A 144,179-nucleotide genomic window follows, 5' to 3' on the forward strand; every position below is an offset into this window, starting at 1 on the left:
AATGTGTGACCTTCCTAGTGAGAGGATTCGAGTACAGGAGCAGGGATTCCTTTCTGGAAGGGCCTTGGTGAGACCACACCTGGGGTACTGTGTACACCTTTGTTCCCCTTTCCCAAGTAAAGTTATCCTGGTTATTGAGAGAGAGTAAAGGAGGGTCACCAGCCTGAGTCCTGGGATGTGTAGATAGTTAAGGGCTGCAGATGCTGGAAGTCAGAGTTGATCTGGGGAAGTGCAGCAGGTCAGGCAGCATCAGAGGGGCAGGAAAGTTGATGTTTTGGGTCAGGACAGTTTGTCAGTCCGGATGAATAGTCCTGACCCGAAACATCAACTTTCCAGCCCCATCGTATTCATGCTGGTCATCAAGCGCCTATTTATTCTAGTCCCACGTTCTGGCACTCGGCGTGTAACCGATATTGTAGTGCTTGGTGTGATCATCTTAACACTTCTTCAAGGCTGCAATGTTTCCTGCATCTGTCACCATTTCAGATGCTGACAGACTTGCTTAGGATGTCCAGCAATTTATGTTCTTATTGTAGATTTCCACCATTTTGCTAAAGCATCTAGAGTCATAGACATGTATACAGCTCCATATTTTGTTGACTCACATTTCTGAGATGGCAGGACTGATGGCTGAAGAGGGACTCAATCCTCGTTTAATCCTCCTTTTCTTTGGCTTTCTGAGCTGCTGACTACATCACTAACATTCTACCTCCCATTCCCTGACCTGAATCTGACCCATCTAAGCCGACACTTTAATTCCCATCCCCCAGCCAGACTAGTTACAAACTCACCAATAGAACTGGCAAAACCACCCCCCAGATTTGTCTCAGCTCTGCCCAGGGGTAACCGGTCAGGCTGGTATAGGTCCCACCTAACCCAGAAACAGTCCCAGTGCCTGAAGAATCAAAACCCTTCTCTGGTACACCATTTCCCCAGCCACACATCCAGCTGATCTACCTTCTCATTCCTGCTCTCATTAGCACATGGCACTGGGAGTAAGTCTGACATTATTACATTTCAGGAGCTACATTTTAATGCATCTCTGCTCTCCCTATGTCCAGCTTTCAGGCCCTCATCCCTCTGTTTAGCGATGTCGTTGATATCTGTGTTTTGCACGACCACGGGCTGTTTACCCTCCAGCTCAAGAATGTCCTGCAGCGACTCCATGATATCATGGATCTTGGCACCAGGGAGATTACATACCATCCTGGATTCAAGTCTGTGGGCACAGAAATGCCTGGCTGTACCCCTGATTTTTGAATCCCCTGTCACTATAGCCGTGCCACTCTCAGTCCTCTTGTTCTGATCAGCAGAGCTCTCTGTGGTGTCATGAAACTGGCTGTTGCAGAATTCCGGAGAAGCCACCACACCCATTCCCACCCTTATAGAATCCCAAGCGGTATATAGTATCTGTATGAGAAGGGGATAACAATGGGGGACTCCTGTACTCGCTTCCTGAGCCTTTTACTAGATCTGATGTTCACCCATTCCCTTTCTGCCTGTGTACCCCTCACAGTAACTCACTAAACGTGCTGTGCATAACATTCTCAGTATTGCAGATGCTCCACAGTAAGTCCACTCTCAGCTCCAGCTCTGAAAAGCAGTTTCCCAGTAGCTGCAGATGGGAACCCTTCCTGCACACATAGCCGTCTGGGACACTGGAAGCGGCCCTTATTACCCACATTGTGCAAGAGGAGCACACCACGGGTCTGAGGGCTCCTGGCACAATGTCTCTCTACATTCATCTAGTTACTCCCATTACGAGAATTTAAATGAGTGAGCAACCTTCCTTCACTTCAAAAATGACCATTATAATAACAAAGAAACCATCTTTACTTAAGCTGATATGTCATACTTTAAAAACTTAAATACTCCACAGGTATCACTGACAAATTGGCGATTCCCATTGGGACTGTGAATTTCTGAAAGGCCTGAACTAAAACTGAGTTTCTGCTTCACCTTCTCCCTGTCACACCTCACTATTTACACCCAACTCCAAAACACTCTCATTGAGCCAAGCAGCCCTCACAGTGCAGCCCTGTCATTTTCATTGTCTGCTCACACCTACACTGCCCCAGCCTCCTGTACTGTTCCAATGCATCTCAATGGGAGCTCAGGACCAGCACCTCATCTTTCAATTCAGCCCTTTGTAACCCCAGAGTCAAAATGGACTTCAGCAGTTTCTGAATGAACAGACAGTTGTCAGAATCTGGGACATTCCATCTGAAATGGTGCTGGAATTTGAGTCCACAAGGAATTTCAATGAGAAATTTGCAGAGAATTGAAAGTAGGGAGTTTACAGATTAACATTATAAAGTGGATGATTGAGACTAAATCTGACAGTTCCTGCAAAGAGACGAGGTGTAATTTGGATAAATCTGTGCTCTCTCTCAGGCCAATGCCTCCTTCCACAGCTGCAGGGCCAAGAATTGAACACATACCCAAAGGGTGACCCAACCATGGACTTGAACATCTTTCTGCTTTTGGCTTGACAAAAATATTGAAGATATTTTCCCACAGACAGAACAGACAAACCCTTCTCCTTCCACAGTTAAATGCCAATGATATTCAGATCCTGATGACTCCGCTGACTGTAGAAACCTGTTTGAGATCCCAGTCTCAATTATTCTCAATTAATATCCTATAAAATGAATTCACAAAACAAAGCTCACAGTCAGTGCAAGATGAATAGTGAAGGCAAACACTTCTCTTGGTATGTGTTTGATGTGTAAATGCTCCTCTTCAAATCACCCCGCCCCCACCCAGGGCGGGGACACGTGCATGCTCCTTGCGGTACCTTACCCCAAATAAAGATGGCAGCCATAACCCAGGTCCTCTCACCGCCTGAGGCCCAAGCCATCTTCCCCTTTGCTGAAAACGTGGGACCAAGATTTTCTAATTCAGACTAACGACCTGCACAGAGTGTGACTAAACCCTCCCAGTCTACATTGATACATTTCTTCTGGTTTCTGCTGCCACTCTCCCCTTTCCGCCTCCTGCACACACCAAGGGTCATCATGGGTCCAGGGACCCTTCCTCAGAACCGATGACAGCTGGGAAAATTAGAATCCCTTCAGTAAACAGGCCCTTCGGCCCAATAATTCCACACCAACCCTCCGAAGTTAATCCCACCCAAACCCATTCCCCTATCCTCTTACTCTCCAATTACCCAGACTAATGCACATCCCTGAACACTACAGGAAATTTAGCTGGGCTAATTCACTTGACCTACACATCTTTGGACTGCAGGAGATAGGGGTTAAAGAGTAACTAATAGGTGGGGACAGAGTCCAAAGAGACACAGGAACATTTGGAAAGACAAAGGACTGGGAAGTTGGAAAGCTGTTAATGGAGGGGACAGGAACCTTCTAGCATCTCAGTGGCGGTGATGGAAATGGTGGCTGATGATCTACATTGTGCCGCAAAAAAGACCCTGAGCTTCCGGTTGCCTGCTCTTTAACACACAAGACTGTTCCCTGTCCAACATCTCTGTCTCATGCTTACTGCAGTGTTCCAGTGAAGCTTGATGCAAGCTGGAAGAACACTTCAGAACATACCAAATAGCTTCCTATTTCAAGGACTGCAATTTTCCGTCACATGTGGTCAACAATGCCCTCCAGTGTATCTCCTCCACTTCCCACACCACTGCCCTTGAACCCCACCCCTCCAAATGCAACAAAGATGGAATCCCACCATACTCACCTTCCACCCAGATACAACTCATCATCCTCTGCTATTTCCACCTCAGATCCAACCACCTGAGATATATTTCCCTCCCCACCCCTTTCAGCATTCCACAGAGACCATATCCTCTGTGACTTCCACGTTCGATCATGCTCCCCACCAACCCATCCTCCACTCCAGGCACCTTCGCTTGTCACTGCAAGAGGTGGAAAACCTGTGCCCACACCTTCCCCTCACCTCCATCCAAGGCACCACAGGATCCTCCCACATCCAGGCATAGATTTCCCTGCCCACCCAAACACCTCACCTATTGTGTCCTTTCCTCTCAGGACGCCAAATTGTGGAATATTTCAGGGAATATTTCTGGGACACATTCACCAACGAACCCCATCGCCCTGTGGCCGACCACTTCAGCTACCTGCCGCCCGCGCCCCCACCCCCCACCGCCAAGGACATGCAAGTCCTCCACCACAAAATCTGAGCCACCCGACACCTGGAGGAAGAACATCTTGGGAACCTTAAACCACACGGCATCAAGGTTTCCTCATCTCCCCTCCCCCACCTTATCTCAGATTCAACCCTCCAACTCGGCACAACCCTTTTGAACAGTCTCACCTGTCCATCTTCCTTTCCAATTATCCATTCCACCCTCTCACCACTACCTCCCATCTAAAAAAACCTTTTGCCTCCCTAGCTCCCTTCCCCCAACCCCAAACACCCCTCCCTATTTATCTCTCAGCCGTATCCCACCACCCACATTTCTGATGAAGTGCTGACATGCCCAATACGTCAATTCTTCTGCTCCTTGGATGCTGCCTGACCTGCTGTGCTTTTCCAGCGCCACACTTTAACATAAGCTGGAAGAACAACACCTCATCTCCCACTCGTAAACCCTGCAATCCTCTGGCTTCAACATCAAATTTAATAATTTTAGGTCCTGAACTCCCCCACGTCCTAGTGTCTTTGCCCCCTACCCCACATACCAGGCCTTGTTATTACGTAGCCTACCATTACACATTACCTCTGGTTAGCCACTAACAGTCCCCATATACAGCTATTCACCCCCACCCCCCGGCAGATCGTTATCCACTCCTTTGTCCAACTGCACTTATCTCTCTCTTTGGACTCTATCCCCACCTATCATCTACTCCTTAATCCCTACCTTCTGCATAAAAACCGACATTTTTTTCTCAGTAACATCAGTTCCTGAGGAAGTGTCACTTGATCCAAAATGCAAACCGATTTCACTTCACAGATGCTGCCAGATCTGCTGAGCTTTTCCAGTACCTTCTGGTTGTTGTGTGTGATTTACAGCATCCGCAGTTCTTTTGGTTCTAATTTACCCGGAGAATCTAATTCAGGTCCAGCAGACTGAAACAGTGTTTATCAACCCTCCCAGTCCACACTAACTCCATCTCTCTCCCAGTCTCTGCTGTCTCTCCCACTCCCTTCACACTCACTGAGTCCTCCCTCACAGTGACACTGTGCCTGCAAAGCTGATGGTCATTTGTTGGCCTCCTGGACCCACCCCTCATTCACTCCCATTGGCTGGAGGACCACGCCAACTCTCCTATTGGTCTGAAAATGTGTCAATCAGCCAGGCCCCATTGTGACCTGAGTGGTGGGATCCTCCCAGGTGCATGAAAGGCTGAGGAGTGACCTCATAGAGGTTTATAAAATCAGGAGGGGCATGGGTAGGATAAATAGACAAGATAGTTTCCCTGGGGTGGGGGAGTCCAGAATGAGAGGGCATAGGTTTAAGATGAGAGGGGAAGAATTTAAAATGGATCTGAGGGGCATTTTTTTTTCCCATTGAGGTTGGTGCGTGTATGGAATCTTCTGTCAGGATGTGAAGGATGTTGGTACAATTGTACCATTTGGCATCAGGATGGGTATATGAATGGGAAGGGTGTAGAGTGATATGTGCCAAGTGTTGGCAAATGGGTCTAGATTAGGTTGGGATATCTGGTCAGCATTGACCAGTTTAACCAAAGGGTGCATTTTCATGCTGTACATCTCTACAGCTCTGCCCTGTGATGAGCTTCATCATTCACAGTGAATGGGTCAGTATTACAGAGCACAGGGGCTGGGGGATATTCCGCCCATTGGGGCTGTAGTCTCTCCCTCTGGAGATGTTGCCAGTCAGTCCCAACTCACCTCCCATTTGGACATAGCCCTCCAAATCCTTCCTTAAAAAAGTTAAATTTCAAATTTGTTTTGACAATAACGACTGAATCTGCATCCAGCTGTCTTTCAAACTGTTCCAGATGCTCAGAACTTAGTCAGTAAAATAATCTTCACATTTTTCTTTGCATTATTTGCCAGTTACCTGAAAATAGTTACTAAAAATTGTGACGTTAAAAATTTCTCACTCTGTCTCTCTGTAAATGAAATACCCTGGAAACATATCAACTCCTGGTCGAAATCACTGCTTAACCTTCTCAGCTCCAAGGAGAATTGTCTGACCTTCTGCTAACTCTCCATAAAAGAGAAACCTATCTTAATTTGAATTGATGAGTGCCATAGAGATGTACAGCACAGAAACAGACCCTTCAGTCCAACTTGTCCATGCCGACCAGATATCCTAAATTAATCTCGTCCCATATGCCAGCACTTGGCCCATAGCCTTCTAAACCTTTCCCAATCACATAACCAGTAAGATGCCTTTTAAATGTTGTAACTGTACCAGCCTCCACACTTTCTCTGGCAGCGTGTTCCATACACACACCACGTTCAGCTTGAAACTTTGCACCTAATAATCCTTTTCAATCTTTTCCCTCACGCCTGTGCTTTCTAGTTTTGGACTCACCTAAACATGAATAAGACCCTGGCTGTTTATCCTATCCATGCCCCTAACGATTTTATCAACTTCTATGGTCACCTCTCAGCATCCGATCCTCCAGTGAAAACAGCCACAGTCTATTCAGCCTCTCACTATAGCTCAATCCCTCAACCCTGGCAACATCTTTGCATCTTTTCTGAATCCTTTCAAGTTTCACAATATCATTTCAATAGCGGGGAGACCAGGACTGAAAGCAGAATTCCAGAAGTGGCTGAATGAATGTCCTGTACAGCCGGAAAATGTAATCACAACTCCTGTACTCAATGCACATACCAATAAAGACAAGTACACCAAACAAATTCTCCACTATCGTGCCTATCTATGATTCCACTTTCAAGGAACTATGAAACTGCACTCCAAGGTGTCTTTGTTCAGCAACACTCCCCAGGACATTCCAATTAAGTGTATAAGTCCCACCCTAATTTGCTTTTCCAAAATGCAGAACCTCACATATATCTAAATTAAACTTCATCTGCCACTCCTCAGCCCATTTGATCGGAGTCTCATTGTACTCTCAGGTAACATTGCTGTCCATTGCATCTCAAAGTTTGGTGTCTATTGTAAACCTACTCACCATAGCTTCTATATTCACATAGAAATCATTTACATAAATGGCAAAAGGCAGTGGACCCAGCACCCAGCCTGACAGCACATTGCTCATCACAGGCTTCCAGTCCAAAAAGAACCCTCCACTATGACACTGACTGCTCAGCAAGGTTAGAGCTCATGGCATACAGGGAGAACTAACCATTTGGATACAGAACTGGCTCAAAGGCTGAAGACAGAGGGTGGTGATGGAGGGTTGCTTTTCAGACTGGAGGCCTGTGACTAGTGGAGTGTTACAATGATCACTGCTGGATCCACTACCTTTCGTCATTTATATCAATGACTTGGACGTGAACATAGGAGGTATAGTTAGTGAGATGACACCAAAACTGGAGGTGTAGTGGACAGTGAAAAAGATTACCTCAGAGTACAATGGGATCTTGATCAGATGGGTGAATGAGCTAAGGAGTGGCATTTTGGGAAAGCAAATCTTAGCAGGACTTATACACTTAATGGTAAGGTCCTGAGGAGTGTTACTGAACAAAGAGACCTTGGAGTGCAGTAGATAGGATAGTGAAGGCGGCATTTGGTATGCTTTCCTTTATCGGACAAAGTATTTAGTGCAGGAGTTATGAGATCATGTTGCAACTGTATAGGACATTGGTTAGGCCACTTTTGGAACGTTGCATATAAATCTGGTCTCGCTCCTATTGGAAGGATGTTGTGAAACTTGAAAGGGTTCAGAAAAGATTTACAAGAACGTTGCCAGGGTTGGAGGATTTGAGCTCGGCTGGGGGTTGAATAGAGGTAGAATAGACTGGGGCTGTTTTCCCTGCAGCGTCGGAGGCTGAGAGGTGATCTTATCTATGTATATAAAAACATGAGGTGTATGGATAGGATAAATAGACAAAGTATTTTCCCTGGCGTGGAGGATCCCAGCACTAGAGGGCATAGGTTTACGGTATGACGGGAAAGTCTTTAAAGAGACTTGAGAGGCAATGTTTTCACACAGAGAGTGGTACGTGTATGGAATGAGCTGCCAGAGGAAGTGATGGAGGCCATTACGATTGCAACATTTAAAAGGCATCTTCATGTGTATATGAATAGGAAGGATATGGGCCGGGTGCTGACAGGTAGGACTAGATTGCGTTGGGATATCTGATTAGCATGTACTGGTTGGACCGACGGGTCTCTGTTTCTGTGCTATCCATCTACGACTCTTTGACCTTCCAGCCAATTCCGTATCCAAACAGCTAGTTCCGCCAGAATTCTATGGCGTTGAACCTGCTAACCAGTGTGTTATGTGAAACCTTGTGTCTTTCTCAAGTCCAAGTTAATGATTTCAATGCACAAAGCCATGCTGACTCTCCCTAATCATTTCTTGCTTTTCCAATGACATGTAAATACTGTCCCTGAGAATCCCTTCCAACAACTTCTCTGCCACTGACTTCACGCTCACCGGTCTATAGTTCCCTAGCTTTTCCTTACCACCTTTCTCAAATAATGGCACCAGTCTTCCAGCACCTCACCAGTGGCGATCAATGATACTAATATCGCAGCGAGGGGCCCAGCAAAAGCTTCCCTAATTACCCACAAAGTTCTGGGATACACCTGATCAGATTCCAGGGATTTATCCACCTTTATGCATTTTAAGACATCCAGTACCTCCTCCTCTGTAATATGTTCACTTGCCAAGTTATCACTATTTATTTCTCCAACTTCTCTAACTTCCATACCCCCTTTCAGTAAAAACTGACATGAAATACTTACAGAATCTCTCCCACCTCCTGCTGTTCCATAGACAGTCTTGTTGATCTTTGAGGGTCGCTATTCTCTGCCTAGTTATTCTTTTGTCTTTAGTGTATTTGTAGAATCTCTTTGGATTCTCCTTAAACCTATTTCCCGAAGCTATCTCATGTCCCCTTTTTTGCCTCCTGGTTTCCCGCGAGTATACTCCTACTGCCCTTATAGTCCTCTAGGGATTCACACAAACACAGTGGTCTGTACCTGCCATATCCTTCCTTCATTTTCTTGACCAGAGCCTCAATTTCGCAGGTCACGCAGCTTTCTCGACGCCTCCCAGCCTTGGCCTTAACAGGAACATACTATCTGTGTACTCTCATTGTCACAGGCCTATGGAGGCAATGACAGATGAGGACAGAGAAACAATCATTTATCAGTAAAGAGGTAGTGTTGGGAAAGCTAACAACTCATTCTTATCTCTATAATTCCTCTCTAGCTTCAGAACTATCACTATCTCTGCATCAAAAACATCTCAATCTCTGCAACATCCTCCAATCTCTAATCCCCTCCAGTCTCAACACCCTATCTTTAATCATGTCCACCCTCACAAATCTCTGTGATGTGCCTTTCTTTAATTCCAGTCTTCAGGATAACCCATTTTTATTTCAGATTCCTGCACCCAGAGCTCCACAATGTCCCACTTAACCTCTGTCACATTTTCCTCCAAAAAACATTAATCAATCACGTATCATCTATTCTAATATCACCTTCTCTGACCTGGTTTCTATTGTGGCTTGTCATATTCCTATATTACGTGTCTGTGGTCTACATGACAGAAAATGGTTTTGTGGTCCATTGGATTTATGCTGTAAAGAAATCTCCCAGCTAACTATTTTAATCCCATTTTCCAGCACAGAGCCCATAGACCTGTCAGCCTTGGCCTTGCAAGTGTGTTCCTAAATAGATTTTAAATGCCATCGGGATTTCTGTCTCTCACTCTCTTCCAGACAGTGAGGTTTAGTGCAACTGTTGCTCTATGCTGTCACCCACAGGGTTCAGAGCAGCTGGGTCTGTGCAAACCACAGATCGCCCACACATTGTGAAGGATGGCAGGGTCCCTGAGAGGGGGGCACAGGAGATTTACCAGGATGGTTCAAAGAATGGGGGATTTTAGTTGCAGAATTTGTGGGGCTTTTTTAACATTAATTGTTCACGTGACATGTGTGTTGCTAATACACATCAAGAATAACCATCCACAATTAATGGACTCTCCTTTTCAACCTCTCCCCTTGCTTGCGCTGTAGTAATATTCAGGTTAACCACTACCAGACATCTCTCCCGAATGAGAGAGCAGTCCTATGGTCGGGTAGGACAATGCTGACTTGATCTTTTACACAGTGATGCCACTGTGCCTCGATGGTGGGGAGAGGGAATGCTGAAAGTGCTGGATGGGAAACCACTCAGACACAGTGCTTTATCCTGAGGATGTTCACTTTCTTTAATATTGTTGGGGGGGGGGGGGGGGGGGGTGGCGGTGCACTGATGCAGGCAAGTGGAGAATGTTCCAACACAACCCTGATGTGTACCTTATAGAGAGCAAACAGACATTGGGTATTTCGCGGTTTGGAAAAACTGAGATTGTTCTCCTTGTAGCAAAGGAAATTTGGGGAGCTATGACAAAGCGGTTTACAAACGTTACACGTTATAATAATAAACCTTACACCCATTAGCTCATTATACAAGGATTACAGGACACATGTTGAAGATTTGGGAAGATATATTGAGAGGATGGTTTGATTCAAAGGAGAATTTTTATGCAGCAAATGGCATTGATCTGGAACACAATACTCTCACACAATATGAATATCCAGGTCCTGATGAATGGAGTAATTCTGTCAAGAGTTTGGCATTACAATGACTGAGATTACCACCTGTATATCTGCCTGTAATACAAGTTTATAAAATCCGTCACTGTCAGTTCAAGTTTGAAACTCATACAATCCCCTCCTCCTGGCCCAGGATGACTGTACACATTACCCCTGGTGGAGGTTAGCAGGCACTTCAAGGGCAAATCTGTGTGGGTTTCTTTGAGTTTCCACCTTGGGACTTCATGTGATTGAACATAGGACAGAATGTCTCAAGATTCAGTGAGATATGGAGAGCAGGATTTGCTTCCTTTTCTTTCCTTCCGTTCTGCCGCTGTGCCTCCTCAATAAGACATGGGGTGTGAAAGGCTCATGCAGCTTGATGGGCAAGATGTCTCCATTCTGACCATTGGGCAGCAAGCTCCTCCCAGTCATGAAACAGAGTATCCCTGAAAGATAGCAACTACGCATGCTTCCCACTGCCCAGTGCTCACAGTACATGTTTCGAATAATGAGGGGGCAAATCTCCTAGAAAAGGTATAACAGGAAAGTTCAAAAAGGATTACAAACAACTTACAGAGAGATATTCACAGGAAAGTGGGCAACAAGTTGGCAAATAGAGTATAACTTGGGATAAACTGTAGAAAGCTGCACCACAAAGAGACTGGGGGAAAATGAGCAGGAAACACAGAAAGCTAGCACACAGTTATAACATTGAATCAGGTAGGGGAATGGAATGCTGTCCCTTATTTCAAAGAGTTTGCCATATAAGAGTTTGGAGTATATACCTTAGGGCAACTAAACAAATGGCGAGTGAGACCACATCTGGAGTAACATGAACAGATTTGGTCGCTTTAGTTAATGAAATAGAGCAGTTTATTGGAGGCATTTCAGAGAAGATCCATTGGGATGATCCCTGTTTCGAAGGGATTATCCTGTAAGCAAAGGCTGAATAAGTTGGGAATCTACTCACTGGACTTTGGAAGAATGAGAGGTGATCTCTTTGAAACATACAGGATTCTGTCGAGGTTTGACAGGGTAAATGTGGAGAGGATGTGTCCCATTACGTGTGAGTCTTGAACCAGATTCTGGGTCAGTCGCGGAATCAAGGGTTCTGTTTCACATTTGTCAAGTTAAAGGCAACACCGACAGAGGTTAGGGTTTCAGTAGCGATGGAGCTGGGGTGAGAAGGAGACAAGCAACGTTTTAGAGATTGGAATTCCTGGTGTTTGTGATTGTGTAGATGTCTGATCAGAAGGTCACCTTGGGGTCAGATATGAAAGCAATATTTTGAAGAGTGTAGTTCTGCCTCAGACACTTCCCAGTGAGAGGGAGGGACACAGCAGTAAGGGAAATGAATTTGGAATAGCAACTGAAGGCAATGGGTTTAACAATTACAGTGTTTCATTGGAGTGAATTGCAGCTAATCGAAGCGTGGTAAGCAGTTTGATAACTGAGTAACAGTGGAGTAATGGAGACAGATGATGGGGAGGGAGAGCTGGACATTGTCAGTGTACATGTGAAACCTAACTCAGTGCTTTTGGGCGATGTTACCTCCTGGCAGTCTGTAGGTGAGAAACAGGATGGACCAAAGATAGATCCTGGAGGGACACCAAATACAATAAATTCAGAAAGGAAAGGGAGAGTGGAGATGGAGCAGGATTTTCCAATGATGGTGAGGTCAAACATTAGGTTTTAGCAGAATGGGAGAGAAGGACATAACCAGAAAAGACAGACAGACAGATCATGGAACAATATCTGTGAATTGCAAGGTGGGGAGGGCGGTGAGAAGCAGGAGGATGAGAGAGAGATTTCGAATGTCCATGATTTGGCTACACTAGGGTAAATGGTCAAGATGACCTCTAATAAGGCTTGACAAGAGACTCTAGGAAATGCAAGTTTAGGACTAAAATGAGGAGCACCCTTGTGAGGCAGTTTGGCTCGGTGGGCTAGTGAAGAGGGCGGAAAGAAGCAGAGGCAGCTGATCGGATTGTCTCAATGTTATTGACAGAGAATCTCCATGTGCTCCTCACTCTTGTTGTTGGAGGGGAGGATGGAGGAGACAGGATAATGGGCATTTTTTTTATTTCCAAAACAATAAACATAACCTGTGATAGTGATTCTAAAAATAAGTGAAGAAACCTGTCGTATTTATCATTTATCAAGAATATTAAAATATACAACTGAAGTTCAGGTTTGAATCCCAAATCGGTAGAGGGTGGCTCTGAAGTCAAGAAAAAAATAACTGGAATGAAGAATCTAATGTTTGCCATGGAACCATTGGGCATGTTTTTCTGCCATTGACAATGTCCTTGAGGGAAAGAAACCCGACAGTGGCCCATCAAGTCACTCATTGTATTAATCACTGCACAGTCTCAACAAAGGAATGAAACTGGATGGATCACATTACATCTACCAATGCACTAGCAAATACAACCACACAATCAGCCCTTTTGACTCTGCAACTTCCACCTCACTATGGGCCAACAACAGCAGCAGAACTGTACTCCAGCCCAATCTGAAACTCATGGCCTGATATCCCCCACTCAACCATTAACATCAAGCCAGGGGAATCAACCCTGGTTCAATGGTGAATGCAGGAGGGTATGCCAGGAGCAGTACCAGGCATACCTAAAAATGAGGTGCCAACCTGGTGCAGCTACCAAACCTGCATGGCCAAACAGCACAAGCAACACCAAATAGAACTAAGTGATCCCATAACCAATAGATTAGATCAGAGTTCTGCAGTTCTGCCACACCTAGTCAAGAAGAGTGATGGACAATTAAACAACTCACTGGAGGAAGCATCACAGATATCCCCACCCTTACTGATGGAGAAGTCTCACACATTCATACAACAGATAAGAGGACAGCATTAGCAGCGATTTTCAGCAGTGCCAAGTGGATGAGCCTTCTCCATTGGTCCCTGACATCACAGATATGAATCGACTTGGTTGAAAACTCTTTTCAAATCAGATCAAGAAATGGATAAGCAGTGTAAAGGTATGGGCCCTGCCAATATTCTGGCAATAATACTGTTGGCTGTGCTCCAGAACCTGCTTCCCACCAAGGCAAGTACAGCTCCAGCACTGGCACCTACTGACTTTGTGGAACATTGCTCAGGGATGTTCCAACACAAAAACACAGGGCAGATCCAACTCAGCCAATTCCCCTCCATCAGTCCACACTCGCTCAGCAGAGAAGTGATGGAGGTGTCATCAACAGTGCTGTCAAGCACCTGCTCAGCAATAACCTGCTCAGCGATGCCCAGTTTGGGTTCTGCCAGGGCCACTCAGCTCCTGCGCTTGTTACAGACTTGATTCACAAACTGACAGACAGCTAAATGAGGTGAGGATGACAGCCCAGTCCCACTCCAAGACCACTATTTTGACTTCAGTGATATCACCTGACCTTACCACAATCTCAGCTCATTTGCTGAAACTCTCATTCATTCCTTTTGTTAACGGTAGATTTCATTATCTAAACCCACTCCTGGCCAGCAGCCCACATTCGCCCTCCCGATAATCTCAAGAATATTGAAAACTCCACTGCTGAAGTGCTCACTTGTACCAAAACTTGCTGATCAATCAAAAGACTCCCATTTATAAGCAACAACAATTTACTTTCGCACCTTTGAATTAATTCCTGGCTGTAAGCATTCCTATCTCCCTGCACCACACACCCTTTCATATCACAATAACTCATTTTAGTTCAGGCTCTCAATGATGTGTTTATTTTTGAGTTCACCTGTGTGACTGTTTCTATAGACTCCAACGGAACATGGTCTGGAATCCCCACTCTAACCCTCTAAGATCTACTTTCTTCCTTTAAGGCATTCTTGAAAAACTGCTTATTTGGCAATGGTTTTGGTCACTGGACACAATATTCTCCATCTCTTGCCTTATGTCAAAAGTTTTCAATAATATTTTTGTGAAATTAAAACCATGATGATTTGTACAGATATCTTCTACTCTTCGATATCGCTGAGTGAATAATCTGTAATGTCTCCTACCCAACCACGTTGTGGGAGCACCTATACAATACAAACTGCAGCAGTACAAGGAAGTTAAACATCACCCTCTCCACAGGCAACAAGGATTTGGCATTGATCGCTGGTTTCTGTGGAAGGAGAACTCATATTGCAGTTGATGTTTCAGGGAGTGCAATATAAATTATAGGGAATGAAAATGGTGCCGACTTTGACTGTCAGAAATTGAAGGAAAATGCACTCGCTTATAGGAAAAAAGAATTCTTGACTGTCAAAGATATTGTGGAAAAAATAACCTGATAATGGAACAGCATATGGTCAGGAGTCAGGCAGCAGTGGACAATTTATTTACATTCCTGAAGAAGGGCTTATGTCCGAAACGTTGATTCCTCGGATGCTGCCTGGCCTGCTGTGTTTTTCCAGCTCTACATTTTTCAATTCATTTACAAAACAGCTGTGAAAGTAATAGTAAAATATTATACAGACCAAAAATACACCCATGAGAGACTGAGGAAGCTAGATAATGAACAGGTGGACATCAGAGAACCCAGAGGTGAACCAGAGCAAAGTTCACTTTTATGAACCCACAGTCAAAGATGTCTAGCACAGAAACAGAATTCTTCAGTCCAATCTATGCCAACCAGATATCCTAACCTAATCTATCTAAATTAAATCCTATCTGCCACTCCTCAGCCCATTGGCCCATCTGATCAATATCCCACTGGACTCTGAGATAACCTTCTTCATTGTCCACAATACGTCCAATTTTGGTGTCACCTGCAAACTTACTAACTATACGGCCTCTATTCACATCCAAATCATTTAAATGAATGACGAAACAAATCCAGAAAAGAAAATACATTTCTCTGGGTTTGAATGTGCTCTATGTAAATCCTGCCCTCTGACTCTTTTTACCAGGGAAGGCTGTACATACACCCGGACGAACCAACCCAACCAACCTGTGGCACAGCATTTCAACTCCCCCTCCCACTCCACCGAGGATATGCAGGTCATTGGACTCATCCACCGCCAAACCACAACAACCCGACGGTCGGAGGAGGAGCGTCTTATCTTCCGACTGGGAACCCTCCAACCGCAGGGGATGAACTTGGACTTCACCAGTTTCTTCATCCCCCCTCCCCCCACCTTGTCTCAGCCGGATCCTTCCAGCCCGGCACCGCCTTCCTGACCTGCAGTCTTCTTCTTGACCTCTCCGCCTCCACCCTACTCCGACCTATCACCCTCACCTTGACCTCTTTCCACCTATCACATTTCCAACTCCCCTCCTCCAAGTCCCTCCTCCCTACCTTTTATCTTCTCCTGCTGAACACTCTCTGCTCATTCCTGAAGAAGGGCCTGTGCCCGAAACGTCGAATCTCCTGTTCCCTGGATGCTGCCTGACCTGCTGTGCTGTTCCAGCAATAAAGTTTCAACTGTACATACACCCCTCTGAACTTTGCCCCCTACAAAGCTGGCGGCCGCGCACGTGTCCAGTGAATCATTGCCCCGAATAAAGATGGCGGCGCTCACTCGGGCCGATTACTCAACGAGGCATATTCCCGTTTGCTGCAAAAACGGGACTGTAAGTTTCAAACTTGTATTTTCCGATGTGTACCAAATGATTGTAAAACCTCTCAGACCATACCAACACCATTTCCCTCCCGCTTCCTGCAGTTTATTTCTTTCCTTACCGACAGGACTCTGCGGACACACACTCCGAACATCCGCACCCACCGCGAGATGATCACGTGGTATAGTCTAGTCCCGCCCTCATTCACTGATTGGGTGGAGGACTAACTGCCCCGCCAGGTCCTCCAGCTCCTTCCCCTGCCTTTCCATTGGTCCGCCGCTGACATCAATCACTTCTTCGGTCCAACCTGTCCATGCCAACCAGATATCCTAACCTAATCTCTCTAAATTAAATCCTATCTGCCACTCCTCAGCCCATTGGCCCATCTCATCAATATCCCATTGTACTCTGAGATTGTCCACAATACCAACTGTTGGCTGGAGCTTGCGCACTGCTTCGTGGCTTTTGCTGCTGTTTCTCAGTTACAAGAGGGGGATTCCGCGCTGAGGGACAAAGTTAAATATCACACAACCACCTGATGAAGGACCAGCAAAGTTGTGCTTCCAAATTAACCTGTTGGACTATAACCTGGTGTTCTGTGAATTTTAATTTTGTCCATCCTAATCCAACACCAGCATCTCCAAGTCACGAGTCAGGGAGGAATGCATAACATAAGAACTAGGAACAGGAGAAGGCCATCCTGCCCTTTGAGCTTGCTCTACCATTCAATAAGGTCATGTCTGATCATTTCGTGGACACAGAGCCATTTACCCACGTTCTCACCGTATTCCTTAATTAATTATTTCTTTTTTTTAAAAAAAACTAACTTAGCTTTAAAAACGTTCATTGAACTAGCATCAACTACTTCCCTGGGCAATGCACTCCATCGAGGTCAAGACGTTCCTTCTGAATTCACTCTTAAATTTGCTGCCTCCAACCTTGTGGTGAAGCCTCTTGTCCGAGCTTCACCTGCCAGTGGAAACATCCTCTCCACTTCTATTTTATTCTTTCCATTCATTATTTTCTATTTTTACATTCTTCTGAATTCCAATGAATATAATCCCAATCTACTTTGTCTCTGTTAAGCCAAACCCCTCACCTCCGGAATCAACCTTGTTAACCTCCTCTGCACCCCGCTCTAGTGCCAGTACATCCTTGAGCACGTAAGGAGATAAAAACTGCATGCAGTACTCCAGGTGTGGCCTCACCAGCACCCACTATAGCTAGAACATTAACCTCTGCTTTTAAACACAATCCCTTCAGCAATGAAGGACAAAATTCAATTTGCCTTCTGAACTGATTGTTGTACCTGGTGACCAACCCTCCTGCAGAAGGATGTTCAGGTGCCTCTGCATAGCAAATAATGCAACTTTTTAAAATTCAAGTAATAATCTTTTTTATTACTTTTTTATTGGCGGCACGGTGGCACAGTGGTTAGCACTGCTGCCTCACAGCGCCAGAGACTCGGGTTCAATTCCCGCCTCAGGCGACTGACTGTGTGGAGTTTGCACATTCTCCCTGTGTCTGCGTGGGTTTCCTCCGTGTGCTCCGGTTTCCTCCCACAATCCAAAAGATGTGCAGGTCAGGTGAATTGGCCATGCTAAATTGCCCGTAGTGTTAGGTAAGGGGTAAATGTAGGGGTATGGCTGGGTTTCGCTTCGGCAGGTCGGTGTGGACTTGTTGGGCCGAAGGGCCTGTTTCCACACTGTAATCTAATCTAATCTAATCTTAATGTTACTCCAACCAAAGAGTATGACTTTACATTTATGAACATAATATTCCACTTGCCAAACCATTGTCCACTCACTCAATGTATCTCTGTTCCTCAGCAAAGTTTCCCAGTCCTCCGGACACTTTGTCCTGCTACTCATCTTAGTCTCATATGCAAACTTTGATACCCTACATGTGGTCCCCAACTCCAAATCATCTGTATCAATTCTAAATAATTGCAGTCCCAACACTGATCCTAGAGGTACACTACTAGTTACTGATTGCCAGCCAGAATAAGGCTTATTTATCCCCACTCTTGGCTTCCTGTTAGCCAACCAATCTTCTATCCATGCTAATACTCTATCCCATGCGCCCTTATATAATGCAACAGCCACCTGCGTGGCACCTTGTTGAAGGCCTTTTGGAAATCCAGGTACACCGCATCCACTAGGTCCCCATTGTCCACCTTGCTCGAAATGTCTTCATAGAATTCGAAACGATTTGTCAAGCATGACCTGCCCTTTATGAATCCATGCTCTGTCTGCCCAATGGGACAATTTCTATCGCGATTCCCTGCTATTTCTTCCTTGATAATAGACCCAAGCATATTTCCAACTACAGAGAATAAACTAACTGGTGTAGAATTCCCTATCTTTTGTCCGCCGCCTTTTCTTACAGTTCTTCCTTTTCACTGGAATATGCCTTTGCTGAGCACTTCCTAAAATGTCTTTGAAAACTTTTCACTGCTCATCAACTGTCCCACCATAAAACCTTTGTCTCCAGTCTACTTTATCCAGTTTCTCCCTCATTCTATTTTAGTTCCCCGTGTTCAGGCACAGGACCAAGGTATTAGATTTTATCTTCACATTCTCCATATGTATTCTAACTTCAACCATACAGTGATCACTTCTTCCAAGAGGATCCCTAACTCTGAGATCATTAATTATTCCTGTCCCATTGCACAGGGGCCAGATTTTGGATAGATTGCGCCTTGTCAGTTACATTTCATACTGTTCAAAAAACCTATCCTGGACACACTTAATGAACTCCTCAAGGCTACCATGACTGAGCTGGTTCAACCAATCTACATGTAGATTAAAATCACCCATGGTAATAGACATGCCATTTTTACAGGCATTAGTTATTTCTTTGTTTATTGCCCATCCCAATGTGATGCCTACACACTGCGCCTATCAGTGAATTTCTTGTTAGAATTTTGAAAGCATCATTCCTGTTTCTCCTAACGTACAGCAATAACAACAACTACTTGCATTGTATGGAATCTTTCACAATGGCAAATCTCCTAAGGTGCTTCATGGATGATAAAAACATTGATTTAGGAGAATGATTTTAAAATACATCTTAAAGAAGGATAGAGAAGGTTAGGGAGTGTTTTCCACAGACTTCTTCCCTTGACAGCTCCAATTCTGGAATGACGCAGGTGGGGTGGGTTGAAAAGGGAATGTACAAAGGGGAAATGGAGGAGCGCAGGCAGTGCATAAGGTCTTAAGGATAGAGGAGGTTCCAAACTGAGTCTGTCTGTCATAGATATTATGGCTGCCTCATGGAGTTTGAAGCACCACAATGGGCCCATGCATGTCATGTTAGTCAAGGATAGTATAACGGTGGCTGAGAGAACATTTAATGAGGGCTTGTCTACTGAAATAGTATGGGCTGAGGTGAGAAACAGGAGAGGGGAGGTCACACTGCTTGGATTTTTTATAGGCAGCCACAGAGTTCCAGTGAGGGGGAAGAGAGGATTAGCAAAACTACTCTGGGTAGGAGTGAAAGTAACAAGGTGGTCATTATGGGGGACTTTAACTTCCCCAACATTGACTGGAAATGCTATAACTCTAGTACGTCGGATGGATCAGTTTTTTTCCAATGTGTACAGGAGGGTTTCCTGACACAGTATGTCAAAGGGCCGACAAGAGGGGAGGCCACATTGGATCTGGTGCTTGGTCATGAACCGGACTAGGTGTTTGATTTAGTTGTCGGTGATCACTTTGGAGACAGTGATCATAATTCAGTTATGTTTAGTTTAGCGATGAAAAGGGATAGGTACATGCCACAGCTGAAGACTTATCGATGGGGCAGTGGCAATAATAATGCGATTCAGCAAGAATTAGGATGTATAGGATGGGGTAGCAGTGGATGCAGACAATGGAAATGTGGAGCTGGTTTAAGGAACAGATATTGCATATCCTTGATAGGTATGTCCCTGTCAGGCAAGGAGGAAATGATAAGGTAAGGGAACCGTGGTTTACCACAGAAATTGCATCTCTTGTTAAGAAGAAGTAGGAGGCTTATGTGTTGATGAGACAAATGGTACAGATAAGGCGATGGAGACTTACAGATCAGCTAGGAAGGATTTAAAGAGAGTTAAGAAGAGCAAAGAGAGGACACGAGCAGTCTTTAGCGAATATAATAAAGGAGAACTCTAAAGCTTTTTATAGGTATGTGAGGAATAAAGGATAGAGTAGGAATAGGGCCAATCAAAGACAGAAGTGGGAAGTTGAGTGTGGATACTGTGGAAATCGGAGAGGTGCTAAACGAACATTTCTCATTGGTTTTCACTCAGGAAAATTAGAATATTGTAGATAATAATGAGGTAGAAGATGTTAGACTAGAAAGGATCGAGGTTAGTTACGAACAGGTGTTATTAATGCTAGAAGGATTGAAAGTAGACAAGTCCCCTGGACTAGATGGGATTTATCTGTAGATTGTCTGGGAAGCTAGGGAGAAGATAGCAAAGACTTCAGCTTTGATATTGAGTCATCATTGCCTACAAGTTCAGTACTAGAGGACTGGATGATTGCAAATGTTATGCCCTTGATCAAGAAGGGCAGTAGAGATGACCCAGGTAATTATATGCCAGTGAGTCTTACTTCTGCTGTAGGAAAGGTTTTGGAAAGGATTATAAGAGACACTATTTGTAATCATATGACAAACAACAATATGATTTCAGATCGTCAATATGGTTTTGTCAAGGGTACGTCGTGTCTCACAAACCTCATTGAGTTTTTTGAGATGGTGACCAAGCATATAGATGAGGGTAGGGCAGTTGACGTGGTATACATGGATTTCAGTAAAGCCTTTGATAAGGTTCCACATGGTAGGCTGTTAGAGAAAATGCAGCAACATGGAATTCAGTGTGATTTAGCAGTTTGGATTAGAAACTGGCTTTCTAAAAGAAGGAAGATGGAAAATAATCAGCTTCCAGTGCGGTTAATAGTGGTGTCAAGATACTACATGGCTTGGAGAGGGTGTACGCTAGAAAATTGTTTCCGTTAGGCGAGGAGACGAGGACCCGTGGACACAGCCTTAGAATTAGAGGGGGTAAATTCAGAACAGAAATGTGGAGACATTTCTTCAGCCAGAAAGTGGTGGGCCTGTGGAATTCATTGCCACAGAGTGCAGTGGAGTCCGGGACGCTAAATATCTTCAAGGCAGAAATTGATAAATTCTTGATGTCACAAGGAATTAAGGGCTAAGGGGAGAATGTGGTAAGTGGAGTTGAAATGCCCATCAGCCATGATTGAATGGCGGAGTGGACCCGATGGGCCGAATGGCCTTACTTCCGCTCTGTCTTATGGTCTTATGGTGTGCCACAAGGATCTGTTTTGGGATCACTGCTGTTTGTCATTTTTATAAAAGTCTTAGATGCAGACATAGATGGATGGATTAGTAAATTTGCAGATGAAACGAAAGTCAGTGGAGTAGTGGACAGTGTGGAAGAATGTTACAGGTTGCAGGGGGACTTGGATAAACTGCAGAATTGGGCTGAATGGTGGCACATGCAGCTAAATGTAAGGTGATGCACTTTGTGAAGAACAACAGGAAGGCAGAGTACTGGGTCAATCGAAAGATTCTTGGGTAGTGTAGAAGGATATTGGAGGCCATGTACATAGATGCCTGAAAGTTGCCACCCAGGTGTACAGTACTGTTAAGGCGGCATACAGTGTGTTAGGTTTCATTCGTAGATGGATTGAGTTCTGGAGCCGCAATATCATGCTGCAACTATACAACTGGTGCGGCCATATTTGGAATATTGTGTGCAGTTCTGGTGCCCATATTTCTGGAAGGATGTGGAAGCATGGGAAAAGGTGCAGAGGATATTTACCAGGATGTTGTGTGGTCTGGAGGGAAGGTGTTATGAGGAAAGATTGAGAGACTTGAACGTGTTCTCATTGGCAAGAAGAAGGCTAAGAGAGGATTTGATAGAGACATACAAGATGATCAGAGTCTTAGATAGGGTAGACAGTGAAAGTCTTTTTCCTAGGATGATGACATTAGTGCGTATGAGGGGGCATATCTACAAATTGAGGGGTGATAGATTTGAGACAGATGTCAGAGGCAGGTTCTTTACTCAGAGTGATTAGGGCATGGAATCCACTAACTACTAATGTAGTTAACTCAGCCACATTAGTGACATTTAAACAATCCTTTAGATAAGCACATGGGTGATTTCAGGATAGGGGGACGAGCTGTGAATAGTTCACAGGTTGGCGCAACATCAAGGATCGAAGGGCCTGTTCTGCGCTGTATTGTTCTCTGCTACAAGAGATTTTTACTGTCTTAAACAGAGTGATGGATCTTGTATTGTGGGCTTACGAAGTGTCACTGATCTCTACCAAACATGTACGAGGTAGAGAATGCTGCTTGACCTGCTGCGCTTTTCCAGCAACACATTTTTCAGCTCTGATCTCCAGCATCTGCAGTCCTCACTTTCTCCATGTACGAGGTAGAGTCAGGGCAATAATAAGAGGCTGCAACAGGAGGGGGACAGGTAGCTCCATACAAAACCCGACTGCTTCTCAACTATTTTCACCACAAAAACCGAGCGCCTTCCAGAAAAGCACCTCTATATCCCACCACTTTGCCCCACGATCGTGGTATCTGGCTGTGCACCAGGAAGAGTGCAGCAGTCTGTACTGGGACCCTGAAACGCTTGGTAAGGAGTCAAATCATCTGAGCATTGAGAGCCCCACCACATTGCATGCATTTTCTCTTGTTTTCACTCTGTTCCTGACTTCCCTTGGTTTTCCTAATGAACCTGCTAAAAGTTGTTATTACACACATCTGCACAAGCTGTGAATTGAACCCAGGCCTCTCGGTCTAAGATTCGGGATATTTTCACCGCGTCACAAAACATCGACTCGAACTTCCTTTGTCCCTTGCCTGCTAAGTCACACCTGAATCAACTCTGCAACTGGGAGGAAGGGGCGGAACAGGAGGACCGAGTAGCGGCCGGTCCTCTAACCAGAGTGAATGAGGAGAGGGGCCAAAGCATTCTCGAGAGTGAACGCTTCAAGATTGGTCAGAGAGCAAACTATTTTGCAGGATTGATCATTCTCACGACATAGTGGAGCATTAAACGTTTCTCATAAATCAATGTGAGATTTTAAAAAATACTGTAGTTGAAATGTAAATCTGATAACGTACATATTTCCAATCGATTTACACTACTCGAGTAAGAAACTTCTTTTCAAACTCCCAGAACAATTGGTAATTTACATACCTGGCCGGTATGGTTGATTTGGAACGGACAATTTGCATGTTAGACAGCTCTATGACGATAACTCGATAAAGCAATTGTTAATGACTAATATTTTACCCATGAGTCTGTGCAGATATAAATATTCTCTATAAACTCACGGATAACCTCAGACGCACGCGCAGTTTGGTTTCTATGTGGAGCATGCGCAGTGTCACATTAGTCAGGAGAGAGAGAGATAGGTGGAGCTGCTTTCTCCGGCAGCGGCTGCGATCGGCTTCAGAGAGCGGCGCTCAGAGCCGGTGTGTGGGAGCGTCGCTGGGAGAAAAGAGTGGAGAGAATTCACAAGTCCCGGATAAAGGTTAAAAATAACTCGGAAAAGACCCTCCAGGTCCGTGTAAGGAGGCGGCGGTCTCTGATCAGGGAAGCGGCCCAGGGTCACGGCCGCCATTTGTTTGAGGGAAGAGGGAGCGCTCAGGGCCGCCATCTTGAGAAGGTCAAGGTGCAGGAGGGCGGGGCTCTCGGGGTCTGGAGAACAATCAGAGGAAAGGGAAGACCCATTGTTACTGATTAATCCCACGGACACAGCGTCACTGGGCGGTCCCGCAGGAATATCCTCTCTCAGTCCTGCTGGGATGGTTCACCCAGTCAGAACCAGCAGCTCTCCTCCTCTCTCAGCTCCCCTTCTGTCCTCCCTGCAGCATCTGTCCCCTGGGACATTGAGCTGCCTGTCCTGTCCCTCCCTCAGCTGTGTTTCTGTAATACCTGTGATATCCCAGTCCCACCTTAGATTACTTCACTAAAGACAGGAATGCACCCGATGGATTTTTCTTAACATCAGCAATTGTTTAATACTCACTTGCAGGTGTTTACTTACATCGTTTTTGAAGCATTTACTTCACATTCAATGATTTGCAATGGTGGGATTTGGACCTGTGTCCAGAGAACACTTGCTGAGTTTCTGGATAAATTGTCACACAGTAATGCCAATAGGCCATCACTTCGCCTGCTCACAGTTTGTATATCCCAGTGCAACATGAATCAAAACCCTTTCTTCCTGCACAATTGTTTGACCCGGTACTCTGGTGATGTGACTCAGTACCTCTCCATGTGGTATCCCTGACTGTGTGAGTCTAATTGTTGCCTCTATCAGCATCTCTCACTCTTGAAGCTATTCCAGATCATGAGCTAACAGAATCCTCCACTCCAGAGAGATGAGGCAGCACAGGTCAGGAATGGAGACTGGGATTTTCCAGATCTCTGTGGGGCTCAGTGCCATTCTACATGTGTAACCTCGTGTCCCCTTATTACATTCCTGATTTCCATCCTAAGTGTATTTCTACAGCCCCGATGCTCCTGAAGGGATTCCCTTGAATCAGCCAGTTATATCTGACATGTGACCCCTTTTTATCTTGTCCATAGCCTCGAAACTCAGCCAATGTTTCCTAATTCAGTCAGCATTGAGCTGCACACTAACAGGAACACGCTGGCGCTGAACGCTCCTTTTATCTCGGTTTTAAAATATTCCTACTTGCCAGACTTCCCTTTATCTGCAAATAGCCTCCCCAGATCTACTTTAAAAATTCATGTCTAATACTATCTTGCTCCATTGAATAACTTTAACTTGTGGACCAGGCCTGTCCTTTTCCATCGCTATTTTCAAACTAATACAATTGTGGTAACTTTCCAAAGTGCTCCCCCACTAACACCTCAGTCCCGTTCCTACCTTGTTTCCCAAGGGGAGGTCAGGTTTAGCCCCATTCTCCAGTTGGGCCACTTACATAATGACTGGGAGTTTTCAGAACACACTTAACAAATTCCTTCCATCCAAATGCTTAACTTAGTAGCAATCCCAGTCCAGGTTTGGAATGGTTAAGATCCCCTATCATTACAACCCTATTATTCTAAGAGATATCTGAAATCTCCTGACATATTTGCTCCTTTATCTCCCATTGCCTATCACTGTAGTCCGACCGTAGAAAACTAATGGCCTATTTTTATTTCTCAGTTCCACTAATATCGCTTAACTGGGCGATCCTGCATGAATACTCCCTCTGGGTACTGCTGGGATGTTTCCCCCAATCAAAACCACCAGCTCTCCTCCTGTTTAGCCTCCTGTTCTATCCTTCCTGTAGCATCTGTCTCCGGAACATTGAGCTGCTGGTCCTGTTGCTCCCTCAGCTGTGTCTCTGTAATACCTATGGTATCCCAATCCCATGTTCCCATCCATGCTCTGGTTTCATCTGCCTTATCTGTCTGGCTCTTTGCATTGAAATAAATGCAGGTTAATCCACCAGTTTTCCCTAATTGTCTGCTATGCTCTTGCTTGCTTTGTCTACTTATATTGCTCTCTTGAACATTTGTACCAGCCTCAACTTTCTTTCTGGCCTTACGACTCTTTGGGGTCACACAGCCCTGCCAGACGAGTTTAAATCCTCTCGGGTAGCTCCAGAAACGTTCCCCAACAGGATGTGGGTCCCCCTCCTGCTCCCAGTTCAGGTGTATTCCCCACCCTGTCTACCTGTGCTGACACCTTCAGACATCCAGGCACTTGCCCACCAAGGTCCCTGTGTTCCTCAGTACTCCATGAGGACCTACCATTCATGATGTATATCATTCATTTATTAGGCTTCCTTATTAGGTGATCAGAAGTAGACTCTGTCTGACATTACACTGCTCAGTTTATCATCAGATCGATATCATACTGCAGCCTGAGACCATCCCCCTCACTGTGAACATCACCCTCACCTTTCATGTTATCTGCAAACCTACTAATGATTCGTTCTGCTTTGATATCCAAGTTATTAATGTATGTAACAGCCACCAATGGTTCCAGCACAGATCCCTGTGGTACATCTTCTGGACAATGGCTTTCAATCACAAAAACCACCAATTGAGGACCCAATTTGCCAACTTGCCTTGGATACCATGGGCTCTTCCCTTTTGGACCAGCCTTTCATGTGGGACCTCGTCAAAGACCTTAATGAACTCCATATAAATCACATCATCTGCACTGCCCTCATCAATATCAAAGGGTAAAAAGGTAAACAATGCCTGAACTGCTGTGCTCTTCCAGCACCATTGATCCAGTATCAATGTCAGAGGACAGTCGTCTAGCAAATCCATACAGATAATCCCTAATGAAATTGCGGGGGTATCCATTTTTGGCGAATACATTGAATAGGTGTTCTTCTTTCTCTTTTTGCAGTTCTGGTGTACCGCAGTGTGTTGTGGCCCTTTTGAACAGTGTCTTGATGCATCTTCTTTTGTGTGTGTTGGGGTGATTGCTTTCGTAGTTCAGGACTCGGTCTGTGTGTGTGGCTTCCCTGTTTACCTTAGTGGTGAATTCTCCGTTAGATGTTCTCTGTACCGTCACATCTAGGAATGGGAGTTGGTTATCCTTTTCTTCCTCTCTAGTGAATCGGATTCCTGTGAGTGTGGCATTGATGATCCGGTGTGTGTTCTCTATTTCTGTGTTTTTAATGATTACAAAGGTGTCATCCACATATCTGACCCAGAGTTTGGGTTGAATTTGCGGTAAGATTGTTTGTTCTAATCTTTGCATTACCGCTTCTGCTATGAGTCCAGAGATGGGTGAGCCCATGGGTGTGCCGTTGATTTGTTCATATATTTGGTTGTTGAATGTGAAGTGTGTTGTGAGGTACAGGTCCGGTAGTTTGAGTATGCAGTCTTTGTTGATAGGTTCCCCGTCTTGTTGTCTGTCTGTATGTCCAGCAGGTTGGCTATTGTTTGTCTGGCTAGGGCTTTGTCAATAGACGTGAACAGTGCCGTTACATCGAATGAGACCATAGTTTCTTCCTTGTCTATGTGTGTTATTTCTGATGATGTCTAAGAATTCCTGTGTTGACTGATTAGAGTGTCTGGATCCGCTGATCAGGTGTTTCAGTTTCTGCTGTAGTTCTTTAGCCAGTTTGTGTGATGGTGTCCCTGGTAGTGATACTATGGGTCTGAGTGGGATATCTGGTTTGTGCACTTTAGGTAGTCCATAAAATCTGAGGGTGTCATTGCTTTCATTTTTCATTCTCTATAGGTCAAACCTGGTTACCTGTCCGTTTTTTTTTTGTAGGTTTCTCAGTGTGTTGTTTATTTTATTGGTGAGCTGCGGGGTGGGGTCTAACTCCACGCAATTTCATCCACAGATGCCTCAGGGAAAGACAACGGAAAGAAGACATGCCACGACCCAAAGGACTAGCCACACTACCATACATCAAGAACATTTCCGAACTGACAGCCAGACTACTGCGACCACTAGGACTCATAACAGCACACAACCCAACAGCCACTCTCAAACAACAACTCATCAGGATGATGGACCTGACACCCAGCATGAGCAAAACCAATATAGTGTACAAAACCCCATGCAACGACTGCACAAAACACTACATAGGACAAACAGGAAGACAGCTCACGATCCACATCCATGAACACCAACTAGCTACGAAACAACACGACCAGCTATCCTTAGTAGGCGCACACGCAGATGACAAGCAATGTGAGTTCGACTGGGACAACACTACTATTATAGGACAAGCCAAACAGAGAACAACCAGGGAATTCCTAGAGGCATGGCACTCATCCACAGTTTCAATCAATAAGTACATCGACCTGGACCCAATATACCGACCATGCAGCGGACAGCTGGAACTGACAACTGGAAGCAGCAGATGCAAATCACTCTTAATGCCGGAGGAAAGATCACTGAAGCACTACACAGGAGGCTCCCAAGCACTGAGGATGTCACCTAGAGAGGGGACGAAACGTCTGCAACACAAATTCCCAGCTCGGCGAGCAGAACCACAACAATGAGCACCCGAGCTACAAATCTTCTCTCAAACTTTGAAGCCCTTTAGACTGAACAAGCCACCATCTCTCTATTTCCTTTGCCTTCTTCAGTGTCTGCAACTCTCGCTGTATCTTCCAGTAACGTTCTTTAGTTACTGCAGGTCTGCCTAGCTCCCCAGATAACCTGTTTCATCCACTACAGCTCCCTCAGTCACTATAACACCCTCTGCTCAGTCTAATCCTTCTTTTCCCCACTTCAGGCACAGCGGCGATCCTGTAAGAGAGCAGTGCGGAACGGGATGTTATAAATCGCAGCTGAGGCTTGATGCCGCCCATTACCTGGGAGTCACAAGGGGACAGAACCTGAGAGAGGGCAGCACAAAGCGGGAGAATATACATCAGCAGCGAAGGTCAAGGCCGACTGGGACTTGGATTTGGATAAAAAGCAGATCAGGAGGCTCGAAATCAGCACCGAGTCACAGAGGGATTGACCGTGTGAGGGGGCAACTTGGAGCAGGAGCTTGAGGCTGACTCACACCTGGGAGAATATAAATCAGCACTGAGGATCGAGGCCTAGTTGTACCTGGGGGTCACAGAGACGGTGACCCTGTGAGGGAGCAGACTGGAGTGAGAGCTGGACGATTACACGTCCGAGGAGACACATCACTGTGTGTGCACGTGTCCCTCCCTTGTTCTCTGTGTGTGTGTGTGTGTCCCCTTCCCTCGCTGTGTGTGTAACTCTCCTCACTGTGTGTGTTTGTACCTCCCTCACTGTGTGTGTTAGCATATTCCATCCCTCACTGTGTGTGTGTGCGTGTCCCTCCCTCACTGTGTGTGTGTTTGTGTGTGCATATGTCTGCGTGTCACCCTCCCTCACTTTGTGTATGTGTGTCCCCTCACTCTGTGTGTGTGTGTCCCCTCGCTTTCTGAGCACATGTCCCACCCTCGCCGTGTCTGCGTGTCCCACCCTCGTGTGTGTGTGTGTGTGTGTGTGTGTGCCCCTCTAGCTGTGTGTGCCCCTCTGGCTGTTAGTGTGTGTGCCCTCTTGCAGTGTGTGAGGGTGTCCTCCCCTCGCTCTGTATGTGTGTGTATGCGTATCATCACTGTGTGTCTGTGTGTCCCTCATCGCTGTGTGTTTGTGTGTGTGTGTGTGTGCGCGTCCCTCTTGCTGTGTGTGTGTGTGAGTGTGTGTCCCTCCCTCGCTGTGAGTGTGTGTCCCTCCCTCGCTGTGAGTGTGTGTCCCTCCCTCGCTGTGAGTGTGTGTCCCTCCCTCGCTGTGAGTGTGTGTCCCTCCCTCGCTGTGAGTGTGTGTCCCTCCCTCGCTGTGAGTGTGTGTCCCTCCCTCGCTGTGAGTGTGTGTCCCTCCCTCGCTGTGAGTGTGTGTCCCTCCCTCGCTGTGAGTGTGTGTCCCTCCCTCGCTGTGAGTGTGTGTCCCTCCCTCGCTGTGAGTGTGTGTCCCTCCCTCGCTGTGAGTGTGTGTCCCTCCCTCGCTGTGAGTGTGTGTCCCTCCCTCGCTGTGAGTGTGTGTCCCTCCCTCGCTGTGAGTGTGTGCGTGTCCCTCCCTCGCTGTGAGTGTGTGCGTGTCCCTCCCTCGCTGTGAGTGTGTGCGTGTCCCTCCCTCGCTGTGAGTGTGTGCGTGTCCCTCCCTCGCTGTGAGTGTGTGCGTGTCCCTCCCTCGCTGTGAGTGTGTGCGTGTCCCTCCCTCGCTGTGAGTGTGTGCGTGTCCCTCCCTCGCTGTGAGTGTGTGCGTGTCCCTCCCTCGCTGTGAGTGTGTGCGTGTCCCTCCCTCGCTGTGAGTGTGTGCGTGTCCCTCCCTCGCTGTGAGTGTGTGCGTGTCCCTCCCTCGCTGTGAGTGTGTGCGTGTCCCTCCCTCGCTGTGAGTGTGTGCGTGTCCCTCCCTCGCTGTGAGTGTGTGCGTGTCCCTCCCTCGCTGTGAGTGTGTGCGTGTCCCTCCCTCGCTGTGAGTGTGTGCGTGTCCCTCCCTCGCTGTGAGTGTGTGCGTGTCCCTCCCTCGCTGTGAGTGTGTGCGTGTCCCTCCCTCGCTGTGAGTGTGTGCGTGTGTGTGTGTGTGTGTGTCCCTCCCTCGGGGTGTGTGTGTGTGTGTGTGTGTGTGTCCCTCCCTCGGGGTGTGTGTGTGTGTGTGTGTGTGTGTCCCTCCCTCGCTGTGTGTGTGTGTGTGTGTCCCTCCCTCGCTGTGTATGTTCGTGTCCCTCCCTCGCAGTGTGTGTGTGTGTGTGTGTGTGTCCCTCCCTCGCTGTGTATGTTCGTGTCCCTCCCTCGCTGTGTGTGCGTGTCCCTCCGTCGCTGTGTGAGTGCATGTCTCTCACTCTTGCAGTGTGTGCGTGTCCCCCACACTGTGTGCGCGTGGCCCTCCCTCGCTGTGTGTGAGCGTGTCCCGCACTTACTGTCTCACCCTCGCTCTGTGTGTGTGCGTGTCCCTCCATCGCTGTGCCTGTGCATGTCCTCTCTCGCTGTGTGTGCATGTGTCCCTCTCAATTTCTGTGCACATGCCCTCCCCCTCGCTGTGTGTCTGCTTGTCCCTCCTTCCCTGTGTGTGTGCTTATCCCTCCCTCGCTGTGCGTGTGATTGTCCCTCCTTCGCTGTGTGTGCGCGCATCCCTCCCTCTCTGCGTGTGTCAGCAAGTCCCTCGCTCGCTGTGTGGCAATGTGTGTGTGTCTGTGTGTCCCTTCCTCGCTGTTTGTGTGTACGTGTCACATCCTCACTGAATGTGTTTGTGTGTCCCACCTTCTCTGCGTGTCCCTCACTCGCTGTTTGAGTGTGTGTCACTCCATCGCATTGTGTGTATGTTTCTCTCTTTCGCTGTGTGTGCGTATCCCTCCCTCCCTCCCTCCCTCTGCGTGTGTTTACATCTTGTCCCTCCCTCTGTGTGTGTGTGTGTGTGTGTGTATGTATGTGTGTGTATGTATGTGTGTCCCTCCCTCGCTCTGTGTGTGTGAGTTTACCCTACTTGTTGTGTATGTGTCTGTGTGTCCCTCTTGCTGTGTGTGCGTGGCCCTCCCTCGCTGCGTCTGCATGTGTCTCCACCTCACTGTGTGTGTGCGTATCCCTCTCTTGCTCTGTGTTTGTGTGTGTGTAACTCTCCCTCGCTGTGTGTGCTTGTCCCTCCCTGGCTGTGTGTGCGAGTGTCCCTCTCTTGGTGTGTGTGTCTGTGCGTGTGTGTGCGTGGCCCTCCCTCGCTGCGTGTGCATGTGTCTCCACCTCAGTGTGTGTGTGCGTATCCCTCTCTTGCTCTGTGTGTGTGTGTGTGTATACGTGTGTGTGTTTGTGTGTGTCCCTCCCTCGCTGTGTGTGCATGTCCCTCCCTGGCTGTGTGCGCGCGTGTCCCTCTCTTGCTGTGTGTGTGTGTGTGTGTGTGTGTGTGTGTGTGTGTGTCCCTCCCTCTTGCTGTGCGCGTGCGTGCGTGGCCCTCCCTCGCTGTGTATGCATGTGTCTCCCCCTCGCTGTGTTTGCGAGTGACCCTCTCTTGCTCTGCGTGTGTCTGTGTGTGTGTGTGTGTGTGTCCCTCCCTCGCTCTGTGTGTTTGTGTGGTCCCACCCTCGCTGTCTGTGTGTGTGTGTGTGTGTGTGCCCCTCCCTCGCTGTGTAAGTGTAAGTTTCCCCTACTTGCTGTGTGTGCGTGTGTGTGTGTGCGTGTGTGTGCGTGGCCCTCTCTCGCTGTGTGTGCACGTATCCCTCTCTTGCTGTGTGTGTGTGTGTGTCCCTCTTGCTGTGCGTGCGTGGCCCTCCCTCGCTGTGTGTGCATGTGTCTCCCCCTCGCCTGTGTTTCCGAGTGACCCTCTCTTGCTCTATGTGTATCTGTGTGTGTATGTGTGTGTGTGTGTCTGTATGTGTGTCCCTCCCTCGCTGTGTGTGCATGACCCTCCCTGGCTGTGTATGTTGGTCTCTCTCTCTCGCTGTGTGTGTTTCTATTTGTGTGCTTGCACATCCGCATGTCCCTCCCTTGCTCTGTGTGTGTGTGTCTCTTGCTGTGCGTATGTGTGTCTCTCTTGCAGTTTATGTGCGTGTCCCACCCCTGTTTTGTGTGTGTGTGTCCCTCTGGCTGTGTGTGCGCGTGTCACTCCCTCGGTCTTTGTGTGTGTGTGAGTCCCTTGTGTGTGTTCCTCCATTGCACATTGTGTATATCCCCCTCACTGTGTGTGAACTTCTCCCCTCGCTGTGTGAGTGCATGTCCTCCCTCGCTGTGTCTTTACATGTCCCCTCTTGCTGTGTGTGTGTGTCCCCTCTCAATTCCTGTACACATGCCCTCCCCCTCGCCGTGTGTGTGCTTGTCCCTCCTTCCCTGTGTGTGTTTGTGTGTGTGTTCCTCCCTTGCTTTGTATGAGCGTGTCCCTCCTTCGCTGTGTGTGTTTGTCTATGGTCCTCCCTTACTGTGTGGGCATGTCCTTCCCTCGCTGTGTTTGCGTGTCCCTCCCTCACTCTGAGTGTTTGTATGTGTGTGCGTGTGTGAGCATGTCCCTCCCTCGCTGTGTGTCTGCCCCTTCCTCGCTGTGTGTGCGTGTTCTTCCCTGTGTGTGTGTGTGTGTGTGCGTGTCCCTCCCTTGCTGTGTGTGTGCGTGTCCCTCCCTTGCTGTGTGTGTGCGTCTCACCCCTCGCTGTGTCTGTGTGTGTGTGTGTGTGTCCCTTCCTCGCTGTGTGTCTGCAGGTAACCCCCTCACTGTGTGTGTTTGCGTGTTGCCCTCCCGCTGTGTGTATCCCACGCTCGCTGTGTGTGCATGTGTCCCTCCCTTGCTCTGTGCTTGTGTGTGTGTGTATGTGTGCATATCCCTCCCTCGGTTTGCGTGTGTGTTTCTGTCCCGTGTGTGTTTCCGTCCCGTGTGTATGTGTGTATATGCGTGTGTGCATGTCCCTCCCTTGCTCTGTGTTTGTGTGTGTATGTGTGCATGTCCCTCCCTCGCTTTGCGTGTGGCTGTCCGTCCCTTGTGTGTGTGTGTGTGTGTGTGCGCGTGTGAATGTCCCTCCCTTGCTCTGTGTGTATGTGTGTGTGTATGTGTGCATGTCCCTCCCTCGCTTTGTGTGTCCGTGTCTGTCCCTTGTGTGTGTGAGTGTGTGTGTCCCCCTTGCTGTGTGCGTGTGTCCTACCCTTGCTGTGTCTGTGTGTCCCACCCTTGCCATGTCTGTGTGTGTTCCCTCTCGCTGTGTGTCTGTGTGCCTCCTCTCAATTTCTGTGCACATGCCCTCCCCTTGACATGTGTGTGTCCTTTCATTCGCTGTGTGTGTGTGTGTGTGTCCCTACCTCGCTCTGTGTGTATGTGTGTGTGTGTGTGTGTGTGCATCCCTCCCTCGCTGTGTGTCTGCGGGTAACCCTCTCACTGTGTGTGTTTGTATGTTGCTCACTCGCTGTATGAGTGCACGCGTCCGTCCCTTGCTCTGTGTTTATGTGTGTGTGTGTGTGTGTATGTGTGCGTGTCCCTCCCTCGCTTTGCGTGTGTGTGTCCGTCTCTTGTGTGCATGTGTGCGTGTGTGCATGTCCCTCCCTTGCTGTGTGTTCGTGTGGTGTATGTATGTATGCGTCTCTCCCTCGCTTTGCGTGTATGTCTCCGTCCCTTGTGTGTGTGACCAGCTTGCCATGTGCACGTGTCCCACCCTTGCCGTGTCTATGTGTGTGCTCTCTCGCTGTGTGTGTGTGTGCTCCCTTTCAATTTTTGTGCACATGCCCTCCCCCTCAACATGTGTGTTCTTGTCCCTCCTTCGCGGTGTGTGCGTGTCCCTCCCTTGCAGTGTATGTGCATGTTCCTCCCTCGGTGTGTCTGCTTGTATTCCCCTCACCGTAAGTGTGTGTGTTTGTCCCACCCTCGCTGTGTGTGCGCGTCTCTCCCTTGCTCTGTGTTTGTGCGTGTGTGTATGTATGTGCGCATGTCCCTCCTTCGCTTTACGTGTGTGTGTCCCCGTCCCTCGCAGTGTGTGTGTCCCTCCCTCGCTGTGTGTCTGCGTGTATTCCCCTCATCGTGTGTGTGTTTGCGTGTCCCTCCTTCGCTTTGCGTGTGTATGTCCCTGTCCCTCACTGCGTGTGTCCCTCCCTCGCCGTGTGTCTGCATGTATCCCCCTCACTGTGTGCATGTGCATGTCCCTCCCTCGTGTGTGTGTATTTGTGCATGTGCCTCCCTCGCTTTGCGTGTGTGTGCCCCTCTCAATTTGTGTGCACATACCCTCCCCCTCGCGGTGTGTGTGCTTGTCCCTCCTTCGCTATGTGTCTCTCCCTCGCTATGTGTGTGCGTGTTGCTCCCTCGCTGTATGAGTGTGTGTCCCTCGCTCGCCGTGTCAGTGCGTGTCCCCTCTCACTGTGTGTGCGTGCCTCCCTCTGTGCACATATCCTCCCCTTCGCCGTGTGTGTGCTTGTCCCTCCTTCCATGTGTGTGTGTTTGTGTGTGTGTGTGTTTGTGTATGACCCTCCATCGCTTTGTGTGTGCATGTCCTTCCCTCCCTTGCTGTGGGTATGTGTGTGTGTGTCACTCTCTCACTCTGTATGTGTACGTTTCACTCCCTCGCTGTTTGTGTGTCCCTCGCTCACTGTGTGTGTGTGCCTGTGTGTGTGTGTCCCGCCCTCGCTGTGTATCTGCATATATCCCCTTAACTGTGTGTATGTGTGCGTGTCCCTCCCTCGCTTTGTGTGTGTGTGTGTGTGTGTCCCTCTTGCTGCGTGTGCATGTCACTCCCTCGCTGTGTGTGATTAGATTAGATTAGATTAGATTACTTACAGTGTGGTAACAGTGTGAAGATGGCTTCACTGGCTGTTGCTCGGGAACACAGTCGTCCCTTGTGTGTGTGTGTGTCCCTCCCTTGCTCTTTGTGTATATCCCCCTCACTGTGTGTGTGCATCTCCCCTCGGTGTGTGAGTGCATGTCCCCCCTTGCTGTGTGTGCGTGTGTCTCTCCCTCACTGTGACTGCGCGTGTCCCCTCTCGCTGTGTGTGCCTGCACTCTCTCAATTTCTGTGCACATGCCCTCCCCCTCGCCGTGTGTCTGTTTGTCCCTCCTTCCCTGTGTGTGTGCGTGTCCCTCCTTTGCTGTGTGTGTACATGTCCCTCCCTCGCTGTGTATGTTTGAGATTCCCCCTTGCTGTGTGTGTGTGTTTGTCCCTCTTGCTGTGCGTGTGTGTTCGTGGCCCCCTCGCTGTGTGTGCGTGTGTGTGTGTGTTTGTGTGTGACCCTCCCTCGCTGTGTGTGCATGTCCCTCCCTGGCTGTGTGTGTGTGTGTCCCTCTAGATGTGCACGCGTGTTTGTGGTCTTCCCTCTTGTGTGTGCATGTGTCTTACCCCTCGCTGTGTTTGCGAGTGTCCCTCTCTTGTTCTCTGTGTGTGTGTTTGTGTGTGCGTGTCCCTGCTTCGCTGTGAGTCTGCTTGTATCCCCCTCACTGTGTGTGTGTTTGCGTGACCCTCCTTCGATTTGCATGTGTGTGTCCCCGTCCCTCGCAGTATGTGTGTGTGTGTGTGTGTGTGTCCCTTCCTCGCCGTGTATCCCCTCACTGTGTGTATGTTCGTGTCCCTCTATCGCTGTGTGTGTGTGTGTGTATATTTGTGCGTGTCCCTCCCTCGCTTTACGTTTGTGTGCCCCCTCTCAATTTGTGTGCACATGCCCTCCCCCTCACGGTGTGTGTGCTTGTCCCTCCTTCGCTGTGTGTCCTTCCCTCGCTGTGTGTGCGTGTCCCTCCCTCGCTGTGTGTGTCCATGCTCCCTCCCTCGCTGCGTGTTTCAGCATGTCCCTCCCTCGCTCTGTGTGTGTGTGTGTGTGTGTGTGTGTGTGTCCCTCACTCTCTGTGTATGTGTGTGCCCCTCCCTCACTGTGTATGTGTGTGCCCCTCCCTCACTGTGTATGTGCGCGTGCATGTCCTTCCCTCGCTGTGTCTGTGTCCCTTCGCTGGGTGTCTCTCCCTCGCTGTGTGTGTGTCCCTTCCTCGCTGTGCGTGTGTGTGTGTGTGCTCCCTCGCTGTGTGTGTGCGTGTACCTCCCTTGCTCTGTATGTGTGTGTGTGTGTGTATGTGTCTGTCTGTGGGTGTATCCCTTCCTCACTGTGTGTGTATGTCCCTCCCTTGCTGTGTATGTGTGAGTTTCCCCCCCTTGCTCTGTGTATGTGTGTGTGTGTCCCTCTTGGTGTGCGTGTGTGTGCTTGGCCCTCCCTCGTTGTGTGAGCATGTGTCTCCCCCCTCGCTGTTTGTGCGCGTGTCCCTGTCTTGCTGTGTGTTTGTGTGTGTCCACGTCCCTCACTGGCTGTGTGTGCGCGTGCCGCTCTCTCGCTGTGTGTCTGTGTTTGTGTGCTTGAGCATGAGCGTGTTCATCCCTCGTTTTGTGTACGTGTCCCCTCTTGCTATGAGTATGTGTGACCCTTTTACAGTGTATGTGAGTGTCCTTCCCTCGCTGCGTGTATGTGTGTGTATGCGTGTCCCTCCCTCGCTGTGTGTCTGTGTGTATGTGTGCGTGTCCCTCCCTTGCTTTGTGCGTGTGTGTGCGCCTCTTGCTTTGTGTGTGCGCGTCACTCCGTCGCTCTGTGAGTGTGTGTCCGTCCCTTATATGCGTGTGTGTCCCTCCCTTGCTCTTTGTGCATGTCCCCACCATTGTGTGTCCGCATCGCGCCTCGCTGTGTGAATGCCTGTCCCCCCTTGCTGTGTGTGCGTGTGTCCCTCTCTCGCCATGTCTGTGCGTGTCCCCTCTCGCTGTGTGTGTGCCCCCTCTCAATTTCTGTGCACATGCCCTCCCCCTCGCCATGTGTCTGCTTGTCCCTCCTTTCCTGTGTGTGTGTGTGTGTGTGTGTGTGTCCCTCTCTCGCTCTGTGTGTTTGTCCCTCTCTCACTGTGTGTGTGTGTGTGTGTGTGTGTGTGTGTGTCCCTCCCTCGCTGTGTGTGTGTGTCCCTCCCTCGCTGTGTGTGTGTGTCCCTCTCTCACTGTGTGTGTGTGTGTGTGTGTGTGTGTGTCCCTCCCTCGCTGTGTGTGTGTGTCCCTCCCTCGCTGTGTGTGTGTGTGTGTGTGTCCCTCCCTCGCTGTGTGTGTGTGTGTCCCTCCCTCGCTGTGTGTGTGTGTCCCTCCCTCGCTGTGTGTGTGTGTGTGTGTGTGTCCCTCCCTCGCTGTGAGTGTGTGTCCCTCTCTCACTTTGTGTGTGTGTGTGTGTCCCTCTCTCACTTTGTGTGTGTGTGTGTGTGTCCCTCCCTCGCTGTGTGTGTGTGTCCCTCCCTCGCTGTGTGTGTGTGTCCCTCGCTGTGTGTGTGTGTGTGTGTCCCTCCCTCGCTGTGTGTGTGTGTGTGTGTGTGTGTGTGTCCCTCCCTCGCTGTGTGTGAGTGTCCCTCCCTTGCTGTGTGTGTGTGTGTCCCTCCCTCACTCTGTGTGTGTACGTTTCACTCCCTCGCTGTTTGTGTGTCCCTCGCTGTTTGTGTGTGTCTGTGTCCCACGCTCGCTGTGTTGTGTGTGTGTGTGTGTGTGTGTGTGTGTGTGTGTGCGTGTGTGTCACTCTTTCACTGTGTGTGCATGTCCCTCACTCTCTGTGTGTGCGAGTCCATCCCTCGTTGTGTGTACGTGTGTGTCTGTGTGTGCGCACGCACGCGTGTCCCTCCCTCGCTGTGTGTGTGTGTGTGTGTGTGTGTGTATGTCTCCCTCGCTGTGTATGTGCATGTCCGTCCCTCGCTGTGTGTGCATGTCACTCCCACACTGTTTGTGCATGTCCTTCCCTCCGTAGCTCTGTGTGAGTGTGTGTGTGTTTGTGTGTGTCTCTCTCTCGTTGTGTGTGCATGTCCCTCCCTGGATGTGTGTGCACGTATCACTCCCTTGCTGTCTGTGTGTGTCCGTCCCTTGTGTGTGTCCGTCCCTCCCTTGCTCTTTGTGTATATCCCCCTCACTGTGTGTGCGCATCTCCCCTCGGTGTGTGAGTGCATGTCCCCCCTTGCTGTGTGTGCGTGTGTCCCTCCCTCACTGTGCCTGCGCGTGTCCCCTCTCGCTGTGTGTGCGTGCACCCTCTCAATTTCTGTGCACATGCCCTCCCCCTCGCCGTGTGTCTGCTTGTCCCTCCTTCCCTGTGTGTGTGTCCCTCCCTCGCTGTGTGTGCGTGTAACCCTCCCTCGCTGCGTGTCTCAGCACGTCCCTCCCTCGCTGTGTCTGTGTGTTCCTTCCTCGCTGTGTGTGTGTACGTGTCAAACCGTCACAGTATGTGCTTGTGTGTCCCCCCTTCACTGCGTGTCCCTCACTCGCTGTTTGTGTGTGTCATTCCATCGCGTTGTGTATGTGTCTCTCTCTCGCTGTGTGAGTGCATGTCCCTCCCTCGCTCTGTGTGTGTGTGTGTGTGTGTGTGTGTGTGCGTGCGTGAGTGTTTACGTGCGTGTCCCTCCCTCTGAGTGTGTGTGTGTGTTCGTGTAAGTGTGTCTCCCTCCCATGCTGTGTGTGTGTGTCCCTCTTGCTGTGCATGTGTGCGTGGCCCTCCGTCGCTGCGTGTGCATGTCTCCCCGTGGCTGAGAGTACGTGTGTCCCTCTCTTGCTCTGTGTGAGTGTGTGTGTGTGTGTCCCTGTTGATGTGCACGCGTGTGTGTAGCCTTCCCTCTTGTGTGCGCACGTGTCTCCCCCTCGCTGTGTTTGCGAGTGTCTCTCTCTTGCTCTGTTTGTGTCTGCGTGTGTGTGTTTGTGTGTGTATCCCTCCCTCGCTCTGTGTGTATGTGTCTCACCCTCGCTGTGTGTGCGCGTGTCCCTCCCTCGCTGTCTGTGTGCATGTGTCTCCCCCTCGCTGTGTTTGCGAGTGTTCCTCTCTTGCTCTGTGTGTGCGTGTTTGTGTGCGCGTGTCCCTCCCCTCGCTGTGTGTGTGTCCATCTCTCACTGCGTGTGTCTGTGTTTGTGTGCTTGCGCATGCCCCTCCCTCAGTATGTGTGTGTCCCACTTGCTGTGAGTATGTGTGTCCCTCTTGCAGTGTATGTGAGTGCCTCTCCCTCGCTGTGTGTCTGCGTGCCCCACCCTCGCTTTGTGTGTGTGTGTCCCTCTAGCTCTGTGTGTGCGTGTCACTCCCTCACTCTTTGTGTGTGTGTGTCCCTTGTGCGTGTGTGTTTGTCCCTCCATTGCTCTTTGTGTATATCCCCTCACTGTGTGCGCTTCTCCCCTCGCTTAGTGAGTGCATGTCCCTCCTCGCTATGTGTGCGTGTCCCTCCCTCGCCGAGTCTGTGCGTGTCCTCTCTCACAATGTGTGAATATCCCCTCTCAATTTCTGTAAACATGCCCTCCCCCTCGCCATGTGTGTGCTTGTCCCTCCTTCCTTGTGTGTGTGTGTCCCGACCTTGCTGTGTATGAAGGTGTCCCTCCCTCGCTGTGTGTCTTTGTGTATGTCCCTCCCTCGCTGTGTGTGTGCATGTCCTTCCCTCCCTCGCTCTGTGTGTGCGCGTGTCCCTCCCTCAGAGTGTGTGTATGTGTGTGTGTACCTCCCTCGCTGTGTGTGTGTTTCTCGCTCGCTGCGTGTGTGTGTGTGTGTGTGTGTGTGTGTCCCTCCCTCGCTGTGTGTTTGCGGGTAACCCTCTCACTGTGTGTGTTTACGTATCGCTACCTCGCTGTGTGTGCACCTGTCCCTTCCTTGCTCTGTGTGTGTGTGTGTATCTGTGTGTCCCTCCCTCGCTTTGCGTTTGTGTGTGTGTGTGTGTCCGTCCTTTGTGTGTGAGTGTGTGACCAGCTTGCTGTGTGCGTGTGTCCCACCCTTGCCATGTCTGTGTGTCCCGTCTCGCTGTGTGTGCGTGCCCCCTCTCAATTTCTGTGCACATGCCCTCCCCCTCGACATGTGTGTGTGTTTGTCCCTCCTTCACGATGTGTGCGTATCCCTCCCTTGCAGTGTGTCTGCGTCTATTCCCCTCACCATAAGTGTGTGTGTTTGTCACTCCCTCGCTGTGTGTGCGTCTGTCCCTTGCTCTGTGTTTATGTGTGTGTGTATGTGCGCGTGTCCCTCCTTCGCTTTACGTGTGTGTGTCCCCGTCCCTCGCTGTGTGTATGTGCGCGTTCCTCCCTCGCTGTGTGTGTGTGTGTATGTGCGCGTGTCCCTCCTTTGCTTTACGTGTGTGTGTCCCCGTCCCTCGCTGTGTGTATGTGCGCGTTCCTCCCTCGCGCTGTGTGTCCCCGTCCCTTGCAGTGTGTGTGTGCCCCTCCCTTGCCGTCTGTCTGTCTGTATTCCCCTCTCTGTGTGTGTCTTTGCGCGTCCCTCTCTCGCTTTGTGTGTGTGTGCCCCCTCTCAATTTGTGTGCACATGCCCTCCCCCTTGCGGTGTGTGTGCTTGTCCCTCCTTCGCTATGTGTCCCTCCCTCGCTGTCTGTGTGAGTGTCCCTTCATTGCTGTGTGTGTGTGTCCTTTCCTCACTGTGTGTGTGAGCGTGTCCCTCCCTCGCTGTGTGTGAGCGTGTCCCTCCCTCGCTGTGTGTGAGCGTGTCCCTCCCTCGCTGTGTGTGAGCGTGTCCCTCCCTCGCTGTGAGTGAGCGTGTCCCTCCCTCGCTGTGAGTGAGCGTGTCCCTCCCTCGCTGTGAGTGAGCGTGTCCCTCCCTCGCTGTGAGTGAGCGTGTCCCTCCCTCGCTGTGAGTGTGCGTGTCCCTCCCTCGCTGTGAGTGTGCGTGTCCCTCCCTCGCTGTGTGTGAGCGTGTCCCTCCCTCGCTGTGAGTGTGAGCGTGTCCCTCCCTCGCTGTGTGTGAGCGTGTCCCTCCCTCGCTGTGTGTGAGCGTGTCCCTCCCTCGCTGTGTGTGAGCGTGTCCCTCCCTCGCTGTGTGTGTGTGTCCCTCCCTCGCTGTGTGTGTGCATGTACTCCCCTCACTGTGTGTGCGTGTCCTTCCCTTGCTCTGTATGTGTGTATATGTATGTGTGTGTGTGTGCGGATGCATGTCCCCCCCCTTCGCTGTGTGTGTCAGTGTCCCTCCCTCACTGTGTGTGTATGTCCTCCCTCGCTGTGTGCGTGTCCCACCCTCGCTGTGTGCGTGTCCCACCCTCGCTGTGTGCGTGTCCCACCCTCGCTGTGTGCGTGTCCCACCCTCGCTGTGTGCGTGTCCCACCCTCGCTGTGTGCGTGTCCCACCCTCGCTGTGTGCGTGTCCCACCCTCGCTGTGTGCGTATCCCACCCTCGCTGTGTGCGTGTCCCACCCTCGCTGTGTGCGTGTCCCACCCTCGCTGTGTGTGTATGTCCTCCCTCGCTGTGTGTGTCCCGCCCTCGCTGTATTTGTGTGTGTCCCTCCCTCGCTGTGTGCGTGTCCCTCCCTCGCTTCGTGTGTGCGTGTCCCTCCCTCACTGTGGGAGTGCGTGTCCCTCCCTCACTGTGGGAGTGCGTGTCCCCCTCGCTGTGTGTGTGTGCATGTCCCTCCCACGCTGTGTGTCTGCGTGTATCCCCCTCACTGTGTGTGTGTGTGCATGTCCTTCCCTCGCTGTGTGTGTGTGTGTGTGTGTGTGTGTGTCCCTCCCTCACTGTGTTTGCGTGTCGCTCCATTGCTGAGTGTGTGTGTGTGTGTCCAAAATTTGCACCATCAGTGAATTGGCCATCATAGACTGTAGTATTCAGGAATGTGTGCTTTAAGTAAGTTCACCACGAGAAATGCAGTATTTAATGTACAGGTAGAGGGGTGCGTCTGGGTCAGATGCTCTTCAGAGGTTTGGAATGGACTGGTTGGGCCGAATGGCCTGGTTACACACGATGGCAATTCTATTCAGGTTATTGTCCAGCCCTGTCAACCATCCCCGTCTCTTACACCTGGCCTTATCCCCAATATTCTCCTTAACACTGTCATCTCCTCCAGACTCTAAAACCCTCCTTGGCGAGGTAACCTTCTCCAGTCCTTGCAAAGATCGATATGTCTGTCACCTCTTCCTGCGTTTAGAACCCTCCCTATAACTATTACCATTTGGTACAGCACTCCCAATCATTGTTCCCTCTTGAAACTCCCATAAACATTTGTATCTCTGAAAACTCATCTGGACTGTCTCAACTTTCCTTTGACAGTTACGTTCTGAGACCTGCTCTATATCAGTGAAGTAATTAACTCTTGGCAACACTCACTGTTATAACCTCCCTCCAGCCTTACGGCACTGAGGATCTGCAGAAGCTCTTTTCAACCCGACAGCCATCTCTGTGTCTGTAATCTCCTCCAGTCCCCATAATACATTCTCTCTGAGCTCTTCTGTAGTCCACTAAACACTCCCTAACATTGTCTGTATCAGTGTAACCTTCTCCAAAAACACAACCTTCCCTATCTGTGTAAATCCCTACACCAGTCCCTGTCCCTCTCAGCTCCGTCTAACAATACAACCCTCCATGTCTGTGTATTCACCTTCAGTCCCTACTCACCTCCCTATCTGTGTAACCTTCTCCATGCATTTTTGCTTCAGTCTCTTCAACTGTCCCTGTCAGTGTAACCTCTTCCAGGCACGAATATCCTCCTTTTTGACTTACTCAGACCACACAACCCTCACTATCTATAACCTACTCCTGTCTGAGAAACCTCTCTCTGCAAATTGCTCCAACTCTTCAACTCTCCATAAGTTCCTGCAGCTCTTACATCCCTCCCTATCTACCAAATCTCTTCCAGTCCCTAAACACCAAGTCTGTGGAGACCCGACCTCCATCCCTATCAGTGCAATCCTCTCAGGTCTCTGCAGTATTCCTGATCTGTCGAACTCACTCTATGCCTGTGCCTCTCCCAATCCAGTCCCTACAAAACCCACTATCTATTTAACACCCTCCTGTCACTATCACCCCCATGCCAATGTAAGCTCCTCCTGTGTCTCCACCATCTACCCATCTTCATAACCTTGTCCAGCTCTTACACCACTATCTGTTTAAACGTCACCTTCCTCTACAACTTCCTCCTGTTTGTGCTATGCTCCCTTATCTGTGAAACTGTCTCTGACCAAAATTGTTATCCCAGTCTCTGAAAAGAAATCCAGATTCGACAGCCTCCATAACCCCTAGAACCTAAGCCTTTCTATGTCTATAAACATCTTCAGTCACGACTACCCAGCATATCTCTGTTTGTTCTTCCAGTCGATACAAACACCTTTATCTCTGTAATCTGCTCAGCTCCCTAAAACACTCCCTGTCAGTGATCCAGCCCTGGCCTACAAACATCCTTATCCCTGTAAACGTCTCCATCCCTCCCAACATTCTCATCTCCATGAACCCCGGTCAGCACTACAACTCTCCACATTTCTGTAACCTCCTGTGGGTCTATGGTTCTCCCACCCTGTGAAACCACCTCCAGTCCCCACATCCCTCCCAATCTGGGTCCTCTGCTCCAGATCAGACCATTGCTGTCTCTGTAAACACCTCCACTCCTGACAACTCTTCCCATTTGTGTAACCTCGTTCAGATCCCATACTCTCCAGCTTCCTGAATCCTCTTTCTGCATTGCAACCAAAACCACATGTTTATGTAATATCCATCAGTGCTTTACACCCTCCCCAACTCAGTAACCACTTGCAGCCCTAACAAAACACCTAAACTGTGAAACCCCTCATTTCCCTACAATCCTCCCCCCTCCCTCCTCAAATGCCTTCATCACCATCAAACCACACAATTACTGAAGCCTCCTTTTGGCACTGCAAACCTCCTAATGTCTGCAAAATCCTCCAGTCCTGATATTTATCTCTGTCTCCTTAACCCCCACCACCCTCCAGTGTCCTTCTGGGGAACATGGCAGAGGAGGGAAGATTTGTGAAGTCCGAGCCATGTTACGGAGATAGAATCCTTGGAATTACAGATTTGGTCGAATGTCTGTGGTGTGCAGATTATTTGTGAGGACTCTAAAGACAGGATTTATGACTACTTGGAAAACCATTGTTAAATTAGCCACAGTCAGTATGGGTTTGTGAGGGGTCAGGTCATGCCTCACAAACCTTATTGAATTCTTTGAGGATATGGCAGAATATGTTGATGGCTCATTCAGAAAAGAAGGAAAATTGGGATACAGGGAAATCTGTCTGTCTGGATACAGGATTGGATGGCCTGGAGAAGACAGAGGGTGGCAGCAGATGGACAGTATTGAGCCTGGAGCTCAGTGACCAGTGGTGTTCTGTAACAATCGGCTCTGGGACTCTGCTCTTTGTGATTTTTGTAAATGACTTGGATGTGGATGTTGGAGAGTGGGTTAGTAAGTTTGCCAATAACATGAAGGTTGGTGGAGTGGTGGGGAATGTGGAGGGCTGTTGTAGGTTGCAATGGGACATTGACAGAACGCAGAGCTGGGCTGGAAGTGGCAGATGGAGTTCAATCTGGAAAAAGTGTGAAGTTATTCATTCTGGAAGGTCGAATTTGAATACAGAATACAGGGTGAAAGGCAGAATACTTGGCAGTGCGGAGGAACAGAGAGATCATGGGGTCCTTGTCCATAGATCCCTCAAAATCACCACGCACGTTGGTAGGGTTGTTAAAAAGGCATATTTTGCATTGGCTTTCCTTAGCAAGGGGATTGACTGTAAGAGCCGTGAGGTTTCACTGCATACTTATAGCGTCCTGGTGAGACCACACTTGGAATATTGTGTTCAGTTCTGGTCCCCTGTTTACAGGAAGGATGTGCAAGTTTTAGAGAGCGTACCCAGGAGATTTACCAAGATGCTGCCTGGAATGGAGGGCAATTCTTACGAAGAAAGGTTAAGGGAGCTAAGGTTTTTTTCATTGGAGTGAAGAAGGGGGCGGGGTGACTTTGTGGAGGTGAACAAGATGATGAGAGGCACAGAGAGAGTGAATAGTCAGAGACTTTTCCTCCTATGGCATAAATGGCTATTACAAGGGGGTGTAATTTTAAGGTGAATGGAGGATGGATCAGAGGATAGAGAATGGTAGGTGGTTGGATGGACTGTCAATGGTGGTAGTAAAATTAGACACATCTGGGACATTTAATAGACTCTTGGACAGACACATGGATAATAGTACAACGAAGGGTATGTAAGTTAGTTTGATCTTACAGTCGGATAAAAGGTTGGCATAGCATCATGGTCGAAGGGTTTTGGGCTGAACTGTTCTGTGTTCTATGTTCTGTCTGGTAAACTGGGTAATAAGCTCAGATCAGTGTAAAAAGGATATGGCATTCAGGAGGAGCTAGTGAACTGGATACAAAATTTGCTTGATGGTTGTAGACAGAGAGTGATGGGAGACATGTTGTTTTTCTGACTGGAGGCATGTGACCAGCGGTGTCGTGGGTCCACTGGTTTTTGTTATTTGGATAAATGGTGTGGATGGAAATATTGGTTTCCTGGTAAGTAATTGTTTTGGGTGACACTGAAATTGGTGGTAAAGTGGACAGTGAAGAAGGTTATATATGATACAACAGGATGAACAGTACAGTTGGGGTAGTGGGCTGAAGAATAGCAGATGGAGTTTAATTAGATAAATGTGAAGTGTTCCATTTTGGTGAAACAAACCAGGGTGGGACTTGTACAGTTAATGTTCGGGCACTGGGTAGTGTTGTCAGTCAGAGACCCAGTGACCCAAGTACACAGTTCTTTGAATGTGGTGTCACAGGTAGACAGGCTGGTGAAACAGGCGTTTGGGATGGTTACCTTCATTGGGGAGAGCATTAAGAGTAAGAGTTGGGATGTCATGTTGTGGCTGTAAAAGACGTTGGTGGGGCCACCATAAAAACATTGTTGAGCAGTAGGAAGAACTCATCTAGTTCACTAACTTCCTTTCGGGAAGGACATCAAATATTCTAACCTGGTCTGGCCGACATGTGACTCCAGACCCACAGCAATACAACTGACTCTGAGCTGCCCTCTGGGTAATTAGCAGTGGGGTCAAAGAATGTTGTTCCAGGCAGTGACACCCACATCCCATGAATGAATATATAAAAATACATATGTCCCTCCCTACCTCTGCAAACTCCTCCAGCTGCAGCAATCCGTCCTGGCTTTGTAACACCCTGACCACTCTCTGTAACACTCTCACCACCTCCAGCACCTTCACATCTCCCTGTTCCTATTGTGTCAATGAACCCTGACCGTGGCTTCCCTTCCCACAGCCGCCCTCCTGCGAGCAGACCCATTGCAATGCATTAACATTTACTCCTAAAACACACTCTCACTTCAGGATTTTAAGTACTTTTTGGTGATCTTCTCAGCATCATAATCTAGTATGATTCCTTTTGCCCTGAGTGAGGGATCAGTGGGAATTTCTTGCTGAGGTTTTTACTGTTTCAGTGGAATGTCTTTTTGTTGAGTGTTTTTTACACTGTTCCTTCAAATGTTTTCCACTGTCCATTTACAGGCACATATTTCAGTCTGTTTAGCCTGTTTACCTTGGCCAGTTCTCCTCTTAAACTCATGTCATTGGCTATTTTTGTTTCTAGTTGTAGCTTGTCCTTTCTTTAAAACTTTATATTTATTTAAACTGCACTTTATCACAATTTCCCGAAGGATCTCTGCAGGTGACATTACTCATTCACTAAGTTTCATTACACGGTCGCTCTGCGATAGTTATGTCCCGAGCCAGTTGCACAATGTGTTTTTCAAAGAAACACTGAAAAAAAATTCTCCGAACTCCTTTCAACATCAATGTTGACCGTGTGTTTGTCCCAGATTATACAAATATTGAAGTTTTCCAAAATTATCACAATGCCGTTGTTAAAAAAATTACAATGAGTTCCTGTTTAATGCAGTGATGAGCAACGGAATGCTGTTCGGTTGCTAAAACTGTTCTGCTGCTTGTGTCCTTGGCAAGTAGTAGCCAGAATTTAGACTGACTCTACTTCATGATCTGAGGCCAAATGCTTTCTCTGTAATGCCTTTGTTAACCATTATTGTTAGTGTTGCCCATTTTGCCTGAGTTTGCACAAGACTGAACCACTGAATATTTTTGTTCACCCTGTATCCATGTCTCCCTGGTGTCTAAATCTCTTTTATCTCTGTGTCACAAATCCATTGACCTTTTTGCAGCAACGTTGTCCATTCAAAAAAAAATTACATACTCTCTACCACAATTTTCTGTCACAAATCTATTCGCTGATGTACAATTTTAGTTAAACTCTATCCCTTCCTGTTCCTTTCTGCTTGTCTTCAGCCACATTCCCATGCTGTTCCATTGCTTCACCTTTTCTATTTGGATTTGGAAAGCTCCTTTCACCTGCATCCTCTCTGTCAGTTTAATGCCCTGTCCATAAACCTACCGACATGATTGGCCAGGACCCTGGTCCCAGCACAGTTCCAGGGGGACCATCCTAATAGATTTTTAAATCAGGTATGGGATGTGTGAGTCTCTGGCTGACCAGCCTTTCTTCCCCTGTCCTAGAAGCCCTTGAACTGAGTAACGTGCTCGGCCATTTCAGAGGGTAATCGAGAGGCAAACACTTTGCTGTGGGGATGTTGTGCAGACCACGTGACGATGGGCAGATGTCCTTCTCGAAAGGACAAGTGTTTGGATTTGTTGTATATCAGCAATGGTTTCATACTTATTTGTGGATTGTTAATTATTATTTTTAAAATTATTGATTTCAAATGTCTCCTTTTCAGATGGCGGGATTCAATCCTGCCTCCCCTGAACATGAGCTGAGGTTTTGGATACATTCTCTCGCAATAATACCACTCGGCCATCACTTCGCCTGCTCACTGGGTGCTCATCCCTGAGCACTGATACCAGGGCATCATGAAGCTAAACCCATTCTTCCGACACAATTGTGTGATCCTGACACCTTCCAGCAATCTGGGACTATTACTTAATATCGCTCCATTTTCCAGACCTCTGTGGAACTCAGTGCCATCCTCCATGTGTAACCCTCACTGCATCTGTTTTATTTCCCATTCTGTCTATTTCTCTGTCTCCTGTAGTTACTCAGGAAAGTCCTGACTCAATAGCCTTCCCAGCTGCTGGGTGGATCGTCCATCACCACATGGAACGCAGTTGGTCTGCCAGAGAGAGACAAAGGGAAAGGAGATCTGGATCCTTCAATAAATCCTGTAGTGAAGTAAGGTCACCCACAGTGCACAGAGCAAAGAACAATGAGAGGGCTCCAAACATCTGTTAACACAACATGACATAGATACAGTGCTGGAGGGGGAGCACAGTACACACACACACAGACTCCAGGCTCAATCACCACCCCAATGTAAGTTCTGTCATATTAAAACTCACTACTCTGCAACAGTGTATCTATGGCATGTCTTGTGGTCCAGTGTCTTCAATAATATTTAATTCCTATAACAGATCCTATCGCTGTAACCTCCTCCCTTCCCGATACTCCCTCCACATACTTGAAATGTACTGCATTCCAGACTACCAGCCCTATCGCTGTAACTTGCTTCAGTGTCTACAACATGCCTTACCTCGGTAGTCTGCTCCTCCAATAAGGTAAAAACAAGGACTACAGATGCTGGAAACCAGAGTCTAGATTAGAGTGGTGCTGGAAAAGCTCAGCAGGTCAGGCAGCATCCCAGGAACAGGAAAATTGATGTTTCCTTTATCAGGAACAGATGCCGGGAGCCAGCAGAGTGGGGAGATAAATGAGAGGGGAGTGGGGATGGGGAGAAAGTAGCATAGAGCACAATAGGTGAATGGGGTGGGGAAGAAGGTGATAGGTCAGAGTGGAGGATGGAGGAAGGTAGCAAAGAGTACAATGGGTGAATGGGGGTGGGGATGGGGGTGCGAGGGTGGAATGGATAGGTGGAAAGGGAGATAGGTCATGAGTGTGGTGCTGAGCTGGAAGGCTGGAGGGGGGTGAGATGGGGGAAGGGGAAATGAGGAAACTGGTGAAGACCACATTGATGCCCTGGGGTTGAAGTGTTCCGAGCCGGAAGGTGAGGCGTTCTTCCTCCAGGCGTTGGGCGGTAAGGAAGTGGTGGTGGAGGAAGCACAGGAGCTGCATGTCCTCGGCAGAGTGGGAGGGGGAGTTGAAATGTTGGGCCATAGGGCGGTGGGGTTGATTGGTGCGGGTGTACCAGAGATGTTCCCTAAAGTGCTCCGCTAGGAGGTGTCCAGTCTCCCCAATGTAGAGGAGGCGATGGAGCCTGTAACTGGAGTGGGTGTGGTGTTAGGGGGAATGGGGATGGAGTCATGAGCAGGGGCGGTGTTCCCCTCAGGGTTCTGGGGGCGGGGATGGTGACGGGACCTGGGGGGGGTGTCAGCAGAATGCAGGTGAGTAGCGTTGATGTGGGCGGAAGTGGTGGCAAACACGGCAGTGGGGGAGCGTGGAAATCACTGCGTGTGTGACATCAGCGATGATGTGAGGGGTGGAAGTGATGTCAGAGATGGAAATGTGTTGCTGGAAAAGCGCAGCAGGTCAGGCAGCATCTAGGGAACAGGAGAATCGACGTTTCGGGCATTAGCCCTTCTTCAGGAAGTGATGTCACTTGTGGTGTATGAGGAATTGTGAGGGGCAGAAAAGGCATTTACTTTATTTTAACCAATAATTTCCTGTCACCAATCTGTTTGACAATGTCATATTTCAATTAAACTCAGTCCCTTACTGTTTCTTTCTTTTGGTCTTCATTCACATCTCCATGGTGTTCCAATATTTCAACCTTTCTCTTTTGACTTGGGAATTTCCATTCACCTCAGACCTGTCCCCCTCCTCATCTGTGTCCATTTATAACACACTGCATAATCTGGTACCAGAGGAGCCTATCCCAATAAAATAGCTCAGTCCTCCCTGAGTACTGGTAGCAGTGCTCACTGGTCAGAACCACTTCTGATAATACCCGTTGTGTGATCCTGATACATTCCTGCATTCTGCTGATATCACTGTCTCTCTCCATGTGGTATCCCTCACTGTGTGGGTCTAATTGCTGTCTCTGTCAGTGTCTCTCGCTCTTCCAGCTATTCCAGATCCTGAGCCAACAGCATTCTCCACTCCAGAGGGAAGCAACTGCACAGGCCATGGATGGAGACTGGGAATTTCCAGATCTCTGTGGGACTCAGTGCCATTCTCCATGTGTAACCTTCATTGCATCAATGTAATTTTTCATTCTGTCTACTTCTCTGACTCCTGTAGGTATTCCTGATGTCCCTGACTCAACAGAATTCCCAATTCCTGTCTCGTCCATCACCACATTGAAGACAGTTGGTCAGCCAGAGAGAGATGGAGAGTGAGATCTGGAGCCTTCAGTAAATCCTGCAGCCGGTAAGATCACTCACAGTAAACAGCACAGGGAGGAGTTAGTGGACTTTAATTCAGACCCTGAGGGCATGATGTAGGAACAATGCTGGGCAAGGAACATGAGAAAATTCTCAGGCTTCATTATCACCATCTTGTCTGTAAATTCATCTGTTCCACAGAACCCTCCCTATGTCTGTCAGTATCTCTGCTGTCTGTTTCATCGATACCACTTCCCCTATCTCTATCAGCCCCTACAATCCTGCTTATCCCTGTAAGCTCCTCATATCAGTAAAACTCTCCAAGTTTCTGCCTTTGCCTTTAATCCCGGGTTCTGTCACATCTCTCCTTAACTGTGAAAAACAACTTGTCAGTTCCTTAAGCCATCCCTGTCAGTGTAGCCCTTTCCAGACCTGAAAAACTTCCCTGTCTTTGTGACTTTTTTGAACTCCTATTACCTTCATGATCTCTGTAACCTTCCAGTCACGACAACAAAAAAGTTCTGTATCTTCGTAACTCCACCAGCTGTTAGACTCCTCCTTGTCTCTGGACACAAAGCAGAGTGACTCTGCTTCTCTCATAAATTGGTTTCTACATTTCTAATGATGACTATGAACTCTTCCTGTCTCTAAAACGCACTCAGTCTCTGTAAACTCTGCTGGTCCCGCTTCATGTAATTTCCTTCAGAAACTGCAAACCTCTATGCCTTTAATCTCCTCCCAGATGCAACCACGCAGTTTATTTCTATAACCCCCATGAGTCATAGAGTCATAGAGATGTACAATATGGAAACAACCCATCCACGCCGACCAGATATCCCAACCCAATCTAGTCCCACCTGCCAACACCCGGCCCATATCCCTCCAAACCCTTCCTATTCATATACCCATCCAAATGCCTCTTAAATGTTGCAATTGTACCAGCCTCCACCACATCCTCTGGCAGCTCACTCCATACACGTACCATTCTCTGTGTGAAAAAGTTGCCCCTTAGGTCTCTTTTATATCTTTCTCCTCTCACCCTAAATCTATGCCCTCTAGTTCTGCACTCCCCAACCCCAGGGAAAAGAGTTTGTCTATTTATCCTATCATCCATTTATCCATACCCCTCATAATTTTGTAAACCACTGTAAGGTCACCCCTCAGCCTCCGACACTCCAGGGAAAACAGCTCCAACCTGTTCAGCCTCTCCCACTGGCTCAAACACTCCAACCCAGGCAAAATCCTTGTAAATCTTTTCTGATCCCTTTCAAGTTTCACAACATCTTTCCAATAGCGAGGAGACCAGAATTGCACAAAATACTCCAACAGTGGCCTAACCAATGTCCTGTGCAGCCGCAACATGACCTCCCAACTCCTGTACTCAATACTCTGACCAATAAAGGAAAGCATACAAAATCCCTTCTTCACTATCCTATCTACCTGTGACTCCACTGCCAAAGAGCTATGAACCTGCACTCCAAGGTCTGTTTGTTCAGCAACACTCCCGTGCATCTTACCATTACGTCTAAGTCCTGCTAAGATTTGCTTTCCCAAAATGCAACACCTTGTATTTATCTGAATTAAACTCCATCTGCCACTTAGCCCATTGGCCCACCTGTTCCAGATCTGAGGAAACCGTCTTCGCTGTCCACTGCACCTCCAATTTTGGTGTCATCTGCAAACTTACTAACTGTACCTCTTATGCTCGCATCCAAATCATTTATGTAATTGACAAAATGTAGAGGACCCAGCACCAATCCTTGTGGCACTCCACTGGTTACAGGTCTCCAATCTGAAAAACAACCCTCCACCACCACTCTTTTACCTTTGAGCCAGTTCTGTATCCAAATGGCTAGTTTTCCCTGTAATCCATGAGATCTAACCTTGCTAATCAGTCTCCCATGGGGAAACCTTGTTGAATGCCTTACTGAAATCCATACAGATCACATCTATCACTCTGCCCTCATCAATCGTCTTTGTTACTTTGTTACTTCTTGATTTCCCACGCACAAAGCAATGTTGACTATCCCTAATCAGTCCTTGCCTTTCCAAATACATGTACATCCTGTCCCTCAGGATTCCCTCCAACAACTTGCCCACCACCGAGGTCAGGCTCACCGGTCTATAGTTCCCTGACTTGTCTTTACCGCCCGTCTTAAACAGTGGCACCACTTTTGCCAACCTCCAGTCTTCCGGCATGTCACCTGTGACTATCGATGATACAACTATCTCAGCAAGAGGCCCAGCAATCACTTCTCTAGCTTCTCACAGAGTTCTCGAGTACACCTGACCAAGTCCTGGGGATTTATCCACCTTTAAGCATTTCAAGATATCCGGCACTTCCTCCTCTGTATATCTGGACTTTTTGAAAGATGTCATCATCGATTTCCCTACAGTTTATATCTTCGATATCCTTTTCCACAGTAAATACTGATGCAAATATTCATTTAGTAGCTCCCCCATTTTCTGTGGCTCCACACAAAGGCCGCCTTGCTGATCTTTGTGGGGCCCTATTCTCTCCCCAGTTACCCTTTTGTCCTTAGTATATTTGTAAAAACCCTTTGCATTCTCCTTAATTCTATTTGCCAAAGCTATGTCATGTCCCCTTTTTGTCCTCACTGGGCGGTCCCGCAGGAATATCCTCTCTCAGTCCTGCTGGGATGTTTCACCAATCAGAACCAGCAGCTCTCCTCCTCTCTCAGCTCCCCTTCTGTCCTTCCTGCAGCATCTGTCCCCTGGAACATTGTGCTGCCGGTCCCCTCCCTCCCTCTGCTGTTGTTCTGTAATACCTGTGAATTTTCAGTCCCATGTTCCCATCCATGCCATGCGCTCATCTGCCTTAACTGTCAGGCCTTTTACATCAAAGTCAGTGCAGTTTTATTGATCGGTTTTCCCTCATTGCCTGCTCTGCTCTTGCCTGCCTTATCGCTTGAAATGACTCTTTGAAATTCAGTCCCAACTTCAAACTTCAGTCTCTAGCCTGAGACAATCCCCCTCACTGTGGACAACACCCTCACCCTTCATGTCATCTGTAAACCTTCTGCTATCACATCCAACTCATTAATGTACATAATAAACAGCGATGGTTCCTGCACAGATCCCTGTGGTACATCCGCTGGTGAAAGGCTCCTCATCACCGAAACAACCTTCCACCAGTGTTGGATCCAATTTGCCAACTTGCCTTGGATCCTAGTGGCTCTTCCCTTTTGGACCAGCCTTCCATGTGGGACCTTGTCAAAGGCAGTACTGAACCCAATGGAACCCACATCATCTGCACTGCCCTCATCAAGATTTTTCAATCATAATTTCAAAGAAAACTCAGCTGAATTCATCAGACAGGATCTTCCTTTGCCAAATCCATGCTGAATATCCCTAATTGCTTCCTGCCTTTTCAGTTATTGATTCAAACTGTCCCTCAGAATTGTTCCCAATAATTTCCCTCCCCCTGTTGTCAGACTGTCTGCTCTGTAATTACCTGGCCTATCCTTTGGGTCCAGTGACCACAACTGTCTTCGTTTTAACATTGTTATGGAAAAAGATCAGGCAGATTGACAGATTAAGGTGTGAAACTGGAGCAGGGCCAGATTTGGGGACATGAGGCAGGATTGAGCAGAGGTGAATTGGGTGAATTAAAAATCACACAACACCAAGGTATAGTCCAACAGGTTTATTTCAAAGCACTAGCTTTCAAAGCGCAGGTGATCAGCCTAAAAGATGAAAGGCTTAGACAACATGTGTTTGATATTACATTCCATGACACTGCTATCATGTTGCTATAAATTCTGAGCCTTAAGATTGTGCTCCACAACCACCTGATGAAGTAGCGCTCCGAAACCTAGTGCCTCCGAATAAACCTGCTGGACTGGAAGCTGGGGTTGTGTGATTTTTAACTTTGCCCATCCCAGCCACCACCGGCTCCTCCACATTATGACTATCATCGATTGGGCAAGACTGTTTGAAGAAAAATGAATGACTGGAAAACGGGATGCTTCTAAAAGTGTGATCTCAAGAATCCAGGGCCAGTATGTCCCTGTTAGAGTGAAGGGAAAATCTGGCAGGTTCAGGGATCCCTGGCTGATGAGGGATATTGTGGCTCTGTTCAGGAAAAAGCAAACAGCATACATAGAGTTTCAGCTATTCATATCTTCTTCCAGTCCGAAGGACATGATCAATCTCAGGTCCCTGCAGCACTCCTGATCTTTATAACTCACTGCAATGCCTGTGACTATCTGATCCAGTTCCGAAAAGACTCACTATCTGTGTAACATCCTCCCTTGCCTTTCACCCATCCTGTCAATGTCAGGTCTTCCATTCTGTCCCTCATCTGCTCATCTCCATAACCTTCTCCATCTCTTACACCCCTATCTGTGTAAATGTCACCTTCCCCTACAAACTTTCCCACTTTGACCAAACTGCAGGAGTTACTAATGCTCCCTTATCTGTGAAACTGCCTCCCACCAAAATGGATGTCCTTATCTCCTGCTAAAATTGTAAGACACCACACCCTCTATACCTAAATAACTTGCAGAACCTAAGCCTTTCAATAACTATAAACATCTTCAGTCACGACTGCCCTCCACATGTCTGTTTGTTCTTCTAATCTATAAAACCGTCTAGATTTCTGTAATCTGCTCCATTCACATAAAACACCCCTGTCTGTGCAAACCACCCCATCCTATCAACATCTTTATGCCTGTAACTGCTGCATCCCTCCCCACCTCCTCATCTCCATGAACTCCTGTAGACCCTACAGCTCTCCACATTTCTGTAACACCCTGTGACTCTCTGGTCCTCCCTTCCTGTGAAACCACCTCCAGTCCCCACACCCCTCCCAGTCTGGGTCGTTTGCTCCAGGTCAGACCATTGCTGTGTCTGTTACCTCCTGACAATCCTAGCAACCATTCCTATTTGTGTCTCTTAATTCCGATCCCATCTCTCCAGCTTTCTGAAACCTCTTTGTGCCATTGTGAGCCTCCTTATTTAGAATATAGAGCGGTACAGCACAGAGCAGGCCCTTCGGCCCTCGATGTTGCACTGACCCTTTATCCTACTCTCAGATTAAACTAAACTAAAGGCCCCACATTTTACTATCATCCAAGTGCCTATCTAAGTGTTGCTTATGTAACTAATGTATTGGTCTCCACTACAAATATTGGCGGTCCATTCCATGCATCTGCCACTCTGTGTGTAAAAAAAAACCCTATCACATCTCCCGTTAAACATTCTCCAAACACCTTCCATTTATGTTCCCTCGTTATAGCCATTTTTGCAATGGGAGAAGTATCTGGTTATCCTCTCTATCGAGGCCTCAAATCATCTCGTTCACTTCTATCAAGTCACTCCTCATCCTTTTTCATTCCAATGAGAAAAGCCCAAATGCTCTCAACCTACCTTCATTAGACCTCCACTCCTGATAAATCTACTCTGCACCCTCTCTAAAGCTTCCACATCTTTCTGATAATGAGGCAGCCAGAACTGAACACAATATACCAAATGTTCTCTAACCAGAGAGAGCTGCAGCATAACTTCATGGAACTTAAACTCAATCCCGCTGCTAATGAAAGCCAACACAACAAACACCTTCTGAACAAGGCAATCAACTTGAGTGATAACATTGAGGGATCTATGGACGTGGACTTCAAGATTCTTCTGTTCCTCCACACTGTCAAGAATCCTGCCTTTCACCCTGTAAAGGTTGTCTGTGGAATCCTGCAATCTTAAACCCTCCCTATCTTGGTAACTTCCTGTGATCCCTACAACTCTCGCAAACAGTGAAACCTCTTCATATCCCGACAATCCTCCTTCGCTCTGTAACCTCCTTTATTAGCATCTGCCCTCAAAAGTCCTGAAGCCTCCTTTTTTTACCACAGCAGTATTCCTAATATCTGCAATACCGTCTCATCCTGATCTCATTCACTGTCTCTGCAACCCCATCACCCTCTAGTCCCCTCTGGGGAATATTGCAGAGTAAAGGAAGGGTTGTAGAGTCCGGGTCATGTTACAGAAGTAAGAAGGGCTGCAGAATCTGGAGGATGGTACAAATGTATGAAGGGACGTGGATCCTGAGGAGGCTAGAGGGAGCAGGATTCATAGAACCTACAGGATGGGACCGAGAATGGTTTGTGGAACCTGAAGGATATTACAATTTAAATGACTGACTCTTTTTGATTGGACTATTTATGCAGATATTTATCATGATGGCTGTGCACAGCTTCAGATTGCCAGGCTGGGAGATGTGAGCTCAGATGTGAATCTATTTGCCCATTCTGACTGTGTGCCTGACACTGACCTGGTGCTGCTCAGGTAGAAAGCATTCTCCGTGTATATTTACGTGACTGACCAGAGCTCACCACATCCAAGCCTTTGTTTGGAATGTTCTTTATTTTTTTCATTATTTTCAAGTGACAATTCCGCAAGATGCAGTAATTGGGGAGTTTCCATTTTGAGAGAATGAAACCTTTACCATTGGAAATTGGGAAGCCTTCCAAAATGAGATAACGGCAGTCCAGAGACAGTATCCAGCATTCCTGTTAGGGTGAAAGGAAAGGCTGGTAAGGTGTAGGGAATGCTGGATGATTAGAAAATTTGAGGTTTTATTTCAGAAAAAGAAGTAAGCATATGTCAGATACAGGATTAGTGGTGCTGGAAGAGCACAGCACTTCAGGCAGCATCCGAGGACAGGCAAAATCCGAGGACAGGCAAAATCGCCTGTACTCGGATTTTGCCTGTCCTCGGATGCTGCCTGAACTGCTGTGCTCTTCTAGCACCACTAATCCAGAATCTGGTTTCCAGCATCTGCAGTCATTGTTTTTACCTATATGTCAGATACAGACAGGAGGTCTCCCAACATATTTGTTCCTCAGTCTGCCACAGGTTATTCAGGGTCTGTACACTCGTATCAAATTGATGACCCATTCTTATTTCACAGTTCCACTAACACAGTGGCCAATCCCATAAGAATGTCCTCTCTAAGTATTGCTGTGATGGTTCATGCACTCAAAACCCACCACCACGTGTCCTTCCTCTCTTGCCAACCCTTCCATGCTTCCTGTGGTCTCTCTACCTTGAAACAATGATTTGTTGGTCCTATCCCTCCCTCAGCAGTGTTTCTGTAATGATTTGATTAGATTAGTTTACTTCCAGTGTGGAAACAGGCCCTTTGGTCCAAAAAGTCTACACTGACTCTCCGAAGAGCAACCCACCAAGACCCATTCCCCTACATTTACATCTTCACCAAACATGACGGGCAACTTAGCATAGCTAATTCACCTAAACTGCACATCTTTGTGACTGTGGGAGGAAACCAGAGCACCCGGAGGAAACCCACGCAGACACGGGGAGAATGTGCATATTCCACACAGATAGTAGCACAATGATAACTATAATCTCCAAGTCCCATATACCCATCCATCCCCGTGTTCATCTTCCTTAGCTGTCAGGCCCCTTGCATTGAAATAAATGCAGGTTAATCATCAGTTTTTCCCTATTCCCTGCTATGTTCTTGCCTGCCTTGTCTGTTGGAATTGCTCTCTTTAACTTGTGTAACAGTCTCAATCTTCTTTCTGTCTTTATGACAGTTTAAGGTCCACTAGTTTATACACTCTCAAGCCGCTTCTCTAATTTGCCCCACCAGAATGTTGGTCCACATCCCACCCCCAGGTCAGGTCCATTCCCCACCCTGTCTCCCTGTGCTAACCCCTTCAGGGATCTATGGACTTGTCCACCAAGGTCCCTGTATTCCTCAGCACTCCACAAGGACCTAACATTCATTATGTCTGTCTGTCGCTTATCATTCCTCCCACAGGGTATTATCTCACTTCGATCACTCTAAACCCTGCTCAAATTATCATCTGAAAGACATTGAACTGTAGACTGAGATCAACCGTCGCACTGTGGACAGAACCTCACCTTTCATGTCATTTGCGAGCCTACTAATGGTTCATTCTGCTTTCACATCCGAGTTGTTAATGCCCATTATAAACAGCAATGGTTCCTGCACAGATCCCTGTGGTACACCCACTGGTGAAGGAATTTCAAACACGAAGCAGTCTGTCCACCAATTGTGGATCCAATTTACCAACTTGCCTTGGAACCCAATGGCTTTTTACTTTTGGATCAGCCTTCCGTGTGTGAACTTGTCAAAGGCCTTATTCAATTCCATGTAACATCTGCATTGCCCTCATCAATACGTTTAGACACCATTTCAAAACACTCCACTGACTTTCTCAGACAGTATCCTCCTCTCCCAAATCCGTGAGGATTGAGCCGAGATGATCTTTACCTTTTTAAGTGTTGATTTGTCCTCAGAATTGTTTCCAATAATGTCCCTCCCCCTGCTGTCAGACTATCTGCTCTGTAATTACCTGGCCTATCCCTGCTGCTCCTGAACAAAGGAACCACATTAGTGATCCTCCAGTCATTCGGCACTTCATCTGTGACCAGAAAACTATTAAATATATCCACCAGGGCCCCAGCAACCTCCTCCCTTACCTCCCATAGCAGCCTGGGATACATTTTATTGGGCACTGGGGATTTCTCCAGCTTTATGCCTATGAAAACATTTAATACCTCCTCCGTATTGATCTTAACATGTTCTCGAACCTCACCATCCCAACTAAAATCCCTGGCTCCTGTGTGAATACAGATGAGAATTATTCATTGAAGACCTCACCTACATGCACAGATTGTCTCTTTTATTTCTAACAGGCCTCATTACTTCCTCAGTAATCCTCTTATTCTAAACATATTGATAAGATACCTTGTGACTTTTCCTTAATAGTATCTGACAAGGATATTTTATGGTCATTGTGTGTCCCTCATTTCTAAGGATATCCTTGCAGTCCCTACACTTTTGAATGGCTTCACCTGGTTTTATTGCACTGTGTTTTCTTTTTAAAACTCACGATGTCGCTTGATCAGTATTTACTGGATTTGCTGCCTTTACTATTCCCTCGTCAGGAACACACTGGCCCTGAATTCTCACTGTATCACTTTAACATACTCCCACTTTCCAAATATGGACAAACTGCAGATAGTCTTCCCAGTATATGTTTGCCAGAACCTCTCGAAGAAAGAGATACTGATAGGAGACTCAGTTGTGAGGGGGACAGACAGGAAACTGTGTGCCCGCAGAAGAGACCCCAGGTGGTGTGCTGCCTCCTGGTAACCAGGGTCAAGGATGTCTCTGAGCGGTTACTGAACATTCTGAAGGGGAGGATGAACATCCAGAGGTCATTGTGCACATCGGTCCACATGACAGAGGTAGACGATGGGATGGGGTCCTGTGAAATGAGTATCAGGAGTTAGGTACGAAGTTAAAAAGCAGGACCTCAAGGGAAGTGATCTCCAGATTGCTCTCAGTGCCACCTGCCCCAGTGAGGATAGAAATAGAAAGATAGGCCAGATACATGTGTGGCTGAGGAGCTGGTGGGGGTGGGGTTAAGGTTTGGATCACTGAGATCTCTTTTGGGGTAGAGGTGACCTATACAAGATGATGGGTTTGACTTGAACCAGAGGGACGCCAGTATCCCAGCGGGGAGATTTGTTAGTGTTATTCGGGGAGGGTTTAAAAAGGTTTGGCAGGGACTCTCAATAAGGGAGGGCCTATCGACCAGTCAACAGAAAAATGCATCAGCCATCGAGAACAAGTTTGCTATTCAGGATATCCAAGGGCACAGCCAAGGTAGGGAAAAGACTTTTGGTTTAACATGCATTTATTTCAATGCACGAGGCCTGACTGGTAAGGAAGACAAGCTCAGAGCGTGGATTTGCTCTGGGGACTGGGATATTATAACCATAACAGAAACATGGCTGAGAGAAGGGCAGGACTGGCAGCTCAGTGTTCCAGGATACAGATGCTTCAGGCGTGACAGAAGGACAATTAAGTGAGGAGGGGGAGCTGCCCTTTTGATAAGGGATGGCAGAACAACAGCGCTTCGAGAGGATACTCTTTAAGAGTCATCAAATGAGGCCATATGTTTAGACGTTAGAAACAAAAAGGGGGTGTGCACTCTGTTCTGACAGTCTTCAAGATTCCCAAATAGCCAGCGGATGTGAGAGGAACAGATGTGTAGAGAGATTGCAGGTACCTAATGAAATAATAATGTAGTATTGGTTGGAGATGTTAACTTCCCCTGGATGGACTGGGCCACCCACAGACTAAAAGGCCCATACGGAATTCAATTTGTCAAATGTGTCCAAGAAGTTTTCTGAAATCAAGATGTAACTCGAACAAGGCCTAACTCTACTCAGGTGGGTGCAACACCGGACCTCCCCTCAGACAGCGTGGTCAGGCAAGTCACTGAATAATCAATCAGAGAACACTTTGGGTCCAGTGACCACACCTGTCTTAGTTTTAACATAGTTATGGAAAAAGATCAAACAGGTCCACAGAATAAGGTGTGAAACTGGAGTAGGGCCAATTTTGGGGCTATTTGGCAGATTCGAGCAGAGGTTGATCGGGTGAATTAAAAAATCGCACAACACCAGGTTATAGTCCAACAGGTTTATTTCGAAGCACCAGCTTTCGAAGCGCAGGTGGTCATCCTAAAAGTGAAAGGCAGAAATTAAATGTGTTTGATATTACGTTCCATGACATTGCCATCCTGTTGCTATAAATTCTGTGCCGTACGACTGTGCTCCACAACCACCTGATGAAGAAGCAGTGCTCTGAAGCCTAGTGCCTCCAAATAAACCTGCTGGACTGGAACCTGGTGTTGTGTGATTTTTAACATTGTCCACCCCAGTCCAACAACGTCTCCTCTACATTATGATTACCATCGATTGGGTGAGTCTGTGTGAAGGAAAAGGAATGACTGACAAATGGGAGGCTTTTAAAAGGGTGATCTCAAGAATCCTGGGCCAGTGTGTTCCAGTGAAGGGAGAATCTGGCAGGTTCAGAGATCCCTGGCTGCTGAGGGATATTGAGGCTCTGTTCAGGAAAAAGAAAACAGTATACATAGAGTTTAAGCTATTCGTATCTTCTTCCAGTCCTAAAGATATCATCAATCTGTGGAGACCTTGCAATCCTCTCAGGTCCCTGCAGCACTCCTGATCTGTAGATCTCACTGCAATGACTGTGACTATCTGATCCAGTTCCAAAAAGACTCACTATCTGTGTAACATCCTCCCTTGCCTATCACCCATCCTGTCAATGTCAGGTCTTCCAGTCTGTTCATCATCCACCCATACATTGACTTTAAGTTATTTGTATCTTTTTCCAGACCGAAAGATACAATCAATTTTTTAGACCGTACAATCCTCTCGGGTCCGTGCAGCATCCCTGATCTGTAGAACTCACTCCAATGCCTGTGACTATCTGATCCACTTCCAAAAAGACTCACTATATGTGTAACATCCTCCCACCCTGTCAATGCAAGCTGTTCCAGTCTCTCCATCCATCTACTCATCTCCAGAACCATCTCCAGCTCTAACACCCCTATCTGTGGAAACGTCACCCTCCCCTACAACCCTTCCCACTTTGACCAAACTGGAGGAGGTTACTAATGCTCCCTCATCCGTGAAACTGTCTCTAACCAAAATTGCTGTGCTTTCCTCCTGGTAAAATTGTCTAACTCCACATCCTCTATATCTAAATAACCTGCAGAAACTTAGCCTTTCTATAACTATAAACATCTTCAGTCGCGACTGCTATCCACATAGCTGTGTGTTCTTCTAATCTATAAAACCGTCTTGATTTCCACAATCTGCTCCATTCACCTCAAACACTCCTGTCTGTGTGAAACATCCCATCCTACCAACATCCTTTTCTGTGTAAACTGCTCCATCTCTCCCAACCTCCCCATCTCCATGAACTCCTGCAGGCCCTATAGCTCTGTAACCTCTTGTGGCTCTATGGTCCTCCCTCCCTGTGAAGTTACCTCCAGTCCCCACAGCACCCCCAGTCTGGGTTGTCTGCTCCAGATCAGACCATTGCTGTCTGTGTTACCTCTGACAATCCAAGCACACCTTCCTATTTGTGTCTCTTCATTCAGATCCCATCCTCTGCAGCTTTCTGAAACCTCTTTGTGCCATTGTAACCCTCCCTATTTAGATCGAAGAACAGTACAGCACAGCGAAAGGCCCTTTGGCCCTCAATGTTGTGCCGATCATTTATCCTACTGACCCTACATTTTACTATCAGCCATTTGCTTGTCTAAGAGTTCACTAAATGTCCCTAATGTATCTGACTCTACTACCACTGTTGGCAGTGCATTGTACGCACCTGCTACACTGTGTGTAAAGAACCCACCCCTGATATCTCCTGTAAAATCTTCCTCTGATCACCTTCACTTTATGTCCCCTTCTTATTTCCATTTTTGCAATGGGAAAAGTATGTGGCTATCCTCTCTATCTAAGCCTCAAATCATCTCGTTCACCTCCAGTAAGTCATCTCTTGTCCCTTTTCATTCCAAAAAGAAAAGCCCTAACTCCCTCAACCTTTCTCCATAAGATCTCCCCTCCAGTCCAGGCAGCATCTGGTAAATCTCCTCTACACCCTCTCTATAGCTTCTACATCTTTCTGATGATGAGGCAACCAGAACTGAACGCAATATACCAAGTGTTGTCTAACCACACTTGTCTTGATAGAGCTGCAGCATAACCTCATCGCTCTTAAACTCAATCTCTCTGCTAATGAAAGCCAACACACCACATGCATTCTGAATAAGGCTAACCACTTGAGTAGCAGCTTTGAGGGATCAATGGATGTGGACCCCAAGATTCTTCTGTTCCTCCACACTGTCAAAAATACTGTCTTTCTCCCTGTAAAGGTTGTCCGCGGAATTCCTCAATCTTAAACCCACCCTATCTTGGTAACTTCCTCCAATCCCTCCAACATCATAAACTGGGAAACCTCTTAAAGTCCCGATAATCCCCCTTACCTCTGTAACCTCCTTTATTAGCATAAACCTTCAAAATTACTGAAACCTCTTTTTGCCACAGCAACATTCCAGATATCTGCATAACTCTGTAGAATGGCTATGCACCCTTCAGGTTCCCAGGCCGGGAGATGGGAGTTCAGATGTGAATCTATTTGCCCATTCTGTCTGTATGCCTGATACTGACCTGGTGCTGCTCTGGTAGAAAGCACTCTCCGTGCATTTGGTAACCTCCAGATCTATGTAACTGATCAGAGCTCGCCTTATCGAAGCCTTTCTTTGGAAAGTTCTTTGTTTTGTCATTATTTTCCAGCAAACATTTCATGAGATGCAGGAACTGGGAAGTTTCCATTTTGAGAGAATGACACCTTTATCACTGGAAATTGGAATGCCTTCTAAAATGAGAACAGCAGTTTGGAGGCAGGAGACATATTCCTGTGAGGGTGAAAGGCTAGGCCAGTAGGTGTTTGGAATGCTGGATGAGGAGAGAAATTGAGGTTTAAGTTAAGAGAGAAGTAAACATATCTCAGGAGAGAGTGTGAATCCTTAGGAGAATATAAAGGCAGCAGGCGTATACTAAAGCTGAAGATCAGGAGGGCGAAAGGGGGACATGAGATAGCTTTGGCAAATAGGATTAAGGAGAATCCAAAGGGTTTTTATAAAAATATAAAGGACAAAATGGTAACTAGGGAGAGAATAGGGCCCCTTGAAGATCAGCAAGGCAGCCTGCACGTGGATCTGCAGGAGATTGGGAGATATTAAACAAGTGTTATACATCAGTATTTACTGTGGGGAGGACATGGAAGATATAGAATGTAGGGAAATAGATGGTGTCAACTTGCAAAATGTCCATATTACAGAGGAGGAGGTGCTGGATGTCTTGAAATGCATAAAGATGGATAAACTCTCAGGACCTTATCAGGTCATAGAGATGTACAATATGAAAAAAGATCCTTCAGTCCAACCCATCCACGCCGACCAGATATCCCAACCCAATCTAGTACCACCTGAGTCTCCACCACTTCCTCTGGCAGCTCATTCCATACACGTACTACCCTCTGTGTGAAAACGTTGCCCCTCAGTCTCTTTCATATCTTTCCCCCGCACCCTAAATCTATGCCCTCTAGTTCTGTACTCCCCGACACCAGGGAAAAGACTTTGTATATTTATCCCATACGGGCCCCTCATAATTTTGTAAACCTCCATAAGGTCTCCCCTCAGCCTCCGATGCTCCAGGTAAAACAGCCCCAGCCTGTTCAGCCTCTCCCTAGAGCTCAAATCCTCCAACCCTGGCAACATCCTTGTAAAGCTTTTCCGAGCCCTTTCAAATTTCACAACATCTTCCGGTTAGGAAGGAGACCAGAATTGCAAGCAATATTCCAACAGTGGCCTAACCAATGTCCTGTACAGTCGCAACATGACCTCCCAACTCCTGTACTCAATACGCTGACCAATAAAGGAAAGCATACCAAACGCTTCCTCACTATCCTATCTACCTGCAACTCCACTTTCGAGGAGCTATGAACCTGCACTCCAAGGACTCTTTGTTCTGCAACACTCCTTCGGACCTTACCAGGGCCTGATCAGGTGTACCCTCGAACTCTGTGGGAAGCAAGGGAAGTGATTGCTGGGCCCCGTGCTGAAATATTTGTATCATCGATTGTCCCAGGTGAGGTGCCAGAAGACTGGAGGTTGGCTAACGTGGTGCCACTATTTAAGCAAGGTGGTAAGAAGAAGCCAGGGAACTACAGACCGGTTTGCCTGACGTCAGTGGTGGGCACGTTAAAGGAGGGAATCATGAGGGACAGGATTTGCATGTGTTTAGAAAGTCAGTGTCTAATTATGGATAGTCAGCATTGCTTTATGCATGGGAAATCATGTCTCAAGAAATTGAATTGAGGTTTTTGAAAAAATAACAAAAAGGATTGATGAGGGCAGAGCAGTCAATGTGAGCGGTATGGAATTCAATAAGGTGTTCGCAAAGTTTCCACATGTGAAATTGGTGAGCAATGTTAAATCTCATGGAATACAAGGAAAACCAGCCATTTGGATACAGAACTCGCCCGAAGGTAGAAGACAGAGGGTGGTGGTGGAAAGTTGTTTTTCAGACTGGAGACCTGTGACCAGTGGAGCGCTACAAGGATCGGTGCTGGATCCACTATTTTTGTTATTTATATAAATGTTTTGGATGTGAACATACGAGGTGTAATTAGTAAGTTTATAGATGACACCAAAATTGGAGGTGTTGTGGATAGCAAAGAATGTTACCTCAGATTACAACGGGATCTGTATCCGATGGGCCAATGGGCTGAGGTGTGGCAGATGGAGTTTAATTTAGATAAATGTGAGGTGCTGCATTTTGGGAAAGAAAATCTCAGCAGGACTTACTCACTTAATGGTATGTTCCTAGAGAGTGTTGCTGAACAAAGAAACTTTGGAATGCAGATTCATAGCTCCTTGAAAATAGAGTCGCAGGTAGATAGGATAGTGAAGAAGGTGTTTGGTATGTTTGCTTTTACTGATCAGAGCATTGACTAGAGGAGTTGGGAGGTCATGTTCTGGCTGTACAGGACATTGGATAGGTGACTTTTGGAATATTGTGTGCAATACTTGTCTCCTTCCTATCGGAAGGATTTTTTGTAAATTTAATGGTTTCAGAAAAGATTTGCAAGGATGTTGCTAGGATTGGAAGATTTGTGCTTTAGGGAGAGGTTAAATGGGCTGGGGTATTTGAGGCTGATGGGTGACCATACAGAGATTTATAAACTCATTACATTATTTTTTTTTACATTACATTACAGTGTGGAAACAGGCCCTTCGGCCCACCAAGTCCACACCGACCCGCCGAAGCGCAACCCACCCATACCCCTACATTTACCCCTTACCTAACACTACGGGCAATTCAGCATGGCCAATTCACCTGACCTGCACATCTTTGGACTGTGGCAGGAAACCGGAGCACCCAGAGGAAACCCACGCAGACATGGGGAGAACGTGCAAACTCCACACAGTCAGTCGCCTGAGGCGGGAATTGAACCCGGGTCTCAGGCGCTGTGAGGCAGCAGTGCTAACCACTGTGCCACCGTGCCGCCCACTGTGCCACCGTGCCGCCCACCGTGCCACCGTGCCGCCCACAAGAGAAGCATGGATAGGTTTAACAGACAAGGTCTTTTCTCTGAGGTAGTGGAGCCCAGAACCGGACAGCCTAGCTTCAGGGTGAGAGGGGAAAGATATAAAAGGAACCTAAGGGACAATGTTTTCAGGCAGAGGGTGATGTGTGTATGGAATGAACTGCTAGAGGAAGTGGTGGAGACTGGTACAATGACTGCATTTAAAAGGCATCTGGATGGGTATACGAACAGGAAGGGTTGAGAGGGATTAGGGCCAAGTGTTGGCAAATAAGACAAGATTATTTTAGGATATATGGGTGGCATGAACGAGTTGGACACCGAAGGCCCTGATTCTGTGCTGTACACCTCCATGACTGAATGTTTTCCACTGTCCATTTCCAGCCATACACTTCACTATTTCCCCTGTTTACCTTGGTCAGTTTTCCTCTCAAATACATGTAAATGGCTTTGGTTGTGATTGCAGGGTGTGCTTTATGGTCACTTTAAAAATCCATCAGCCCTTTGAATTCCACTACACGACAATTTCCCCGCGGATATCTCAGTGTGACATTACTCCTTCACTCAGCTTCATCACCCAATGGTCGATCTGAGATAATCATATCCCTGGCCATTTACTCAATGTGTTATTTAAAGAAACACTGACAAAAACATTCGGAGAGGAGTTCGGAGAATATCATTTTTGACAAACATTGAAGTCTCCCAAAATTATCACAGTGCCTTTGCATTACACAGGAATTCATTGGAATGTGTAACAGTGTTGAGCAATGAAATATTGTCAGGCCGCCTCAAAACTGTTCTCCTCCTTGTGTTTTTGACACATGTTACCCAGATTCTGCATTCAGGCTGATTCAGCTGCATCATCTGATGTCAAAGTCTTTCTCTGTAATGCCTTTGTTACCCATTACTGTCAGGGTTACCCATCCTGCACTCCCTGAGACCCCTCAAGGATGTGTACAATTCAATATTTATGTTCCACCTTTTGTTTCTCCTATAACCACACCTTTCTGGTGACCGAATATTATTTATCTCGGTGTCACAAGTCTATTACCTTATGGCAGGTACTTTGTCCATTCCAAAGAAAGAACATTGTAATTGACTTTTTCCCACAATTTCCTGTCACAGCCTAATTCCCTGATGTACAGTTATAGTTAAACTCTGTCCCTTCCTGTTCATTTCTGCTTGTCTTCAGTCACAACCCCGTGCTGTTCCGATGCTTCAACATTTCTATTTGGATTTGGAAAGTTCCTTTCACCTGAACCTTGTCCCTGCATCCTCTCTGTCAGTTTAAAGTCCTGTCCATAAACCTACTGACACGATTGGCCAGGACACTGCTCCCAGCACGGTTGTTTTTAATTCCATCGTGGGATGTTGCTGTCTCTTTCTGGCCAGCATTTCATGCCCACCCCATGAGCTGCCCTAGAGCTGAGTTGCTTGCCAGGTAACTTCAGGGGACAGTTGAGAGTAAATCTCGTTACTTTGCGTCTGGAGTCACATGTAGGCCAGACCTGCTGTCGATAACCGATTTCCTTCCTTAAAGGATATTAATCAGTTAGATTGGTGTAGTTGACATCGGCATTAAATTCTGGATGAACAGTCGGGTGAGAATAACCTGAGGTTATCACCTGTCCCACTCGTAGTTCACCCATCACTGAGTACTGACCCCGTGCACCATGAATCGAAACCCTTTCACCATGACTGTTGTTTGATCCTGACACCTTCATGCACTTTGGTGATATCACTCATTATCTCTCCATGTGGTATCCCTCACTGTGTGGTTCTAATTGCTGCCTCTGTCAGCTCCTCTCACTCTTGCAGCTGGTCTGAGATCCTGATCCAAAATAATCCTCTGATCAGCAATAGCACAGACCAGGGACAGAGACTGGGATTTTCGTGATCTCTGCCGGACTCAGTGCTACTCTAGATGAGTTATCCTCACTGCATCAGTCTAATTTTCCATTCTGTCTATTTCTGTCTCATGCAGGTAATCAGGATGTTGCTAACTCCTCTCTCATCCATCACCTCATTGAAGATGCTTAGTCAGCCAGAGAGAGATGGAGAGGGAGGTCTGGAGCCTTCAGTAAATCCTGCAGCCGGTAAGATCACTCACAGTAAACAGCACAGGGAGGAGTTTGTGGCCTTCTGTATTCAGACCCGGAAGACAGGATATAGACACAGAACTGGGCAAGGAACAGCAACATTCTAGGCTTCATTCACATCATCTTGTCAGGGTCCTGCATTCACCTTTGCTGTACTGGTCCTCACAGAGACAGCACAGAAGCCCCAAGCATCAATCCTGGCCCATGTTGTACTAGTAATCTCTGTAATATCCTCCAGTCCCGATAATCCTTCCTCTGTTTGGAAGCTCTTCTAGTCCACACAATGCTCTCTGTTTCTGTCAGGTTCTCCAATCCCTAACACCCTTATCCCGAAACTTCTCCAGTGGATACTAAATTCCTTCATCCCTGTAAACCTCACAGTCCTGTCTGTCCCTGTAAGCCCCTCATAACAAAACCACTCTCTATGTCTATGTATTTGCCTTTAACCTCTCCATCCATCCCTATCTGGGTAAACTTCTCCAGCTCCTACAACCCATCCTTTTCTGTGAAAAAAATCGTAACTTCCTTATCGTTCTCCAAACCTTCAATCTTAATCTACATAAACTTCACCCTGTCTCCACCAACCCGCCTGACCACAGGAACCTCTTCCAATTTGTGCAACCCTCCCCATCTGTGTTACTGTCTCCAACCCCGTAACCTGGCATTCTCCATTGCCTTCCGATCTATGGAGCCTTCCTGAACCTAGAAGCCTTCTTATATCTGTGAACGTGTTCAGTCGCTATAACCTTCCATATCTCTGTTATACACACAAAACTCTTCTCTCTGAAACACCACCTGTCTGTGCCTCACAGTCTGCCTGCCTCTCCCTATATCCATCCCTATCCCTATCTCCAGAAGCTAATCCAGCTCCATCTATCCGTATAAATTCCTCCAATCCCCAAACTCCTTTGTCCCACTGACATTCTTGACCAGATGTAACTTTGTTTAACTCTAACATCCTCCAGCCCCTGTAAGCCTCACTATCTCTGTAACCTGTACCATCTGTTCAACCTCACACTACTGAGGAATGACTCCCTGCATTCCACATAAGGCAGATGGAATGACAGAGAGCAGATATGATGGAACTGTCATTCTGGCGATGTAAAAACAGAATGATAATTGCTGGGAAGGAAATATTGAAGGTTTGTTGGGATCGAGGCAGGCTTGGCAAAAAGCCACCAAGGAGTGAAGAAAGGATGAGCTTAATGCTTTAATGAAATTGCGACGTGGAACTGAAATCCAAAATTTGGAGGCTATTGGATGGAGCTGGGAATAAACAAGCAGCAACAATCATTGGCCGGAATTCTTTTATAGGGACCAACCAGTGGTGGGAATGCAAATGTGGTTACAGTCAGAACACTGAATATACTTACAGCAAGGGTAGTACAGCAACTGTGTGTGACAGTGGTCTCCATCCACACTAGATAACTAATAAGTGTCAGTGCAGTATTAGATAGCATCCTGGATTGTGTACTAGATTGTTTACGATAACATCATTGAACAGGCAGAGAATAGAGGGATATGGACCATGTCGGGGCAGGTGGCATGTGTTGAGAATATCATCATGGTCGGCACAGCCATGGTGGGCCGAAGGGCCTATTGCTGTGCTGTACTTTCTAATTTCCTACTTCCCAGCATGTACTTGATCAAAGCTCTTCCGAATCTTGAATCTTGCATTCAATTTTTCTGTCATGTTTTCTAAACATCAGTTGGGTGCAAACTCAATCTAATCCACCTCTTATTGGAAAATTCATCCATTTCCAGGATCAGCCAAGCGACCCTTCTCTGACCTGCCTCCAATAGAAGAATATCATTCCTTCGGGCACTCACACTGTTCATAGTATTCTGGGTGTGGTCTGACTTGTACCTTGCATAGTTTTAGCAAGACCTTCCTATTTTTAGACTCCATTCCCTTTCTAATAAGTGGCAGCATTTGATTTGCCTTCTCTATGACCTGCTGACCCTGTAAGTTACCTTTTTCAGATTGATAAACAAGAACTCGTACAACCCTTTCTGCTGTCAGTCTGAAACCAAACAATGTTTGCCTGACAGTAAGTGAGGAGCATGCTGAAATGAGTGAGAAAGGACCTATCAATAAAAAATAACTGGACCCTTAGAAACACATTTTATAAAGAAGAATGTGTTTTTGAGCCTGTTGGATTTTAAATGTTGGTGTGAATATGAATGGCAGAATAGATAAGGGTGTGGTGGGTGACGGTATGGGGGAAATGTGCTATTTGAATTTACAGAAGCCTTTATGCAAGTTTCCGTAAGGGCTTAAGAATAACTAGGAAGAGAATAGGGCCCCTTCAATATCAATAAGGTCGCCTATGTGTTGAACCAGAAGAGATGAGTGAGATCTTAAACAAAAAAAAATCTTGTCTGAATTTACTATGTAGAAAGACATGGAAGATCAGGAGCTTGGGGAAATAAATAGTGATGTCTTGGAAAGAATCCTCAACAGAGAAGGGAAAGTACTGGAATCTTAAAACAAATAAAGATAGATCAATCCTCAGTAGCTCATTCGGTTTATCCTCGAATATTATGGGAAGCTGGGGAAGAGATTGCCGTGTCTCTAACAGAGATATGTATATTATCAACAGACACAGTGAGTTACAGGAAGACTGGAGGGTGGCTAATGTTGTTCCATCACTTAAGGGCTGCAGGGAAAAGCCAGGAGTGAGCCCAGTCATGGGGACGTTGTTGGTGGAGATTCTGAGAGAAAGGAGCTACGCATATTTGGAAAGGTAAGGGCTGATTACAGATGGTCAGCATGGATTTGTGAGTGGGAAACCGTATTTCACAAACTGGATTGACTCTTCGAGGAGGTGGCCAAGAGATAGATGAAGGCAGAAAGTCAACGTTGTCCACATGGACTTCAGCAAAGCATTTGACAAGGTTCCAACGTGTAGAACATCTAGTCAAGAGGAAGAAGGAAGCTTACATAAGGTTAAGGACGCAAGGATCATTAGACTTCTATAGGGTTATATGGGAGCGGCACAATGCCTGAGTAGTTAGCACGGCTGCCTTATAGCACCCGGGACCCGATTTCAATTCCAGCCCCGGGCGACTGTCCGTGTGGAGTTTGTACATTCTCCCCATGTCTGCGTGGGGTTCCCCCAGGGGCTCCAGTTTCCACCCACAGCCCAAATCAGCCATACTAAATTATCCATAGTGTTCAGGGATGTGTAGTATTGACACGTTAGTTAAGGTACATGGAGAGAAATAGGGTCGGGGAATGGTTTTGTGTGGGATGTTCATCAGAGGGTCGGTATAGCGTTGTTGGGCCAAATGGCCTGTTTCCACACTCTGGGGACTCTGAAGGTAGCCAGGAAGGAACTGAAGAATGGACTTAGGACTGCCCGAAGGGGGCATGAAAAAGCTTTGTTGGGAAGGATTAAGGAAAACCGTAAGGCATTCTCCACTTATGTGAGAAACAAGAGGATGGCCAGAGTGGGGGTAGGGCCGGTCAGGGATAGTGGAGGGAACTTGTGCCTGGAGTCACAGGAGGTAGGGGAGTTCCTTAATGTATACTGTGCTTCAGGATTCATACTGAGAGGGGCCTTGTCATTTGTGAGGACAGCATGAAAAGGACTGATATATGTGAACAGGTTGATGTTAAGAAGGAGGATGTGCTGTATGTTTTCTAAACATAAGGATAGGTATATACCAGACGGGATGTACCCAAAGTTACTGCAGTAATCAAGGGAAGGGATTGCTGCGCCTTTGGCGATGACCTTTGCACCCTCACTGTCCACCGGAGTCATACCAGATGATTGGAGGGTGTCAAATGTTACTCCCTTGTTCAAGAAAGGGAGTAAGGATAATCCTGGGAATTACAGACATCATGTTCTTATGTCTGTGGTGTGCAGATTATTGGAGAGGACTATGAGAGACAGGATTTATGACTCCTTGGAAAACCATAGTTTGGTTACAGATAGTCAGCATGGCTTTGGTAGGGCCAGATCGTGCCTCACAAATCTTATTGAATCCTTTGAGAATGTGATAAAACACATTTATGGCTCATTCAGAAATTACAGAGGCATGGGATACAGGAAAGCTGTCTGTCTGGATACAGAATTCCTGGCTCATAGAAGACAGAGAGGAATGATAGATGGGAAGCATTCAGCCTGGAGCTCGGTGACCAGTGGTATTCTGCAGGGACCGGTTCCAGGACCTCTGCTTTTTGTGATTTTCTTTTTAAATGACTTGGATGTGGGTGTGGAAGAGTGGGTTAGTAATTTTGCCAATGACATGGAGGTTGGTGGAGTGGTGGATAGTGTGGAGGTCTGTTGTTGGTTGCAGCCGGATTTTGACAGGATGCAGAGCTGGACTGAGAAGTGGTAGATGGAGTTCAATCTGGAAAATTGTGAAATGATTCATTGGGGGAAGATCAAAGTTGAATGGGTTAAATGCAGAATATTTGGTTGTGTTGTGGAACAGAGGGATCTTGGGTTCCACGTCTATCGATCCCTCAAAGTTGCCACCCAAGCTTACAGGGTTGTTAAGAAGGAATATGTTGTGTTGGCTTTCATTAGCTGGGGGTTTGAGTTTTAAAGCTGTGAGGTTATGCTGCAGATCGATAGAGCCCTGGTTAGACCCCACTTGGAATATTGTGTTCAGTTCTGGTCCCCTCATTACAGGAAGACAGTGGAAGCTTTAGGGAGGTTAAGTTGGAGATTTACCAGGATGCTGCCTGTGCTGGAGGGCATGTCTTATGAAGAAAGTTTGAGGGAGGTAAGGCTTTTCTCATTGGAGTGAAGAAGGGTGAGGGACGACTTGGTAGAGGTGAACAACATGATGTGAGACACAGAGAGAGTGAATAGTGAGACACTTCTTTATACCATAGCATAAATGGCTATTATGAGCAGGCATAATTTTAAGGTGATTGGTGGATGGTTAAGGAGAGATAGGCTCTTTACAAAAAAGCTGTTAGATGGGTGGAATGCACTGCCAGCAGTGGTAGGAGAGTCAGATACATTCGGGACATTTAATACACTCTAGGATAGACACATGGATGGCAGTAAAATGAAGGATATGTAGGTTAGTTTGATCTTACCGTCGGATAAAGTTTGGCATGGCATCATGGCTTAGGGGTCTTGTGCTGTACTGTTCTGTGTTCTACGTCCCGTATGGTAAACTGAGTAATAAGCTCAGGTCAATCTAAAAGGATATGGCATTCAGGAGGAGCTAGTCAACTAGATACAAAATTGGCTTGATGGTTGGAGGCAGAAGGCGGTGGCAGACATGTTTTTCTGACTGGAGATATGGGACCAGCAATGCAGTGGCTGCAGAGTTGTTGTAATTTGGATAAATGGTTTGGATGGGAGTACTGGTTTCCTGGTAAGTTTTTTTAGGTGGTACTGAAATTGGTGGTAAAGTGGACAGTGAAGGGGGTTATCTGATTCAACAGGATGAACAGTACTGCTGGGATAGTGGGTGAAGAATAGCAGATGGAGTTTAATTAGATAAATGTGAAGTGTTCCATTTTGGTGAAACAAATCAGGGTGGGACTTGTACAGTTAATGCTCGGACCCTGGGTAGTGTTGTCAGTCAGAGACCCAGGGATGCAGGTAGACAGTTCTTTGAAAGTGGTGTCACAGGTAGACAGGCTGGTGAAGCAGGCCTTTGGTATGGTTACCTTGACTGGGCAGAGCATTGAGAGTAGGAGTTGGGATGTCATGTTGTGGCTGTACAAGACATTGGTGAGGCCACTATAAAAGCATTGTTGATCAGTCTGAAGAACTCCTCTCGTTCACTTACCTCCTTGAGGGAAGGACATCTGAAATTCTAACCTGGTCTGGCTGACATGTGCATCCAGTCCACAGCAATATGGCTGCCTCTTAACTGCCCTCTGGACAATTAACTGTGGGGCAAAGTATGCTGGTCTAATCAATGACAACTTCATCCCATGAATAAATATGTATATGCTCCTCACTACCTCTGCAAACACCTCCAGCTGCAGCAATCCATACTGGCTTTGTAACACCGTTCAGGCCCTGACCACTCTCTGTAACACTCTCACCACCTTCAGCAACTTCATTTCTCCCTGTTCCTGTAGTGTCATTAGCTCCTGACAATGATTCCCCTTCCCACTGCTCTCCTCATGTTAGCAGCCCCTTTGCAATACCTTTAACACTTACTGGTTAAACTCTCTCTGATTTCAGGATTTTAAATACTTTGTAGTGATCTTGTAAGCCTCATAATCTAATATGATCCATTTTGTCCTCAGTGAGTGAATGGTGTGAATTTCTTGCTGAGGATTTTCTGTTTCAATAGGATGTCCTTTTGTTGAGTGTTTTTTACACTGTTCCTTCAAATGTTTTCCACTGTTCATTTACAGACACATGTTTCAGTCTGTTTAGCCTGTTTACCTTGGTCAGTTCTCCTCTCACACTCATGTAATTGGCTGTTTTTGTTTCTAGTTGTATCTTGTCGTATTTGTAATTCACTTTAAAACTTTATATTTCTTTAAACTGCACTTACTCACAATTTCCCAGAGGATCTCTCCAGGTGACATTACTCATTCACTAAGTTCTATCACACAACGGTCGCTCTGAGATAGTTACGTCCCTCGCCAGTTGCACAATGTGTTATTTAAAGGAACACTGAAAAAATTCTACAATCTCCTCTTCGAATATCACTCTTGTCAGTGTGATTGTCAAGATTATATGAATATTGAAGTTGCACTGAATTATCACAATGCTCTTATTAAAAATTCCAATGAGTTCCTGCTTAATGCAGTGATATGCAATGCTGTTCAGTGGCTAAAACTGTTCTGCTGCTTGTGTCCTTGACAAGTAGCAGCCAGAATTACATTCAGACTGACTCTATTTCATGATCTGAGACCAAATGCTTTCTCTGTAATACCTTTGTTATCCTTATTGTTCGTGTTGCCCATTTTGACTGAGTTTCCGCAAGCTTGTGATCCATTGAATATTTATGTTACAACTTTTGTTCGCCCTATAACCACGTGTCCCTGGTGTCTAAATCTCTGCGTCACAAATCAGTCTATCTTATCGCAGACAATTTGTCCATTCCAATAAAAACATAATTTACTCGTTCCCACAATTTCCTGTCACAAATCGATTCACTGATGTACAGATTTAGTTAAACTTTGACTCATCCTGTACCTTTCTGCTTGTCTTCAGCCACATCCCCTTGCAGTTCCAAAGCGTCACCTTTTCTCTTTGGATTTGGAAAGCTCCTTTCACCTGAACCCTGTCCCTGCATCCTCTCTGTCAGTTTAAAGCCCTGTCCATAAACATACTGACATGATTGGCCAGGACACTGCTCCCTGCATGGTTCCAGTGGGGCCATCCGAATGGATTTTTTTTTAAAATCTGGTATGCGATGTGGGTGTCTCTGGCTGACCAGCCTTTCTTGCTCAGACCTAGCTGCACTAAAGCTGATTAACTTGCTCGGTCATTTCAGAGGGTAATTAAGAGGCAAACACTTTGCTGTGGGGACGTCGTGCAGACTACGTGAGGATGGGCAGATGTCCATCTCGAAAGGAGAAGTGTTTGAATTTATTGTACCGCAGTAATGGTATGTATTGATTGTCAATTACGATTTTAAAAATAATTTATTTCAAATTCCACCATTTCAGCTGGTGAGGTTCAAACCTGCCTCCCCTGAACATTAGCTGAGGGTTTGGATATATGCTCTAGCAATAATACCACTAGGCCATCACTTCACCTGCTCACAAGCTATTCATCCCTGAACACTGATACCAGTGCATCATGGAGCCACACCTGTTTTTGCTTCATGATTGTTTGATCCTGATACCTTCCTGCACTCTGGTGATATCACTCAGTATCTCTCCATGTGGTATTCCTCATTGTGTGGGTCCAATTTCTGCCTCTGTCAGTGTCGCTCACTCTTACAGCTACTTCAGATCCTGAGCCAACAGAATTCTCCACTCCAGGGTGACACAACAGCACAGGCCAGGAATGGAGACTGTGATTTTCCAGATCTCTGTGGGACTCAGTGCCTTTCTCCATGTGTAATCCTCACTACATCAGTCTAATTTCCCATCCTGCCTATTTCTCTGTCTCCTGCAGGTAATCGGGAAAAATAGACTTCCCAACTCCTGGGTATCTCGTCCATCGCCACATTGAAGATTGTTGGCCAGCCAGAGAGAGAAAGGGCAGGGAGATCTGGAGCCTTCAGTAAATCCTGCAGTGAGGTAAGATCATTCACAGTGAGCAGAGCAGAGATCAATGAGAGGGCTCCAAACATCAGCTAACAAGACACGACTTTGATACAGTGCTGGAGGGGGAGCACAGTACTGACACACCCTAAGACAATCACCACCCTTACTGTAAATTTTGTTGTACTGATACAGCATCGGAGTGTCACAGTTATCCATCCAGGCTTGTGAGGTCTTAGTGAACATCAGTATAACAGAGGTGAAAGCAGACTTCCCATGAGTGTGTGGGAATGCTGCCTGGGATCTTTCTGTTCTGTGTTCCCCCTCCAACACTGTACATATACAATGTCTCCTGGACCAGTGTCTTCAATACTTTTTAACTCCTATAACAGTTTCTGTCCCTGTAACCTCCTCCATTCCTGATAGTCCCTCCACATGTTTGAAATATACTGCATTCCAGAGTACCATCTGTATCGCTGTAACTTGCTTCAGTGCCTATAGCATGCCTTATCTCAGTAGTCTCCTCCTCCAATAACTGGAGAAAGAGCCACGCAGAACAGAAACGGTTCCTTCGATCCAACTAGTCCATGCTGACCACGGTTCCTGAACGAGTCGCATTTGCCTGCGTTTGGTCCCTATTCCGTCAAACCTTCTCCTCTGCATGTACCTGCCCAAATGTCTTTTCCATGATGTAATTGTACATTTCTCTACCACTTCAGCGGCAGCTCATTCAAAATGTGCACCATTCTCTGTGTGGAAATGTGCTCCTCTGGTCGCTTTTAAGTATTTCCTCTCCCACCTCATATTTTTGCCCTCTAGTTATGGATTCCCTTACCCTGGGGTAGAGACCTTCACTATTCACCCTACGTATACCCCTCATGTTTTTTATAAACCTTTATAAGGTCACCCCTCAGCCACCTACACCCAATGGAAATACGAAGGATATTGATACAAATATCTCTGCCACGGTCCCCACTGCGACTTTGCTGCAATGTTCTGAGATACACTTGTTCAGGATCTAGGGCTTTCTCCGCATTTGTGTTCAAAGACTTCCAGCACCAACTCTTCTGTAATGGGGACTCTTTTCAATACATCACTGTTTCTTTCTTTTGTTTCATAATCTTTGTCCACAGTACTTTCTGACATGAAATATTCATTTTGGGTCGCGACCATATCCTGTTGTTCCAGGCATGGATGCCTCATTGATCTTTGACGGGCTCTATTGTCTCTCTAGTTGCTTTTTTGTACTTGTATGCTGTAGAATCTTTTTGAATTATCCCTAACCTTATTTGCCAAATCTATCTCATTCCACCCATGTTGCTTTCCAGTTTATCCAGCCTCCCTGTTTCTGTCAAATCCTCCAGTATCAGTAACATCTTCGTCAATCTTTGCTCCATTTTCAGTTTCAGAATATGCTTCCTAAAGCAGGAGGATCAGAATTCTACACAGTACTCCAACTGGAGACCCAGCAATGTCTGATACAGCCGTATCATGATGGACCAACTCAGGTACTGAATGCTCTGACCCATGAGGGCTAGTGTGCCTAACCGCTTTCCCTGCCCTGTCCACCTGTGACGCCACTTTCAAGGAACAATGTAATTGCACCCCTTGGTCTCTCTCTGTTCAACGACACTGTCCAGAGCTCTGCCATTAATTGTATTAGTCGTCTCTGGTTTGTCTTAACAAAATCCAACACCTGAATTCAGCTCCATCTTTCATTTCTTGACCCACTGGCTCAGTTGGTTCAGATCACCTTTGATAACTGTAATCACTGCCCACTATAACACTTATTTTACTATCGACAAACTTACTAACAATAATTCATATATTCTAGTTTATGTCAATAATGCACATGCGTGGCCCCAACACCAATGCTTATGGCACACCGCTGGTCAGAGGCCCCCAGTCTGCACAACAACCCTCTCCCAGCATCCTCTGTTTCCTACTGTCAAGCCAATTTTGTGTCCGTTTGTCTCGCTCTCCCTGATCCCATGTGATCTAACCTTACCAACCAGTGCACCACGCTAACCCCTGTCTAAGGTCTACTGAAGTCAGGATAGGGACGTCTACTGCTCTGCCTTCATCCATCTTCTTGGTCACCAAGGCAGGCTTGGCAAAAAGCCACCAAGGAGTGAAGAAAGGATGAGCTTAATGCTTTAATGAAATTGCGACGTGGAACTGAAATCCAAAATTTGGAGGCTATTGGATGGAGCTGGGAATAAACAAGCAGCAACAATCATTGGCCGGAATTCTTTTATAGGGACCAACCAGTGGTGGGAATGCAAATGTGGTTACAGTCAGAACACTGAATATACTTACAGCAAGGGTAGTACAGCAACTGTGTGTGACAGTGGTCTCCATCCACACTAGATAACTAATAAGTGTCAGTGCAGTATTAGATAGCATCCTGGATTGTGTACTAGATTGTTTACGATAACATCATTGAACAGGCAGAGAATAGAGGGATATGGACCATGTCGGGGCAGGTGGCATGTGTTGAGAATATCATCATGGTCGGCACAGCCATGGTGGGCCGAAGGGCCTATTGCTGTGCTGTACTTTCTAATTTCCTACTTCCCAGCATGTACTTGATCAAAGCTCTTCCGAATCTTGAATCTTGCATTCAATTTTTCTGTCATGTTTTCTAAACATCAGTTGGGTGCAAACTCAATCTAATCCACCTCTTATTGGAAAATTCATCCATTTCCAGGATCAGCCAAGCGACCCTTCTCTGACCTGCCTCCAATAGAAGAATATCATTCCTTCGGGCACTCACACTGTTCATAGTATTCTGGGTGTGGTCTGACTTGTACCTTGCATAGTTTTAGCAAGACCTTCCTATTTTTAGACTCCATTCCCTTTCTAATAAGTGGCAGCATTTGATTTGCCTTCTCTATGACCTGCTGACCCTGTAAGTTACCTTTTTCAGATTGATAAACAAGAACTCGTACAACCCTTTCTGCTGTCAGTCTGAAACCAAACAATGTTTGCCTGACAGTAAGTGAGGAGCATGCTGAAATGAGTGAGAAAGGACCTATCAATAAAAAATAACTGGACCCTTAGAAACACATTTTATAAAGAAGAATGTGTTTTTGAGCCTGTTGGATTTTAAATGTTGGTGTGAATATGAATGGCAGAATAGATAAGGGTGTGGTGGGTGACGGTATGGGGGAAATGTGCTATTTGAATTTACAGAAGCCTTTATGCAAGTTTCCGTAAGGGCTTAAGAATAACTAGGAAGAGAATAGGGCCCCTTCAATATCAATAAGGTCGCCTATGTGTTGAACCAGAAGAGATGAGTGAGATCTTAAACAAAAAAAAATCTTGTCTGAATTTACTATGTAGAAAGACATGGAAGATCAGGAGCTTGGGGAAATAAATAGTGATGTCTTGGAAAGAATCCTCAACAGAGAAGGGAAAGTACTGGAATCTTAAAACAAATAAAGATAGATCAATCCTCAGTAGCTCATTCAGTTTATCCTCGAATATTATGGGAAGCTGGGGAAGAGATTGCCGTGTCTCTAACAGAGATATGTATATTATCAACAGACACAGTGAGTTACAGGAAGACTGGAGGGTGGCTAATGTTGTTCCATCACTTAAGGGCTGCAGGGAAAAGCCAGGAGTGAGCCCAGTCATGGGGACGTTGTTGGTGGAGATTCTGAGAGAAAGGAGCTACGCATATTTGGAAAGGTAAGGGCTGATTACAGATGGTCAGCATGGATTTGTGAGTGGGAAACCGTATTTCACAAACTGGATTGACTCTTCGAGGAGGTGGCCAAGAGATAGATGAAGGCAGAAAGTCAACGTTGTCCACATGGACTTCAGCAAAGCATTTGACAAGGTTCCAACGTGTAGAACATCTAGTCAAGAGGAAGAAGGAAGCTTACATAAGGTTAAGGACGCAAGGATCATTAGACTTCTATAGGGTTATATGGGAGCGGCACAATGCCTGAGTAGTTAGCACGGCTGCCTTATAGCACCCGGGACCCGATTTCAATTCCAGCCCCGGGCGACTGTCCGTGTGGAGTTTGTACATTCTCCCCATGTCTGCGTGGGGTTCCCCCAGGGGCTCCAGTTTCCACCCACAGCCCAAATCAGCCATACTAAATTATCCATAGTGTTCAGGGATGTGTAGTATTGACACGTTAGTTAAGGTACATGGAGAGAAATAGGGTCGGGGAATGGTTTTGTGTGGGATGTTCATCAGAGGGTCGGTATAGCGTTGTTGGGCCAAATGGCCTGTTTCCACACTCTGGGGACTCTGAAGGTAGCCAGGAAGGAACTGAAGAATGGACTTAGGACTGCCCGAAGGGGGCATGAAAAAGCTTTGTTGGGAAGGATTAAGGAAAACCGTAAGGCATTCTCCACTTATGTGAGAAACAAGAGGATGGCCAGAGTGGGGGTAGGGCCGGTCAGGGATAGTGGAGGGAACTTGTGCCTGGAGTCACAGGAGGTAGGGGAGTTCCTTAATGTATACTGTGCTTCAGGATTCATACTGAGAGGGGCCTTGTCATTTGTGAGGACAGCATGAAAAGGACTGATATATGTGAACAGGTTGATGTTAAGAAGGAGGATGTGCTGTATGTTTTCTAAACATAAGGATAGGTATATACCAGACGGGATGTACCCAAAGTTACTGCAGTAATCAAGGGAAGGGATTGCTGCGCCTTTGGCGATGACCTTTGCACCCTCACTGTCCACCGGAGTCATACCAGATGATTGGAGGGTGTCAAATGTTACTCCCTTGTTCAAGAAAGGGAGTAAGGATAATCCTGGGAATTACAGACATCATGTTCTTATGTCTGTGGTGTGCAGATTATTGGAGAGGACTATGAGAGACAGGATTTATGACTCCTTGGAAAACCATAGTTTGGTTACAGATAGTCAGCATGGCTTTGGTAGGGCCAGATCGTGCCTCACAAATCTTATTGAATCCTTTGAGAATGTGATAAAACACATTTATGGCTCATTCAGAAATTACAGAGGCATGGGATACAGGAAAGCTGTCTGTCTGGATACAGAATTCCTGGCTCATAGAAGACAGAGAGGAATGATAGATGGGAAGCATTCAGCCTGGAGCTCGGTGACCAGTGGTATTCTGCAGGGACCGGTTCCAGGACCTCTGCTTTTTGTGATTTTCTTTTTAAATGACTTGGATGTGGGTGTGGAAGAGTGGGTTAGTAATTTTGCCAATGACATGGAGGTTGGTGGAGTGGTGGATAGTGTGGAGGTCTGTTGTTGGTTGCAGCCGGATTTTGACAGGATGCAGAGCTGGACTGAGAAGTGGTAGATGGAGTTCAATCTGGAAAATTGTGAAATGATTCATTGGGGGAAGATCAAAGTTGAATGGGTTAAATGCAGAATATTTGGTTGTGTTGTGGAACAGAGGGATCTTGGGTTCCACGTCTATCGATCCCTCAAAGTTGCCACCCAAGCTTACAGGGTTGTTAAGAAGGAATATGTTGTGTTGGCTTTCATTAGCTGGGGGTTTGAGTTTTAAAGCTGTGAGGTTATGCTGCAGATCGATAGAGCCCTGGTTAGACCCCACTTGGAATATTGTGTTCAGTTCTGGTCCCCTCATTACAGGAAGACAGTGGAAGCTTTAGGGAGGTTAAGTTGGAGATTTACCAGGATGCTGCCTGTGCTGGAGGGCATGTCTTATGAAGAAAGTTTGAGGGAGGTAAGGCTTTTCTCATTGGAGTGAAGAAGGGTGAGGGACGACTTGGTAGAGGTGAACAACATGATGTGAGACACAGAGAGAGTGAATAGTGAGACACTTCTTTATACCATAGCATAAATGGCTATTATGAGCAGGCATAATTTTAAGGTGATTGGTGGATGGTTAAGGAGAGATAGGCTCTTTACAAAAAAGCTGTTAGATGGGTGGAATGCACTGCCAGCAGTGGTAGGAGAGTCAGATACATTCGGGACATTTAATACACTCTAGGATAGACACATGGATGGCAGTAAAATGAAGGATATGTAGGTTAGTTTGATCTTACCGTCGGATAAAGTTTGGCATGGCATCATGGCTTAGGGGTCTTGTGCTGTACTGTTCTGTGTTCTACGTCCCGTATGGTAAACTGAGTAATAAGCTCAGGTCAATCTAAAAGGATATGGCATTCAGGAGGAGCTAGTCAACTAGATACAAAATTGGCTTGATGGTTGGAGGCAGAAGGCGGTGGCAGACATGTTTTTCTGACTGGAGATATGGGACCAGCAATGCAGTGGCTGCAGAGTTGTTGTAATTTGGATAAATGGTTTGGATGGGAGTACTGGTTTCCTGGTAAGTTTTTTTAGGTGGTACTGAAATTGGTGGTAAAGTGGACAGTGAAGGGGGTTATCTGATTCAACAGGATGAACAGTACTGCTGGGATAGTGGGTGAAGAATAGCAGATGGAGTTTAATTAGATAAATGTGAAGTGTTCCATTTTGGTGAAACAAATCAGGGTGGGACTTGTACAGTTAATGCTCGGACCCTGGGTAGTGTTGTCAGTCAGAGACCCAGGGATGCAGGTAGACAGTTCTTTGAAAGTGGTGTCACAGGTAGACAGGCTGGTGAAGCAGGCCTTTGGTATGGTTACCTTGACTGGGCAGAGCATTGAGAGTAGGAGTTGGGATGTCATGTTGTGGCTGTACAAGACATTGGTGAGGCCACTATAAAAGCATTGTTGATCAGTCTGAAGAACTCCTCTCGTTCACTTACCTCCTTGAGGGAAGGACATCTGAAATTCTAACCTGGTCTGGCTGACATGTGCATCCAGTCCACAGCAATATGGCTGCCTCTTAACTGCCCTCTGGACAATTAACTGTGGGGCAAAGTATGCTGGTCTAATCAATGACAACTTCATCCCATGAATAAATATGTATATGCTCCTCACTACCTCTGCAAACACCTCCAGCTGCAGCAATCCATACTGGCTTTGTAACACCGTTCAGGCCCTGACCACTCTCTGTAACACTCTCACCACCTTCAGCAACTTCATTTCTCCCTGTTCCTGTAGTGTCATTAGCTCCTGACAATGATTCCCCTTCCCACTGCTCTCCTCATGTTAGCAGCCCCTTTGCAATACCTTTAACACTTACTGGTTAAACTCTCTCTGATTTCAGGATTTTAAATACTTTGTAGTGATCTTGTAAGCCTCATAATCTAATATGATCCATTTTGTCCTCAGTGAGTGAATGGTGTGAATTTCTTGCTGAGGATTTTCTGTTTCAATAGGATGTCCTTTTGTTGAGTGTTTTTTACACTGTTCCTTCAAATGTTTTCCACTGTTCATTTACAGACACATGTTTCAGTCTGTTTAGCCTGTTTACCTTGGTCAGTTCTCCTCTCACACTCATGTAATTGGCTGTTTTTGTTTCTAGTTGTATCTTGTCGTATTTGTAATTCACTTTAAAACTTTATATTTCTTTAAACTGCACTTACTCACAATTTCCCAGAGGATCTCTCCAGGTGACATTACTCATTCACTAAGTTCTATCACACAACGGTCGCTCTGAGATAGTTACGTCCCTCGCCAGTTGCACAATGTGTTATTTAAAGGAACACTGAAAAAATTCTACAATCTCCTCTTCGAATATCACTCTTGTCAGTGTGATTGTCAAGATTATATGAATATTGAAGTTGCACTGAATTATCACAATGCTCTTATTAAAAATTCCAATGAGTTCCTGCTTAATGCAGTGATATGCAATGCTGTTCAGTGGCTAAAACTGTTCTGCTGCTTGTGTCCTTGGCAAGTAGCAGCCAGAATTACATTCAGACTGACTCTATTTCATGATCTGAGACCAAATGCTTTCTCTGTAATACCTTTGTTATCCTTATTGTTCGTGTTGCCCATTTTGACTGAGTTTCCGCAAGCTTGTGATCCATTGAATATTTATGTTACAACTTTTGTTCGCCCTATAACCACGTGTCCCTGGTGTCTAAATCTCTGCGTCACAAATCAGTCTATCTTATCGCAGACAATTTGTCCATTCCAATAAAAACATAATTTACTCGTTCCCACAATTTCCTGTCACAAATCGATTCACTGATGTACAGATTTAGTTAAACTTTGACTCATCCTGTACCTTTCTGCTTGTCTTCAGCCACATCCCCTTGCAGTTCCAAAGCGTCACCTTTTCTCTTTGGATTTGGAAAGCTCCTTTCACCTGAACCCTGTCCCTGCATCCTCTCTGTCAGTTTAAAGCCCTGTCCATAAACATACTGACATGATTGGCCAGGACACTGCTCCCTGCATGGTTCCAGTGGGGCCATCCGAATGGATTTTTTTTTAAAATCTGGTATGCGATGTGGGTGTCTCTGGCTGACCAGCCTTTCTTGCTCAGACCTAGCTGCACTAAAGCTGATTAACTTGCTCGGTCATTTCAGAGGGTAATTAAGAGGCAAACACTTTGCTGTGGGGACGTCGTGCAGACTACGTGAGGATGGGCAGATGTCCATCTCGAAAGGAGAAGTGTTTGAATTTATTGTACCGCAGTAATGGTATGTATTGATTGTCAATTACGATTTTAAAAATAATTTATTTCAAATTCCACCATTTCAGCTGGTGAGGTTCAAACCTGCCTCCCCTGAACATTAGCTGAGGGTTTGGATATATGCTCTAGCAATAATACCACTAGGCCATCACTTCACCTGCTCACAAGCTATTCATCCCTGAACACTGATACCAGTGCATCATGGAGCCACACCTGTTTTTGCTTCATGATTGTTTGATCCTGATACCTTCCTGCACTCTGGTGATATCACTCAGTATCTCTCCATGTGGTATTCCTCATTGTGTGGGTCCAATTTCTGCCTCTGTCAGTGTCGCTCACTCTTACAGCTACTTCAGATCCTGAGCCAACAGAATTCTCCACTCCAGGGTGACACAACAGCACAGGCCAGGAATGGAGACTGTGATTTTCCAGATCTCTGTGGGACTCAGTGCCTTTCTCCATGTGTAATCCTCACTACATCAGTCTAATTTCCCATCCTGCCTATTTCTCTGTCTCCTGCAGGTAATCGGGAAAAATAGACTTCCCAACTCCTGGGTATCTCGTCCATCGCCACATTGAAGATTGTTGGCCAGCCAGAGAGAGAAAGGGCAGGGAGATCTGGAGCCTTCAGTAAATCCTGCAGTGAGGTAAGATCATTCACAGTGAGCAGAGCAGAGATCAATGAGAGGGCTCCAAACATCAGCTAACAAGACACGACTTTGATACAGTGCTGGAGGGGGAGCACAGTACTGACACACCCTAAGACAATCACCACCCTTACTGTAAATTTTGTTGTACTGATACAGCATCGGAGTGTCACAGTTATCCATCCAGGCTTGTGAGGTCTTAGTGAACATCAGTAGAACAGAGGTGAAAGCAGACTTCCCATGAGTGTGTGGGAATGCTGCCTGGGATCTTTCTGTTCTGTGTTCCCCCTCCAACACTGTACATATACAATGTCTCCTGGACCAGTGTCTTCAATACTTTTTAACTCCTATAACAGTTTCTGTCCCTGTAACCTCCTCCATTCCTGATAGTCCCTCCACATGTTTGAAATATACTGCATTCCAGAGTACCATCTGTATCGCTGTAACTTGCTTCAGTGCCTATAGCATGCCTTATCTCAGTAGTCTCCTCCTCCAATAACTGGAGAAAGAGCCACGCAGAACAGAAACGGTTCCTTCGATCCAACTAGTCCATGCTGACCACGGTTCCTGAACGAGTCGCATTTGCCTGCGTTTGGTCCCTATTCCGTCAAACCTTCTCCTCTGCATGTACCTGCCCAAATGTCTTTTCCATGATGTAATTGTACATTTCTCTACCACTTCAGCGGCAGCTCATTCAAAATGTGCACCATTCTCTGTGTGGAAATGTGCTCCTCTGGTCGCTTTTAAGTATTTCCTCTCCCACCTCATATTTTTGCCCTCTAGTTATGGATTCCCTTACCCTGGGGTAGAGACCTTCACTATTCACCCTACGTATACCCCTCATGTTTTTTATAAACCTTTATAAGGTCACCCCTCAGCCACCTACACCCAATGGAAATACGAAGGATATTGATACAAATATCTCTGCCACGGTCCCCACTGCGACTTTGCTGCAATGTTCTGAGATACACTTGTTCAGGATCTAGGGCTTTCTCCGCATTTGTGTTCAAAGACTTCCAGCACCAACTCTTCTGTAATGGGGACTCTTTTCAATACATCACTGTTTCTTTCTTTTGTTTCATAATCTTTGTCCACAGTACTTTCTGACATGAAATATTCATTTTGGGTCGCGACCATATCCTGTTGTTCCAGGCATGGATGCCTCATTGATCTTTGACGGGCTCTATTGTCTCTCTAGTTGCTTTTTTGTACTTGTATGCTGTAGAATCTTTTTGAATTATCCCTAACCTTATTTGCCAAATCTATCTCATTCCACCCATGTTGCTTTCCAGTTTATCCAGCCTCCCTGTTTCTGTCAAATCCTCCAGTATCAGTAACATCTTCGTCAATCTTTGCTCCATTTTCAGTTTCAGAATATGCTTCCTAAAGCAGGAGGATCAGAATTCTACACAGTACTCCAACTGGAGACCCAGCAATGTCTGATACAGCCGTATCATGATGGACCAACTCAGGTACTGAATGCTCTGACCCATGAGGGCTAGTGTGCCTAACCGCTTTCCCTGCCCTGTCCACCTGTGACGCCACTTTCAAGGAACAATGTAATTGCACCCCTTGGTCTCTCTCTGTTCAACGACACTGTCCAGAGCTCTGCCATTAATTGTATTAGTCGTCTCTGGTTTGTCTTAACAAAATCCAACACCTGAATTCAGCTCCATCTTTCATTTCTTGACCCACTGGCTCAGTTGGTTCAGATCACCTTTGATAACTGTAATCACTGCCCACTATAACACTTATTTTACTATCGACAAACTTACTAACAATAATTCATATATTCTAGTTTATGTCAATAATGCACATGCGTGGCCCCAACACCAATGCTTATGGCACACCGCTGGTCAGAGGCCCCCAGTCTGCACAACAACCCTCTCCCAGCATCCTCTGTCTCCTACTGTCAAGCCAATTTTGTGTCCGTTTGTCTCGCTCTCCCTGATCCCATGTGATCTAACCTTACCAACCAGTGCACCACGCTAACCCCTGTCTAAGGTCTACTGAAGTCAGGATAGGGACGTCTACTGCTCTGCCTTCATCCATCTTCTTGGTCACCTCTTCAACAAACTCTATCATGTTTGAGAGGCACGACTTTGTATGCACAAAGCTATGCTGACTATCCCTAATCAATCGTTGCCTTTCCAAATGCATGTAAGTCCTGTCCCGTGGAATCGCTTCCAACAACATTGGCACCACTGACACCAAGCTAATTGGTGTTTATGTCCCTAGCTTTTCGTCGCAGCCTTTCCTAAATATTGGCACAACATTAGGCAAGCTCCAGGCTCCGAGCTCATCACCCGTGGCTGTCAGTGATAGAAATATCATTGTAAGTTTCTTCCTGAACTTACCCCAATGTCCTAGGAAAAACTTGATTAGTTCCCAGGGATTTGTCTAATTTTAATGTGTTTGAAAACCTTCAGCACCTCCTGTCCTCCAATGTGGACTCTTTTGAAAACATCACTGTTTATTTCCCTGCTTCTCCAGTGTGTCTTCCACAGTAAGTTCTGACGTGAAGTTTTGTCTTGGATCTCACCCATTTCCTATGGGTTCACACATGGATGGCTTCATTAATCTTTAAGGAGTCACATTCTGTTCAGAGTTAATGATAATCTTATGTTGCTAATATACTTGTAGAATCTCTCTGGGTTTTCCTGAACCTTCTCTGCCAAAGCTGTCAGTTCCCCTTTAGGCCCTCATGGTTTTCCTCTTAAGAGCATTACGACACCCACAATTTTCTTCAAAGTATTGACTTAATCCAGCTGGCTATATAGGATATGTACCCCCTTTTGCCTTGACCAGAGCCTCAATATCCCAAGTCATCCAGTATTTCCCACTGGTGTCAGCATTGTCCTTCACACTAACAGCAATATGCTGCCCCTGAAATCTTAATTTATCTCTCTTTTGAAAGAATCCTACTTGACCAACGTCCCTTTATCTGCAATTTTTAGACAGTCTTGTCTAATACCTTCTAGATTGCAGCAAGGCCAGTTTTGACGTTTCACTTGCGGACCAGGCGTGTCCTTTTCCATCGCTATTTTCAAACTAATAGAATTGTGGTGACTTTGCAAAAGTGCTCCCCCACAAACTCTTCAGCCCCTTTCACAACCTTATTTCCCAAGGGGAGGTCAGGTTTTATCCCTTTCTCCAGTCGGGCCAGTCACATACTGATTGAGACAGTTTTCTTGAACGCACTGAACAAATCCCTCCCATCCAACCTATGGAACACTCTGGCAGTCCCAGTCTAGGTTTGGAAAGTTAAAATCCCCCACCATTACAACCCATCCTTCTTACAGATATCTGAGATCTCTGACATATTTGCTGTTCAATTTCCTGCTGACTACTGCAGGCCTGTAGTACAGTCATATCAAACTGATTATTCATTCTTATTTCTCAGTTCCATTACATAGTTTCAGTGGGCGATCCCCAGGAATATCCTGTCTCAGTGCTGCAGTGATGTTTTCACTGATCAAAAACTCCACTCCCCCTCCTCCCTTGCCTCCCCATCTATCCATCCTGTTGAATCTGTCCTCTGGAACAATGATCTGCGAGTCCTGTCCCTCCCTCAGCTGTGTATCTGTAATTCCTGTCATTTCCCAGTCCCATCTTCGCATCCATGCCGTGCGTTCATCTGCCTTACCTGTCAGGCATTTTACATCAAAGTAAATGTAATTTAATTGATGAGTATTCCCTCATTGCCTGCTGTGCTCTTGCCTGGTTATCAATTGAAATTACTTTGTTGAAATTCTGTCCCAGCCTCAACCTTCAGACTGCAGCCAGAGACCGTCCCCCTCTCTGTAGACAACACCCTCATCTTTCCTGTCTTTTGAAATCCTGATAATGATACCTTCTGCGTTCACTTCCGAGTGATTAATGTCCATTAGGAACAGCAATGGGTCCTGCACAGATCCCTGTGGTACACCTGCTGGACAAAGGCTTTCAATTACAAAACCAACCCTCCACTAATTGTGGTGCCAATTTGCCAACATGCCTTCGATCCCATAGGATCTTCCCTTTTGGACCAGCCTTCCTTGTGGGACCTTGTCGAAGGCCTTAATGAACTCCATGGTATCCACATCATCTGCACTGCCCTCATTAATATTTTCAGACACCATTTCATCAGACAAGATATTCCTGTATCAAATCCGTGCTGACTATCCCTAATCAATCCTTACCTTTCCAGTTATTAATTCAAACTGTCCCTCAGAATTGGGACATTGGGATCACTTCTTGGGTAGAGGTGACCTGTTACAGGGGATGAAAGGCACTGGATGCAGAGGGGCACCAGCATCCCAGGGAGGAGATTTGCTTGTATTACCTTGCAGAATTTAAACTATTTTGGCAGGAAGTTGAGACTCTGAATAAGACAGGGGCCATCAACTCGTCAGAGGAAAATACATCAGCCATCGAGAGCATGTTTCCTATCCAGGATATCCGGGGCACAGAATAGGAAGGGAAAAGAATTATGGTTTTCAATACATTAATTTCAATGCACGAGGCCTGACTGGTAAGGCAGACAAGTTCAGACCATGAATTAGCTCTGCGGACTGGGATATTATAGCCACAACAGAAACATAGCTGAGAGAAGGGCAGGACTGGCAGAGCAGGGTTCCAGGATACAGAAGCTACAGGCGTGACAGAAGGACAAGTAAGTGAGGAGGGGAAGTTCTCCCTCTGATTAGGGAGGACAGAACAACAGTGCTGAGAGACAGTATTGTTGAGCAGTCATTAAATGAGGCCATATTTTCAAAAGTTAGAAACAAAAAGGGGATGGTCAGTCTGCTGGGTTGGTGTTCTAGATGCCCAAATAGCCAGCAGATACGAGAGGAGAAAATGCGTATAAAAATAATAGAGTAGTATTGGTTGGAGATTTTAACTTACGATGGATTGACTGGGTCACCCACATTGTAAAAGGACCATACGAGGTGGAATTTGTCAAATACGTCAAAGAAAGTTTCCTAAACCAAGATATAGAGGGTTCCACGCTACTCAGACGGATGCAACACTGGACCTCCCGTCAGAAACCGAGGTTGGGCAAGTGACTGAAGTGTCAGTCAGAGAGCACTTTGTGTCCAGTGACCACAACTGTCTTTGTTTTAACATAGTTATGGAAAAAGATCAGACAGGTCCACAGATTCAGGTCTTAAACTGGAACAGGGTCAATATTGGGGCCATTCAGAAGGATCAAGCAAGGGTTGATTGGGTGAAGGGAAAAATCACACAACACCAGGTTAACATCCAGCTGTTTACACAGGAACCTTGATTATCTGAACGAGATGGGCGGGCAATAGTACATTCAGATAATTGGTTATTCGAATAATCGATTGCATGTCGTTCGTTGAGGGCTCAGAGTTTTCGGTAATGCCTAGTCCCCGTTGAGGTGACTAGGCAGCAGCAAACCATGCGGAGGCCTCACGCCCCATCAGCCAGCCAAAACTTCCCACTGCTCGCCCCCAAACTCTTCCAGCACCGCCCCCCCACCCCTCAACATCGCTCCCCCGCCCGCTCGCAAACCCATCCAACACCACCCTCCGCCCACCTCCAACAGATCACCCTGCCCACCCCAAACACATTCAACATCACCCTCCGCCCACCTCCAACAGAGCACACCGCCCGCCCCCAAATCCATCCAACATCACCCTCCGCCCACCTCCAACAGAGCACCCCGCCCGCCCCAAACGCATCCAACATCACCCTCCGCTCGCCTCCAACAGAGCACCCCGCCCGCCCCAAACGCATCCAACATCACCCTCCGCTCGCTTCCAACAGAGCACCCCGCCCGCCCCCAAACCCATCCAACATCACCCTCCGCCCACCACCAACAGATCATCCCGCCCGCCCCCAAATCCATCCAACATCACCCTCCGCCCACCTCCAACAGAGCACCCCGCCAGCCCAAAACGCATCCAACATCACCCTCCGCTCGCCTCCAACAGAGCACCCCGACCGCCCCAAACACATCCAACATCACCCTCCGCCCACCTCCAACAGATCATCCCGCCCGCCCCCAAACCCATCCAACATCACCCTCCACCCACCTCCAACAGATCATCCCGCCCGCCCCCAAACCCATCCAACATCACCCTCCGCCCACCTCCAACAGATCATCCCGCCCGCCCCCAAACCCATCCAACATCACCCTCCGCCCACCTCCAACAGAGCACCCCGCCAGCCCAAAACGCATCCACCATCACCCTCCGCTCGCCTCCACCATCACCCTCCGCTCGCCTCCACCATCACCCTCCGCTCGCCTCCACCATCACCCTCCGCTCGCCTCCAACATCACCCTCCGCTCGCCTCCAACATCACCCTCCGCCCGCCCCAACTGAGCACCCTGCCCGCCCCCAAACCCATCCAACATCACCCTCCGCCCACATCCAACAGATCACCCTGCCCACCCCAAACACATTCAACATCACCCTCCGCCCACCTCCAACAGAGCACACCGCCCGCCCCCAAATCCATCCAACATCACCCTCCGCCCACCTCCAACAGAGCACCCCGCCCGCCCCAAACGCATCCAACATCACCCTCCGCTCGCCTCCAACAGAGCACCCCGCCCGCCCCAAACGCATCCAACATCACCCTCCGCTCGCTTCCAACAGAGCACCCCGCCCGCCCCCAAACCCATCCAACATCACCCTCCGCCCACCTCCAACAGATCATCCCGCCCGCCCCCAAACCCATCACCCTCCGCCCACCTCCAACAGATCATCCCGCCCGCCTCCAAACCCATCCAACATCACCCTCCGCCCACCTCCAACAGATCATCCCGCCCGCCTCCAAACCCATCCAACATCATCCTCCGCTCGCCTCCAACAGAGCACCCCGACCGCGCCAAACGCATCCAACATCACCCTCCGCTCGCCTCCAACATCACCCTCCGCTCGCCTCCAACATCACCCTCTGCCCGCCCCAACTGAGCACCCTGCCCGCCTCCAAACCCATCCAACATCACCCTCCGCCCGCCCCAACTGAGCACCCTGCCTGCCCCCAAACCCATCCAACATCACCCTCCGCCCACCTCCAACAGAGCACCCCACCCGGCCCAAACCCATGCAACACCACACTCCGCCCGCCTCCAACAGATCACCCTATCCATCCCAAACCCATCCAACATCACCCTCTGCCCACCTCCAACAGAGACCCTGTCTGCCCCCAAACCCATCCAACATCACCCTCCGCTCGCCTACAACAGAGCACCCCAACCGCCCCAAACGCATCCAACATCACCCTCCGCTCGCCTCCAACAGAGCACCCCGCCCGCCCCAAACGCATCCAACATCACCCTCCGCTCGCTTCCAACAGAGCACCCCGCCCGCCCCCAAACCCATCCAACATCACCCTCCGCCCACCACCAACAGATCATCCCGCCCGCCCCCAAATCCATCCAACATCACCCTCCGCCCACCTCCAACAGAGCACCCCGCCAGCCCAAAACGCATCCAACATCACCCTCCGCTCGCCTCCAACAGAGCACCCCGACCGCCCCAAACACATCCAACATCACCCTCCGCCCACCTCCAACAGATCATCCCGCCCGCCCCCAAACCCATCCAACATCACCCTCCACCCACCTCCAACAGATCATCCCGCCCGCCCCCAAACCCATCCAACATCACCCTCCGCCCACCTCCAACAGATCATCCCGCCCGCCCCCAAACCCATCCAACATCACCCTCCGCCCACCTCCAACAGAGCACCCCGCCAGCCCAAAACGCATCCACCATCACCCTCCGCTCGCCTCCACCATCACCCTCCGCTCGCCTCCACCATCACCCTCCGCTCGCCTCCACCATCACCCTCCGCTCGCCTCCAACATCACCCTCCGCTCGCCTCCAACATCACCCTCCGCCCGCCCCAACTGAGCACCCTGCCCGCCCCCAAACCCATCCAACATCACCCTCCGCCCACATCCAACAGATCACCCTGCCCACCCCAAACACATTCAACATCACCCTCCGCCCACCTCCAACAGAGCACACCGCCCGCCCCCAAATCCATCCAACATCACCCTCCGCCCACCTCCAACAGAGCACCCCGCCCGCCCCAAACGCATCCAACATCACCCTCCGCTCGCCTCCAACAGAGCACCCCGCCCGCCCCAAACGCATCCAACATCACCCTCCGCTCGCTTCCAACAGAGCACCCCGCCCGCCCCCAAACCCATCCAACATCACCCTCCGCCCACCTCCAACAGATCATCCCGCCCGCCCCCAAACCCATCACCCTCCGCCCACCTCCAACAGATCATCCCGCCCGCCTCCAAACCCATCCAACATCACCCTCCGCCCACCTCCAACAGATCATCCCGCCCGCCTCCAAACCCATCCAACATCATCCTCCGCTCGCCTCCAACAGAGCACCCCGACCGCGCCAAACGCATCCAACATCACCCTCCGCTCGCCTCCAACATCACCCTCCGCTCGCCTCCAACATCACCCTCTGCCCGCCCCAACTGAGCACCCTGCCCGCCTCCAAACCCATCCAACATCACCCTCCGCCCGCCCCAACTGAGCACCCTGCCTGCCCCCAAACCCATCCAACATCACCCTCCGCCCACCTCCAACAGAGCACCCCACCCGGCCCAAACCCATGCAACACCACACTCCGCCCGCCTCCAACAGATCACCCTATCCATCCCAAACCCATCCAACATCACCCTCTGCCCACCTCCAACAGAGACCCTGTCTGCCCCCAAACCCATCCAACATCACCCTCCGCTCGCCTACAACAGAGCACCCCAACCGCCCCAAACGCATCCAACATCACCCTCCGCTCGCCTCCAACATCACCCTCCGCTCGCCTCCAACATCACGCTCCGCTCGCCTCCAACATCACCCTCCGCCCGCCCCAACTGAGCACCCTGCCTGCCCCCAAACCCATCCAACTTCACCCTCTGCCCACCTCCAACAGAGCACCCCACCCGCCCCAAACCCATGCAACACCACACTCCGCCCGCCTCCAACAGATCACCCTATCCATCCCATACCCATCCAACATCACCCTCTGCCCGCCTCCAACAGAGACCCTGTCTGCCCCCAAACCCATCCATCATCACCCTCCGCCCGCCTCCAACAGAGCACCCCACCTGCCCCCAAACCCATCCAACATCCCCCTCCGCCTGTCTCCAACAGATCACCCCGCTTGCCTCCAAACCCATCCAACATCCCCCTCAGCTCCCACAAACCTGTCAAATACTGCCCCGCCCGCCTCCAAAAGCGCCCCCCCGCCCGGCCCCAAACCCATCCAACATTACACCCCCCGCCCGCCCCACCTACCATGTGTTCCCATACCCCCAGCTGCCCCGCCCCCCCGTGCGCCCCTGCCCTATCATCTCCTCCCCCTCCTGGGCAGCCAGAACGGACACCAACAGTAAGACAGGTGGGTAAGTCTCCAAATAGCGCACGCGCACATGCACACATACACGCACGTGCACATGCACACATAGCTACACACAACTTTTCCTTCAACATTTTGAAAAGTTACACGTCTGCCCTGTGCAGGACAATGTTCGAGAGAATATCTGGGGAAGGGGGATTTAGGATTTAGCCCTATGCAGAACTCCAGTCTAAGTCTGGAGAGCCAGAGAGGATGGGAGGTCAGTCATTTGGAGATGTAACCTGGGCTCAATATCTCAGCAGTATTTCAGTAGCTGAGATCTGTTTTAATCAGTGTGAACAAAAAAACACACAGTCAGGGTTCAAGCAGCTCTTTGATGTAATGTTTCTATCGGGACCTCGAGATCTCCTTTGGATAATCCGATATTCAGATAATTGATATTTGGATAATCGATGACCCACTGTGTTTGGAAGCATTAGATTTAGAAGCACTGGTGATCATTCAAAAGATGAAAGACTTAATCAAAACTTGTTTAATATTTCATTCCATGACACTACCATCCAGTTACTATAAATTCTGTGTCTTATGACTGTGCTCCACAACCACCTGATGAAGAAGCAGCACTTCGAAAGCCAGTGCTTCTAAATAGACCTAGTGCACCTGTAAGCTGGTGTTGTGTGATTTTTAACTTTGCCGATCCCAGTCCAACACCGACACGTCCAAATCATGGGTGAGTCTGTTTGATGGAAAAGGAATAACTGGCAAATGGGAGGCTTTTAAAAGTGTGATCTCAAGAATCCAGTATGTCCCTGTTAGTGTGAAGGGAAAATACCCTACAACCCTTCCCACTTTGACCATTCTGGAGATGGTTACTAATGCTCCCTTATCTGTGAAACTGTCTCCAACCAAAATTACTGCCCTTCTGGTAAATCTGTCAGACACCATACCCTTCATATCTGGCTCACCTGCAGAGCCTAAACCTTCCTGTATCTATAAACATCTTCAGCCATGACTACCCTCCATATCTCTATTTGTTCCTCCAGTCTATATAACCCACTTTATCACTGTAATCTGCTCGATTCGCCTGAAACATTCCTGCCTGTATAAACCGCTCCATCCAATCAACGTCCTTATCCCTGTCACCTGGCCCATCCCTCCCAACCTCTCCATCTCCCTGAAATCCTGCAGGCCCTACAGCTCTCCGCATTTCTGTTCTCTCCTATGGCTCTATGGTCCTCCTTCCCTGTGAAACCACCTCCAATCCCCACACCCAGCCCAGTCTGGGTCATCTGCTTCAGATCAGGCCACTGGTGTTTCTGTTACCTCTGGCACTCCGAGAAAACCTTCCTAATTGTGTCTATTCATTCACATCTGATCCCGTTCAGCCTCGTGAAACCTCTTCCTGCCATTGTAACCCACCCTGTTTGGAACACAGAACAGTACAGCACAGTTTCTCCTGTCACCACATCTTTCTGGTGACCAAACCTTGCTGATACTTTGACAATTCCAAAAAAAAACTGAAATTGACTTTTTCCTAGAATTTCCTGTCAGAGCCTAATTCACTGTCCGTTCCTGTTCCTTTCTGCTTGTCTTCAGTCACATCGCCATGCTGTTCTGATGCGTCACCTTCTCACTTTGGATTTGGAAAGCTCCTTTCACCTGAACTCTGTCCCTGCATCCTCTCTGTCAGTTTAAAGCCCTGTCCAGAAACCCACTGAAATGTTTGGCCAGGACACTGCTCCCAGTAGTGTTGTTTTTAATTCACTCATGGGATGTTGCTGTCTCTGGCTGGCCAGCATTTCATGACCACACCCAAGCTGCCGTTTAGCGAGTGACTTCCCGATCATTTCAGGGGGCAGTTGAGAGTCAACATCCTTGCTCTGGGTCTGGATTCATATGTAGGCCAGACCGGCAGTCCATAACAGATTTCCTTACTTAAAGGGTATTAAGTAAGTTAGATGGGTATCCCTGCTACTGGCGTTAAATTCTGGATGAGGAATCGATTGAGGGTAACACGAGGCCATTGCCTAGCCCACTGATTGCTCACTTATCCCTGAGTACTGCTCCCAGTGCACCTTCGTCCTGACCGTGATTTGATCCTGATACCTTTCAGCACTCTCGTGCTATCACTCAGTATCTCTCCATGTGGTATCTGTCACTGTGAGGGTATAATTGCTGCCCGTGGCTGCACCTTTTGCTGTTATTCCAGATCCTGACCCAACAGTATTCTCCACTCCAGGGAGACGCAGCAGCACAGGCCAGGGATGGAGACTGGATTTTCCAGGTCTCTGTGGGACTCAGTGCCATTCTCCATGTGTAACCCTCACTGTATCAGTCTAATGTCCCATTCTGTTCATTTCTCTGACTCCTGTAAGTATTCAGGATGCTCCTGACTCAGCAGAATTCCCAATTCCTGTTTCATTCATCACCACATTGAAGACAATCGGTCAGCCAGAGAGATGAAGAGAGACATATGGAGCCTTCAAAAAACCCTGCAGATCTGTAAGATCACTCACAGTGAACAGAGCAGAGTGTATTTAAGGGATCGAACTTTGGTCTAGAAGACATGACATAGATACAGTGTTGAAGAACGAACACAGTGCATGATGGTCCCAGGCTCAAACACCCCCCTCTTGTTAATTTTTAACTCTGCTGTACTGAGCCTTCCTGTGTCAATCCAGGCCTGTGCTGTCTTAGTAAGGATCTATACAATAGAGGGGAAAGCAGGCCTTCCTCAAGGTGATGGTATTGAATCCTGGGATCTTTCCGTTCTATATTCCCTCCTCACGCTGTCTCTTGTCATGTGATAGAGTCATACAGCAAGGAAACATGCCTTTCGGTCCGACTTGTTTGTGCCAATGTCTTGAATGCTTGTAATTCCCAGAATTTTTCCTATTTCTGTAACCTCCACCACTATCATATTCCCGCTGTATATTTGAAACCTACTCCGATGCTGACAACACTCCCTATGTGTAAATTGCTCCCATGTCGATAACATGCCAATCTCAATAATCTCATCCTGCACCCAGTACAATAATTCCTATTTCTGTAGTTTTGCACAATACTTACAGTGCCCCCATCTCTGTAAAATCATCCAACCGGGACCAAAATACCCACGTGTGTACTTTCCTCAAGCCCCAAGAGAACATGATGTCACTGTAACCTTCTGCAGTTCCGATCACACTCCTGAATCTTGGCCTTTAGCACCACACGATTTCAGTAACCTTCTCCCATCCCTACCACCTTCCTTATCTGTATAAACACCTCCAGACCTTTTTCAAGCCACAACAGCAGGCCACATCTCTGTTTGCTCGTCCACTCCCTACAGTCCTCCCAGCACCTCAAACACTCTCTGTTTGCGTAATTCTGCAATTTGGGGCAGCACGGTGGCTCAGTGGGGTACAATAGTGCTTCACAGCACCAGAGACCCAGGTTCGACCCCAGCCTCGGGTGACTGTCGGTGTGGAGTCTGCGCATTCTCCCCGTGTCTGCGTGGGTTTCCTCCGGGTGCTTCGGTTTCCTCCCACGGTCCAAAGATGTGCAGCTCAGGGGAATTGGCCATGCTAAATTGCCCATAGTGTTAGGTAAATTGTCGGAGAGAAGCGGGTCTGTGTGGGTTACTCTTTGGAGAGTTGGTGTGGACTTGTTGGGCCAAAGTACCTGTTCTCATGCTGTAGGGAATCTAATCTAAACTCTCCCTCTGCGTTCCATATTACTGTCCTAAATATATCCCTCTATCCATAAACAGTCCCAAACCCTTCACACCTCAAGACTCTGTGAACTCCCACAGCTCCAACATCCCTCCTTCACTCTGTAACCTTTTCCATTTCTGAAACACTCTGAAAATGTGGACATCCTACAAACCTCCCTATCTGCGTAAACCTCTCAGGTCCCTGTAAAACCCCCGATCTGTGGAAACAACTCCAATGCTTGTGACTTTCCCGATCAGTTTCTACAAGACTGGCTATCTATGTAACATCCTCCTGTCGCTATCACCAGCCCTGTCAATGTAAGCTTCTCCAGTCTCCCCACCAATCTAATCATCTCCATAACCTTTTTCAGCTCTTAGACCCCTATCTGTGTAAACGTTACATTCCCCTACAACTATCCCTAAAGCAGAAACCTCCTCCAGTGTCTGTAATACTCCCTATCTGTGTTTGTGTCTCCAGGCTCTATTGCTGTTCCTGTCTCTGTAAGCTCTGACAGATTGTACAGCTTTCCGGTCCATATAATTTCCAGAACCTCAGCATCTGACATCAACAAATGTCTTCATTAACTATAGCCTTCCGTATCTCTGTTTGTTCCTCAATTCTATACAACTTCATAGTCTCTGTTAATAGCACCATTCCATAAAATACTCCCTGTCTGCGTAAACTGCCCCAATCCTCCACTGAGAAGCCTCCCTGTCCTTTTGATCACCTGTAATCCCTTCAGATCTCCCTGTATCTTCCCTGATTCCATTGAATACGGTTCATCTCATATTGTAACTCCTCTAACTCATGTGTTATTCCATATCTCTGTGGTATTCTTCAGTTCCTGCAATTCTCATTCTTTATCTCCAGAGTTTCTAATCCCCCTGATCGATGTAAGGTTATTGATCCCTTACAGCATGTTTAACACCTGTAGCAGTCGTCAACTCCTCAACGCATCCTGTCCCTGTAACCTCCTCAAGTACTACAGCTCACTGTCTTTGTAATATCTTCCAGTATCTGCAACCCTGTTGGTTTTTGTAACCCCGTCCAGAACAGCACTCCACATCTCTGTGTAACTGATGGGAATGCTGTAAACCTGCCTTCACAGTCCTCAATAACTCTCTGAATTCCTGCATCCCTACAACCCTCAGTATCTCTGGTTCCTCCAATCCCTACACTTCTCCCTGGCTGTGTGAACTGATCCAACCTCTTCAACCCTCCCTATCTCACTCACTCCTGCAGCTCCATCTATTGTCCATGTCAGTGTAATTCCCGACACCAACAATCCTCCCGGTCTCAATAAACTCCTGCAGCTCCAACTACCACGACAATCTATGTAGTCTCCAGTCCGTCCAATCCTCCCTTTCTCTATAAACTCCTGTAGCTCCAAATACCACCCCATCTGTCTACTCTCCAGTGCCTATAACCCTCCCTTTCTCTATAATATCCTGTCTCTCCAACTACTACTGTGTAATCTCTAGCCCCTATATTCCTCCTGATCTCTGTAACTCCTTAAGAACTGATAACCCTGTAACTCTCCTTGACATCTTTCAGCCCGACAACCAAATGATCTCTAACCACCAATAGTGATCTCAAACCACCCAAACTCTGTAATATCCTCCAGTCTCTACAACCCAGCTTTTCTTTGTTCGCTTCTCTGGTGTCTGTATTCCCCTTTATCTCCGGTTACAGATCCTTGCTCAGGGAAGCAATGTCTCAGTACCTAATCCGTAAGCAAACAGGAATCTTTGGTGTATCAATAAATGTGCTTCATTTTCTAAATTTTAACGACTGCAAGTTCAACCTTCTCCACCTCTTCTCATCAATATCCCTCCATTTTGAGGAACAGTCTGGTTAACCTTCTCTGGGCTGCCCCCAATACAAGGACATTTTCCCTCCAGATAGGGGACCAACCTGTTCACAGTATTCTCAGTGTGGTCTGACTGGAGTCCTCTATATTTATGGAGAAAGTGAGGTCTGCAGATGCTGGAGATCAGAGCTGGAAACGTGTTGCTGGAAAAGCGCAGCAGGTCAGGCAGCATCCAGGGAACAGGAGAATCGACGTTTCGGGCATAAGCCCTTCTTCAGGAATGAGGAAGGTTTGTCCAGCAGGCTAAGATAAAAGGTAGGGAGGAGGGACTTGGGGGAGGGGCGTCGGAAATGTGATAGGTGGAAAGAGGTCAAGGTGAGGGTGAAAGGTCAGACTGGGGTGGGGGCGGAGAGGTCAGCAAGAAGATTGCAGGTTAGGAAGGCGGTGCTGAATTCGATGGATTTGACTGAGACAAGGTGGGGGAAGGGGAAATAAGGAAACTGGTGAAATCCGAGTTCATCCCTTGTGGTTGGAGGGTTCCTAGGCGGAAGATGAGGCGTTCTTCCTCCAACCGTCGTTTTGTTGTGGTCTGACGATGGAGGAGTCCAAAGACCTGCATATCCTTGGTGGAGTGGGAGGGGGAATTGAAATGTTGAGCTACAGGGTGGTTGGGTTGGTTGGTCCGGGTGTCCCAGAGGTGTTCTCTGAAACGCTCCGCAAGTAGCTGGCCTGTCTCCCCAATATAGAGGAGGCCACATCGGGTGCAGAGGATGCAATAGATGATGTGTGTGGGGGTGCAGGTGAATCTGTGGCGGATATGGAAGTTTCCTTTGGGGCCTTGGAGGGAGGTGAGGGGAGAGGTGTGGGCGCAAGTCTTGCACCTCCTGCGGTTGCAGGGGAAGGTGCCGGGAGTGGAGGTTGGGTTGGTGGGGGGGGGGTGGATCTGACGAGGGAGTCACGGATGGAGTGGTCTTTACGGAATGCTGATAGGGGAGGGGAGGGAAATATATCCTTGGTGGTGGGGTCCGTTTGGAGGTGGCGGAAATGACGGCGGATGATGCGCTGTACATGGAGATTGGTGGGGTGGTAGGTGAGGACCAGTGGGCTTCTGTCCTGGTGGCGGTTGGAGGGGCGGGGCTCAAGTGCCATCATGTATAGGGATAGAATTAGGCCATTCGGTCCATCAGGTCTATTCTACGATTCGGTTATGGACGCATTGTTTCTCAACCCCATTCTCTCACTCCCTGTAACCATTGATCTCCTTATTCATTCAGAACCTGCTTATCTCTGAGTTAGATACACTGAATCACTTAGCATCCACAGCCCCATAAGGGAGTGAGTTCCACAGATCCATCGCCCTCTGGCTGAATAAATTTCTCCACTTCTCCATTCTGAAGGGTCATTCCTTCGTTCTGAAGCTGTGCCCTTGGCCCCTAGTTTGTCCTACTACTGGAAACATCCTCCCTACGTCCACTCCATCCAGGCCCCTCAGTATTCTGTAAGTTTGAATGAGATTCTACCGCCGTCTCTGAAACTTCATCCAGTGCAGACCCAGACACTTCACCTGCTCCTCATATGACACGAATTTCATTTCTGCGATCGTTCTTGGAAACCCATTTCTCGTACCCCTTCACATCCTTTGTCCAGACTCTGAATGAATATCGTGTAGAGTGTAGTCCCTAAACTGACCCCTGCAGAGCTCCCCTCATCACCAGTTCCCATCGTGATAAAATCCCCTTTCTTCTCACACTCTGCCTTGTGCCAATCAGACAAATCCACTATCCGTGTTAAGCATGTTGGTCTGAAATGAAAATTTCATTTCACACACACTGCTGAATTTATGTTTCGATCTGGCTGTAAACAGCAGAGTTTCACCATTACCTTCCCATCCGTAATTCCCTGGAGAAGGTGGTGGTGAGCTGGCTTCCTCACCCACTGCAGTCCTTTGGGTGTAGGGACAGACACAGTGCTGGGAGGATGGAGAGTGGCTTGGCGGGCACCTTGGAAATGCTGGTGTTCCCGTGCACCCGGAGCTCCTGTCCTTCCAGGATATAGTTGTTCCAGGTTTGTGAAGGGCTGTTGAAAGAGACTTCTTTAGTGATCTCAGTGCTACTTGTAGATATTTTATTCATTTATTCATGAAGATAAGCTTTGTTGGCTGAGCTCGCATGTGTTGTTGATTTGGAGTTGTCCCTGAGAAGGTGGCGGTGAGCCACTGCATTAGCTGTTGGAACTGTTATTATCTGTGTCCCCTCCAGCAGGCGCTACAACACTCCTCACGTCTATAACTGCACACAGACAATGCAGCTCTACCTTTTATATCTGGCATCCTCCCCGACTTATAACTCTTGTAGTTCCTCACAATATCTCACCTCCTCCATTCCCATCTGTGCCTGAGATCTCTAAAATTTCTTTATTCTTGTTTAAACTTCTGATCACCTAAACTCGATCCCTTTTTAAATTTGTAAACCCTTAAGCTTCTGTAACTCTCCACATAACTGTATTCAATGACAGCATAGGTTCCCTTCCTAAATCTCTATAATTACGATGGTTGTGTGTGCTAAATTGGCACTTTTCATCCTCCTTATCCTTCTAAGAACTTCCAGCCCCTATAATCCCATATTTGGAATGCTCCCATTCTCTGCATCTCCTCAATTCCTGACGGTCCTTGAACACCACAAGTGCTCCAAAAGTTTATATTCCGCCCAGTTACTGTAAGTTTTCTAACTCTGTAACATTCAACAGTCTCCAGTACCTTACACCACTTGCTGTCAATTTGTATTTGTTGAAGTCTACACATTTCTGTCAGCAGCTCAGAAAAAGCCTTTTAGGTTCTCCAAAGCTCCGTCATGGACAAGCCACCATCTCTGTATTTCCTTTGCCTTCTTCAATGTCTGAAACTCTCACTGTATCTTCCAGGAAACGTCTTTAGTTGCTGCAGGTCTGCCTAGCTCCCCAGACAATCTGTTCCATCCCATACAGCTCGCTCAATCACTGTAACCCCCTCTGTTCTGTCTAATCCTCCTCTTTTCCACTGTCTTCCAGGCACAACAGAGATCCTATAAGAGAGCAATGCGGAATGGGATGTTATAAACTTCAGCTGAGGCTTGAGGCCTACCAATACCTGGGAATCACAAAGGAAGGAACCTGAGAGAGAGCACCACAGAGCGGGAGAATATTCATCAGCAGCGAGGATCGAGGCTGACTGGGACTTGGAGTTGGAGAAACAGCAGAGTAGGAAGGGTGAAGTGGTCTGAGAGTCGGAATTTAGGGAGCTAGATGGATGCTTAGCAAGTGGTACCTCAAATGTAGCAATCCCTGGAATACTCCCCGTGCCATGTACAAGTGAGACCAGAACTCAGAGTTTTAGGTAGATGAGAGTGTGACTGGAACGATGGTGCAGTAGGAAGGGCTTCAGCTTCCTGGGACATTGGGACTGGTTCTGTGGAAGGCAGCAACTGGACAAGCCGGGAGGGCTAACGTGACAGAGCTGGGACTGAATTCATTGTGGGCTGTGTGGGAGGGATTGAAAATAACTTGATGTGTGCTTAGGATCCAAAAAGGAATAGTAGAGGAGACTACCAGGATTCTCAAAATAATGGGAGATGCAGTTGATACTAATTTACAACAACAAGTTAATTAGTGGAAGATGGAGTGAGAAAGGAAGCCTTAATCTGAGGTACTCTGCATGAACATAAATACTCGGAATATAGGGAGTTCCAGATGTAGATTTGTGTGTGGAAATCTGATGTACTGATCACCGAGAGCTGGCTCAAGGAATGGCAGGACTGTGTGTTAAATATTGCTGAGTATAAAGGATTCCAAAATGATAGAAGGGAAGGGAAAGAATGAAGGTAGAAGTATTGGTTTAGATTAGCATTAGTTTAGGCGTCCAAGAGAAAGAGGATCCGTCCAAGGACAGAATTTGGCTGGAGCTACAGAACAAAAAGTGTACAATTACACTGTGAGGTACAGTCTGTCTGCCAGGAACCAAAGAAATGATGGAGACAATAAATACGCAGGGTCATTTGAGACCGATGACCAATACTACAGATCAGTTATACTGAGAAAATTAATGTTTCCAGATATTGACAGGGATACTGGTGGTGAAGGTTTACGAGGGTCAAGTGTTCCTGGATTACATGGAGGAGAGCTCACTGGAGGAGTATGTATCCAACCCAAGAGAGCATGTACTATTGGATCTGGTCCTTGGGAAAGAGGTGGGGCAAGTGGATCCAGTTTCAGTAGGGGATGGTTTTGGGGTGCAGCGATCATTTTATTATAAAGTTCAGGATAATGGTAGAGAATGAAATGCAATAATTGAGAGGGAGAAACATTAGTTGACTGACAGCAGCCTTCAATGGGGCAAGTATGAAGCTGGGAACATTTCAACAAGGCCAGTGAAATGGTAGCTTTAAATAGTGTGAACCAGGTCAGATGGAGCTGTCATTATGGAGATGGGGCTGTAGTGTGACCACGACAGACCAGGATAATCAAATCTTTTATCCATTTCTACAGGAAGGATAAATAGGCCAACACACTGAAGGAGCATTGTGTATAAAGGATGTGATCAGTATTATTGTGATGCTCATCAATTTACACACTGCTCCTCCCTGCCCTCACCCCTCATCCCTGCGAATTAATCCTATCAGATATTGGTCACCTTTGCAAACTTCAGAAAATAGCACAGTTTGGAGGAGATAACTCTGTCCACTGTCTGCGTTGGACAAGATGTAACGTTGTTTTTTAAAGCCCTAGTTCTGTCTCCCCAGACAGTGTAGGACTTCAGGTGTAGATCCCGACACCTTTTTAAAATGGTTTGAGAGTTTCTGCCTCTACTCCACTTCCCTGTGTGACTCCCAGATCCCGACCATACTCTGGGTGAAATAACAACCTTCCTCATCACGCCTCGACTATTTAACCACATACATTAAGTATTCGCCATAGGTAACTGAGGTCTCCAACAGGAACAATGTATTCTCTCCCTTTCTATCCAGGCTCCTGACAATATGTGCACCCCAATCAAATCTCCTCTCAGTATCCTCCATTCCAATCTTTTCCCATAACTGCACTTCCACTGTCACAGGGTAACGGATCGACTCTGTTCCCTCTCCAATCCAATTCTTTCCTCCCATATGATGGGGTGACCAGAAATGCACACAGTCCCCAAGCTGTGACTCATTATTTATACAATTCCTGTATAAGCTTCCTGCTCTGAAATTCTGCACTTTGGCTGAGAGAGGAAATGATGCCATTTGCTCCATTAATGAGATTATTGATCTGTCCAGCCTACTTCATTTACCTGCCCACACTGACCATACTCTCATTTATTGTTTATTCCTCTCTATTGTTGATGTCCCCAAATGCCTTGCCTTGCACTTCTCTGGGTTGTTTACTTCATTTAGCTGGCCCCCATATTTTCTGTTTTTTAACAGTCTGCCATGGGATCTCTCGTCAAATCCAAGAAATTCACATGCAGTCACGAGTTACTGACTCAAACCGACCCAGTCAAATTAATTACACATGATCTTCCTTGACCAAGTCCAGACCGACTATCCTGGAGTCCCTGGGACTTCCTCAGTGACCGTTTATCCACTGTCTCTGAATTTCAGCCGCGACCTATTCAGTCAGTCCCTTGCTCTACATTAAACAAAGTTGCGGTATTAGCCATTCTCCAGGCCTCCAGCACAATCCCTGCATCCAGTGAGGATTGGATAATGTAGATAACTATAAGGCCGGAGATTTTCCCCAGCTCCTTTTTACAGTCTGGAACATTGTGTTACCACTTTTTGAGGATTTGAATCTCCTGTATATTTGTCCGCTCCAAGTTTGTTGCTCCCAAAATGTCATCCCTATTTTGATCCAGACAGACAAAGGCCTAACCCATCTTATGATTGGTCAAGTCTCATTTTAAACAGGTTTTATGGAGGGTTTCTCTCCACAAGGTGAATTGCATGTTCTCATGATACCATCCCCAATCTGCCTCATTAACTACTCTCCCTGCCCGCGTGGTCTTCCTCTCATCTGACACGAACGCGATGATTTTTCCCCTTTGTCACAACAACTGCCCTCTGCCTGGATATCCCAGAATGCACCAGCCTCCCTGTTTCCCGGAGCCATCTTTAAAAAGTCATTTTACTCTTGGATTGTGAATCTGAAACTGGCCAGGACATGGCAGAGGGGGTAAAACTGGGGCCTCACTTTGTGGCCAAGCCCCTGAGTTTCTGGTGGATGGCAAGGTGCAGGAGAGGGACATTATCTTCCTAAAGGGCTGGCAGGGGAAGCTATGACACCAGACCCTGCCAGCTTAGTCCGAGGCTGACCCCTAGGTCAGTGAGGTACCAGCCTTCTGGGTGAATACCCAGCAGTATAGGAAGGAGGTCAGTGACCTTCTCCACTCCACCAGGGTAAGTGCCACCATCTGAAATTTGTGACCTCACCCTCACTCTCTCTCTCTATTACTGCACCCACCTCCCACCAAGGCTCATGTTCTCCCACCGTCAGTGCATGCAGCACCTTCTCTCAGTCTCTCTGTAATCTCTTCTCTGCGCCTCTGCCCAACTCTGCCTGTTGACTGTGCTGCCCATTCACTCACTCAGAAGAACTCGACATCTTTCCCCCAGCTGTGCCTGCACTAACAGCTGTACCAACACTTCCATGTCCCTAATCCTACTTGGTAATTCTCACATTCCAGAAGGAATCATCCCATACGAGGGCACAAAGAGCGAAGAGGGATATGGGACAGCCTAACATTCATCTCCTCACCCCCTCATAGCGGAAGGATCCTGACCCTAACAACCAAGAGAGGCTGACTGACTGACTGTGTCCAAGGTCCCGGACTGGGATCTGAGACTCCCCCTGGGTCACTGTGCTGGGCACTGTGACTTCCTGTGGACAATGATATCAAGCTTCCTGGGTTTGTGTCTCTGCTAAACACCAACACAACACAGCAGACGGGTGAGCCTGGTAGATGTAGCTGAGGAGAAACGCTGCTAAAGGCAGGGTAAGGCAAGGCAATAATTCTGTGAGCATTCAAATCAGTTCAAAGTGAATGTGGACAGATATGGATTGAGCAGCCCAGAGAGACAGACCATGAGCTGGGTGTGTGTCCCTGAGCACAGTGTCCTTGCAGCAGCATTGCAATGAGAGTTGTCAGTGCACCCTGAGCTGCAGCATTGAAGTACAGAAGCGTACTGTCAGTGGGTCGGAGATGTGCTGGGATGGCATGGTGAGGCTGGCATGTGTCAGATGACAGCATTGGTGGGTGTGGAGGACATGTAGCTTCTGTCAGTGCAGTGTGCCCCGAGACGCTGGTGTCCAAGGAAGAAGGCCACAGGAGCGAGCGGCGTGATGGCGTCACCAGGTACCAGCTCTGACATTCATGTCAAATTCTCAATATTGAGTTTCCCCAAATTGGGAAACGATCTGAAGCTGCAAGATGATGATGGGAGGAGTCCACAATAATGTGGCTGTTGATCATCAGTAATCATTCAGTGAGCATCTCGCCACTCCCGTGCTCAAATCTTGTCTTAAAGAACAGTCCAGCACAGGGACAGGCCCTTCAGCCCAGCAAGCCCGCATTGACACAGGATGACCTTCTAAAGTTAAAACAAAAGTTTTTGTTCCACTACCTTCTATGTCATTCTATTCCCTACTTATTCATACTTGTGCCAAGATCCCTCTGAAACCTTGCTATATTGACTTCTTCCCCTCTATCAGTGCATTTTCACATTCTGTCTGGAACAGCAGAAATAAACTTACCTATCACATCTCCTGAACTTTCTCCCTTTTACCTAAAACCTATGGTCCTGAGTGATTGATATTTCTCCTCTGGGTGGGGGAAGGGTGTAGGGGTTGGGGGAAGCATCTAGCTGTCCTTCTATCTATGCCTCTGATAATTTTGTAAATATCTATCAGGAAGCCCCATAGCCAATGATGCCCAGGTGCAAATAAACCATGTGTGTTCAATTTCTCCTTCTGGGTAATACCCTCCAAACCAGACAATATGCTGGTAAAACTTTTCCATACCCTCTCCAACACTTCAGCATCGTGTGGCAACCAGTACTGTACACATAATTCTAAATGTACGTTGAACTAAGTTTCTCTACAGCTGCAATGTGACCTGCTAATTTTCATACTGCATGCTCCGATGTATGTCTGCAAGTTTGCCATCAGTCTTCTTGATCACCCTATCCACCCATGTTACCACTTTCATGGAACTGTGGAGCTATACACCAAAATCCTTCGGATGTTGATGCAATCAATAGTTTTTCCATCCACTTTATACTTCTCTCCTGCATTCGACCTTCCAAAATGTATCACATCACAACTCTCCAGATAAAGTTACATCTGTGTTTTCTCTGTCCAAGTCTGCAGCTGACATATATCCTGCTGTATTATCTGGCAATCATCCTCACAATCTGCAACTCCGCCAAACTATTTACAGATCTCCAGTCACAAAAAACACCGTTCCACCACTATGTATTCTATGACCAAACAGTTCTCTATCCATCTTACTAACTGACCGCTGATCCCATTTCACTTCACCTTCTGCATGAGCCTGCCATAAGGAACCATATCAAAGGACTTGCTAATGTCCAGTTGGCCAACATTCAGCCCCATGTTCTCATCAATCAATTTTGTCACTTCCTCAAAACATTCAATTAAGTTTGAGACATGATCCTCCCTGTTGCTAGTAAGTCCATACTAGAGTACTATTGGAGCTGCACTCATTCAGACAAGTGATTATTCCATCATATTCCTGACATGAACCTTGCAGAGTAGATTATATTCCCTACAGTGTGGAAACAGGCCCTTTGGCCTAACCAGTCCACATCAACCCTGTGAAGAGTAACCCACGCACATCCAACTCCCTCTGACTAAAACACTTAAAAAATTAGCATGGCCAATTCACCTGGCCTGCGGGAGGAAACCCATGCAGACACGGGGGGAATGTGCAAACTCCGCACAGACGGTCGCCTGAGGCCGGAATCGAACCCAGGACCTTGGCGCTGTGAGCCACCATGCCACTCTTGATGGTTCCCATAGAGTGGGACTTATGATGGGCCGTGATGGTTACTGTACAGTGGGAGGTATGTTAATCTGATGGTTACTGTACAGTGGGAGGTCTGTCTGGCTGTGAGGTTGAAGAGTGTATGAGCTGTACAGAGTATGATTCTACTCCTGCCAATGGCCCTTGCACCTCATGGCTGCATTATCATTGTTTATTCAATCTGTTTACAGTCTGTCCCACTCAGTATTCAAGGGGCTACATATCATGGCGAGGAGGGCCTGCAAAATGTGAAGGTAGCCCTTGCTGCCCATTGTGGAGTGACCATTCTTACTGATATTTGAAATGGAGAGGTGTATCTGCAGCAGGCAGATTGGTAGCGATGTGGTCAATTATATGTTTCCCTTTTATTGATTCCACCATAATTTGCCACAGAGCAGTCTAGCAGCCACAGGATTCAGCATCAATGCTGAGCACTATCATTAGATTGGATTCCATACAGTATGGGAACTGGCCCTTCGGCCCAGCCAGTCCACACTGACCCTCCGAAGAGCAACACACGCCTTTCTGACTAATGCACTGAACACTATGGGCAGTTTACCATGGCCAATTCACCAGAGTTGCGCATCTTTGGACTGTGGGAGGAAACCCACGCAGACAGAGGGAGCATGTGCAAACTCCACACAGGCAGTTGACCAAGGCTGGAATCAAAGCTGGGACCCTATTGCTATAAAGCAGCAGTGCTAACCACTGAGCCACCATGCCACCGTATATTGACTATATACCAAGGAGCTGTCCCCCTCTGCCTGGCTGTGTCCTGTCAGTGGGACTGAACCTACCAGAGAGGGTGGTGATGTTGCCTGGGACATAGTCCTGTTCACAGAATCCTGCATTACAGACAATATCTGACTGTTGCTTGATTAGTTAATGGGAAATATATAACAGGTCACTTTCACATTTTCTGTAATGAAGAGTTAATATCACTTTATTTCTTACATATTTTAAAATAAACCAAATATCATTGTTTTTCAGTTGAAAACAATTGAAGTGAACAATAATTGAATTACCAGAGCGCACAGCTATTACACAATTCAGTGACTGTAGTAAACAGCTGATTTATGTTCAGATCAGTGAACACACCATCTTGCAGGCAGCAAAGCTGTTGGAAATGACTTTGAGGAAAAGCCTGAATTCAGACACAGTGTTACTGGGCCTCACCATGACCTCCAAAACACTGACAATCTCCAAGATCAGTCCAGAGAGCTCCTAAACTGGAGCTGGGCAGTTTCTCACACAATCCCTCACAATATACTGGTTAGAGACATACCTGAACAACAGGGAGATGTGAGTGGGGCAGACTGGTCAATGGACTAGCACATGGCGCTGGTCCAGACACAGTTCAATATTTATAACAACGACCTGTAAACAGCCATGACTTGCAAGTATATCTTTTCTTGTGTGCCACCTAAATTCTGTAATTCTGCACCTTGGACCTGATCCTGAATGAATGTGTTATAAAGGTGATGGACTCCTGCAGCACATGGCATCTTACATTGAATCCATCATAAACCACATCCAGTGTATGTTAGCCCCACAATGTCAGTATCCAAACAGAATTGTGCAGCTCCATTGATGGCCAGCATCATCCCAGCCCAACGAGCTTGAGTTTGACTTGAGCCGGTTATTTCTGTGTAAATGTTTGCAGCATTGTTCTAACCGTTACCAGCCTTTAAGTAAAGTCTCTTTACTGAAGGTCCGATATCCTTTCATAATACCAACTTTTCGATTGTCCAATAAGCACAAAATCCAACCATTTATTCAGTACACTGTTATAACAACAATATGATGCAAACTCACAGTGAGGAGCATTGAAATGATGAGTCGCATTGCCACACCCAAGACCAAATTGTTATTAAGTACAAGGACTTTGAAAATATACAATTATTTTCCCTTGAATTAATATTGTTAACTAATAGTCGATTCTCCTGCTCCTCAGATGCTGCCTGAACATCCGAGTTTTTTTTTTCAGAACCACACTTTTTGACTCTTATCTCTAGCATCTGCTGTCCTCACTTTCTCCCTGCTAATATTCACTCATAATCATTTTCGTGACAACAGTATTACTGTGTTTAAACATGTTCCAGTCAGATATGAGTACGTTTTCAGTTGCTTCTGTCTATCTCGGAGCTCAGTATTGTGGGATGAGATTGCCAGTGTCTGTGTGATGCTCGGTGTTTCGGCCATGCCTCTGAGAGACTGACAGATTGTTTCAAACAGCATATCCCTTCAGCTGTTCACAACAAGCAAGGTACTGCCTGGACCAACCAGCCTGAGCTCACAAAACCTTAAACTCAGTGTCCAGCATTGAACAGGTCGAGACAATTTTTTTAATGTTAATTTATTCATGCAATGTGATTGGAACGGCATTTATTGATAGATAGGGAACTTGTGGATCCTAGAGGCATGGCATTCATCCACAAACTCCATCAACAAACACATCGACCTGGACCCAATATACCAACCACTACAGCGGACAGCTGAAACTGACAACCGGAAGCGGCAGGGACAGACCACTATAAACACCGAAGGAAGCATCAAAGAAGCGCTTCGCAGGAGGCTCCCAAGCACTGAGGATGTCGCCTAGCCAGGGGACGAAACGTTTGCAACAAAAACTTCCAACTCGGCGAACAGAACCAATATTCCATAGATTTCTACAATATTGTCTCTATTAAGACATTGCACAATTCCATTTTTAAACTATTTACGTGTATCTCTGTATCTTTCCCTGTCATCCCCTCTAGCCGCTACATCCATCTGTATTTCAGGAAACCTCTGTATCACTACAAACTTTATATCATATTACAGCCTCGTCTATCACTGTAAATTCCGCCAACCCCTACACCCCTCCCTATCTCTCTAAACTCCAGCTGCTTCACCTTTCCCCATATCCTGTGAATGAGTTCAAAAATATCTCACTAACCTATTCTAGCATGTACAGGCCACATTATTTCTGTAATACCTCCAGTCTTACTTTCCTCTCTCTGTAACATCTCACACCTTGCTTTCCTATCTCTGTAACATCTCGCACCTTGCTTTCCTATCTCTATTACATTTCCAGCTTTGGTTTCCAGTCTCAGTAACATTTCCAGCCTTGTTTTCCCTCTCTCTCTGTAACATTTCCATCCTTTCTATAGTCTCTCTGTAACATGTTCAGCCTTTCTTTCCTATCTCTGTTGCATCTCTAGTCTTGCTTTCCTCTCTCTAAAACATCTCCAGCCTTGCCTTCCTATCTCTGTAACATCTAGAACCTTGTTTTCCTCTCTCTGTAACATCTCCAGCCTTTCATTCCCACCTCTGTAACATATCTTGCCTTGCTTTCCTATCTCTTGAAACATCTCCAGCCTTGCTTTCTTCTCTCTCCGTAACATCTCCAGCCTTGCTTTCTTCTCTCTCCGTAACATCTCTAGCCTTGCTTTCCTTTCTCTGCAACATCTCCGGCCTTGCTTTCCTCTCTCTCCGTAACATCTCTTGCCTTGCTTTCCTATCTCTGTCACATCTCCAGCCTTGCTTTTCTATCGCTGTCACATCTCCAGCCTTGCTGTCCTATCTCTGTAACATCTCCAGCCTTGCTGTCCTATCTCTGTAACATCTCCAGCCTTGCTGTCCTATCTCTGTAACATCTCCAGCCTTGCTTTCCTATCTCTCCGTAACATCTCAAGCCTTGCTTTCCTCTCTCCGTAACATCTCCAGCCCAGCTTTCCTCTCTTTCTGTAACATCTCCAGGCTTGCTTTCCTATTCTCTCTAATATCTCCAGCCTTACTTTCCTCTCTCCCTGTAACATCTCAAACATTGCTTTACTCTCTCCCTATAACATCTCCAGCTTTGCTTTCCTATCGCTGTCACATCTCCAACCTGGTTTCCTTCATACCTCAGTGAATTGGTTATATATTTGCTTCTGCATTTTCATCTTTCTGGGGCTCTATTATATATCCCCAGCAATGTGCCTGTCATCGTTTGGAACCTCACCTCGACCCAAAAAGCCTCATTTGAAGACACGTCCAAGATACCATCTCTCCTTACTGCAGTAACTGTTCTTTGATTAATAATGCAACAGCACCTCCTCTTTAACACCCTCTCCTGTCCTGACTATAATTCCAGTACAACAGAATACTGAGTTGTTAGCCCTGACCTCCCTCAAACACGTCTCTATGATGGCAAAAAATATTCCACCTCCACATGTCGACTCATGCCATTGTCACAACAGTCTGTCTGATAATACTCCCAGCATTCATGTAAGCTGGAATATAACACCTGGAATACTCTGTGTATCGGAGTTCCTCAATCATTCACTATTTGTTATCAGGCTGCCCAAACCATGAACCAAAATTGTAACTCTGGGACTGAATGAATATTTGTTGAATTGTAATTTTTTTAAAAAAAAGAAAGTATTCATCAAGTGCAACTTTCCAGAACTGAGCAGTCAGCTCCACATACAATGAGTATCTGATGGTTAATTCTCCCTCCGTGTGCAGAGGGGCCAGCCCTCAGTAATGGATAAAGTGAAGACTGCAGTTGATGGAGATCAGAGTCGAACAGTGTGGTATTGGAAAAGCACAGCATGTCAGGCAGCATCCGAGGAGCAGGAGAGTCGATAGTTCGGCCATGAGCTCTTTATCAGGAAGGCATTGTTGCATTCCTTTTTTTTGATTCTGTGATTTGCAGGCCGTTGAGAACCATACTTGCTCAGCAAGGCAGCACTGTATATAGCACTGAAAACGAAAGCAGTCAATCAATTGGTTGGACCGCGTGTAGACAGGTTGAGGGGAAATACAGAGTGATTGACGTACAAACATAAGGATGGATAAATCCCCTGGGCCAGAGGAGGTATACACAAGGTTACTCCAGGAGGTGATGGAAGAGATTGGTGTGACTTTGGTAATAATATATGCGTCTTCATTGTTCACTGGAGTAGTGCCAGATGTTTGGGGGGTGGCAAATGTTATCCCCTTGTTCAGGTAAGGGAATAGGGATAACCCTGGGAATGATAGAATAGTCAGTCTTACACCAGTGGAGGGCAAAGTATTGGAGATGTTTCTGAGAGACAGGATTTACAATGACTTAAAAAAACCATAGTATGGTCAGCATGGCTTTTTGAAGAGCAGGTCATGCCTCACAAACCTTATTGAATTCTTTGAAGATGTGAAAAAACATGTTGATGAAGATAGACCAGTAGATGTGGTGAACACGAATTTTAGAAGGCGTTTGATAAGGTTCCCCATTGTGGGCTCATTCAGAAGTTAAGGAGGCATGGGACGCAGGGAAATTTGGCTCTCTGGATACGGGCGTGGCTGGCCCATAGAAGACAGAGGGTGGCAGCAGATGGAAAGTATTCAGCCTGGAGCTCAGTGAGCAGTGGCGTTCCACAGGGATCGGTTCTGGGGCCTGTGCTGTTTGTGATTTTTATAAATGACTTTGATGAGGAAGTGGAATGGTGGGTTAGAAAGTTTGCCGATGACATGAAGGTTGATGGAGTTCTGGATAGTGTGGTGGGATGTTGTAGTTTGCAACAGGACATTGACAGGATACAGAGCTGGGCTGATAAGTGGTAGATAGAGTTTAACCATAAAAAGTGTGAATTGATTTAATTAGGAAAGGTTGCATTTGCATACAGGGTTAAAGGCAGAATTCTTGGCAGTGTGGAGCAACAGGGATCTTGGGGTCCATGTCCGTAGTTTCCTCAGTGTTGCGACCGACATTGATAAGTTTGTTAAGGAGGTGTATGGTGTGTTGGCTTTCATTATGGGGGATTGTGTTTAAGAGGGCGAGGTTAAAGCTTAGGTCAATAAAGCTGCGGTTCAACCACACTAGGAGTATTGTGTTCGGATCTGGTTGCCTCAGTACAGGAAACTTGTGGAAGCCTCAGTGTCGAGAGGAGATTTACCAGGATGCTGCCAGGACTGGAGAACATGTCTTAGAGAGAAAGTTTGAGGGAGCTGGGGCTTTTCTCCCTGGAGCGAAGAAGGATGAGAGGTGACTTGATAGAGGTGTACAAGATGTTGAGAGACGTAGATAGATTGGACAGCCAAAGTCTTTTCCCATGGCAGAAGTGGCTATCAACAAGGGCCGTAATTTTAAGGTGATTGGAGAAAGGTTTCGGGGGCTGTCAGAGATAGGTTCTTTACACAGAAAGTGGTGGGGGCGGAATGCACCGCCAGTGGTGGTAGTAGAGTCAGATACATTAGGGATATTTAAGAAGACTCTTGGATAAGCACATGGACGTTAGTACATTGAAGGTTATGTAGGTTAGTCTGATCTTAGTGTAGGATAAAAGGCTGCCAAAACATTGAGAGCTGAAGCGCCTGCACTGTGCTGTACTGTTCTATGTTCCAAGTTTCACTCAGTTTGTGGATTCTCGTCGGTTGGTGAATGTGGGAGGAAGTGTGGCGGGTGAGGGAGTGAGGTGTGTGAGGTCAGGAATCTGGGGTGGGGCGTTAGACCAAGACTTCCAATTTTGATGTGCTTTGTTAGATTCACCTGAATGTCAGCACAATATGTGAGGTTTCCAAGACCAGAGAAAATCCACCAAGTTTAGTTATTAAAACGATTCTTGGCTTGCCATTTGCTCCTGGTTTCTTCAGATACATTCTGTTGTATGACCTACAATTAGTATCTGAGCATCCACAGGCATGTACAATTTTATTTTGATCCTGGTTAATGTGAAGGTACATTTAATGGATATAGTTTCAGAGGGTTCACTGTGAGACATAAGATGCTGCAATAGACTGTCAATTGTGAACGTTTTCACCCAGTGTCTGGTCCAGGAGGCAGATGTATGGAATCTGGAGGTCATGCCAGATGTCATCACCATAAGTAACGTGTGTGATGTGATTATGACACTCCATGTCCATACATCTGCTCCCTGGGCCAGGCTCTGACTGATGATGAATTTATAAGGCATGGTTCCTGGTCAGTCAGTGGTGTCTAATTTAGACAGCATTTGTATCTACACTGAGAGCAGTGATAGCCTGTTGGCTAGTTTCCTCCTGCTCAAGGCGGATCCCAAATGAATCTCTGTCAGAGAATGTTTGAATGACTGCCCTGACCCAGGTTGGAAACTGTCTGGTCAGATTCAGGAGCAGGCCAGTGTCTCACTCAGTGCCACAGGCAGCTGTGAGGTCCAGTAGTACTTTACCCGAATTCAGGCCTTTTGGAATCCACTTTTAATGATGGTCATGACGCAAAGTCATAGGTTTAATGATCGGAACAATGATCAGGAGTTTGCCATGTTTGTGAATTGGGCAATAATAAGATATGAGCTACAATTATTCAACTGAACAATAACTGCATCATCTCTGAGACAATTAAGTTGATTCTATATTGATGGAATTAAAATATAAACACGAAAAACCTTTTATTATACAAAAGTAAGGAATCACATTTTGTTTTGTATCGAAAACGAACATGTCTGGCTATTTTGGTGATCACAATTACACATTGAATCTCAGTATTCAAATACAAAAATTGTCGCTCTATCATTTACAAAGTGACTGACCTCTAACTGATTACATATTCAGATTGAACAAATGATTGAAAAATCAAATAGACTTACAACTCTTACACATTTAAATATAATCAATCGATTTAATTTCTCACCGGAAATATGTGAGCTTCAGCTATTTGCCAACAATTCTATTAGTTTTAAAATAATGATGGAAAAGGATAGACTAGATGTAAATGTTAATGTTCTAAATTGGAAAAATGCCAATTTTGATGGTATTAGGAAATAACTTTCAAAAGCTGATGGCAGCAGATGTTCGCAGGGAAAGGGATGGCTGGAAAATGGAAAGCCTTCAGAAATGAGATAACGAGAGTCCAGAGACAATATATTCCTGTTAGGATGAAAGGAAAGGCTGGTAGGTATAGAGAATGCTGAATGACTAATGAAATTGAGGGTCTGGTTAAGAAAAAAGAGGAAGCATATGACAGGTACAGGCAGGATAGGTCGAGTGAATCCTTAGAAGACTATAAAGGCAGGAGGAGAATACTAGAGAGGGAAGTCAGGAAATCAAAAAGGGGACATGAGATAGTTTTGGCAAATAGATTTAGGGAGAATCCAAAAGGATTTTACAAATACATTTAGGACAAAAGGGTAAATAGGGAGAGAATAGAGCTCTCAAAGTTCAGCAAGACAGCCTTTGTGTGGAGCTTCAGGAGTTAAGGGAGATACTAAATGAGTATTTTGTATCAGTGTTTACTCAGGAGAAGGACATGGACGATGTAGATAGACACAGAAATAGATAGTGACATCTTAAAAAATGTTCATATTACAGAGGAGGAAGTGCTGATGTCTTGAAATGAATAAAAGTGGATAAATCCCCAGGACCCGATCGATCAGGTGTAGCCTAGAACTCTGTGAGAAGCTGGAGAACTGATTGCTGGGCCTCTTGCTGAGATACTTTTACCATTGATTGCCACAAGTGAGGTGCCAGAAGACTGGAGGTTGGTGAACGTGGTGCCACTGTTTAAGAAAAGTGGTAAGGACAAGCCAGGGAACTATAGACCAGTGAGGCTGACGTCAGTGGAGGGCATGTTGTTGCAGGGAATCCTGAGGGACAGGATGAACATGTATTTGGAAAGGCAAAGACTGATTAGGGATAGTCAACATGGCTTTGTGTGTGGAAAATGATGTCTCATTAACTTGATTGAATTTTTTGCAGAAGTAACAAAGAGGATTGATGAGAGCAGAGCGGTGGACGTGATCTATATGGACTTCAGTAAGGCATTCGATAAGGTTCCCCATGGGAGACTATTTAGTAAGGTTAGATCTCATTGGAGTACAGGGAGAAATAGCCAGTTGGATACAGAACTAGCTAAAGGTAGAAGACAGAGGCTGGTGGTGGATCGTTGTTTTTCAGATTGGAGGCATGTGACCAGTGGAGCGTCACAAGGATCAGTGCTGGGTCCACTACTTTTTGTTATTTATATAAATGATTTGCATGTGAGTATAAGAGGTATAGTTAGCAAATTTGCTGATGACACCAAAATTGGAGGTGTACTGGACAGCGAAGAAGGTTACCTCAGATTACAAGAGGATTTTGATCATATGGGCCAATGGGCTGAGGACTGGCAGATGGAGTTTAATTTAGATAAATGTGAGATGCTGCATTTTGGGAAAGCAAATCTTAGCAGGACTAATACTCTTAATGGTGAGGTCCAATGGAGTGTTGCTGAACAAAGAGACCTTGGAGTGCAGGTTCATTGTTCCTTGAAAGTAGAGGAACAGGTAGGTAGGTAAGTGAAGAATGCATTTGGTATGCTTTCCTTAATTGGTCAGAGCATTAAGTACAGGAGTTGCGAGGTCATGTTGCAGCTGAACAGGACATTGTTTAAGCGACTTTTGGAATATTGCATGCAATTCTGTTCCCCTTCATATCGGTAGGATGTTGTGAATCTTGAAAGTGTTCTAAGAAGATTTACAAGGATGTTGCCAGGGTTGGAGGGTTTGAACTATAGCTGGTGGTTGAATGGGCTACGGCTATTTTCCCTGGAAAGTTGGAGACTGAGGTGTGACCTTAAAGAGGTTTATAAAATCATGAGGGCCATGAATGGGGAGATAGACAAGGTCTTTTCCCTGGCGTGGGGGGAGTCCAGAACATAGAGGGCATAGGTTTAGGTTGGGAAGGAAAAATATAAAAGATATGCAAGGTGCAACCTTATCACACAGAGGGTGGTTTGTGTGTGGAATGAGCTGCCAGAGGAAGTGGTGGAAGTTAGTACAATTGCAACATTTAGATGGTGTCTGGATAGGTATATGAAGATAAAGGATTTAGAGGGATATGGGTTGAGTGCTGGCAGGTGGGACTAGATTGGTTTGTGTTATCTGGTCGGCATGGACGGGTTGGACCGAAGGAACTGTACCATGCTGTACATCTCTTTGACTCTGTGACTGTAATTTAGAAATGACAATAATTTGATATGTACTGTCAAATAAATGGTTTATATCATTAAATTGTAGCATACAATAGTTGAAATCTTGCTATTTTTAGAATGAATGATAAAGAACAAAGAACATTCCAACACAGGAACAGACCCTTCGGCCCTCCCAGCCTGTGCTGATCCAGATCCTCCTATTTTCTAAACGTGCCACCTATTTTCTAAGAGAATGTATCCCTCTGCTGCCTGCCCATTCATGTATCTGTCAGATACATCTTAGATAACGCGTTTGTACCTGCCCTGATCTCCTCTGCTGGTAACACGTTCCAGGCTGCCACCACCATATGTGGAAAGAACTTCCCACATATATCTACCCTAAACCCGTCCCCTCTCACTTTGAACTCATGACGCCTAGTAATTGAGTTCCAAATCTGGGGAAAAAGCTTCTTGCTATCCACCCTGTCTATATCTCTCTTGATTTTGTAGACCTCAATCAGGTCCCCCTCAACCTTTGTCTTTATAATTAAAATAATCCTAATCCACTCAATCTTTCTTCATAACCAGCACCTCCATACCAGGCAACATCCTGGTGAACCCACTCTGCACTCTATTCAAAGCATCCACATCCGTTTGGTAACGTGGTGACCAGAAATATATGCAGTATTTCAAATGCAGTGAAACCAAAGTCCTATGCAACTGTAACATGACCTGCCAACGTTTGGACTCAACAGCTGATCCAATGAAGGAAAGCATGCCTTATTTTGCCTTGACCAGTTTACTGACCTGCCACCTTCAGGAAACAATGGACCCAGGTCTCACTGTATGTCAATTTTCCCCAAGACTTTTCCGTTTACTGTATTGTTGCTCTTGAACTGGATCTTCCAAAATGTATCGCCTCTCATTTGCACAGTCTAAACTCCATCTGCCATTTCTGTGCCCATCTCTCCAATCTATCTATATTCTGCTGCATTCTCTGACATTTCCCTTCACTATCTGCTACTCCAACAATCTTGGTGTCATCTGCAAACTTGCTAATCAGGCAACCGATACCTTCCTCCAAATCATTGACATATATCACAAACAACAGTGGTCCCAGCACAGATCGCTGTTGCATACCACTGGTCATAGGTCTCCAGTTAGAGAAATCCCCTTCCACTACTACTGTCTGTCTCCTGTTGGCCAGCCAGTTCTCTATCCATCTAGATAAAACATCCTGGACCCCATGCGGCATCACCTTCTCCATCAGCCTACCCTGGAGAACCTAATAAAACACCTTTCTCAAGTCCCTCAGTATCTTCTCCAGAAGCTTCCCTACCACTGATCTGAAGCTCGCCGGTCTATAAATAACTAGATAATTCCCGCCATCCTTCTTAAACAAGGAGACAGCATTAGCAATGCTCCAGTCCTCCGGGACCTCACCCATGTATAAGGGTCCTACAAAGATATTTGTTAAAGCCCCAGTTATTTCCTCACTCCCATCCCTCAGTAACCTGTGGTAGATCTCATCCAGACCTGGGAGCTTGTCTACATTTCTACCTTTTAGAATATCCAACACTCCCTCCCTCTTTATGTCGACTTGATCCAGAGTACGCAAAGATCTATCCCTAACCTCAACATCCATCATGTCCCTCTCCTTGGTGAATACAGATGCAAAGTACTCGCTAAGAATCTCACCCATTTTCTCTGACTCCATGCATAACTTTCTTCCTTTGTCCTGTGTAGGCCAAACAGTTCTCGATTACCCTCTTGTTGTTTATATATGAAACGTAGTCTTTGGGATTTTCCTCAACCCTGTTTGCTAAAGATATCTCATGACTACTTTTAGCCCTCTTAATTCCTCAATATTTACTGTGAAATGTCGTTCATGTAAAGAAAATAAACATTTGTTCGTGCGAGTAGGAACTCAGACCTTTTCAAACTGTTTTGTGCCAAAAAATATTTGAAATCCGTCTCAGTGCAAATAAAAAGCAAGAGAAGAAACATCTTGGGAAGTATAATTTTCAGCCACTGTCCCCCCAAAGTACTTCTGAGGTAGAATATAGTGAGGGCTTGTCGCAGGGGCACAATTTTAACTATGGGTGATTTGAACATGCAAATTGACTTAATTAATCAACTTGATAGTGATATCCTCGAATAAAAATTCATGGAGTGTATGAGAGATTATTTCTGAGAGCAGGATGGCGTGGAACCAACCAGAGAATGGGCTAATTTCGATTTGATATTACGTAACAAGGAAGGATTGGTGGATGAGCTTTGACTTGGAAGGAGTAAACACAACTTGCTGGAGTTTCACATTCTTATTGAAAGAATGAAGACTGAGTCATACATGAGAATTTTAGTATTAGGCAATGGTAATTATACTATTATCCTAAGGAAGGATTTTGCCTGGGTGGACTGGGGGCTGGGTGGGGGTGGGAGAAAAGAATAGTCAAAGGCAGGCAGATGAAGAAATTTGGCAAATAATTCAGGAGATATTGAAGACCGAACAGGAGTTGCATAACGTGGAAAAAAATCATCCATATCTTGATAAGGAAGTCAAGGATAACATGAAGGCCAATCCTAGTGCATATCATACTGCACACGTTAGTCACACTATGGAGGATTGGGCAAGTCAGTGGACTCTTGGTGTTATCACTGAATTCTTATGTGATAAGTCCAGATAATGTTCTGGTGACCTGGGTCCAAATCCTGCCACAGCAAGTAGGGGAGCTTGAATTCAAATCTGGAATTAAGAGACTGATAGTGGTTATGAATCGATTGCCAAGAAAAACCCACCTGGTTCACTAATGTCCTTTAGGTAAGGAAACTGCCATCCTTACTATAGATTCACCACTCTCAGGCTGAAGGCCTTTCTGACCGGACGGGCCACCTGAAAGAATAATCTTACGAAGGGCAATAATAAATTTACCATAGAGTTACAAAAATGAACAATTATTAAAGCATGCTGCGAAATGGACCCCAGCTTTGACTAAAGTCTCTGTGCTAATCCACATGCTGCAGAAGCCAGACAGGCTGCAGATACCCACAGACGGTTTGCAAACAAACCTGAAACTACAGATACTGTAATACTCACCTGAAGTTGGACCTGAATGGGACAATGGAATGTTGCCCTTGAACCAACCCATGGTTGAGTCTGATTGATCAGGGTAAATGAACCTGATCATTCCATTGACAGATCCTCCTTACCTTCCCAAAAGGGCGTGAAGACTTGGAAGGATAAGAATCACCACAAAACCCCACACAGTGCAGTAACTGGAGAATAACCAGGGAAAGAGAAGACACCTCCAAGATCATCAGAAGAACAAGAAGACATCACCAAGTCGAGCCCGGTCAACTTCTAGTGGGGTGGTCTGTGACCATCCAAAGTTAAGTTAAAGCATAAGATAATGTGTTACGTTTATCATTGCGTTATAATACGTTTTATTGTTCTATATTAATTGTGATCAATAAACAAATATTGTTTGGAAGAGTTAACTCGGTTCTTTTGCTGAATATAAGATTTCAAACACACTGTGCATCAGAAACAACACCTTCCTAATTGCTGACTCAACCTACAAGTTTGTCTAGAGACAATCCTGAACTGGAACTCGCAACTCTCTTTGTACTTCAGACTTCTGATTTTTCTCTCCACTTACAAAGTAGTGTATGCCTGTATTCTTCCTACTAATGTGCATCACCTCGCACTTTCCCAAGTTGTACTCCATCTGCCACTTTTTTGCACACTCTCGTAATAGTTATTCAGTTTCTCATCTATTGTTTGTTCCACATGACTATCTCTCCAGCGTCATTTTCCAGTGCCCCAATATCCACTTCTGCTTCTCTTTTGCCCTTTATATGTCTAAAGACTGTCCTTTATATTACTGGATAACTTAACCGTATACTTAATCTTCTCCGTCCTTATTTCTTATTTCGATGCCATCTGTTCATCTTTGAAGCTTCCAAATCTTCTGGTTTCGCACTGCCATTTGCGATGTTATCTACTTTCTATTTTCCTTTTCCGCCAGCCATGACTGTCCCAGTCATCCATTGTTGCCTCCACCTCGCTGTGCAATGCATCTTTTACCTCGGGATAAATCTCTGCTGTGACTCCAAACTTGCTCTGAGAAACTCCCGCCATTATTGTTCCACTGTCTTTCCTGCTCGGCTCCTCTCCCAGTCAATTCTATCCAGCTCCTCCCTTGTGTCTTTGAAGGTGTCTTTAGTTAGCTGTAATATTAACTCCGATTCTACGTTTTCCCTCTAAAATTGAAGAGGAGGTTCAATCATAGTATGATCACTGCCTCCGAAGGTTCCTTCACCTTAAGCTTCCTTATCAAGTCTGCCTCACTGCACAGCTCTAAATCCAGTATTACCCGTTCCCTCGTTGCCTGCACCATAAGCTGCTCCAAAAAGCCATCTTGGAGACATTCCACAAATTCCTTTCCTTGCAAACCACTACCACTGATTTTCCCAGTCCACCTGCATATTGAAATCCCCCCAGTCACTGTATCTCCTCGTCTATCATGCGCCCCAGCTTCTGACTATGATTTGTCGACCTGTACATAACTCCAACTACGGTTTTTCACCTTTACGGTTCTTCAATTATACCCACACACATTCCACACCATCTGACTCTATTTTAAGTAATGGAACTGAGTGATGCAACTGCAAAACACTTTAGCATTGTCTCAAATTTATAGTTTAGACATAAAGTAATAATATTTCATTGTCAATTACTTTGCAAGATCGCCACAGTGTATTTCTTTCGCCAAATATTCTGTCTTTATTAGAGAAGAATACAAACTTCAGCGTGGGTTTCCTCCGGGTGCTTCGGTTTCCTCCCACAGTCCAAAAATGTGCAGGTTAGGTGAATTGGCCATGCTAAATTGCCTGTAGTGTTACGTGAAGGGGTAAATGTCGGAGAACGGGTCTGGGTGAGTTGCGCTTCGGCGGGTCGGTGTGGACTTGTTGGGCCGAAGGGCCTGTCTTCACACTGTAACTAATCTAAAAAAAACTTGAAACTGTTCGAGGAGGAAGATATGAAGAGGACATGAGTCTATAAGGAGATTTAAGGTGGGTCAAGTGAACAGGCAAATATTGGTGTATGGAACATAGTAGGAAAAATGAGTCTGTGCTAAAAGATATTGGCGGGTTGAATGGAAACGCAGTGTATTATTTCAGTGGAGAGATTGGCTTTAGGCACAGAGGAACCGGGCACTTGGATTACAAAATAAAAATTTTACGTGTACATCAAATTTTTAGGGAGGTAAGACAAATGTTGAAACTTTCTGAAACAGAATACATTTAAAAGTTGGGACGATTTTGTACAGATTTACAATGTAGTGGTGTAACCACATCGAGAGAGCGATGGCCACAATGAAAAGAAATACAATCCAGAGAAGATTCACTCAGCTGACTCTTGCGAGGAGCGTTTATTTCAGGAGGAAATCTTGAAATGACTGGCTCTGGATCTGCTGGGGTTTAGGCGAACAACATGTGGTCTTGCTTAATCTCAAAATATTCCAAATAGTCTTTCAAGTTGAATTCTAAAACAATATTTCAGCTTGTGTGAGAGATTACCATGAGTAGATGGAGAGTAAAACAGAACAATGTCTCTGTTAAGAAGATGGTGATTTGGTGTCATCCTCTCAGAGTGTTGTGTCTTTGTACAATTCTCTTCCCAGATAGCGATGGAGGATAAGGCATTGAATATTCCTAAGGCAGAGGCAGGCAGATTCTTGACTAAGAATGATGCACGAACATTGTAAGGGCAAATGAGGAATGTGCGATTGAGGTCACAATCAGATCATCCACTAACTTATCACATGATGGAGTTGTTTTGATTCCTTACTCCTGATGCTCGGTTTTACATTTCTGTTGTCTTTAGATACTGAAAATAAAATAATACAGTTCTCTCAATTTCAAAACAGCGACAAACTCTTCAGATCAACAAAATGCCCTTGTTGTTTAATAATTAGTAGAAAATCGGATTGTCTTTTTAGTTCATTTGGATGTTAATGGAGCCAGACCAGCATTAATTGCCCTTGAGAAGTTCCAGTCCAGTTGATGTTGGTCCATCCAAGTGGCTGTTGGGAGGGAGTGCCAGCAGTGCATCTCATGTGTCGGTTTAACTGGGAGTAAATATTACTGGTGAGGAACAGCTTGCGGGATAACAGACTCTTTGTCAATATAAATATATGGGAATGAATTTATTAGTCTTCAGAGAAATAACAACCTTACATGAGAAGTCTATATAATAATGAAGCGAAGTCTGTTTCTATGTTATTGGTGAACGTAAAATAATGGTGTCAAACAGCTGGAATAATGTTGATGCTGTGTTGGACGATTCTTGCACTGAGCATGTGAATTATCCTGGATGATTTCAGAGATGGCTGGGTTGTCCTAGGTTGAGTAAGTGCTGATACTCCATGGGATGATGCTTGTTTGTAATCTCACCACTTACTGAGCACAGTTCGTTGGAACATACCAAGTCCAATTGGTCGCTGCTTCAGAATATATCAGACTTTTCATGGCTGCCACCACATGGAATCATGTAATAAAGACAAGGCCCGTCGAGTCTGCACCACCCAGTGCTGATACAAGTGTTTTATAATGTTTGTGAGGTTACCTGCCTAAGCCATCCTCCCAGGCAATGCATTTTTGAGACATATCATGCTCTGGGTTCGAAACAGATTTCACAAATGCTCTGTTAGTATATTCTCTTTGACTTCAAACGTATTTCCCATTGTTTTTGACCCTTTGACTAAGGGGAATAGTTGTTGTCTGTTCACTCATCCCATACCTCTCATGCTATAATACACCTCTGTCAGGTTCACCCCTCACCTTTCTCTGCTCCAAAAGCAAATCTAACCTATCTTCATGGTTTGTGTTCTCCCTTGTCTTGTTACATCTTCCAAAGTGCAGCATCTCACATATTTCAGTGTTACCTTTTATCAGTCATTGTTCTGGCCATCTGAAAATCTGTTTGTACCCTCCTGTAACCAACACGTTCCTGCTCACTGTGACCCACCTGGATAATCATTGTGTCATCTACAACATTGTTTATCATCGTCCAACATTGTTTATCATCCTCTAACATCCCCCCCCCCCCCGACATGTACCACATTCTTATCATCACAATTTATGAATTTCAGAAACAAACCTTGATTTTCTTCCTGTTCTACAGACGTGGTTGCAGAATTGGGAATTCCAGTCTCTTGTTTTTCCTATTTTGGTGAATTTACACCGTGAATCAGTTGTGGTCTTTTGTGAGGGAGCCACAAACAGTATTTTGGACATGGAGCTGAATTCTGCTTTGAAACTCCGCCCCTCTGCATGTATTTTCATAATGCTTGGACATAATTAGTCTTGGACTAGCGTTTGGCACCTTGCCCTGCAGCATTTTCATTTTACGTGGGCCTGCAGCTTATTTTTTATAACATTCGCTGCAATAGTCAGAGCTGAAAGAACTTTTTCATCTGCAGGATGGACACAGGCTCATTCATTATTTTTGTTTCAAAGAGCTAGAGCAATGATGATAAAGATTGAATTAAATTCTGGATTATAAACACACTATAGAAGATCAATTCACATTCTCATGTTTACACTGAATTGGATGCAAATTAAAAGAACAAACATCCACCGTTCAGAATATTGTTTGGAAAGTGATGTCATGTTGAAATAATGCATTAAGGAAGACTATGCATCAACTTTCTTTTGAATATTGCGAGGACATTGTTCAAGCAAACAGTGCTCTTGTCTTTTGCTCCTTATTCTTTCATCTAATCTTCCCGTGTAATTTGAGGTGAGATCAGAGTGACTTCCCTTTCGATCGAAGCAGGACTTGACTGAAGGACCCTGAGCAAAACTGTGATTAATGGGATTCAGAAAAGATTCTGAACTGGGAATGGGAACAAGAGAATAATCAGTCTCTGAAAGGTATCTTCCAAGTTGCATGTCATCCTGACTAGGGACTAATTTGCTGGTCCTTCACAAGTATTTGTTTAAAATCTTGGAATACCCCTACAAACAGCTCTGTCTGGATTTGCATCACTTTGGATTGAAGAGGTAAAACAGGGCAACTCTGTGTCACTTATTCCGGAGCCATTGAGGATGACAAATAAACTCTGCCCTTGCTCGTGCCTTCCAAAACCCTGGATGAATATGTCTTGTTAAAATACAAAGATATTTTATGTTTTCGTAGATATATGGAAACTCTCAGAAAGGTAAGATCTTGGTGGATGAGTACGATGCCAGTGACATCAGGAGCATGATAAGACATTGTTAACAATTGGGATCAGTACTTCAATCAGTTAGTTTCAGAGGATTGATCATGTGATGTCATGACCACCGAGTTCAACATTTTCATAATGCATTATGACAATGGCAATAAACTATCAGTATTTGGAGAGCTGTCAGGCACATAGTTTTTCATTTTTCATTCAAAAACCATAACCAAGTACTTGAGCATCAACAGAAATGGCAGCTTCGCTGTTCGCTTTCAGATCAGACAAATATCCACTGTCCAGAAGAGTAACTAAGTTGAAAGTGCAGGAAAACATTTGCAGGTTCTGAGCAGAGAGAAACACAATTAACTTATTGATTCAAGTATGAGTTTTTCAGAAGAGGATCATATCAGACTCAATATGCTGCCTCTTTTTCTACCTCCAGATCCTGACTTATCTGTGGCGTTTTGTCACTGTTTACTGTTCAGAAAATAGAGCATAGAACAGTACAGCACAGAACAGGCCCTTCAGCCCACGATGTCGTGCCGACCATTGATCCTCATGTGAGGTAAACCTAATGTACGAACTCTCAAATTTCTGAGACCATATGCATGTCCAGCAGTCACTTAAATATCCCCAATGACCTTGCTTCCACAACTGCTGCTGGCATCGCATTCCATGCTCTCACAACTCTCTGCGTAAAGAACCCACCTCTGACATCTGCTCTATACTTTCCGCCAAACAGCTTAAAACTATGACCCCTCGTGTTAACAATTGCTGCCCTGGGGAAAGGTTTCTGGCTATCAACTCTATCTATACCTCTCATTATCTTGTAACTTCAATTAGGTCCCCTCTCTTCCTTCTTTTTTCCACCAAAAAAAGTCCGAGCTCAGTCAACCTCTCTTCGTAAGATAAGCCCTCCAATCCATGAAGCATCCTGGTAAACCTCCTCTGAACCCTCTCCAAAGCATCCACATCTTTCCTATAGTAGGGCGACCAGAACTGGACACAGTATTCCAAGTGCGGTCAAACCAAAGTTGTATAGAGCTGTATCAAGATCTCACGACTCTTAAACACAATCCTCCTGTTAATGAAAGCCAAAACACCATATGCTTTCTTAACAACCCTGTCCACCTGGGTGGAAATTTTAAGGGATCTATGTACCTGCACACCAAGATCCCTCTGTTCCTCCACACTGTCAAGAATCCTGTACTCAACTTTCAAGTTCGATCTTCCAAGATGCATCACCTCCATTTATCCAGTTTGAATTCCATCTACCACCTCTCAGCCCATCTCTGTATCCTGGCAATGTCATGCTGCAGCCTACAACAGTCCTGTATATTGTCAATGATACCTCCAACCTTTGTGTCCTCTGCAAACTTGCTAACCCATCCTTCAATCTCCTCATCCAAGTTATTAATAAAAATTACAAAGTGTAGAGGCCCAAGAACAGAGCCCTGTGGAACAGCATTCATCACTGACCTCCAGGCAGAATATTTTCCTTCCACTACCACTCGCTGTCTTCTGTCGACCAGCCAATTCTGTATCCAGACAGCTAAATTTCCCTGTATCCCATTCCTCCTGACCTTTTGAACGAGCCTACCATGGGAAACCTTATCAAATGCCTAACTGAAGTCCAGATACACAACATCCACCGCTCGACCCTCATCAACTTGTCTAGTAACATGGTCAAAGAACTCAATAAGATTTGTGAGGCATGACCTGCCCCTCACAAAGCCGCGCTGACTGCCTTTAATCAAGCCATGCTCTTCCAGATGGTCATAAGTCCTATCCCTCAGAATCCTTTCTAACACCTTGCAGATGACAGACGTGAGACTGACTGGTCTGTAATTGCCAGGCATTTCCCTATTTCCTTTCTTGAAGAGAGGAATTACATTTGCCTCCCTCCAGTCCTCTGGTACGAATCCGGTGGAGAGCGAGGATGCAAAGATCTTCGCAAGCAGCGAAGCAATCACATTCCTCGCTTCCCAAAGCAGCCGAGGACAAATCTGGTCTGGCCCTGGCGACTTGTTAATATTAATGTTTGTCACAATTTTCAACACATCAGCTTCCTCAATCTATCTGTTGCAGCATGATTACCTGCTCCTCAAAGGTTTCATTCACTACAAGGTCCTTTTCTTTTGGAAAGACAGAAGCAAAAAACTCATTTAGGGCTTCCCCTACCTCCTCAGACTCTATACACAAGTTCCCTATGCTATCCCTGATCGGCCCTACTCTTTCTTTGATCATTCTCTTATTCCTCACATATGTGCAAAATGCCTTTAGATTCTCCCTAATCCTTCCTGCCAGGCCTTTTTCCTGCCCCCTCCTCTCTTTCCTCAGACCATTTCTGAGCTCCTTCCTCACCTGCCTGTAATCCTCTAGAGCTGAGCAAGACCCTTACTTCCTCCACCTTACGTAAGCTGCCTTCTTTCTTTTGACGAGAAGCTCCTCCGCTCTCGACATCCAAGGTTCCTTTATCTTACCCCTTCTTGCCTGTCTCAGAGGGACATATTTGTGCATCACTCGCAACAACTGTTCCTTAAACCGTCTCCACATGTCTATAGTGCCCTTTCCATGGAACAATTGCTCCCAGTCCATGCTTCGCAACGCAGTCTGATAGTATCATAGTTTCCTTTTCCCCAATTAAATATCCTCCCATTGTGCTTGCTTCTCTCCTTCTCCATAGCTATATAGAATGTGAGGCAGTTGTGGTCACTATCACCAAAATGCTCTCCCACCGCAAGATCTGACACCTGCCCCAGCTCATTGCCGAGCACCAAATCCAAAATGTCCTTTCCCTTTGTCGGCCTGTCAGCGTACTGAGTTAGTAAACCCTCCTGAACACACCTTACAAAAACAGCTCCTTCCAAACCATCTGCTGGAAGGAGTTTCCAATCAATATTGGGAAAGCTAGTCACCCATTACAACTACCCTATTCCATTCACACTTTTCCAAAATCTGCCGACCTATGCTTTCTTCAATCTCCCTGCTTCTATTGGGGGGCCAATAGTAAACCCCTAATGAGGTGATTGCTGCCTTACTGATCCTAATTTCCACCCATACTGCCTCAGTAGGCAGACACACCTCGATAATGGTACCTTTTGTAGCTTTGATATCCTCTCTGATTAGCAGTGCTACACCCCCTCCTCTTTTTACCCCTTCCCTATTCTTTTTAAATATTCTAAACCCAGAAACATCCAGCAACCATTCCTGCCCCTGAGAAACCCATGTCTCTGTTATGGCTACAACATCATAGCTCTAAGCTCATCACTTTTAATTACATTTTCCCCAGTATTACCGAGCACAGTGCCTCCGTTTTGGGGGAGGGGGCGGGGACGGGGGAATGGTGTCTCAGTGGTTAGCACGGCTGTCTCACAGTCCCAGGGCTCCGTTTTGGGGGGGGGGGGGGGGAGAGGGACATGATGTCTCAGTGGTTAGCACGGCTGTCTCACAGTACCTGGGACCCGGTTTGGGGGGGGGTGTGGGAGGGGGTGCATGGTGTCTCAGTGGTTAGTACGGCTGTCTCATAGTACCAGGGACCCGGTTTTGGGGGAGGGGGAGGGGTGCTGGTGTCTCAGTGGTTAGCACGGCTGTCTCACAGTACCTGGGACCTGGTTTGTGGAGAGGGGGAGTGGGGCTGGTGTCTCACTGCCTTTGACATCTTGACATCTTCCAAAACCTTTCTCCAAACACCTTAAAATTATGCTCACCTCGTGACAATCATTTCCACCCTGGGAAGAAGTCTCTGGCTATTTACGCTGTCTGTAACTCTCACCATCTTGTTCACCTCTATCAAGTTACCTCTCATCCTTCTTTACTCCAATGAGAAAAGCCATAGCTCCCTCAACCTTTTTTCATAAGACGAGCCCTCTAGTCCAGGCAGCATTCTGGTAAATCTCCTCTACACCCGTTCTAAAGCCTCCATATCCTTTCTATAATGATGCGACCAGAACATTTCATTGTGGTCTCACCAGAGCTTTCTAGACCTGCAGCATTATCTCGCGGCTCTTCAACTCAGTCCCCCTGCTAATGAAAACCAACACACCAAGCATCTTCTTAACAACCCTATCAACTTAAGTGGCAAATGAGAGACCTGCAGACATGGACCCCAAGATTCTTTGTTACTCCACACTGCGATGAATCCTACATTTGACCCAGTAATCTGCATTCAAATTCGACTTCCAAAATGAATCCCTTCACAAAATAGGAAATTGGAACAGAATTAGGCCATTTAGACCCTTGGATCTGCTGTGTGGGTTGGTCACAGCTAAAATGTTTCTCAGACACATTCTCCTGCCTTCACCAACTGACCATTGATTCCCTTATTCATGAAAAACATACTTATCTCTATCTTAAAGAAACCACTGTGTGTGCGGGCGTGTGCATGTGTTTGTGTGTAAGTGTCCATATCTGTATGTATACGTGTTGTGTGTTTAATGTGTCCATGTATGTTTGTGTGCATCTCTGTGAAATGATGGCTCTGTGATTTTGGGGGTAAATCCATTGAAATTGAGATAAACCCTTACTCCCCTCGTCCACCTCTCCGTCTGTCCCTGTTCAGGTTATAGTAATTAAATGCCACCCTCTCCACATGCCACTGCACAAGTGTCAGTTTTTTTCTATCTGATGACATCAAATACTGTGAACCTCTCACATTGTACGGCTGTTTAGTTTTGCAAAATTCTCTGGATGCACAGAACAGTTTTGTCTGACACCTAGTTATATTACCACCACCACTGGGCCCGTTTCAGGACTTTTCAATCCTTTCTCACTTACATCTTGTAGGGGTGAATTATAAAATATTTCAATTTAAAGAACGTGTAATAAATTCATGGCATCACCTTACAAATGGTTTGGTCAAAGTTGCTTGGATGCAGTTGCAGTGGAAATACTCTTCAAGGTGTACACTTTGTGTAACGAATAATCTTCAAAGACAAATCACATTCACATTGCAGAGCGAGCACAGATATTACTCAGGAACATTCGCCACTCTGAGTGTCCTCAGTACAATTATGCTCCTCCCTATACCCAACTGTGTGTGTGCATGTGCAGATGTTGCTGTTAGTTTGGATGGTGCTATGATCTACCTCCCTTTCCCCATCTCCTAGACTGAATCCCTTATGGTTTTCTCCCTCCACTGCCATCAGTGCAGTAGAGTGGGAAGGCCAGCAGAGGCGGACATTGCATCACTTTAAACACTACAGAGGCTGGCAGATCCGCTGTGCACACGGATACGCACAGAGACACGCAGATACACAAAGATATGCACATAGAGACTGGTGTGGTCACACAGATACTAAAGCACACAGAGACAAATCCCGATACACTGATGCACGTGCACACACAGATGTACAGGCATCAGTACAGATGCACCACAAACACTGACACACTGACGTGTATACAGACATGCAGAATCTGCCAGTATTTATTTTTCGCGTGATGACTTCCTCAATATTTCACTCGATTGTGTGGTGTGTGCCAATATTCCTGTTGATCCCTAGGGATTCCTCTGCACCCTCACTATAGCTTCTACATCTTTCCTATAACAAGGCGACCAGAACCGAAGACAATGTTCCAATGTGCTGTTACGACACAACAATGAACCCGTTTGTGAATTAAACCAAACACCCAGAAAAGCTTACCTTGCCTTATAATCTGTTAAAGCACCCATCCTCCTCCTCTAACCAAAATCAAAATACCTGTGCCACAGCATGGAAAGTTAACGAGTTTTTTTATTCCTTTTTTTTCCAACAGTCTCTTTGGGAATTTAGACTAGTGGGAATGGAGGTTAGGGCAGTTGAATGTTGCTCCTGCAGAATGTGGAAGGTAATGGTCACCACCAGTGTCATTGCTGACTACATCTGCTGGAAGTGCACCTGACTCCAGCTCCTTGAAAACTGCGTTAGGGAACAGGAGCTGGAGCTGGATGAACTTCGAATCATTCGGGTGGCAGAGGGGATTATTGAGAGGAGTTACAGGGAGGTAGTCACTCCTAAGGTACAAGAAAAAGGCAAATGGGTTACAGTCAGGGGACGGAAAGGGAACCGGCAGGCAGTGCAAAGATCCCCTGTGGCCATTCACCTCAACAATAAATATACCCTTTTGGATACTATCGGGGGGGGGACTTACAAGGGTAAAGCAGTGGGTAGACAGCTCTGGCGCAGCGTCTGTCCCTGCTGCTCAGAAGAGAAAGGGAAAGAGGAGCAGAGCAGTAGTGATTGGGGACTCTATAGTTAGGGGGTCAGATAGGAGATTCTGTAGTGACGAGAGAGACTCACGGTTGGTGTGTTGCCTCCCAGGTGCCAGAGTTTGTGATGTCCCTAATCGTGTTTTAGGGATCCTTAAGGGGGAGACGGAGCAGCCCCTAGTCGTGGTCCACATAGGCACCAAAGACATAGGTAGGAAGCGAGATGGGGATTTAAGTCAGAAATTCAGGGAGCTAGGATGGAAGCTTAGAGCTAGGATGAACAGAGTTGTTGGCTCTGGTTTCTTGCCCCCGCCACGTGCTAGTGAGGCAAGGAATAAGGAGAGAGAGAAGGTGAACACGTGGCTACAGGAATGGTGCAGGGGGGAGGGTTTTGGATTCTTGGATAATTGGGGCTCTTTCTGGGGTAGGTGGGACCTCTCCAAGCAGGATGGGCTTCATCTGAACCAGAGGGGTACCAATATCCTGGGGGTGGGGGTGGAATTCGCTCAGGCTATTGGTGTGGGTTTAAACTAATCCAGCAGGGGGATGGGAACTAAAATTGTAGTTAGAGTAAAGAAAGGTTGAGAGCATGGAGGTCCAAAATCAAGTTTCAGAGATGCAAGATGGCACCGGCAAGCAAGAGGTTGGATTGAAGTGTGTCCATTTCAACGCCAGGAGCACCCGGAATAAGGTGGGTGAACCTGCAGCATGGGTTGGTACTTGGGACTTCAATGTTGTGGTCATTTTGGAGACATGGTTAGAGCACGGACAGGAATAGTTGTTGCAGGTTCCAGGATTTAGATGTTTCAGTAAGAACAGAGAAGATGTTAAAAGAGGGGGAGGTATTACATTGTTGGTCAAGGACAGTATTGCAGTTGCAGAAAGGATGTTTGAGGACTAATCAACTGAGGTGGTATGGGCTGAAGTTAGAAAGAGAAAAGGAGAGGTCACCCCGTTGGGAGTTTTCTATAGGCCTCCGAATAGTTCCAGAGATGTAGAGAGAAGGATAGCAAAGATGATTCTCGATAGGAGTGACAGAGACAGGGTAGATGTAATGGGGAACTTCAACTTTTGAAATATTGAACGGGAACACTATAGTACGAGTACGATAGAGGGGTCAGATTTTGTCTAATCTGTGCAGGAGGGCTTACTGACACAGTATATAGACTGGCCAACAAGGGGCGAAGCCACATTAGTTTTGATACTGGGTAATGAGCCTGGTGAGGTGTTAGACTTGGAAGTAGGTGAGCACTTTGGTGATAGCAATCACAATTCTGTTATGTTTACTTAAGTGATAGAAAGTGATAGGTGTATATCACTGGGCAAGAGTTACAGCTGGGGGAAAGGCAATTACGATGCCATTAGGCAAGATTTAGGAAGCATAGGATGGGGAACGAAACTGCAGGGGATGGGCACATTAGAAATGTGGAGCTTATTCAAGGAAAAGCTACTGTGTGTCCTAGATATGTATGTACCTGTCAGGCAGGGAGGAAGCTGTACAGCGCGGGAGCTGTGGTTTACGAATGAAGTGGAATCTCTGGTCAAGAGGAACACGGCGACGTATGTTAGGATGTGATGTGAAGGCTCAATTAGGGTGCTTGAGGGTTACAAGGTAGCCATGAAAGACCTAAAGAGATAGCTTTGGAATGCTTTGTCTGCAACAGTAGTAGATTCGCCAACTTTAAGTACATTTAAGTCGTCATTGGACAAGCATATGGACGTACATGGAATAGTGTAAGTTAGATAGACTTCAGATTGGTATGACAGTTCGACTCAACATCGAGGGCCGAAGGGCCTGTACTGCGCTGTAGTGTTCTATGTTCTATGTTCCCCTACGTCCTCCGACTCCTGGCGCAAGTTCCCTCCACTATCCTGGTGAGCCCTACCCTCATTAAAGCAATCATCTTTTTCCTCACAAATGTATAGACATCTTAAGGTTTACATTAATCCTACTCACCAAGTCTTTTTCATGCCCGCTTCTGGCTCTCCTGAGATTATTCTTCACTTCCTTCCTGACTACCTTGTAACTACCTCTAGAGCCTTGTCCGATCCTTGCCTAGTTAACCCTAAGTCATTTCCTCCTTCCTCTTGAGATATTCTACATCCATTGGAGATATGGAGCTGGAAATGGATTTGAGCTGCGCATCCTGTCACTTCGAGCATGGGCTGCAGGCTTCCACACGCTGGGCAGTGATCTAACACAGTGTTACTGAACAATACACTGGGGCAGTGTACACAGCTCTACATGCTGGGAGGGTAACTGCTCCTGGTTTACAGTTCAATGCACTGGGGTGTTGTACACAGCTCTACATGCTGGTAGGGTAACTGCTCCTGGTTTACAGATCCATGCCCTTGGGACGCGTACACTGCTCTACATGCCGGGAGGGTAAATGCTCCTGGTTTACAGATCCATGCCCTGGGGTGGCGTACACTGCTCTACATGCTGGGAGGGTAAATGTTCCTGGTTTACCTAACAATTCACTGCTGTTCACTGCATAGCTCCCAGTGCTGGAGAGGCAGTTCATGGACTGGTGTGGTCTGCACAGATTGCTGGGTTGTATTGAGCAGTACACTAGCCTGGTCTGAACACTGCAACATGCTGCACAGGTATATCATCTGGATTATAGTGTCTGATACTGTGACGTGGATTTCAGCTGATTTGTCAGCACATTTACTTTCTATTCTTATTTTTGTTATTGGACCTAAGAAAGTACTACCCATCCAGTTAATCCCATTTGACTGAGAAGAGCCACGTTTACTGAACTTGTCGATCAAGTAATCATCCAATTATAACATGAATATCTGTCCTTCTGTACCTTAACCTGGCCGTTGGTGCTCATATACCTGGAATCCCGGGGAAATCATTATGAAGCTCAGAAACAATGTGCAAAACGTATGGCGCGTGGTCTTCTGTACGTCCCGGCTGTGGGTCCCATTTGGATCCCGAGTGTATTGAGAGCTGGCATTGCGACTCTCAGAAACAATGAAATGGTATGTGTCAGACTGCTGTTCACTTCCCGGTGTGTTCCATGTGGTGCTCCATAGACAGGTGGATGTGTGCTGGGCTGTTGTTCACTTCGTGGTGTGTCTCATGTGGTACTCCATGGACAGGAGTGTATGTGTTTGACTGTTGCTCACTTCCCGGTGTGTGCCATGTACTGCTCCATGGGCAGGGTGTGTCTGTGTGTGTGTTTCGCTGCTGATCACTTCCCGGTGTGCCTCATGTGGTGATCCATGGACAGGGAGGTGTATGTGTGCTGGGCTATTGATCACTTCCTGGTGTGCCCCATGTGGTGATCCATGAACAGGGGTGTGTGTGCCCTGGGCTATTGATCACTTCCCGGTGTGACCCATGTGGTGATCCATGGACAGGGAGGTGTGTGCTGGACGATTGTTCACTTCCCGGTGTGCCCCATGTGGTGATCCATGGACAGGGGTGTGTGTGTCCTGGGCTATTGTTCACTTCCCGGTGTGCCCCATGTGGTGATCCTTGGACAGGGGTTCCGGCAGCTTTGAACCTTGGACTGTGCGTGTCCACTGAACACCTGCGCTTGTCCCTCTCAGATGATTGTGTGGTCAGTAACACGAGGAAACTTCTCGAGTATAATTGTAAAAGAGCAGCCATCTAACTTGTAGCTGAGGGGCTTCTGACTGACTCGTGTTATTGAAACGTTAGTGGATGGTTTGCGAGCGGTTGTGCTCAGACATTCAGGGAGACCTGAGGATTTGGTGACCCAACTCTGGTTGGACCATAGGGAGTGTAGTTACAACACCTGCATCTGTAAGATGAATAACAAATGGAGCAAAGGCTGCACAGAGAGGAATATCTGAAACCACGGAGTGAGTGTCCTTGGGGAAAGGGGCCTGCTGTATCCACACCGGGTTTTCCAGCAACAGCTTCCCAAGTTACATTTAACTCAGGAGCAGAGAGTGAGAGGACACTGATTGAACAAGGAGCTGGTCACAGAGTGGTGTCACCTCCTTCAACACGATCTGCAGCTTCAGACCAGGGGGAGGACGGTGCTGCCAATGGCTGTTAGGGTCACTGTTTCATTCAGCTTCTATGATCCAGAACTTTCCAGACAGGAGTGGGTGACAGATCCATCATCTCCCAGTATGCCGACGTCAACATCACCATTTGGAGACGGAGGATATATATATATATGGTAATTGAGAGCAGTGGGGTCCCTGGGAACATCAGGAAGATGGAGAAACACTTCCCGTGTCTGATCGGGTCAGAATGAACCCTCCAGTATACACTGCATCACAAAGTCCTGTAGCATTTTCCGTTTCAGTAACATACTACCTACCATTCTTCCTAAAGAAAATGACAGACTATATATTATCTTTAATTCCATTTGCTAAACTTTTATCCATTGACTTCATCTGTCCATATCCAATTACAGACTCTCCACCTTCCCTTGATAATTTAGTTTCCTGTTTATCTTAGTTTAATCGGCATACATAGTTACAGTATATTTGTTCCACTCCTCCTGATCATTGATCAGATTGGAAAGAGCTGTGGACCCTGCACTGGTCACTGTGTGACTCCACTGGTGACGTTCTGTCAAACTGACTAAGGTTGATTTTTCCGGAGTGCCTGCTTCCTGTCTGATAACCAGTCCTCCCCCATTTATGTGTAACACATTTGAAGCGCTGAATAAGAACGAGGAGCATCAGTTCGGCAATCCAGCCCCTCAGGCCTGTTCCGACATTGAATATAGTCATAGCTGATGTCATTGCGGCCTCAGTTCCACGTTCCTGTCCGCTCTCCATATTCCTTCACTTACTCAATATCCCAGCACCTACTGCACTCTGGGGCAGTGAATTACACTGATTCCCAACCCTGTGACAGAAGTATGTTCTCCTCACCCCTGTTTCATTTCTCCCCCACCTCATCCTAAAACTGTGGTTTTAGGATCAGGTGGGGGAGAAATGAAACAGAGGTGAGGAGAACATACTTCTGTCACAGGATTGGGAATCAGTGTAATTCACTGTGGTTTTAGGATCGTTCGAGATTGTCCCACTTGTGGAAATATCAACTTCACATCTACATTGTAAATCATCTTTAACATCGTCCAGACCTCCGACATCTCCTCTCATTTTTCTATACTCCAGGCAGTGTTGGCCTGAACTGCTCAATATCTCTTCAGAGGACAATCTCCTCATCTCTGGAGTAAATCGAGTAAACCACTTCTGAACTGCCTCCATGGCAAATATATCCCTCCTACAGTGAGGAAACCAAGACTGTACACAGTACACAGTTGAGATCTCACCCCTCCCACCCTTTATAATCCATTGTTTAAGAAATAAATGCCAAAGTTGCACTTGCCTTTCTCATTATCTGCTGTACCAACATCAGAGTATTCTGTAGTATGGACGCAGGCAGCCAGATCCCTCTGCACCTAATCATTCTGAAGTCTCTCTCTCCATTTGGATAATAATTTGCCTTTCTGCTACACTGATCCAAACGGATACACTCATACTTTTCGTTGTTCAGTTTTTTCTTTCAAATGTTGCCCCAACCTATCCATATACATTTTCTAACTTCTTGCATCTTCATTGCAATTTCTCACCTGAGTTAGTATCATCTGTTAATTTGGTTACAACATGTTCTATCCTCTCAACTACTTAAGACTATAGATTGTAAATAGTTGGGGCCTGGGGACCAAGACATGTGGTTTCCTAAAAGTTGAATTTTGCCAACAGAAAATTACCCATATTTTCCATCTCACTGCATTTTGTTGCTTCACTAAGCCTGTACCAAGTTGATAAATTACTTTTAATCGTAAACGATCTTATTTTGCAGATTAATCATTTGTGCAGAGCTATTCAATGCCTTCTGGAAGTCCAAATATTTCATCTCTCGGATCCCATGATCCCCATTATCGAAATCATGTTGATTCTGATGGTTGTGGTTTAACTTTTTCAAATTTCTTGTCATTAATTCCTGACTAATCGATTTTTAAAAATATTTCTTATATTTGAACAGTTTTGTCACTACTATATATTCCATCGTGAAGGTGATAATTCTAAATTCTTAACTCTCTATAAAATCCTTGTTCACTCAATCCTATATAATTGGCACATGGCGTGATATGACCTGCTCTGATTGCTCTGTAAGAGGTTGGAGTCACTGAACGGACTCATTCTCTTCCTTGTGCACAAAATTGGTGGGCTGATGTCTTTCTGGTGTCCCACATCACCAATTCGATGGTCTGCCTGACTTCCTCCTGTTGATGCGTAAGAGCCGGTGAGGGCTTATGCAATCTTCCTGTTGCTGTGTAACAGTTTGAGGGGCTGAAAAAAACCTTCTCATATTCCTCCATCACAGGCTGGAGATACTGAACGGTCTTTCCTGCATCCCTGATATAGGACTGAGGGAGTGATTGGCCTTCTTGCGTTCCCATACACAAGACACGTGAGGTAAACTTCTTCCTCCTTTCCCATAAGAAATCTTATAGTTTGCATCTTTCTCCAATTCCCGTGCAACAGGCTCGATGGGACTGAATGTACTCCTGGTATCCTAGTGCATCAATCCCCAGTCCCTGTGTGACCTATTCCAGTTCCTATGTTACAGACTTGAGGAGGCTGAATAGACTGATCCTATTGCTGCATAACAGGGTACTGGTGCTGCATGGCCTATTCTGGGCCCAGTGGTATCGACTCGAGGAGCTGACTGGCCTCTTCCCGTAACTGTAAATCAGGCTCCAAGGGTTGAATAGCCTCTTCCTGTTCTGGTGTAACAGGGTAAATGTCCTTTGAGACACTACCTCCTAATAAATGTTGGAAGCCGCTGACCGAGAGAGTGCCTGTACTCTGAAGCACTCTCGTCTCCATATCTGAATTTCAGAGACTAACCATTAATATAGACTTTTTCTGTATAAAGTCCTGAAGCTGAAAGTAACAAAAGAGGTTCCTCACAGATATCTCATATTCCTGGCTCAGCTGCTCAAAATTCATCATGACCGCTACCTCCCAACCCCTGTCAAGCAATTCTCCCAATAATGACAAGGGTATAGATCAAGAATTGGTCCTTAATATTAGTGATAATAATGAAATGGAGAATAGTGACCAGGAGGTAGATATGATAGTAGAGGAAAGAGGAACAGATGAGAGGAGTCATCAGGATAATAATAATACTACAGAAAAATTAGGTTATAATGGTAGGTCACTAACAGAATTAATTAAAATAGTTGAAGATGATATGGGTAGGAATAAAGGTACTATTAAGGACTACGACAATATCATGGTTATGATAATGGATAAATTAGAAAAGAATAGTGAAGATGATAAGTCTAAAAAGTGAACTATGTTAAACGAGTAGGTTTTAAGCAAAGGGATAGTGGACAGAGAAGAAATAGGAAGGAAATTAAAGCTAAAAGAAGACATAGTAGAAAGAAGGGCAAATTTAAAGAAATACAGGTTTTATACAAAACTAAGAGGCAATACCTAGCGAGAACCCTAATGGGGGCCCCAGTCAAGTGCGAATGACCCCTTCGTAAGGAAGAGTTAGAGGATTATTATAAAGAGAGATTATCTAACCCTAATGATAAAAATAACTTGAAAGGTTTTGCTAAATATAAAAGTCAAGGTGAGGGATCAGTAGGTGGAATTCTGACCGGTCCTGTAACGGTGGAGGACGTGAATCAAGCTGTAAAGGCGATGGACGTGCAAACCGCTGCAGGACCAGATCGGATAACACTGAACGTGATAATGAAGATATTCAATAAAGACAATACGGTACTTCCTAGAATATATACTATTTGGATAAAAACAGGCAAAATCCCAGATCAAATGAAGATAAGTAGGTATTGATTCGGAAAGTGAGTGAGGAATAAAGGTTGAGAGATATTAATAATTGGAGGTCAGTTATGCTTAGGTTATTCACAAAAATTATAGCGAATAGATTAAGTAAAGTGATAAAATTTAAACAAAAGACAGAAAGGATTTATGGCTGGTGTAGCAGGATGTGAGGAAAACATTAAAATCCTGGATAATATTATTAATGGAGCTAAAAAGAATAAAAGAGATTTAGCGGTGGTTGTTGTGGATCTAGCAAAAGCCTTCGATACAGTGGGCCATAAACTAATTATAACTGCCCTTAAAAGACTCCAGCTCCCTTTAATACTGATTAAATTGGTTACAAATTTATATGATATTAATTTAATTCAAGTGGAAGGTTTTAATTGAAAAACTGGAAAAAATAAAATTTTAAGAGATGTCAAGCAGGGGTTTCTGGATGGTTTCCATCCGTTAACAGTATGAGAATTAAAAGACATAATAGGATATTAGAGGAATTAGTCAAGTTTGTTAGGAAGAATGGGTGGATAATTTATATAGAACCATGAATCAAAGATGATATTGGAAAACTTTGGATTGTCACCAATTCTTTTCAATATAATAATGGACCCCTTGATAAATACCATCGAAGAAAGGAAGAAAGGAATATTTTTAGGATTAGAGAGAGATAGTTTTCACTGCTCCACATTAGCGTTCGCAGATGATGTAGCTCTAATTAGTCAATCTATGATGGTATAGCTTATAACCTAAAACTTGTCGAAAAATGTTGTAACAATACTGGAATGGAAGTTAATATAAATAAAACGAAAGGATTCTACTTTACTTCTAAGAATAAGACATTCACATCTCACGATAAAGCAAATTGGAAGCTAAATGAAGGGAATATACAGTTCATAGACCCGAGAAACACAGATAAATATCTCGGAGCGAAGATAGACTCATGGATTGGCGTAAGCCAATCAGACTGGGAAAGCCAATTAAACATATCGATAGGAAATAATAATCCGCTTTAAAACCTGGTGCAAAAATTAGAACTTTTAAAAACGTATTTTATTCCTAGGTTGTATTATTATTTAGTTTTATCAGAAGTTTCAATTAATTATCTTAATAAACTAGACAACATAATGAAAAGCGCAGTTAAAGAAATTTTACACCTCCCGCAATCAATCACGGATGGAGCGTTATATGCTAAGTCCTGTAATGGTGGCCTTGCGTAAAACAGATTGTCAACCTTCATCCCAATCTCGATTTTGAGGAAGTATGGAACGCTACATAAATCCGTGGACAAAATTTTGCATGCTTCGTTTTGGTTCGAGGGTGATAGTGTGGCTGTGAAAATGTATAAATTCAGTAAATTAGAAGCGCTGGAAAATATCTGGAACCCGAATATAAATCGGCAATTGGGTGAAGACGGAATTATCGAGGAAGATAGTGAGGATGAGATGGACGAATTTAGAAGTACAAATTATGCAAATTGGAGATCCATTGAATTACAGAGGTGGATAGCCCTCCCCTGTCAAGGGGCAGGGGTCCATTATTATAAAAACGATAATATGTCTAACAATTGCTTGACGAAATTGCAATTTATGAAGACGTCCAAAGTTATTAATTCGATCTTGTTAAGAACAAACTTATTCCCAACACGGGCGTCGTTGTCATACGGAAGGCCGTTCAACATCAAGAATTGCAGGAGGTGTAATGATACTTCGGAGACGTTTGCACATATTTCTGGATGGTGTCCACACGTTAAAAGTATAAGAATTAAAATACATAATAGGATATTAGAGGAATTCGTCAAGTCTGTTAGGAAGAATGGGTAGATAATTTATTTAGAACCACGAATCAAAGATGATATTGGAAAACTTTGGATTCTGGATTTAATTTTTAAGAAGGAACATCAGATTGTCATGGTGGACGTTACTATTAGAACGGACCTACGGATTAACTCGCTTGAATCACCTTAGGATGAAAAGAAAAGCAAATATAAACATCTAGAAAAGGAGATAATGGACCTCACCAGAGGACGGCACGGTGGGCGGCACGGTGGCCCAGTGGTTAGCACTGCTGCCTCACAGCGCCTGTAGACCCGGGTTCAATTCCCGACTCAGGCGACTGACTGTGTGGAGTTTGCACATTCTCCCCGTGTCTGCGTGGGTTTCCTCCGGGTGCTCCGGTTTCCTCCCACAGTCCAAAGATGTGCGGGTCAGGTGAATTGGCCATGCTAAATTGCCCGTAGTGTTAGGTTAAAGGGATAAAGGTAGGGGTATGGGTGGGTTGCGCTTCGGCGGGTCGGTGTGGACTTGTTGGGCCGAAGGGCCTGTTTCCACACTGTAAGTAATCTAATCTAAGGAGGAAATATATCTTTTTATGGTTTTGTGATAGGTTTCCGAGGGAGGTAGTTCGAGAAGACCACGGAATTAATGAAAGACCTCGGTATCATGAAATTTAAATCTTTTGCTCAGAATATCACAAACCTTGTTTTATCCTTGACTCTCGATTTTTCTATACTCTTAATATTCTCTATTACAAAATTTAATAACTTTTCAATGTTAACTTTTAAATG

General features: G+C 46.3%; 2 long non-coding RNA genes across 2 annotated transcripts; both read left to right on the plus strand.

Annotated features, from left to right (window-relative positions):
* The first annotated feature begins 47,804 nt into the window (after window positions 1–47,804).
* LOC148135767 (uncharacterized) lies at window positions 47,805–78,132 on the plus strand. The gene is made up of 5 exons (XR_015754901.1): window positions 47,805–48,129; window positions 50,152–50,280; window positions 68,225–68,336; window positions 76,403–76,527; window positions 77,895–78,132. It is a non-coding gene; the product is annotated as an uncharacterized LOC148135767 (long non-coding RNA).
* Window positions 78,133–80,102: 1,970 nt separating this feature from the next.
* LOC148135768 (uncharacterized) lies at window positions 80,103–87,230 on the plus strand. Its single transcript, XR_015754948.1, has 3 exons — window positions 80,103–80,184; window positions 85,501–85,625; window positions 86,993–87,230. It is a non-coding gene; the product is annotated as an uncharacterized LOC148135768 (long non-coding RNA).
* The last annotated feature ends 56,949 nt before the right edge of the window (window positions 87,231–144,179 follow it).

Source organism: Chiloscyllium plagiosum, unplaced genomic scaffold (genome assembly GCF_037043375.1).
Source record: "Chiloscyllium plagiosum isolate Xiang-an unplaced genomic scaffold, Cpla_swu_hap1 HiC_scaffold_48, whole genome shotgun sequence".
NCBI lineage: Eukaryota > Metazoa > Chordata > Chondrichthyes > Orectolobiformes > Hemiscylliidae > Chiloscyllium > Chiloscyllium plagiosum.